Below are 144,179 nucleotides of genomic sequence, written 5' to 3'. Positions count from 1 at the left end.
GTTTTCGGTTCTAAACGCAACGCAGACAAACACACTCAATCGCAAGTGTCGGAACCGACCTTTACGGTACATGCTCACAGTAAAGCTGTGAGCCCGAACCGTCTCGCACGCCTAGCCTTCGCTTTAGTACATCTCAGGATGAGACGGAATGTATCATAATAGAACCGCTGTGGTCTCACCATTCTGAGCAGAAGTGCGTGAGTAACCGATGATATTTTCGTGGTCGCTTGCACGTAAACAACCAAGGAGCTTGTACACAACGCCGGCATTCATCTGGCTTGAAAACAACTCGAGCGTTGGCTTGGCTTGGATGTCAGCTGCCCATTGTGCTTACTTGAACTTCACGAAATCCTCTAAATTGAGCAGGCTGCTTCTTGACTTCTGCTGTCGGCGCTTATGTCTGCAATTCGGCGGTTTCCGAGTTCGACGATTCGGAAATCATGGGTGTACCACCGCAACACCCTCTTAACACGATTTCGGTAGCCGTAGGGTGTAAAAAGGATGTACGAAGGGTGTAGGCCTTTCCGTACACCCTTGAATATTCAAAAATCATGTAAAAATGGTGTAGGAAGGGTGTGAGCTCGGAAAAACACCCTTTTAACACGAACATGGGTGTTGAAATTTTTAGTGTGTACTCCTCCGCGCGGGTTGAAAGAGCGGGAGTTTCAAAATTGGAGAGGTTCTGACTCCAACTACAAAACGTCCTGTCACGCAAATTTCGCTAAAAATGTTTATTTCGCGGAACATTTTTTTTTGTGACATGCTTGTCCCACTTAGGCTGTTTAAAAACACTCTTTTCTTTGCAGTTACCCTTTAAATTTTTTTGCCATCATTAGTTAGTTCACGTCACTGTAAACTGAGTTTAGAAAAGTACAAATTTGAGTCTTTTTTTTATTAATGTAGTGCAAGTTTGCCACATCTAGTGAATTTAGCTGAGTTCCGGTATTAATAACAAAACTAAAATGACCGCTAATTATACTGTTCTTATATATTCGTGACATGCATTTAAAGGTGATCACTTTGTTATATTGTGCGTCATTTTAGCCGTAGTAGTTCGTTGGTAAACAATTTGTGAACGTGTCTCTAAAACCTGTTTATTTGACGTGTTTCGTAACTTCTTTCTGTGGAACGGTCTTATTGCAAAGTTTACTATTCAGTGCACACATCGTAAGCCTTTCTTGAAATAAATTTAAAGAATTATTACTACGTGCATGCTTCGGTGTGAAGTTCACGCCTGTGCAATATATCATAGCGAAACCTTCCCCAGGCCTCGAGCTTCGAAATTTTACATCTCCGAAAGAAAATTAGCTACGGTGATCGCACAAATCTGAATGCGCTTAACAAGAACATATGGCTTTCAATATATACATATATACACACACACATATATATATATATATTTTTTTTTACGCAAACGTAACAAATATGACCCAGACCATCATTGTGCGATCTGACTTAAAAACACCCCGCAGTAAAACAAAACAAAAATTCCAGCTCGTCCCGGAACATTCTTCATTTGCCCCTATTGTGGAGAATTACGATATATGGAGACGCTTTTAAGAATCTATGTATATTATCTTATCAAGACGTGCACGTCTCAAGCACCAAAAGCGTCGCTTCTGCCTCTGACAATCAAATGTTGTAAGAATTTGTAAGAACCTTTTTTTTTTTCTTGAGGTTACTGCGAGTCTGGGGAGATAGAGCGCAGTCACGTGTCTCTCTCCTACACGTTAATTGGCTCACCGGGACCGTAGTCTTCGTCGTCTGCCAAGTTACCGTGAAACGTGTGTATACTCTGCCACTAAAACCGTGCAATACAGCCACGGCTAAAAGGAAGAGAGCGTATGCCATTCTGTTCAAGAGAAGGGAAAGGAGGAGCCGTAGAGGAGAGCTGGGATTCCCCCGTCCCTCCTTTCCCTCCTCTTGGCCAGGTCGGGATACACTCTCTCCATGTACTGCACGGTTTTAGTGAAACGGAGAATAGCTGGTACCCAAAACCGGCGGGAAAAAAGCGGGTACATTCTCACTCCCTTCGCGCTGACTCATCTATCGACTTCCAGGTGATTCAAAGTCGGACCAAATATGAAGTCAACGACAACAACTTCGAGAAAAACGAACGAGATTATGAGGTTGGATTTACAGCAAGCGGGAGCAGTTACTGGATAGGCAAGTACAAGCATATGCATCCTAGTGTACCTGCATCTCAGAGAAGGCAACCCGCATCTGGAGCACAAAACAAGTGCATTTAAATGGCGCTCTTGCAAATTTGAACGGTCGCGCGACAGCTTTTTGTCGCACAAGCGAACGGTTCGGGGCAGTCGCGACCGGGCCGATTTTTCGGGCCGGTCGCAGAGTCACCCGGCGGCTGAACCAGTCAGCGGGGCCTCGAACACCCGGCACTTCTGTGGGAGTTGCAACAAACATGGCCGTCCATTCGCGGCACCCTTTCTAAATCTGCTATAAGTAACGTCGGTTCGCGGTAGAGGGCATGGAGAAAGAGCCACGGAAGTCTCTACGGTGGATCTGATCAACGCTATTAGATTGTATTCATTCCTCTATACAAAGCAGCATTCCTGTCTGAACGAGCGCCCAAAATGAACCCGGTTTGACAGCAAATCCGCGACTTTTGACTTCGCAGGTACGTATTTTCTACCGCAAAATCTCGCGTGAGTGAGCCCCAATGTAGCGATTGTTCTTTCATTGTACGCTTAATTCCGAAAGACTCAGGCAAATACCTCCATTTTTTTTTCCCTTGGACAAGAATTACGCACGAGGAGGTGTGCGACAACAAAAATTTGAAAACCGCGAAACAGGAACCCGACCCCATTGGAAATTTTCATTTACATTCATACAAAAAGTTTTACAAAAAGGCATTTCCTGTATACCCTTTTGTGGGAAGGCATACGGGAAGCCATTTCCTGTATACCCTTTTGTGGGAAGTCACACAGGAAGTCATTTTCCTTAAACGTTTATACATGACGTCTTACAGGAAGGAACTTCCTGTTTGCTTTTTATACAGGAAGCCCTACAGGAAAGTATTTCCTATTTATTTATTTATTTATTTATTTATTTATTTCGGGTTACCCCGCAGCGCCCGAAGGCATTATTGCAGGGGGGGGGGGGGGGGGTGCATCGTTGTGAGGGTAGAAATTACACACGTGCATATGCACCAAAAAAAAGGAATAACGCAAGCTCACAGGAAAACACACTCAATCAAAAGCAAGCTCAGAATATGATAAAAGAAACATCGGTGACTCGCATTCCAGGTACGTGCCAGATAAAAGATTCAGCTGAGGTAAATATGTGCTAACAGCGAAATTAAATAACCCACTTGCCGCATGACACAGAAATAAAAAAATAAAAAAAAACACACCCACACAGATGTAGTTTTATCAACTTCGTTCAAGGAATAATACAGTAATCGAAGTAGGAACAAATAAACATACAACAGTATCGCACCCAGTAATCACTCGAAATTCACATCGGAAGGGTCAAAACATTTTCCTAGTCATGTTAGTCTGGCCAGCTGTCACGTGACAGTCTGTCAAAGAAAAGTGAGTTTGACAAGATAGAAACGGTGCCATTTGGCAGGGCGTTCCACTCTTTAATAGTGTTGGGAAAAAAAAAGAAAAAAAAATGAATATTAGGGGGGATCGGTGGCCGAGTGGTCTAGCGCACACCAGCTCGGAGCACGTGGAGCGAAAGCTCGCGCTGCAGAACCCAGGGATCCTGGGTTCGAGCCCCACCCCTGCCCGTTTCGATCTGGATGAGCATCGTACCGGCGTGCGGTCGTGTATCACTACTGCGTGATGCACGTTAAAGACCCCAGGCTAGCGGGTGTACGGCACTGGCTAAATTTCTCATCTACAGCTGGGAGACTCGTCGCCCCTGTGAGGCAGACCAAGTTCTAGGCTGTATAAACACACACACAACCCAATTATTATTAAAAAATGAATATTTCAAAAACGTTGGTTCGGGCTGTCCATTCCCTAAATTTTTCCGAGTGGTCTAATCTCCTAGATACGATGTTGTGGGGTTGAATAAACTTAGCTTTATTAATGCCGGTTTGAGCATGGTAAATTGCGTGAAGAAACTTCAAACGAAGACGTCTTCTTCTGAAGGAAAGCGGCTCCTACTCTAATTGCCTTTTAAGAGCGGTAGCACTTTCTCTGTAATTGTAGTTTCTTGTGACAAATCTCGCAGCCCTGCTCTGTACTTGCTCTATTTTTTCTCTCCAAGTAACTCTCTTTTGGGTCCCACAGGACACTGGCGTACTCCAGTATCGGCCTAACGTTAGTCTTAAAAAGAGTTGCTTCCGCAGTTTGGGGACAGTCCATGAAATTACGTTTCAAAAAGTTTAACATGCAGTTAGCTTTGGCCGTGACGAAGTCGATGTGTGCTCTCCATGACAAGTTATGAGAAAATTTAACACCTACATACTTTACTACTTTTTCCTTCTTCAGTTAAACGCCACCGATCGAGTACGCAAAAGTTTACTGGCTGGCGCTTCCTAGTGAACGTCATCTGAGAGCATTTGTGGATACTAAGCTTCATTCCCCACTTGTCGCACCACCGTGAAATTCTGTTAATGTCCTCTTGCAAAGCCAGGCAGTCCGATTCAGTCCTAATATTACTATATATGACACAGTCATCTGCCTAGAGGCGAATGCTTGATCCAGCTCCAACAGAAATATAATTTATACATAATAAAAACAGAAGAGGCCCTAGCACAGACCCCTGGGGGACACCCGACGTTACGTCTACGTAAGTTGATGTTTTCCCGTTGACCAGAACTGCCTGTTTTCTATTCTGTAAATAGTCTGAAATCCAGTTAAAAAGACAATCAGGTAGGCTAAGAGAGTTTACTTTTTGCAAAAATAATTTATGAGGGACCATGTCGAATGCTTTTTGGAAGTCTAAAAAGACACAATCCACCTGCAGTCCTTTATCAAAGGAATAAGCTATGTCATGGTAAAATTCAACTAGCTGAGTGTCGCAGGAAAAAACACTTCTGAATCCATGCTGATTAGGATAAAGGAAGTTGTTTATAACAAGATGTTTGAATAGATTACTGTAAATTATGTGTTCTAGTATTTTCGAGCACACACAGAGTAGGGAAATTGGCCTGTAGTTGTCTACCCTATTTTTTGGTCCGCTTTTGTGTGCTGGAACAACATATGCTCTTTTCCATTCGCTGGCCAGACAGCCAAAGGAGAGTGAGCTTTTAAATAAAACATACAAAAAACATGACAAGATTCCAGAGCATTTTTTAAGGACGCGACAAGATAGTCCATCCGGCCCGGTGACTTTGTTTTCTTTAAGATTATTTACCAGCTTAAGGATTCCATCTTGGCTTATTTAAATATCAGGCATACTCTCTCCTAGAGTAAAGGAAAATGAAGGGATGGCATCCCCAATAGGCAACGTAAATACAGACTCAAAATAACTGTTGAAGAGCATCGCCTTATCACTGTCCTTATCTACTAGTCGTCCGGATTCTTTGATGGGTCGAATGCCCGTGACGTCTCTCTTTCAGGCCTTAACGTATTTCCAGAATATCTTCAGGTTTCGCTTTAACTTTTCGTCAAGGGAGTTGTGAAACATAGTTTTAAAAGAGGACATCTTTTCTTTGAAGAGTGTTGTAAGCTCCTTCAGGCGGGCCAGATTACCAGAGTTGCTATTTTGTCGGTACTTTACAAACACTCGCCGTTTTTTTTTTAATGATTTAACGTTGCTCTTTGTTAATCCATGGCTTGTCGTTGCGTCTTTTGGAGTTTATAACTTTTGATGGAACAAAAGTGTCAGTAAGGGATTTTAGCTTTGTCTTAAACACATTCCAGAGTGTGTCAACATCCACATCAGAACTGAGGTTTCTAAACAAAGGAAAAAAAGAGAAAAGTTCGTCATCCATAGTCGCGTAGTTACCTTGATCGTATAGGAATATTTTCCTTGGGGGCATGCGAGCTACTGCTTTCTTTGCGCATTTTATTTGTCCGATTACCGCCTTGTGATCGCACATGCCGGGAATACCTGAGACAGAGGAGATAATAGAACTTTCATTGCTGAAAATCAAATCGAGCGTGTTATCTCTTCTAGGGTCCAAGCGCGTAGGAACCGACACGTGCTAGTGCAGCGAAAAACTAGAAGTAAAATTCATAAAGGATTCATATGGCCCGGATGAATTTGAGGTACTCGGCAACCCTTCATCCCATTGAATATCCGGAAAATTGAAATCCCCTCCCAGCACAAGATAGTCGAAAGAAATGGATGACAAGGCATTCGTTAATAGTTGGATTGATTCGTCACTAGTCGCAGGTGGTCTATAAAAGGAGCCGATGACGAGGAATCCGAAATGGGTAGCTTTTTGTAAAACTTGTTGCAATCTTCTCCGTGTGTCGCGATAGTTGTGACTTGGTTGTTTCATGTTCGCGAAATCCTTTTTGTTCGATTGGTTGTCTTTTTATGAATGTTTCCAATGTAGTACCTGTTACGTCATACTTGATTTTTTGTGTATAACCCCCCCCCCCCCTACTGTAATGCCGAAAGGCGCTGTGGGTATCAAATAAATAAATAAATAAAATAAATGAATTCCTGTATGGCTTCTTACGGGCATTCAAACAGGTAATGAATGGTGGTTCCTATAAAAGCCATTAGAAGCACAATCTTAATCTCTATAAGATAAGCTCCAGCCTATTTCCACATTTATACATACAAAGCTCCAATTCACTTCGTTTTGAGTGGGCATCCGGCACAAACAAGTTCTAAGTATAGAGCTGGTTATTAACGCTGTGGCGGACGATTCTTTTCAATGATTTGGCAACATCGACGACGGACGCCTTACACCGCCCACTGCAACCTCAACTCCGACAACTGATACATCAACGACGGATGTCATTTTCACTGGTAGGAAGAGCCATAACGGTTATCGCTGTTATGGGCCCCGTATGCCTCTGCAGGGACCTTTAGGTGGTATATGGGCCCTGTATACCTATACAATATCCTTTAGGTGGTTATGGAACGGGTATAATTATACAGGATCCCCGGTGTGGGTATGGGTTCCATGTGCCTAACCATGATCCCGCATCAATAACATCACCCGACATTTTGGAGAGGATCCCTTAATAATAATATTATACCTCTAGCAAAAAAAAAATATATATATATATATGTAAAATACATTTCTATGTCCATTGAACGTCTAGGATCAAATAAGATTATATGAGAACATACAAGAACTATATGAGATGTATAAGAATAAATAATAATAATAATAGTAATAATAATAATAATAATAATAATATAAGATCCTTTAAAGAAACTTCTGAGAAATTTTTTATATGGTTCTTGTATAGTACTTATATATCTTATACAGTTCTTATAAGGTTCTTATATTTTTTACATATGATTTATATGGTTCTTATATGTTATTGGACACAAGGAATTTCTCATACAAATGGCTTTTTCACTAGGGAACCTCTAATACTTCTCGTATATAGCAAAACTAGACTTGCTTAGACGTCGCAGACTGCTGATGTGCTGCTGTTCTACGATGATCATCCAAATGACGGCCATTTTGCAGGCTCCAGGGCGCACTTCCATAGGAAGTTGTGGATAGGGGAGTTGTAGTGGAGAGGGCAGTATCGACGGCGGCTCCCGAGAGCTCCCGAGGAACAACTCACGGAAGCGGCTCGCCGATCGCCTGCCGTGTGAACGTCGGTTCTCGCTTGTCACATGTCACTAGTTGGTCGCGCGACTGGCAGTCGCAGGTGTAAACGCTCATGCGGGCATTTGGACTCGTTACTCCAGCTCCTTGCTCGCCCTCTCGAGGTAGGAACGCGAAGCGCTCTAGCGATCACGCTATACTCCGTTCACCCTAAAGTAGAGTCACCCGCTTGTCACTAAATGGGCGAATTTCGCTACACAAACCTGAATTCCAGGAATGCACGAGAGTGTTGATTCTTTCGGAGGTTCATTACGAAGACGTAATGATGGTCTTACGGCCCTTAGATTTTCCTGTGAAAGCGCTGTGGATTTTTAAGAAATTTCTGATATATCGCCGTTTTCACCGTTTTGAGCGCATTTTTAGGCAGCTTTAAATCAACATTACTTAGAAGAAAATACTGGCAAAACGTATGGTTGTATATACTCGAGGTTTCTCCAACCTTAGTTTTAAGACCATGGTGAGAAGACTATATACTGTACACTGTTAGCAAAAATAACACGCCCAGACGTGTAAACCGTTGTCCCATAGCGGACACGTCGGAACGTGTTCGTGTTACACGGAGCCATCTGCGTTATTCGTTTACACATGAGGTGCCGTGTAAACTTAACACGCTACACCGTGTCTGCCTTCCGCAAAACACATTTCGAGCGTGTTCCTTATAAAGCATGGCGGCCAGCAGCCGAGAATAGGCGAGGGACGAGCCCAGCGAGCCGCGCGCCTTTCAGCCGAATTGAAAGCACACGGGGCGCGTTAGTTCTCGTTCGCTGTCTTTTATAGACAGTAAAGTCTCCAAGCGGCGGACGTAGCTACGTGCAAAGGTACCTACGTGCGTCGTCGGCGGCGTCGGTAGCTTCAACAAAGCCGCTAGACAAAAAAAAAAAAAAAAAAAAACGGATGCCGAACTCACATGGGTAAATAACTTGAGCAAACTATTTAGAATCGCGCGGTAAGTTGCGACACCTCTCGAGATTTCTAGCAGCCTATATTTAAAAAAATACGATTCTGTTAACACACTGCGAACGACCACGACCAGAGAGCAACCCTACATACAGGGTGAAACAAGGAGACCGGAGGCTCTTTAGATCGACCGCAAAATTCGGTTTCTTAACTTATCACGCTACGACTTTGTGCAGCGTTGCCCACAGATGGTGCTTTTTTTTTTTTTTGTAAAATTTGCAAAGAGCGAATTTACCTGAGGAAGAAGTAAAGAAAGAAAAAGGCTTAGCTCCTATGGAAACGCAGCAAAGCCACCGGTCTGCAAACAAGACGGCGCCGTTTCGCACGGGACACAAGAGATGCCGCAACGAACGCTGCCAACGAACGAGTATACGGCGCCGAGAGCCAGCGTCTTTAGCAGACGATTTTTTCGACTCAAAAGCGGCGCGCGTTCCGCAGGCGGCGACAGTCGCAGAAACAAAAACAGGCGCGGTAACAACAAGGAACTGCAGTTCCTTGTCTACTAAATACGCCGGCTCTCGGCGTCATCTGCTCGTTCGTTGGCGGCAGTTGGCGTCGCGACCTCTTGCGCCATCTCTTGTCTCCCGTGCGAAACGGCGCCGTGTTGCTTGAAGACCGGTGGCGTCGGTGCGTTTCCGTAGGAGCTAAGCCTTTTTCTTTCTTTACTTTTTCCTCACGTAAGTTTGCTCTTTGCAAACTTTACAAAAAAAAAAATGCACCATCTGAGGGCAACGCTGCACAAAGTCGTAGCGTGATAGGTTAAGAAACCGAATTTTGCGGTCGATTTAAAGAGCCTGCCGTCTCCTTGTTTCACCCTGTACAACCCAGGCAACACCAGTACCACGTAATACACAGCACCGACATGAACACAAACACAACAACGACACTACGCCCGACACTTCCTACTTGATATTCATTTCTCCCCGCGGCGCATATAAGCTTGACATGTGCGGGTGAGCTCTTTGGTCGCTGACCATTACAGACTTTCTGTAATGGTCGCTGACCATTACAGAAAGTTTCCCGAAAAAAAATTGTAGGACACAGCGGACATTAGTACAAAAAATAACTTTAGATCGACTCAACGCTTTTCAGACCGCTGTTTCAAATACAAATTGGAGCCGGGTACTGTGTGAGGATAGTGCTGACGGGGCTTATAACACTTTTATAGAGTTATTTCTTAGACTGTATAAGACATATTTTCCTTTCACTTCTATTAAAACAAACAAGCGCATAAAGAAGCCTTGGATAACGAGGGATTTACTCTGTAAAATTAAGATAAAAAACGCTTTATATGGTAGATTTATAAAATCCAAGGACCAGAAGGACCTTAAAGTATTTAAAAACTATCGCAACAACCTGACAAAAGAACTAAAGCGCGCCAGAACGCGTTATCATTTTGATTTGTTCAAGGCCACACAAGGACGCACTGACATCATGTGGAAGCAACTAAATTATCTTCTTTATCGTAATCGCCCCTTCAGTTCAATTGAAAAGATTCTGTGCAATGGTACGGAACTTACTGGATGTTCACTGGCAAATGCTTTTAACGAACATTTTGTAAATATTCTGGGTACTACTGAAACCGAAACTCCTTTGGTTTTAAATGATAAACGGAACAGTGATTCGATATCTTTAGATCCCGTCGTCGAACCAGAAATTATAAGCGTGTTTCTTCTGCTTAAAAATAGTTCTAGTTGTGACGTCGACGGCATCCAGATAAGACCGGTAAAACATGTTATTCATCTGTTAGCACCTGTAATAACTCATATATTTAATACCTCTTTCTCTACTGGAATTTTTCCTAAGCGAATGCAAATTGCCAAAGTTTCAGCATTGCATAAAAAAGGAAATGTAAATGAAATGGAAAACTACAGGCCAATTTCGATATTACCAGTGTTTTCCAAGGCGCTCGAAAAGGTTATTCATACACGTTTGACTAAATTTTCAAATAAGTATAACTTGATAACTCCATCACAGTATAGATTTATAAAACACAAGTCGACAGAATCTGCCTTACTTGTTTTAAAAGAATTTATTTTACAAAGCTTTGAAAACAAAAATATGGTTCTTGGAGTCTTTATAGATTTCACCAAGGCGTTTGACTGCCTCAATCATAAAATTTTACTATCTAAATTAGATAATTATGGAATTCGAGGGCACGCTTTACAGCTGATAAGATCTTATCTGAAGCATCGTGCACAATATGTTTATATCAATGGGAATTCTTCCACTATAAAACCTATTCCTTCTGGTGTACCACAGGGTAGTATATTGGGCCCCTTCCTCTTTAACATGTACGTGAATGATATAGTCAATATTAATGTAAGCGCAAAATTTGTAAACTATGCTGATGACACGAGCATACTGTTTTCTGCAGATGATCCTGACCTATTATTCGATATGGCAAATCTGGCCCTGTCTAGGTTGCAAACGTGGAGTCAATACAACGCATTACAAATAAATGTAAATAAAACCAAAGCCGTGCTTTTTCGTCCTAAAAATAAACTCGTTACCATTACCAAGGAGATAGTTTTGAATTCAACCAAAATCGAGATTGTGAATTGTTTTAAACTCTTAGGTGTCACGTTTTCTGAAAATATGTCGTGGGAAAGTCATATAAACTCTCTTATTCCAAAGCTATCCCAAACTGTGGGCATGTTAAAACGACATCGTTATATTTTCCAAAGAGCGTTAAATTATTAATATATAATTATCTATTTTATTCTCACTTAAATTATTGCCATTTAGTTTGGGGAACAACAACTTTAACAAACCTAGAAAAGTTACATGTATTGCAAAGAAAAGCACTGAGGGCTATAGCTGCCGTCTCGTATGATTTTCACACAGCTGGATTATTTCAAAAATTTCGCGTATTAAACGCGCATGCATTATATGATTACAGGCTTAGCACTAGCCTTAAAGTAGAGCAACTTAAAGACTCAACTTTTTTAACAGATCTTGGAAATTTATCAAAAAATGTTCATAATTACCCTACCCGAGGTGCTGAATGTTGGGAGGTGGCTACACCAAGAACAAACTATGGCAAACAAATGCTTAAATACACTCTCCCCAATTTACTCAATTCGTATAAGACTAAAAGTATAGATTGGGATAAGTTATCCCTAAGAGAAGTAAAATCATCTTTTTTCTCTAGCAGCTGAAGGTAGTTGCCTTTCTTTCTTTGTGATCTTTGTAACTAGTTTTTGCATAATTTTTATCTCTGCTGTCTGTCCTGCCTCAATGTAAAAAAGGGGAAAAGAAATCTAAAATTTGTTTTAAAATGTGTGATAGCGACAATCATTGTACAATTTTTTTTTTTCTTTTCTCCTCTTGAATATCGTTTTTTCCGGCTCTGTTGCTGCTTTCTGTAGGCGGTCAGGGACCCGTCAAGCTGTACCTGACAGCTTTTTTCCCTGATCGCCACCATCTTATGGTGGAAAAAAATAAACATTATTTATAGAACACACAAAACACGGCGAAACGGACAGCCGTGTGTTAGAACTGTTTGCATTTAGAAAGTGTGGAGACAAAATCTATAATGTTAGTCCGTTGCGACAAATAACGATATATTAACAATAAATCTTAATCGGTCATGAAAAAGTTCAAAGTTTTTTTTTATTTTTTTGCTTGACCAGTGTTATGAGCAGTCCGACTAGCTTGAATCAGATAGGAAAACAAATTATTGGGATTTTTTCATTACGTATAAAATAATAAATGAAAATGATCCTTGCGCAAAGCATCCTTTATATATATTTGAGAAGGACATCCGCCCAACACTTCACTTCCGCTAGTAGCAGTACGGGAGCAGACGCCTTTACTTCTGGGACATTTTGATGCAGTTTGTTGCCGTATGTCGTGTCGGTGCCGAGTGGAGCGGTGGAGCCTGGGAGTTTGAGACCGGTATTATTCGTGAACACTGGTGTGGGGCGCTGATGCGTCGTTTTTTATACTGCCACCACCCTGAACTTTGAAGATACACGGGCCCGTAGCACTGCATTATGCTGAATCGCGAGCTCCTTCTCTGTTGACGTCGCTTTCCTGGTACCACTCGTGGAGACTGAAAGCGTTTAAACAGTGTGCACCGTCTCGCCTACATCCCCGGTGACGTACTCGACCTGTTGAAACTTATTGCTTCCTTCATTTTGGAGTATAAAATTTGGAAGCTTTCTAAACGACATTTTTAAAATATTTAATAACGGCATTCGTAAAGCATGCTTTAAGGCGAAAACCTTACTTGATCCATTGAGCGAAAAAGCATTGTATAAACCAATAAAAATACGATTGAGTGGCATGCGCCGCTCAACGGGCGACTTTGCTTGTTTCATTACCTTGGCGTCGTCCTTGCGGTCATCCTAGAAGTCGTCCTATACCTCTAGGACGGCCTCACCTCTCACAATGCTAGAAAAGCAAGCGGCGTAGTTGCCGTGCTCGAAAGGCGACCATAAAGTAGTCAAGTGTCCGCAGCGTCATGCCAAGCGAATAATTTTTGAAAACATGAAATCCAGATAGAATCTAGATATATTTCCACTTTCATAATCCAAATAGCGAAACGTCAAACTGGGTTTTTAGTAGAATTAGAGCTCTAAAAATTGCGAAACTCGATGTGTCTACTAAGTAACGTACGAGCATTTAATTTCAAGAATAATCTACCCGTTTAACCCATCTAATGGAACAAGGCTCTCAAAATCACATCTTTTAGTGGCTGAAATTTTTTTTACCTTACAAACTACGTTTTAAGACACATTTTTTCGGTAGGAGCGAAACCAACATTAACGTCTATACCGAGGCGTTGACTCCAGAACAGAAGTTAGTTTTGGTACACACGATACTAAACCGAAGACAAACGGACAAGGGGACAAGCACACACGTCTAAATCTCTATGACTGACGCAAAGTGATGAGCTTTGAGACGTGCGTGTTTGCCCTTTGTCGTCCGTTCGTCTCCGGTTTAGAGTCAAGTGTAACCTTAACGAGCTCGCCTGCTTTATAAATTTGGTTTCTATTTTGCTCCTGACTTTAAAAAAAAATGAATCAAGGAGTCAACATTACGCTAAACATATTTGTTGTTTTGGGAAAAAAAATGTCACCTGCCTGAGGAATAATTCGTGTCGCTCAGTGAAGCCAGCACACCACGAGACAGTCCCAGCAACTGATACACCCATCACGTATCTCCGACCCTCACTATACCCGCTATTTTGATAAACGATTGGCGCCACCTATAAACAGCTGGCGTCGCTCGTGTCACGTGAGACCTTGGCATCACGTCACGTGGCAACGTCACGTCACATGGTAAACTTTCCCGGAAACTTTAGTGGGTCTACATGTACAGTGCGCCACGCACATCTGCGAGTGATGTTAAATCTCCTTTTAGAATCTTCCTCAAACCAAAACAAGAAAAGACAAACAAAAAACTAATTTTCGCGTTAAACAAAAAACACCTGTAGTAAGAATATTAATTTTGGTCCACCCGTAAAATAAAACCAGTCAATAAAGACACTCTCAGGTGACGTAGCCTATAGGTATTTATTTGCTTTGCGATTAGCACTGATACTCACCATTCGAAACAAGCTCTCACAAGTAATGGTATTTTGCCAGCATTTCAGCTTGCTCCTGAATACAATTATAATAATAAAATACATTACCCTATGTTATTAAACCATATGATTAGATAGTATTGCGAAACGAAAAATGTGGATCGCTACTCTTCTATTTATTTCATGTTCTGAATTTACTATCGTTAGTTTGCTTTGACCTATGCTTTTAGTCAGCGCAATGCTCATTCCTGCAGCTCATGTTAGGAGTGAGGCCTCACGTCATGGAGGGTTTATGACTCAGTCTTAACTTTGGAGATGGCGTTCATGTTTTAATTCTAAACACATTTTTACCTTCCGCTAAAGGCAACGAAAATCTTCATGCACTTACGAGTTTTCCGAACAACCAACAATCTCTCAGAATCGAACTGACAAGAACAGGACAAACAAAACCGACAGTTGTGCTCTATCACAAATTTCATGTTGGCTCCAAAGAGGAGAAGTACAAGCTGACCATCGACGAATACGAGGGTCCTGACGGTAGGTATCGGTTTTGCCGGCTTGCCTCTTTCAACATATCATCCTAAGAATGTGTGATTCCGTTTGTTAGTGCGCGCTTTGTCCGCTGTGAGCAGGACTTCTTCGGCTCTGCCGACAGGAAACCGAAAACTGGAAACGAGTCCAAACTGTGTGTTTTTGAAGGGCGGTAAAATCTGCGCGTGCTGTCTAGCTCTTTAAGCGGGCTGATTTTGTGATTTCAGACGATGCTTAGCAATTCTCTAATTGAAGCAATGTTTAAAATTTGATAGTTTGAAATTTAATTACCTAAAAATAATTAGGAACCTGGTTATCACTGACGTTAATAATTATTTTGGGTGCACTCTTTAAAGAGACTAATACGTCATCAAAATCTTCTGTGTGACACGTAGTTTCGCATGAACAATTTCGCCGTTGTTCCGTGAAGCACGCAGGCATATTCTACCTTTTATGAAATCGTAAAAAAAAATGTGCTATGACACAGGTGGCCAGAGTGACATGGGGATAGAGATGCAGACAACACTGCAAAAGTTCAGAGAGCTGCAAAAAAAATAAAGAAACGGGGGCTACTTTTAACAGAAAATGATATCGAGGAAACAGTTCTTTCTAAAGGGGCCAATTATAATAGTCGACTACAACCAATAACACCAGGCAGCAGTACCTTCCTTCAACCCCTAAGCAATATTGAACCATGCAGTCATTTTTGCTTTACGGTTGCTAAAGCAACCAGCCGCTGCCCCCGACGCCCGTTGTTCGTATTCGAACTTTTTTTCAAGAACAATAAAAAAAACAAAAAAAACAGGGTCGCTGGACATATATGCGTGTCAAAATGCAGTCCAACTGTATGTAGGTAGTGTAGTATAAGACTGGCAAGACAATGAGGTTTTCTTTCTTTTTTTTTAATTGTAGAACTTTTTTTGTTTTGTTTTAATGCGGGGACACATGAGGAGAAAAGGGGGGGGGGGGGGGGGGGGGAGGCACCAGGCTTACCAGGGAGCCGCGAGCCGCACTTGGACCCGCGTAGAGCCGGCTCGCGAGCCGCAGTTTGGGCACTCCTTTGCTATAATGTTAAGTCTTGGCTGTTGATTCCTTCCAGATTTTGTTTGCCTTTCAATTCAACTACAGACATTCATAGTGACTGGTACAGTGAAGCCCCAGTTCGATTCTGGACGTAGATTATTGACACTTTAAGTGGTTTTTGACCTAGCCAGACAAACGGCTTTTCGGAATATCCAGAGTTTAGTCTTCGCAGCATGCTATTTATTATCTCTCAATTTAGATTGGCTATTGAAAGACCAGCAAATGACGGTTGTGCAAAAGCCAACATTAAAATTTTCACGCTTTCTCCAGCAATGCGATGTCACATATAACTTGGAAGTCGAGCAGTCTAAAACGACACACTGCTTTAAGTGTTGTTTTTTTTTCGTTTGCCGGCGTGAGTTTTTGCAGAATTCATTTAACATTACCGAACGGGAACAAACTGTGCTGCCCCCATATAACAGCAATGGATGAATGGATGGATGGTAACGGTCGTATACCTTTGCAACGGGCGGTAGCCTGCTGCAACTAGCGTCATAATTTTCACGTCACGGTTTAAGTGTTGTCAGTGTTGCTATAGAGCCTTTCAGACCAAATTTTAAAATTTCGATACCTCTACAAACAATTAATGAGACTCGTAATTTAGACTACTAGTTCGGTCGTGTCAATTAATCTGTTGAACCAATTTTGAGGTAAAATTGGAAGCTTTGCCACTTTGGAAGCGAAGGAAAGCATTTTGCGTCCACTGGCGCAGTAAAACGTTTATACATGTTTGCCTTTAAGAGAACATATTTTATATTTGCCGCTTGTGAGCATATTGTAGTGCGAGAGCGGTCAATAACTTTGCTTGATTCCCGCCGGTTTTTGGCATGCACAGGTTACGACGCGTTGTCCTACCACAGCGGAGAGAAGTTCACCATCAAGAAGAGCATGACACAGACACCCGACAAAGACAAGTGCTCCGCAAGACTAAGTGGTGGCTGGTGGTTCAAGGAATGCAACGGGGCAAATCTTAATGGACGTAAATTCACCTACACTTCGCCAACAAAGGCCCTCGGTATTACTTGGCACATCAAAGGCCAAGAAGAATCCTACTATTATCCCCACGACAGTGTGGAGATGAAGATCAGGGACTACGACTATGGTTTCTGCACGGGCGCTTTTAAATCCAAACGCATCTAATTTCTAATTTCTGCTGCGGTGCAAAAAATAAAAACACGAAATTGCGCGGATGTCGTGATTTACTATACGCTCTGCGAATTTCTCGCTTCGTGACTTCTCTCTGCAAACTTTGGAAATAAAATATCACTGCTAGAGAAAACAGCTTGCATTGTCTTGGCTCTCCCGGCTACCGCCAACGTCTAACTCTAAACCGGCGGTCGCACTATTTATACATCTTACAAAAGAGACGCTGCAGACACCGTCTGAGGCATTCCTTGTATATAAGGGTCCAGTCACACTGCTCATATAAAGACCCATTTTAGACATGTTAAAAGCATACATATGCACGAAGCACACACGCTTGAAACCTGATTGAGGCGTGAACGCAGTGAAATCATGTCTGCAGCCCGCGTCGGTTCTATGACGTATGAGCAGTGTGAGAGCGGCTTAAATTCCCCAAGTGCGCACCATTGGCTCCGACTTACTCGAAGCCAAATGAACATTGTTCCACAGTATGGAAACGAGAGATGTGTTTAGGCAGCAGCCTCTGGAGCCGTATGTGTCTGCGATGTGAAGGAACAACCTGGTCATTGCTGCACGACTTACGAGGCGTGGCTGTTAAACAACGCGTGGCTGAACACTCATTCTCCGCTCACGTGTAACCCTAGCGGTTCGAACCAACAGATGGACACGACAAGCGTCCCCTCATTTTACCTGCCCTTCGTCGCTTTTTTGCGCTGGTTCTCGTTAGTAATAAACTTCCGAAGGAGTTGTCGGGGAGTTCTGAAACGCTGACACCTGGTTCAAACCCGTTCATACCCCTAGCGCTACATCTGGGCGTAGCATAGTTCGTTTTCGTTCATAATTCGTTTTCGCAGTTACAAAAACGAGAAATGTGTGTGTGTGTGTGTGGAGGGGGGGGGGGTGCACAACGATACGTAAAATGTTTTTTCGTTAGAAACAATGCTGGAACTCAAGTGTAGCCCTTCAGCCGCGTCGCCCTTTTCCTATTTTGTCTCGTTCATAGTTCTTGTCTTGCCATTTTTATTTTGGGCGATGCGGGACTATCTCATAGCATCGATTGTAGCTTTGTTTCACGTCGTACTATAAAATTTCCGCCTCCTCCCATGTGATAATATTTTCCAGCGAGTCGATTTCTGCTGCGAGTTGTTCCATGAAATCAGAAACGTTTCCTCCCGACAGAACATGACGTTGCTAAAATTAGGTTAATTGGTCGCAAAGATCGGCGATTGATTGATTTATTCTGTTATCTACATCGCCCTTACCCGGGCATTATTGTAGGGCGAAGACAGTACCAAAAGGCGAATAAAATATGAAACATACATCGAACATATGCGTATGATTCGAAAAAAGTTCAAATGACATTAGGTATAAAAATAATGACATAATATAAAATTTGCGAAAAAACAACAAATCGGCAAGCACGCCAGCAAACAAATCCGCAAATAGACAGTAAGCGAAGAAAAAAAGTTCGGCAGAAGCGAATACAAAAAAGAAAAAGCTGGCGAGGATACAGTTTTATCTGGTATGCTATGCCATTCGTTTACAGCATGGGGATATTACAATATTCGCTATAGGTTCAGGCGCTGTTGCATATTGATGCAGACAGCAACCTGGTTTTGGCAAAATATTAACTTCTTTGTCAACAGTGTGTAGGTCTATAAAACACGCGTTAGGTTGTTAATATTTTTTGCGCAGTGGAAGTCATCGAAAAAGTTCGATAAGAACGAGCCGTATTGCAGAAATAAGGGTTGTGGCGCAGGCTAACTGGTGAACGTTCATACTTAAGGAAAACCGAGACAAGGGAAAAGGAAGGGACAAAAACTCAGGGTTCTTTTAAGTATGGGCCGTATTTACCTTTTAAACTTGCGACCGAAAAAGTGGCTATGTGGTCTCGAGTCTATTCTGTGGTACCATAATCGTACCACAAAATGATCCCCTTAAAAGAAGGGGCTCACCAGTGCGCATGTGCCGAACCCAAACCACGTCTTGAATACGGAGCGTTCGCAGTGACTGGAGGCGCAGTCGAGTCACATCCGAGATAATATAGCAAGGGTGCAGGCGGAGCTGGTGAATGTTAACCATGTTGAATAAACCTGAGACTGGGCAGAAATGGAGATATAAGTCGAAGGAACAGAAAAGGGAGAGGACGACGTCAGCCACCACCAACTTAAAGGGGCAACCTCTAAGCAGTTCAAACGCCAAACCCTCCAATCAGCCACCATCAACAGTCCAAACGCCAACCCTCCAATACACAAGGTAGTACTATGGACGGCCTTCATGCCGATTCACAATGTTAACTCTACAATCTGCCCCAAATTCATTTCTGCCCCAGTCTCAGGTTTATTCAACATGGGTCACATCCGTTCCTAAGAAAGGCCACCACAAACAACACCTGTGTGATTATATCGCCCCCTCACTGTCCGACGCCTCCTAGATAACAAAGCGTCGTAGTGCCGAATGAGATGGCGTCATTGGAGAAGGTCAGCTCTGGTCACAGATTGAACACGACGATTGCGTTAACGTTCGGCTCAAACTTGACTCGAAGCCGAGCGCTGAGGAAGTACTCGTTTCCAATCCCAGCGTTGGGCTTCTCTTATTACGACATCTCATGTAGCACTGGTGTCTTGTTATGTAGGAGGTGTTGTACTATCAAGGCCCTTGCCTATAGGATGTCTACAACTATATTCATTTAACGCGTCTCATATTGGGCTGGGTGAAGGTGCTGGGGTTCTCACAGACCCTCAAGACGGCATCCGCAGATATCGTCGGTCGGATGACAACTCGTATACACTGACGCAGCTCAGCTATATCGTGAGGGTGGAAAAACAAAATTGATTACGTTGCTTTTAAGACGTGGCTAAGTCGCACGACAGTGTCGATCATTTCTTGTAACGTGGGAGTCTCCAGCAGCTCGACATGCCCGCCTGGCTGAGCCCAATACTTCAGCGACTTCGTGACTGCAGGTTCTCACCCGCAGACATTCCGTTGCGCAGGGAACTCCCTCAGGGTTGCCTTTGTCTCCCGTTATCTAGTTGCTATATAGATTCGGCATGAATAAAGCATTGAAACAAACTCGTGTTGGCTTCACTTTATAGGATATTCAGCACGGGGATGGGATAAAACAGCGGCTCCCTTGGCTTGCTTACGGTGACGATCTTTTCCAGATGTTCGACAATGTGTTAGACATGAGGGTACTGCTGATCGCCTGTGAAGCAGAAGCCAAACGGCTCCAAATACAATTCAATGTCAGCAAACCGGCTGTAGTGCTCGTTTCCGGGCAAAGGGGACGCCTTGAGACACTTAACGCCCAGAACACTGCGCTCCCTGTTGGTATGAAATTCAAATAGCTTGAAGTGACGCTGTCTAAATCGGAAGATAATCTTCCAGAACAAGACGAAAATTACAAGGAATTAGCACTAAGCAAGCAAAACGAGCCGCCTCGAAAATCAGTTAAAGCTGCGGCCGCTATTTGATCCCACGAGAGCTTTGTAAAGCTGTTGCAGTAACTGGACTAACTTTCTATAATGTTTGTTTTGTGCCCCCGGCGAGATTCGCCATTCCCTCAAGCGACGACATTTAGAGACATGACGACAGGCACTAGGATGTGATGGTAGTGTTTCCAACCAACTTATCCAGGGAGATGTTGAATGGTTCCTCTTTGAAGGGACTACTGCGGACCACAAGCCAGAACGCAAAGCGACGGCCTCCCGTAACGACTGGACCAAAAACACAGTGTTTACTGACGCAGGATGGGATGCCAGTACTCGAAGGGGCAAGCTGGCAGTGATCTCACCACTAGGCGAGAGCAGATGTATACATCAATACGACCCATGGCTCAGGCCAACTGGAACTGTCCGCGACACTGTGTGCGGTCCACAAGGTGCACGACGTGGCGCGTCAAGGCGGGAGAACGTGTGGTTGTGTACACCGAAAGCAGAGAGGCGATTAGGCGCCTTGAACACTCCCAGGATGGGCACACTTGCCCGCGACATCAAAACCATGAGCTCAATGCTCTTCAGACACCACGGTGTGGAGGTGAAGGTGGACTGGGCACCGGGACACGCGGGCGGCGTCGACAGCGATGCCATGCACGCGCTGGCGAGCAAGAAGGAGGACAACCACTCCGTCCCGGCGCTCCATGTCCTTCCCGCTCCCCACGATCCCGATCCGACCACCCGCATGTGCAGGCAAGCAAGAACGTAGACGTACCCTTAGGGAGCAAGTTCCGGCGAACGATCACCCGCTGCCGCCAAGCTTGTCACGTGGAGCTCAGGTTATGATCCACAAGGCCCGCGCAGGGCCGCGCTAACAGAGGACAGCCAAATGGCGGACTTACCGGAAAGACTGGCATCGAACCGTCGCTACCTGTGCAGACTCAGACTCAGACGAAGAGGTTGAGCCCGCTGTATCGTGTTCGACGTCTACAATGGGAGCCAGCCCAACCGTCAAGCAAATGCTGTGGGACTGTCCTGGCTACTTGATTTCCCGGAAAGGAGCACCTCCCACGAAACGTTCGGACTTTCCTCGAGTGGACCACTCGAGGCAACAATGGCACCCGTGACACATTGCTCTCCCAGTGGAGGTTTGCGTGTGCCGCGGGCATCGACCGTCGTATGTGGTCTCCTCCACTGACCCCTCTCCCTCCCCCGCTTCCCCAATTAGGCCTAAGGGCCAGCCCTTTCCTATTAAAAATGTTTCATTCATTCTTTGAAGGAAATTATGGTAAGGCGCAAAAAACAACGGACACAAGAGAGAAATCAGACATGCAGGTGCCACTCACAACTACATTTGAAAAGTGCAGAAAGAAAGGAATACATATGTCGTCATCTTCATCACGTCCACGCACGCGCTTCCGAGGCTAAGTACTTTTTATGTTTCCTTCTCCTTTTAACTGTGCATAAAGTAGGGGCGGTAGTTTTTGTTAGCAGTAGGGTAAAATTATAGAATAACTTATCCATTTCTTTTTTTCCGGGCACAGGAGTTTATTTACGGGACCACATGACCAGGCGACATGGCTTTGTTTGAATGGTTGGCGGGATGGGCAGCGGCGTTGTTTAGAATAGACACTGGGGGAGAGCGGCATATAGGTTCGCCCATTTTATTTATCGAGTAGATATTGTCACGGGTGGTGACCAGAAACCAATTAATAAACAGGAAGAAATAAACGCTTAATGTGGCGAACGTGTGCCAAAAATAAAAGGGTACAAAAGATAATAACAGAGCGTCGCGGGCGTCGAAGTCGGCGTAACAGCAGAGTCGAACGCAGGGGCGAGACTGACTGCAGATCAGCACGCCGAGTCCCTTATGTACGCGCGCTGGGTTCTGGAACAATCGGCCTAGATTGTTTGGCGACTGGAACATTCGGAACTCGATCATACGAGAATGTTCTCGAACACACTAGAACCCAATGTTGAAAGAACAAATAAAAGAGCATTCCACTGACTGGAATCGAACCCGGACTTTCCGCGCGTCAGTCAAGCACGGTACCCACTCGGTTACGCACGCGGTCGCTCGCCGACGAGCGTGGCGATATAGCGTAAAAAGGGGGAAAATCGGCTAGATTTGAGCAGCAGACCATGTGGTGTGGCACGTGTTAGAGTTGTGTGCCGAATTGGGTTGGGCTCCATAAGTAGGGAAGATGGGCAAAGAAGAACGTTTAGGTACAGTGCGGAAAGTGTCCGATCTGGGTTAATATGTCGGAAACTAGGTTCGAGAGTGCTGAGGCAGGGGAATTTCTATGCAGGCTGTGCGTCTTACAGGTGCGTCTAGAGAGGATGGACACCGAGAGCACGACAATGGTAATACGGATTGTAGAAGTGGAGAACAACCGAGAAGGGAAAGAGACGAGCGATAGGTGCTGGAGGAGAGGCTGAAGAACGTAGAGGGGAGTCGGACAGAGACGATCGCCCTGAACGACGTAATGGCGGAGAGGCAGAGAAGCGAGATGACAAGGCGCAGTCTGTCACCAGCGCTGGGGACGGGGATGGGGACGACGACGGCAGCGTTAGACAAAGCTATGCGGGGGCGCTGACGCAGAACAGTTAGAAGAATAGAAGGGAGATAACGCGGTGAATCAGACAGGGCAGTTGGCGGGTTGGGGGGGGGGGGGGGGGTCGACTGGGAGCGGGCCCAAGTGAGGAAAAGAGTGTCCTTGCAATGGGAAGTCCAAACGTGAACAGGTTCGAGGCAGGTCTCGGTTGGAAAGTAGAGGAAGATGAGAGGGTCATAGTGCAGGCGTACCCAAGTGCCTGCATTGGGAAGGTTATGGATGGGTCGAAGACCAACTTATGGGAGAGCATGGGCGGGCAGAGCAGTGTGGTGGTACACGGTGGGCTGAACAATGTTTTGCAGGGAAGAGAACAGAACCCGGGGAGACAAATCGAAGCCGGGGTGCGCAAACTAAGGGCGACGGCTGGAGGGGTCCAAATCGTTATGTACACGATTCCGGAGATTCAGGAGCGGAGTGTAAAAATGGAGAGGAAGGTGGTCCAGGAAAATGCGGTCATAAGGAAAGTGGGGCGGGAGCTGGGGTGCGAAGTATTGGATATAAACAGATAGGTGTACCAGCCAGCGTCTGTCGGTTCATTTGTAGCAGACGGTATTCACTACCGCGAGCACACCGGAAGGAGAGTGGATCGAAGGATCGGACGCAGATCGAGGTATTTTTTTAATACACACAGAACCCTGAGGGACGAAGCCTAGAGGGCGGGGTTGGGAAGCGGATGAAACAAAAAAAAAATGTAGCGTTAGGAAACAGAAAGACCGTACAGCTAGAAGCAAAGAGCATCTTTGGCTCAATGGCAACATAGCGGGAGAACATGTACCGTTACCAGAGTCGGGAGAAGTTCCTGGGTGTGAGTACCGCAGTAGCAGCAGGGAGAGCAGGAGGAAGCCCCGTAGAAGTATGAGAAAAAATCGGCTCAGTATAGGGTTCATAAACATACAGGGAGGTAGAAACAGAATAAAGTGGGAGGAGATTGGTGAACAAATAGAGGGCTGAAAATTTCGCAGTGTATGGGGCAGCAGAAACACACCTTAGAGATGAGAAGGAACCACCGTACATACCAGGCTATTCCTGGATGGGATGCAACCGGAGGGGAGGCGAACGCAAAGGCGGAAGTCTAGGCATGTTAGTTAAAGGACAGGTCTGGGAAAGAGAGAGGGAAGGCTGCAGAGAATAATTATAGTTGAAAGGCAGGGTAACAGGTCTTAACACTCCTCTGGGGTTTGCGCACCTGAAATCAGGAAATGACTCAACAGAGGGGAATGCAGAACACTTTACATTATATCGATCGGGACATTTTAAAGAAATTGGTCTTAATCAGGAAATAATCATCATAGGAGACATGAATGCCCATTTAGAAGAGTTTGACGAATTCACAGGTACAATCGGAAAGTTGCTACAATATTTCTGTGGTGCCCTGGACCTAGCGTTAGTGAATTCACACGTGAAATGCGACGGGAAAAGAACGTGGGAACAAAACAACTCACACTCAACAATAGACTACGTCCCACAAACTGTATGACAGCCTAGGCTAGGAAGTACGCAAATAGATGAGGAAAGTGCAAAAAGCTTAGGGAGGGACCACAAGAGAATTAACAGGAAATTTTGCGCATCCAAACCAGAACAACACGCTCGGAAACGAGTGGGTAAGCCGAATCTAAGTGAAGCTCAAATACAAAAAGTATCGAAAAGCATTGAGAACATAGTATCAAAGCAACCAGAAAGGGTATGGACATATGAAGATCTAATAGGAATATTTAAAAGAGAATTAGAGAAGCACCAAATGAAACAAAGAGGAAAGCAAAAACGAAGACACAAACCAAAAAGCTGGTGGGATAAAGAGGCCAAGCAGCCATATTGCGGCGCCAAGATGCATCTAGGGAGCATAGGTGGGCAAAAAAAAGGGGAGCCTTGCCAGCTGAAGTAGCATCGAAATGGGAGAACTTCTAAGAGCGGAAAAGGGGAGCATCAGCTTTAATACAGGCCAAAATTGGAAGTGCAGGAGTGCAGTGGATGATGGACATACGTAAATAATATAGGAATGCGGCAAACAGGCTTTGGGACCAGATTAAAGCGCAGGGAGAAAGACACAGTGTTTCCAACACGTGCTAACCACACATGAAGGGAAAAGAGTGTAAGGTGAAGATGTACGGGAAACATTAGGCAGACAATCGAAGAGGCTTTCTCCCAGCTTCAGCAGGGGGGCACGGTGGATAGCACTGACAGCAGCAGCATAGAGGGGGAGCAGAATTACGTAACAATGGAGACGACCACAAGGGAATGGGATAAGGCAGAAAGTAAGGTTTTAGCGGGTACAGCGACAGGCCCAGACGACATACGCATGGAACTCATTAGGACACTAGGAAAAACAAGCACATTGAAGTTACGACATGTGATAAATCAAATAATTATGGGAGGAGAGGTGCCCAATGATTGGAAACTAAGTAAAATGAGACTAATATATAAAGGTCGAGGAAACAAAGACAACATTAAAGGGGTACTCCGCCGATTTCTTCATGATCCCTGATTTGCTTGAAATTTTGCTAAACTCCCCAAGCAACATCGCCAAAATAGTATTATAAAATATTAGGTCAAAATATTTTTTTTTCACGAAGTTATTGAATTTACAATTTTGGTCCTCACCGTGTTTTTCAAACTGAAAGTCTCTACTGGCAACAATGAAAAAGTGACGTCAGTGGAAGTGTTGGGGTTCACTCTTTGGACTGTAGAATTTGTTCCCAACTGATTCGAAGCAGTTTCATGGTGTCAAATGAATGCTTTGGAAGCTCACTCCAGTCCCCGCGCTCCAGCATGGAACAAATGATTGGCATATTCTATTTTTTAGACTGCTCGCCCGACTGGCAAGCTTAACCTTCCACTGACGTCACGGCACTGAAAAGGGCGGGTATATTTGAATGTTTGTTTTTGCATCATTTTCATTTGCCGATTTCGCGATAACTGTTATGAATTTCACGATACTAAATAGCATACCGGAAAGGGTAAAAGCCGGGGAGTCAGAAAATATAGTTAGTTGAGGTAGCTCAAAAATCGGCGGAGTACCCCTTTAAGTTGCATCGCCCAACAACGGTAACTTCAGTTCTATACAAATTTGCCATGCGGATAGTAAAGCGGAAAATGGAGGAATGGGCAGAACATATGCAAATACCGGCTGAGCTCCAAAATGGGTTTCGTAGAAATAGAAGACTGGAAGAAAACTTATTCGTCACCCCACAATGCATAGAAATAGCAATGAAGAACCAGACTCAGCTTATTTGGACACCAAGGTAGCGTACGATAATCTGAGCCAAGAAAAACTCTGGAGTCAGCTGAGAGAATATAACTTAAATGCAAATTTGGTTAGGTTTCTTCAGCAGGTGTGCACAGACAATAAGGTAATTATAACATGGGAAGCAGAAACCACACAACCCGCAGCAATAGGAAGAGGTATCAGGCAGGGCTGTTCACTATCACTTCTACTTTGCATGATATATCTCAGTGAAATAGAAAAGAAATTAGAGCAGAACAACTTAGGTTTTGATGTGAGTTATATGGAAGGAGGAAGAAATGTAGTACAGGTAATACCAAGACCGAGGTATGCAGACGACACAATACTTATGGCAGATAACCACGATACCTTACAGGAACTAGCTGGAACATGTGGAGAGGAAGGGGACATATTGGGCACAGAGGCAAATCCAAAACTCCGTTTTTTTTTTTTTGTTTTTTTTTTTTGTTTTTGAGGGGGGGGGGGAGTTTTAAGGATATTATTTTCTATTCTTTTATTCTTTCTTGTGCACCGGGGGGTCCACCGATGTCAAATTGCCCTCCGAGAAGCGGGGAGGGGGGGGGGGGGCGCCCACGTCGACTCCCCGCCTCTTGGATCTGCCCCTGATGGGGCATGAGTTTTAGTAGTGACAAGTCTGGAGTAATGGTGTTTAACGACGAAAATAGAGAGCCATCGAGGATACAAGACACTGAAATAGACCAAGTAGGATTATACAAATATCTGGGAGTCTGGCTCAATCAGGGAATGAAATATCTAGAGGTGCATGAGGAAAATATAATTAGAAAAGGGAAAAGAAATTCATCTATTATGAAGCTCAAGGCACTACGGAACTAGATATGAAGTAGTCAGAGGTATATGGAAAGGATTGATGGTACCAGGACAGCCTTTTAGCAATGGGATGGTGCGCATGAGATCAGAGGTTCAAACATAATTGGAAATTCCACAAAGAAGCGCCGGCAGACTGGCACTGGGAGTACATGGAAAGACACCAAATGAGGGTGCACAGGGGAACACGGGCTGGTCGACTTTTGAAAGCAGGGAGGCAATTAGTAAGTCGAAATTTGAACTAAGGTTGACCGAAATGGATGATACGTGGTGGGCATGGAAGGTATTCAAGTATTTATACATGAAAAGTTTAAACACAAAATGGACAATCCGAACCCGAAAGCTTACATTTAAATACCTACACACTGGCGATGCGGCTGAGCAGACTACTTCAGTGGAAACGGGGTGAAAGAGGCAGAGATGAAAATGTGGGAGGGAAGAATGGTGGAGAAATCAGCACTAACAGTGTCCAGGTCAGGAAAGCAGGACACAAGAAAGAAAAATGTATTTGAAAAATTCTTTGGGAAGTTCTTTGCTGTTTGAGGGGAGAACGGGAGAACGGGAGTTTTAAGGACGAGGACGTATCGGGCTAAATTTCAGAAAGACAGGCACCTTATGTGCTGCCTGCCATAATGAGAGTGAGACACTTGAGCACTTGGTCTTAAAGTGGACAAGGCTTCGTCCTGCCCTCCCTGAAGGTGAAACGGATTTTGCTGGGGCCCTGGGCTTTGCTGGCGACGATGGAAGGACAGGGGAGAAGAGGACTACAGTCACAAAGAGGCGATTAGAAGATCGGTGGAAATTATCTAGGGAAAACTGAATGATGCACAACTAACTAGCACAGCTGAGGGCAGGCAAGAGAGAGTAAAATTGAGACTCCCTCCCGTGTGGTCCCGGCCCAAATCTCAACCCTGCCCCCCAGTTGGTCCGGTGCAGGGGTAACGCCGACAAGGCTTGACCAGAGGAAAATTGGCGACTCCCTCGCCGGGGGGAAGAGGAGGGAGTGATCTTTTTAGTTTTTAGAGCGCAGCTCTTAGGCGCCCATTTCCGGCTTGAGCGGCGTCGGCGTAACTGCGCGGTGCATTTCGGGATATTTCCCATGGTGCAACGTGCGGAGAGTAAGAGGAGGACGAGGGGGAAGGAGGGAGGAGGGGAGGAGGAGGAGGGAAGGGGGAAAAGGAGGGAGAGGAGGGGAGAAGCTTGAAGGAGGAGGAGGGTACCAGGAGGAGGAGGGAGGAGGGGAGTAGTAGCAGGGAGGATGAGGAGGAGAGGAGGGGTATACCCTCCCCGTCAGTACCCTTCCCTCCTCATCCTTAAGAGCTGCGCTCTAATTCGGCGTTACAGGGTGCTGTAAACGCCTTTCATTTTTTCCCCGATCCCCCAGAGGTCATCCTGGTGATATCCCACACTGCCTGGTGATAGTTATGGGGAGATACGTGGCCTTAAAATCGCGGGAGGAATCATGTTTTCGACTTTTCGACTTAGGCTAGGTGGCACAAGCTACCGCCCGTTACAAAGGGTATAGCCATTAACACAGGTTGGGGGGCGGGGGGGGGGGGGGAGTGGCAGCCGATTCCCATGCAACCTCCTCAGAACTTGCGGCTCTCAATACTGGCCGCCATGAGAATTTTAGAGCGCAGCTCTTAGGGGCCCGTTTCCGGCTTGAGCGGCGTCGGCGTCGCCGTCGCCGTTGGCGTCGCCGTCGGCGTCGGTGTAACCGCGCGGTGCATCATGGGAAATGTCCCATAATGCACCGCGCGAGCCCCCCACCGGGGTCACGTGACCTCGTGGGGGGGCACGTGACCCCCCGAGGTCACGTGACCTCCCGAAGTCACGTGACTCCCCTGAGGTCACGTGACCCCCGCCGATGTCGCGTGACCCCCAATGACGTCATCGTCACTGATGACGTCACCGGCATCCACATCGTCATCGTCATCATCACTGATGACGTCACCGGCATCCACATCGTCATTGTCATCATCACTGATGACGTCACCGGCATCCGCATCGTCATCGTCATCATCACTGATGACGTTACCGACATCCGCATCGTCATCGTCACTGATGACGTCATCAGTGACGTCACTGATGTCGTCACCGGCATCCACATCGTCATCGTCATCGTCACTGATGACGTCACCGGCATCCGCATCGCCATCGTCACCATCACTGATGACGTCACCGGCATCGGCATCGTCATCGTTATCATCACTGATGACGTTACCGACATCCGCATCGTCATCGTCACATCACTGATGACGTCATCAGCGACGTCACTGATGACGTCACCGACATTCCCATCGTCATCGTCATCATCACTGGTGAAGTCATCAGTGACGTCACTAATGACGTCATCGGTACCCGCATCGTGATCGTCAATCATGACGTCATCAGTGACCTCAGTGATGACATCTACGGCATTGGGGGTCACGTGACCCCCAAGGTCACGTGACCCCCCTGGTTAGTTTAGCCCCCCCCGTGCCCTTCCCTCCTCCTCCTCAAGAGCTGCGCTCTAATTCGGCGTTACAGGGAGTTGTAACCAGCTTTCACTTTTTAGAGCGCAGCTCTTAGGGGCCCGTTCCCGGCTTGAGCGGCGTCGCCGTCGGCGTCGGCGTAACCGCAACCCTCGTAACCCTCGTGAGGGTTACGAGGGTTACGAGGGTTAATCTCATGAGGGTTACCCTCACGAGGGCCACGAGGGTAACTAACCCTCGTAACCCTCGTGAGGGTTACGAGGGTTACGAGGGAAACCCTCGTAACCCTCGTAACCCTCACGAGGGTTACGAGGGTTACGAGGGTTACAAGGGTTAGTTACCCTTGTAACCCTCGTGAGGGTTACAAGGGTAACTAACCCTCGCGAGGGTTACTTACCCTTGTAACCCTCACGAGGGTTACGAGGGTTAGTAACCCTCGTGAGGGTAACCCTCGTGAAGGTAACCCTTTTGAGGGTTTCGAGGGTTAGTAACCCTCGTGAGGGTAACCTTCACGAGGGTTACCCTCAGGAGGGTCACGAGGGTTATGAGAGTTACCCTCACGAGGGTTACTCACCCTCGTAACCCTCACGAGGGTTACGAGGGTTAGTTACCCTCACGAGGGTCACGAGGGTTATGAGAGTTACCCTTACGAGGGTCACGAGAGTTACCCTCACGAGGGTCACGAGAGTTGCCCTCACAAGGGTTACTAGGGTTACCCTCACGAGGGTCACGATGGTTACCCAGGTCGTGACCCCCCCTGGGGTCACGTGACCTGGGGATACCCCCGAGGTCACGTGACCCCCCGTTGACGTCATAGGCACTGATGACGTCGTCAGTGACGTCACTGATGACGTCACCGGCATCCGCATCGTCATCGTCATCATCACTGATGACGTCATTAGTGACGTCACTGATGACGTCACCGGCATCCGCATCGTCATCATCACTGATGGCGTCATCAGTGACGCTACTGATGACGTCATCGGTATCGTCACGTGGCCCCAGGTCACGTGACCCCCCCGACGTCACGTGACGCCCCAAGGTCACGTGACTCCCACAAGGTCATGTGACCCACAAGGTCACGTGACCCCCCCGCCCCCCGAGGTCACTTGACCCACCCCCCAGTACCCTTCCCTCCTCCTCCTCAAGAGCTGCGCTCTAATTCGGCGTTACAGGGAGTTGTAAACGGCTTTCATTTTTGGTACCAGTGTTGCGGCATCTCTAGGTCATTTTCAAGTTAGAACTGACAGAAAAAATCTGGCAACGGCGCAACGCCGATGTACGCTGGAAGCTAGAGCCGGTTTGCTTTCGTTGTTTTAGAGCACAGCTCTTAAAGGACACATGCAAAGGAAAAAAATATTTTTTTTAAACGGCTTAGATGGAAAAAGGATGCCATAAAACAATTTTACGACGAAGGAAAACAATTTTTAGAGCTATATTTACGGCGCAAAACGAATTTGTAGTTGGCGCCCGCGGGCACCGCGGAAAAGTGGTCCGTATTTATCACGTGACTGGTCCTTATTTATCACGTGGTGCTCGCGTTCTTTCGGAAGCTTCCTATGGCCTCTAAAAGTAACTTATTCATCTTTGTTTGAAGTATAACAAAAAACTAAGATGAATAAGTAACTTTTGGAGCCCAAAGGAAACTCCTGAAAAAGCTCAACCAGACGTGATAGACCTGTGCGCCGGTCAGACGAAAGCGGTGGCGCCCCGAAGCAGACGAACTTGTGCGGCGGCGGCGACGGCGGCGTGGAGAAACGCGTTGAAGCGACGTTCGCACAAGGCTCAGCCTGCGGCGGCGACGCAGCGCGGCGGCGCGCGGGCCTACCACGTGACCAGCGGCGGCTCCCGCGAGCGCCAACTACAAAGTCGTATAGCGCCGTGAATATAGCTCTAAAAATGTTTTTCCTTGGTTGTAAAATTGTTTCATGACATCCTTTTTCCATATAAGCTGTCTAAAAAAAAATTTTTTTTTTCCTTTGCGTGTGTTCTTTAAGGGCCCGTTCCGGCTTGAGCGGCGTCGGCGTCGCCGTCGCAGTCGCCGTCGGCGTAACCGCGCGGTGCATTATGGGTAAATTTCCCCGCTAAATCTAGCGGAACAATTTCCCCGCTAGATTTAGCGGAAAAATTTCTCCGCTAAATCTAGCGTAAACATTTTCCCCGCTAGATTTAGCCGAAAAAATTCCCCGCTAAATCTAGCGGAAAAATTTCCCTGCTACATATCTAGCGGAAAATTTCTCCGCTGAATCTAGCGGAAAAATCTAGCGGGAAAAATTCCTTGCTAAATCTAGCGGAAAAATTTCCCCGCTAAATCTAGCGGAAAATATTCCCCGCTAAATCTAGCGAAAAAATTTCCCCGCTGTGATGATGTGGGAGAACCAACGATGAGGAAAACGACGTGCGTGAAAACTGTGAGTTGGACTGAGCAACACTGTGAACTGAGCAAAGGACGATGAAGAAGATGCGGTGAACGTGGGGAAGATGGAAATGGTAAAAGACAAAGAAGTTCAAGGCAAGAGTTGGATATACGGAAAAAAGCGAAGACGACGACGAGAAGGGAAGAGGGGACACAAGCTCGTGACTCGGGAGAGAAGGGCGGGCACGACACCGAACCCGGCTCGACAGCGGTGGTCTCGGCAGCCAAGGAGGAGCCCGGACGGACGAGTCCAGGCCCGTGGGGCTTTCACCCAAGCTCGCTGAGAAGCCTCCGCCTGTGCCTAGCGAGCAGCTGAACACTCCTGGACAAGACGAACGCCCTGCCTACGTCGACGTGCACCACCGGGCCGTAAGCGGATGCGGCGAACTGAACTCTGTACATATAGCCACACCATTGTTTTCTAACTTCTTGTTTAAACGACTGTAAATAATACCTACCTTCTTATATTCACCGCACTGGAATTCCGAGTCCTTTTAATTATTATATATTTTTTTTCCATCACACCCGCTCATTCTAGCGGAAAAATGCCCCGCTAGATTTAGCGGAAAAATTTCCCCGCTAGATCTAGTGGAAAAATTTTCCCCCCTAGATTTAGCGGAAAAAATGTCCCGCTAAATCTAGCGGAAAAATTTCCCCGCTAAATCTAGCGGAAATATTTCTCCGCTAAATCTAGCGGAAAACTTTCTCCCCTAAATTTAGCGGAAAAATTTCTCCGCTAAATCTAGCGGGAAAAATGCCCCGCTAAATCTAGCGGAAAAATTAACCCACTAAATCTAGTGGAAAAATTTCCCCGCTAAGCCTAGCGGAAAAAATTCGGCGCTAAATCTAGCGGAAAAATTTCCCCGCTAGATTTAGCGGACAAATTTCTCCGCTAAATCTAGCGTAAAAATTTTTACGCTAGATTTAGCGGAGAAATTTGTCCGCTAAATCTAGCGGGGAAATTTTTCCCGCTAGATTTAGCGGAAAAAACTTCCCCGCTGAATCTAGCGGAAAAATTTTCCCGCTACATCTAGCGGAACAATTTCTCCGCTAAATCGAGCGGAAAAATAGTGAGTTTTCGTAGATCGTTTTCGCCGTCCCGCAAGGCCCTCCGCAACCCGCTACGATAGCGGGAACTCCACAGTCAAGGCTATCGGCGCGCAGGCGCAGTGGCAACTTCTTCGTTGCGGAAAGCTTAGCGGAGGGGGCAACGCGGTCTACGAAAACTCCCTAGTGTCTCCGCTAAATCTAGCGGGAAAATTAACCCCCTGTCTAGCGGAAAAATTTCCGCGCTAAATATAGCGGAAAAATTTTCCCGCTAGATTTAGCGGAAAAAATTCCCCGCTGCCTAGCGGAAAAATTTTCCCGTTAAACCTAGCTGAAAAAATTCCCCGCTAAATCTAGCGGAAAAAATTTCCCGCTAAATCTAGCGGGAAAAATGCCCGCTAAATCTAGCGAAAAATTAACCCACTAAATCAGCGGAAAAAGTTCCCCGCTAAATCTAGCGGAAAAAATTCCACGCTAAATCTAGCGGAAAAATTTCCCCGCTAGATTTCGCGGAAAAAATTCCCCGCTAAGTCTAGCGGAAAAATTTTTCCCGTTAAACCTAGCGGAAAAGTTTCCCCGCTAAATCTAGCGGAAAAAAATTTCCCGCTAAATCTATCGGAAAATTTTTTCCGGGGGTCACGTGACCCCCCAAGGTCACGTGACCCCCCCCCCCCCCCCCCCCCGCCCCGAGAACAGGTAACCCTCAGTACCCTTCCCTCCTCCTCCTCAAGAACTGCGCTCCAATTCGGTGTTACAGGGAGTTGTAAACGGCTTTCATTTGTTTTGTTTGGTCGGACAAAACCTGGCAGCAACGTACGGTCAACATAGTGCCGGTATTGTTTTGGTTCGACGGAACGCGAGAAGCTCTGCTGTTTGCGAGCACATGTAGCGAAGACGTGACCGGAGAGGTGTCCCTGTGATGTTCCCGGAAGACGAAAAGTATCATTCCTAATCGTCGTGTGTGCTTTGAAAGCGAAGGGAGTCACCGGGTCCGCGAGTGCGCAACCACAAGTCAACGTTCAAGACGGCGCTGCGTTTGACTTCGGTGATCTCGTTCTTCTGTTTGGTGCAACACGGCGTTGCAACAAAGAGCTGAAACGTTCGTGGTGTGCGGTGCGGAGCTTGGAAGTAGAAATTCACACTAATTAATACCCTTGCCACACGGGCAACTCGAATGCCATTTACAATGAATGACATTTGGAGGATCGGCCAATGAGCGCGCGACACTCCGAGCGTGGGGCGTTCCACGCGCGACAGATCGTGAGCCGATTCGTCGATCACACAAATGTTATTCGTTAATTGTAAATGGCATTCGAGTTGCCCGTGTGGCAAGGGTATAACACGGAGCGCAAGTTGGTTGTTGTGAGGTTGAGGTTCAACGGGTTCAGTCCCGTCGTCGTCAGCTGATCCGGTCTAGCTGGTCCGAGTGGACGCCGTGAGCCTCTTTAAAAGAAAGTATTCTTTCATTCCGTTTCGAAATATAGAAGATTCCCGACGCATTGTGTGAGTAAAAAGAGGCAGGCGTTTTTCAACAAAAGTACGTCGTTTTAATTGCACAATGGACTCCGGATTGTTGTCCTAAATCTGCCGTTTTTATGCTTCGTGTCGCTGGACTGTGTTTGCACAGCGACGTGTTCGCACAGCGACGCACACTTAAGTCACCACCGATATTTCCCTGTAAATCTCGTACGAGTTTGTTGCGCTCATCATGCGGTGTGACTAAATTTGGGCAAGATTTCCTACCTGCCCACGGATGCATGAACTCATACCATTCTTTACATAGTGAACATGGTGCTTTTTCCTTATTTTGGGAAGAGGCGTTGGTGCATTTATTATGGTACAATCACTTGAGAGTTGAGAAATTGAGGAGAGCGAGCAAGCTTTCCCGACTTTGTGTCTTTCCTCTCGCACTGCCCCTAGCCCCAGTTGCAGTTTCAGTAGATATACGTACTAGCAGGTACAAACCGCTCTAAAGCATGTAAAAGACTGGGAAGTCAGGACGGTGAGGACTCCGTGTTTCGCGCTTTTCGCAAGGTGACTGGGGAAGTGCTTTTGCGAGGTATGCGGAATACGCAAACGATATTATTATGCCCGTCGTTTGGGTCTTTCCAGCAAAACGAATAAGATGATCTACAAAGGAGGAATCACAAGCCAAGATTTACAATAACAGTGTGTTTGCTTCGGTGATCCGCGTGGTTGTACTTTACCCTGCTGTCTGCAACATCGTGTCATGACGAAGAGCTGGAACGTTCAAGGTTTGTGCTGGGCTCACGGGTATCACGGACTCCAAAATGACGGAAGCAATAAGTTGTCAAAAGCCCGTTTTAGGGTTTCGAACCAATTAAACGAGACAAAAATAATTAAACTTCGTTGTTTGTATGCAGGAGGACTTACGTAACACAACAATACATTCTCTTTCCCAAACGAAAAAAAAAAAAAGTAACACTCCGTGCGCCGTATATGGCAGCAACTTCTTCGCTTCAAAACCTATGCTGGCAACGCAAGCGGTTTTCTAATGGACCTCCTCTAGTTCACCTTACCGCTTGCTTTACCGCCCCCGCGCTGAGTCAACAACTCCTACAAATAAGGCCGTAGCGCTCTTCTCGTGACGTCGCAAAAGAAGGCCATCTGGGGCGCGCGTCGAAGCGAAGGCAACGCGCGTGGATCGACCGTCCTAACGCGCTTTTAGTCACACACGCGTGTCTTATTAGCTAAAATGAAAGCTGTACATTGCAACGGGTCTAAAAAAAACACTTTGTTACACGGGCAAAACATTACATCGCTAAATAATCGATGCGAAATGGCACGAGGTATGCGTAAAAGACGTCTGTAGAAAAATGTGATTGTTTTAAGTAGAAGATATTGAGTCACGCAATTATTGCTGTAGGAATGCATATTTTATACAGAAAAAATTTCGAAAAAATGGCGAGACACGCAGTTATTCGACACAGCAATACAGATCAGTTAAAAATCTGGTAGACGCAGCCAACGCGAACACGTTCCGACAAGTGTCACTGACGATCATGTAAGCGATGTTATCGCATGTAGTCACTGAAATGAAATTAATAAAATTTCGATCAAATGACAATATGGGGTCGACTAATCAGCTTGCGAAGCTCAAATAATCACTCAAAAGACTGAGCTGATTAAAAGGACACTACAACAAAATTTCGGCTCTCATTTTTTGGTCTATATGTGTTCAACGGAGCAGCATCACATCGAACATACCAATACCTTGTTAAAAAAGTCACGAAAAGGAATTTTAAAACGAATTCAACGATTAGCAAAAAGCACCTGGTGGATGTCGCTGACGCCTCGCTTGTAATGCCCGTCTAGGAACCTTGACAGCTAGTGACGGAGGTTGTCTCGCCTCCGGCCGCGACGAGAGAAGAAGGGCAGGAGGAACTCCCCTCTTCCCGAGAATCCCTTTTGTGTGTCGCAGATGTCGCTATTGTGCCTTTGCAAGATTACAGAAGATTAACCCGTCGCTCAAAATTCGTAACAAAAGCAGCCGCTTCGGTGGCTGGAACGACTAGGCCATCCTGTCGACGTCAGCCTCGCCGTAGCTTTGCTCGTCCTGAGACGACCCACGTCACGATTGCGTTGGATGTCACGTGGTCTCCGCTGGGCCTTCTCCGAGCGCTTTCCAGAGTGGGCCGTTTATAACGAAAAATACAGCCACCAGGCTCAAAATACAAACGTGCGATTGTCATTTACGGATATCGTGAATCACATTCAACCTTTTTTTGAACACGACGGGAATATTTTCGAAGTTCGTTGAAGTAACCCCTTAAATCCCGTATTATTTAATCAAAATATATTAACATTTCCGTGAGGAAGGAGTACTACACTTACTATTTACAGTCAACTAATTTACTTCTCCCTATGGGCTCGAGCTGCTTAAGAACAAAATATAACCTATTTTGTATCCAATAATACTATTACCTTAATACAGTTAAGATTCTAGTATTAACACGGTAATGGCAACAAAATAACATTAGTATAAATAAACACATAAGCACAAACAACGCACTTTTAATAATCACACAAACTCGTTATTTACCTTCCGGTATAAACTAGAATATTACCACGCATATTTACATATGTCGACGCAATAGCGAACAGATAACGAGGAAGAACCAAATTCCATTCTATCACGAGATTTAAAAAAAAAAAAACGACTGCAGCACTTTACTTGCGTCTTACATGACCAAGAAAGCCCGTAAATAAGTTGCTTCTCACTTGTCGATCGTATCCATACGTCCCACAAGATCCATCACAAGAACATTTGAACACGAACTTCGCGTCTCTCCCTGTCGAGAGAGAGGTCATCGGCCGGTGTCATCCTTGACTAGTTGCCACACACGTCACTCAAACCGTAGCAGGACTTGTTTCGCGAATCCACGTAAATGCCGTAGTATCAAGCAAACACACACACACACACACACACACACACACACACACACACACACACACGCGCGCACGCACGCACACACGCACACACACGCACACACACAAACGCGCGCGCGCGCACACGCACGCAAAAAAAAACTACTCGAGATTACCACACGCACACACACACACATGAGAGCAGCACCAGCAGGGTAGGAAAAGAGGCCTAGGGAGGCTCTAGAGAGGCCCCATCTCTTGCTTGTGTGCGCTCCCTCCCTGCGGCGATGACTGGATTTTTCGGGGGCTCCTTTCCCTTCTGAAATGTCTCAGCGTTCCTTTGCAGACAGTCAGCACAACGTAAATTTACCAGAATCGGAGCCCGTACGAGGGAAGGTGTCGCATCGGAAACTCGGAGCCGGTTCATTCGAAAAGTGTGGTAAGCCACCCTAAAGGCGCCTTCACACTGAGCAAAAGACGCGCGTTGCGGTCGACGTCGACGCCGGCGTCGTAAAATACGAAGCAGTCACACAGGGCCCTCGACGGCGGCGTCTTCTCCGGGAATCTTGCGTTTGTCGAGATAACACGGAATATTTTTTATTCGTCTGCTTCGCACGATTATTGTTGCCTTGCCTTCGTGATTGCATATGCGGTGCAAGATAGCCGTCTTCACTGAATGGACAACGGCAATGATTGGATGTACGTTTACACTCCGGTTATATGCAGCATTTGCGAAAGGCACGGACTCGAACGGGCCGCTTCAGAGGGTGCTCTTTTGCCGCGTTTTTGTGCAAACAAAGCACGGTGCTACGCCGGCGCGTCCCAGAGCCTTCGCGTCCGCACCTTGAACACTGTACGCAGCTTGTGCAAGAGTGTTTTCGATGGAGAACTGTTGTATTCCGTAGTGATAGGGGCACACAAAGACTACACAACACATTGGGAGTGATCGCTCCCGCACAGTTCAAGGTCGGGACACATCCCGAACTTCGGTGGCAGCTTTCACGCAAACGATGAAGAGTAGTTTCACGGCGTCGTACACGCACATAAAACACTGCTCACAGTCAGATGTTCCAATCGGCTTGCTTCTTTTAACGCTGAAATGCTTCCGGCCAAGTTTGGCGAGTGCACGAATCTCCCGACCCCTCTGCCTTTTCGCCTTCATTGTAGGTCGAATATAGAAACAGCGAAAACAAGTCTTAGCCGGAAAAGGGCGACACGTCACGTCCGGACGCTCGCTGATTGGCTCAAGCGCGCGCGTCGAGGGAAAAATTGGGTTCCGTGGCGTCGTCTCCCTGCGTCGTCCTCCTCGGCGCGCGTCTTTTTTCAATACAAAAATAAGCAAAAAACTTACTCCACGACGCGCGTCTTTTCACGAAGTGAATGCGCCTTAAATGTGGGGAGCTGCGGGACTGCGCGTAGTCCCGCGGTTACAGGGATAATCATAAATATAAATTTGGTACTATAAACCTTGGTAACGCGTTGTATATTATGTTTATATTATTTATATATAATAAATTGTACAAGACTGCGCTTTTAAAACGTGTATTAATGTCGGATAAACGTGCACGAACATTTCGTTCCGCTCGAAAATATACATTTTTTTTCACTTCGATATGCGTCAACAGCAGATTTTTTCTCACGTTGTTGCGCCATGGCCTTCCTTCCTCCGACATTGTGAGGTACCCAGTCGGAGCGCTACGGCCATATTTCTAGAAGGTATAGACCATTCTATTTAGCGCTCTCTGGGCGGCACCATTTTGTTCGACAGCAGCGCCCTCTCCACACATCCGGGAAATTCAGCGGGTTCGGTGGAGTAAAAGGAGAGAGAGGGCACGAGCCCGACTCCGCTAGCAGACGACAAAACGAGAGGTTGCCATTCTCCACCTTTGGGCTGTATCGGCGGGCTGTACGGAACATCGAACTCTCGCTCGTGGCTGCCGTTGTGAGGTGGTTTGCGTTCTTAGAATAGTTATGGCTACTCCAATATCCGCCTAGAGCTATTTGTTGTTCTACTTCGGTAAATGATCAACTGACATATCTTTTTTCCGTTACTTAAATATCCGTTGAGTCAGCCGGCAGTACTACCCTCAACTACTGCGTGTATTGCGGCAAGAGAGCACGTTTTTATTTATTTCAGACATCCACTCATGGTCACTAAAGGCCTACACCAGCACGAACTTTGTATAGTAAAAGAGGTACAGCCACTGGATTCACTTTTCGCCGGCGAGACCGGCCAGTCTGACACAGTTTTCCCTATTTTTTTTTTATTTGCACGCAGATAACAGCGCAATTGGACTCTGTTAGTCGTTTTTATCTAGCATAGTAATGCACGATAACTGGCATACCAAAATCTGCGCATCCGCGCTTGAAATGTCCAAAATGACGCGATTTTAAACAGAGTTTCTACGCCAGCCGGATCTAGGTGCTGCCCACTCGGAGGAGCAGACGACATCCGGGCGAGAGGGGGAGGGCATTTTTTTTTCTTTTTTTTACCCTCTCTGCTATGACCCTAATGGAACGGTCTATTGGTTGAGCCGATTTCCCTTTCCATCTTCCCCCATGCAACATATAGCGGGTGCGGCTATCTATATGTTACCGTAAAATCCGCCTTTTTTCTATGCAAAATGTCAGTTTGAAAAGCATTCCACCATAACGGGGCATTTTCTCTTCATCAAGGCTCTACTTTTTGGCAATAAAAACTTCATTTAAATAGAAAAAATAAATATCTAGCCTCATTCCTCATTAAATTTCAGTTCCGAAACATCCACAGCGAAGAATACATTTAGTGATTCGTTGAAATGACAGATTTTCTAAAACGAAAGTTGCTGCAAAAAAAGGGAAATTGAGAAAAACCTGTTTGAAGTTTCCACACCACTTCATTTGATTTTACTGGTGGTGGTGGCAACCAAAAGGCACTAAGTGCAGAGTGGTGCCTTCCGGTTTCACCCAATCTCCTGCACGGTTTTGCTGAGTGAGTCCGAGCTGACAATGCTTTCTTCGAGTGTCATTTTGTTGTCAGCATGTGGATTGTGAAAGGAGTGAGGAATTCGGTATGCTTGCAATACACAAACCAACATCAGCAAGAGTGGGTAGGGCAAGCATCATCAAAATACAAAACAGACAAACCCACGTGACTTTCTATAAACAAAAGGCTGGTTTTAGTCAGTTTTGTGTTCAATCAGGACAGGCTTTTCGATTCTTAGACGTATGTATAGCCTCTTCCACGTGAAAGCTGAACTTCTATGGTGTTCGTGCCCGAATAGAGTTTACTCTCAAACAAAGATATTTCATGTACTGATGTAGAAGAAAATCTCTTTCTAACAAGGGTAAGATCATCATTCGAGGGTATACCGGTGCAAAGCTACAGCAGTTTGAAAATAGGAAACAGGGAAATTTCACAAACATGATTTTACATCGTCGGCTTACCAAAAATATTTTATTTATTTTCCGTAACATTCAGACAGACATTGCTATCAAAATTTTCAGTTCTGGAACCACTATACATAAAAATAGGAAAAGTAATTTGTTTTTCTAAAAATTTGCAATTTTCCGGCAGTGCGCCCCCTTAAGCCAAACTAAATTGTAGTAACATTATGTCTCCCACCAAGTGCCGTTCCAACTACACTCCACCAGGATGCCGGAGGAAACAGCCTACATTGAAAATGTGATTGGGTTGTCCCAGTCCATCTGTCGTAACACCTGTTAAAAATTAAGTAGAAAAAAAAAACGCTGACTGGGAAAGAAAAAATGTTGCGCTGTCGTAAATTTCAGCTGCGATTATCGTTTTTCAAAGTCCCCTGAAATTACGTTGCAGGTTGTTTGTATTTGATTAAGTGCATCTACAAAGTAGGACATCGTAAAATATTAACTAAAATCTTTTTATCGGATTAAGGCCGGCTCCAATGTATTTCCTTCTTTTTCTTTTTCATTGAGCACAGCTGTTTAAAAACAACGGTAACATGTCAATGCGAAGGTTTTGTAACCTTGATTGGTATGAAAATGTTCAAAAATATTATTTCGTTATTACCGGGCCCACGTATTTCTTTCAAGCTAGAAAAGTTGATGACAAGACACCATTGTTTCATTTATAAATTCCTAGTTCTAATAAAGTGCGACAGTCATATATTTGTCCTGAGAAGTAGCCTGAAACTTCATCGCAAGAATATTCGCAGAGGACAATGTCAGACACAAAAGATTAATAGTCGGCGGGGAAGTTAAGTATGCGCCGGTTAACGGCACCAGTGTGTCGCAACCGTAGCATCAAGCTTTGTTCCAACCGGTAGAAGTCCAGTTGAGGGGGTCCCGAGGCGCAGTACAACTTACGAGAGAAGTTAATTCCGCGTCATTCTCCCTTAACCCGCGACCACGGCTCTCATCATCTCTGCTAAAGAATCATGCAGAGCGGCCTCGGAGTCTGGCTCGGCCCGAAGCCCGTTCACGTCTCACCGCTTCCCACAATTCGTCGGCAGTGGCGCGGTAGAGGGGACGCAGTGACATGGCTACCTTGATGCGCCTCCAAACGTGTTCGATGATATTCAGATCGGCACCTTTAGGCGGCCAAGGCAGCTCCGTCAGGCAGCGCTCCTCTAGAAGATACGAGCGTGACAATGGATTTTACACTTCGGCGCTTTCTTGAAAGACACTGAAATGCATGTTAGCTGGAAACACTGGGCTGTACGGCAAACGCATCGTGATCGTGGTTCTATTGGCGAATATTTTATTTAGCAGACGGCCGGAAGAGCGCAGCGGCGCAGTGAGCGCAGTGAGAATTTATCTCAACCTCAGGGTGCGGCGCGTGTTTGGGGAGCGATGCGACAGGCGACGCAGGTAGTACCGTGCACAGGCCGGAGCGCTGTTTCAGCTCATATTGTCCGCGATAGTACCTGGCATGACAAGGCACTAGTCGTGCGCAGTGCACCCGACGCTATCTAATAAATACCGCCGACATCCATCAAACTATGTTCTTGTTGCTCTGCACACGATCAATGATACACTGTCGAGTTATCTGAAGCAGGACTAAGATTTGGAAAGGTTGAGCAGATGACAGAGATTGGCATGTTGTTTGTGTAATTTTCTGAAGAGTTACTCACACCGGCAGATTCTGTCTTATTATTCCTGGAAAACCTTAAAGTTGCTTTACAAGACACTTCAGACAAGCTTCAAAGTTTTGCCTTGTGTCAAGCAATGGCTGCCGGTGCTGTCACCGTCTGGCTCCCAATACGCGATCCAGCCTACGAGTGACCACAACACACGTTACTACTTCAAGGCATTATATTGAAATATTGTTTTTCGAAAACAGGGAAAGATGTACACAAGATGCATGCCCGAAGGGTGACAAGTCAATAACAAGTCTCAATGGAGTTACGACCCACAAATACCAATTTCTTTGAGAGACCGAGAGGGCGAAGAGTCCTGCTCATGAGCCCCTTGCAGATGACTATACTAAATAAGAGGCAAGAGGGGTTTCCGCATAATTTGCTTGGGACTTCAAATGACACTTTCTTTCATGGTTACTTTTTTTTACAGTTTTGCTTCGTTTTTTTTTTTTTTTTTGCGCTTCTCTCAGGTGTGTGTGGGATGCGGTCTCGCCAAGACTTCCCAACCTGCATGACTTTCACGCATCTGCCCTTCCGCATTTGCGGAATTTCATGCCATATCCTCTTTTAACTGTGCACCGGTCAATAAGCCTACCATTGCTACTAGGCGTTACATCTCGTCTCCTCCACTCCCCGTATCCCCATGAACATCTTAGCTTAAAACACCCCAGAATCAAAAATGACATTTTCACTCGGGTTGAAGCATTCGGGCCGATCGCAAACCGAGTCACTAGTTTTGTTTAGTTCAGGTCACCGGAGTATACGTTGCCCGGAAACATTTTGCATTTCCCGCCGTAGACGGGTTTACGGCACAATGGTAGTTTAGCCCCATGTCAGAGTACAAACATCTTCGTCCGAATTGAGAGTTAAAAGCATACCTATTTTCTAAGCCTCGCGAAAACCACAGACTTGCACACTTTCCTGAACCAATCGCATTCATTCAAAACAAACCAATGCAGACCAACGAAATCTGGTTCAGTACATTTATTGGACAGGACACATACTGGCTTAAAAAGAATACTTTGTTCGACACTTATGTACAGGGCTTAAAAGTGGAGTCGGTTTGTTAAAATAAAAAAAGTAAGGATGCGGCGATTGGGTAAAAATAGCACCCTTTCATACACAGTGGAAATGTCTCTGAATGATGCATCCGAATCATATCTGCCTTGTAAATGAGCATCTCAGAGACAGACCATGAAAATTAAAAACTGAAGTTGGGGGGGGGGGGGGGGGGGGGGGGCGGGGCGAGTAAAAGCAGCGAGATGCGCTCTATGCTTGCTCATTTTAATGCGAACTGCAGACAAGGCTACAAGCCACCAGGATCAATCTCAAGCGAGCCAAAAAACGTTCGCCGTGCTGAGTTTGAAGGGCAGTGGTGGTGACGCGGAGTCATCCGCTACAAGGGCAGCGTGCACGCAGGCTTCATATTCGCGACGTAGTGAAACCTGGTGTGGAGGAAAAACAAAAGGCGGTGTGAGCGACAAGAACTCTAGCAGCACACTTTGTTCTGCGATTCCTTAGGACGTCTTAATGTTTTGGGGATGTCCTGTGGAGGAAATCCCCAGAACGTTAGGACATCCAAGGGACGTTCACTGAACTAAGCGCCGAAATCACAACCCTCGCCCCAATCGAGGTGCCCCTCCACTTCCTCGAGGCAGGCGCGAGGGCCGGCGCCGGCCCATCGCAAGGACGAATAGGCGACCTAGGCTGCTTATTCAGCCTCTCGCTTTCCTCGAGGAAGTGAAGGGGTACCTAGATTGGAGCAAGATTTGTGCATTCGGCGGTAAGCGTGCTAGTACTTGGGAAGGCAGGCAGCACCAAAACGGTGTAGGTCTAAGTAGGGCTCCATATTTCTAAGGCAGATTTTGTTTATACTCCATTTTAGAACTGCTCAAACTCTCGACTGTTCCACGTAGGTTGAACTGGTATGAAGCGTATACTCCCGTTATTAAAACACAAATGAAAGATTACTCTCGGATGGGGATGGAACAAGGAACAAGCCATTCCCAGCCAGACACCACATCGACCGAGCTACACAGAGCGGGTGAACGGGGCGGCTAGATGCACTGGCACGCTGGCGCCATTAAGGAGGCAGCTCCAGAGCTGCAATTCACTAGAGCGAAGGTTTTGTGGTATTTGCAACGTCATATGTATGTTAATACCAATGGGATATAATCGTTCGTAACACCTCCAAAAGATTTTCGAGCCAAGTGAGAAAAAATGGTGCATGAATAAAAAAAAAATTTAACTTTATGCAAACGGCAAGCATTCCGCAGCTACTCAAAGGACGGCACTGGCGTGTTCACTTGTCGGAACAGATCCCGAGAGCTGTCACTCGTCCGTAAGCAGTGCAAGCCAACCTTAACAGCTTGTTTATAAAGCCATATTTACACCAGCTCAGCTACGCTGACAAAGACCAGACAAAGAATGTGTCCAGCTAGCATACACAAACAGTGCAGTTGTGCTAGCCCAGGAGAAGTCGTGAAGCCGAGAACATGAACGCGGGCAAACCGCTAAGCTGTACGGACCACCTGCGGACTACGTTCAGCGAGTCTTGAAGTCCAAACGGGCGCCTCATCATTTGAACTGTCGTCTGCTCTCTCAAACGTTCCTGCTTGTTGTCTGCTGCATTAACAGGCCCTGCCTGACGGATCACTCCAATGACATGCACAAGCAATGCATTTTTGAAGCAGGAGGAAACAATGTGCAACGAGAAGCGGCAATTTACCAAAAGGAAAGAAGAGGCACCTGCATTCCTAGTCACTGCCATGCCGTTCACACAATCGGGCACCTTGGAAGCTACAGTAGGATCATTATTTCACGCTCCAGGAAGCCCCGAATTTCTCTCGAGTTATCATAAATTCATTTAAATACGATGCAAGATAACATTACAATTTGGTGTATGAATGGCTAGACATACAATGCAAATATTTTATGATTTCCTCCACATGGGCCTATAATCATAAGCAGGTATGCCATGCATAAAACATCGGTGAAACATAACACAAGTTATTTGACCCCTCAAAAATGTTTATTGTGGACTGTTTAGACAGCACGTGACACCTTAAAACAAAATTAAGTTTGTTCATCTAGCAAAAAAGGTGTCTGTTGTGGACTGTCAGGTAGGCACGCACGAGCGGTAAAAACAGGCGCTGCACTGCAATTTACATGGCAACTTGCGCGCACGCCGTAGCTATGGCACGGCGCCCCGTCACAGCGTTCGTGCATGTTGCTATTGAAACTGCTGCACTTTCATTGCTCATGCGTCCCCTGCTTTAGCCCCATTGAGCATGCTTCTTAACGAGCACCGGAGCACTGCGGAAAAGCAACACCCGCAGATACAAGCTTTGCAGGTGCTGGTTCTGCGCAAGGCACCGATGCTTGGACAGAAGCACTCAATGTGGGCAGCGAGAAAAAAAATACTGAAATGCACGTCGTTATAAGTAAATGGCTTATGAAATTTGATTAAAAAATTGCATGAAACAGAGTAAAACAACCGAAATTTTTAAATTTAGTTCAAACTAACCAGAAGTATGGCATATCCGAGTTTGAACTGTTGCGAACCTACTGTATGTCACTGCACTCTCTCCAAGTGTCCACACTAATGGCAAATTCGGGTGGTCAATTGCCGGCAAGACCGAGCCGGTGATACCGACAACAACAAACGTGCCGGCGGTACATTACGTGACCCTCAGCAACTGAACATGGAACGCCAGACGGTGGCAGTTTACTTCGGCGCTTGACCGCAAGACACCGCGAGCGAGGCTGCTACTGCCGCGTCACCCGTGTCCCAATGGCTTGGACTGGCTCGAGTATCGGCTGCTCATGTGACTTCCCATCAAAGACAGGGACAAGCTGACGTAAAGACTGGTGCAACTCGGGGCCAGTATTTACGTCAACTTTTTGTCCCTGTCCCTTTTTCGGCGCTTGTCTACGACCTTGAACCAACCAACTCAAATTGCCACATAGAGACTTCGGATCAGAATTGTTCTTTTGCTTAGTTTTTCTCACTGACCCCTCCCATTTCGGAGGTGATGACACCGGATACAGTCTGGCGCCCGCCTGCCTGGCCGCTTGGGCGAGAAAATCGCCGGAAAGGTTTCGGTGCTTGCCGGAGGAGAATGACCACCTGAACTGTGCGCACCAGCCAGAAACTGGCAATGCAAACACCATACTTGCCAACCTGTGGACTTTCAAATTCGTAAAACTCCCGCAGCCGCGGGGGAAGTTTTTAGAGGCAGGCACTTATCTCTGGTGTTTATGCGAAGCGATGTGCAACTTAATGTCAGCCTTGCCACCGCGCGAAACGCTGACATCACACGTGCACGTGTGACAGAATGCAAACTTCTCTCCCTTCTTTGACGGCACGAAGCACGGGAATTCTAACATGTAGGATTTCAGGAACACTCGAAAGTACCTCTTTTGAGGTTTGGAGTTCGCCATTGCGCTGCGAAGCCAGCGCGACTAGGGAAATGCTATAAATATAAGTGCAAAAAAGGCACCGCTCTGCTTGCCACGAAATTGGCCAAAACAGCGAGGCACAACACGTCAAACCAACGTGCGGCGCCAAACACATGAACAAAGGCTTTGGGCTTTGGATTGGTTTTGGATCCGTGGCTACTGGATAGACAAATAGTAAAAACCACGACGCTGCCGTGGATGGTACCTATCGCCCTCTCGTAGATGTGCAATATACCGCAATTTTTACAAAAAAAATTAAAAAGAATTATCACATTTTTTTTTTAAATTTGACGCAACATTTATAAAATTTTAAAGTTAGTCCCAATTCAGAAATTTCTCAAAAAATTCGGAAGAATTGGCAGGTAGGAAACACTATTGCCAGTTTTCTGGAAAAATAAATTGCCGACGATTGACCACCCGAATTCGACATAGATAAAAGTATGGCAACGCCTGGCACTATCACCATACAGCTGCTGCGAAAAGCCAAAGGAACGATAGTTCTTGAAGAATGTGGCATTTGGTTATCTCGCATCAGGGGGGCTAGCAGAGTGCAGCGGTTTTAAGTTTGCTTGAACACCGAGTAATATGCCTCTTCACTGCCACAAATACCATAAAAGGGTTCCCCTAAATAAACTTTCAAAAACTTTCAGCCTTTCCACTCTGGTGAACAAGGAAGACCAGCAAAGCTGTACCTCAAGGATGACACTGGAAAGGCTGGAAAGGTTGCCGCCATTGCTCATAGATGACGGTAGTTGGGGACACTAGCCCTTAACAGCTCCCTGTAAAACTACAAGGGACTTGGGAGTTCCCAAAGGAAGTAGAACCGCATCGTTCTGAACGCAATGGTACTACCAGTGATTATACTGCATGACAGCAACAATGCCACCTCCGATGTTCTCACCAATGTCTTCCCATTTTTGCAAAGGATGTTTGACACCATGCCCGAAGTACCGTCAATCATCGCTGCTTTCTCGAAACAAGCGGCCAGACAAGGCCAAGATATCAAGTTTTAAATCGATGTTCCCCACATGGTCATTTTTGTCACAGGAGTCTTGACAATGAAATTCAAGGGCTCACAAGGGAGCACAGAACAAAAAGGCATGCAGTGCAGTAGACTCACTTGGAGGACAGGAACTTCTTCTGGATGGCCTGCTGTGCTTGTGTGCCAGCATTGCAGAAGCTGCTGTGCAGGCTGTGGATGCACTCCTTGAAGTCCTCCACGTTATAGCCAGGGTAGAGGACCAGGTCCGAGGACTGCACGCAATGAGGAGGAAAAGACGTATGGATTGCGGAAGTTAAAGGGGCACTCCTGCGTTTTTTTCATAGTCCCTGATTTGCCTCAAAATTGACTCAACTCTGAGCATATGTTAACCGTAGCCATCTGTTATTCTTCTATCCCCTCTGCCGCCTCCGCTCAGTTCTTTCCTTCCGAATTGCTCCCCGCAACCCGAGTTCTCTAGAGCCAACGAGCCCTCGCCGTTCAAACCCACCGTCAATTCTTCTCGCCCTCAGTTCTACCCATCGCCCAAATGTAAACACATGCCAAGTCGAGTGCTCGCAAGCCCCGGCTGCCGACTTCTGCATACTGTACTGCATTTTATTTGATTGTAGGTCGACTTGTAGAACCAAAGCATTCCACAGCCGACAAAAATGAATAAATTGCGACATCAAGAACACTTCTGCTCGATTTCAGCCGGTTGAATCTGTAGCATTGCGAAATTCTGGACGTTCATTTTACAACTTTTCCTCTTCATTATTGCACGAAAAAGTATTATTTATTTCCATTCGCGAACCAGCTTGAATGTTCGGCGGTGAACGGACGCGCCTGAATCACAAGGGTGACGGCACTTGACGCAAGAGCCCCTTCGGAACGACCATGGAACAGCTTCACTCCCCCGCTTTTCGCAGAATGCACGGTCGCACATCGTTTGATCGAAAGTCGAGGTCATGGAAGCTTGCTGGAAAGCCAAACAAGTTTCTACCGACACTTGTGATCCAGGCACCTTCGGTTTTCGGTGCTCATTTACGGCCCATACTTCACACGAAAGCGACCGAAAACAGCGCTGCTGGACGTAAGTTCGACCCGTCAAAACGGGCGGTGCTCCAGCAGCGTCTGCAACGGCAGAGGGGCTTAATCATGGCAACAAACTGAGTGGCTTCCGAGGGCCAGAGTCTGGATAGGTCCAGATGCTTTCCAAAATTAGAGGTCAAGCTTGTAACGTACGTCGCAGAAGCGCGCGATCGGCTGCTGCCCGTGACGGGCGATGCGATCACAGAGGAAGCGCGAAAGATGCGGTCATTTGCTAAGTGCGAGAGTTTCTAGGACGATGCCGACGAATCAGTGTCTAGTAGCAGACAAAGAGTAAGAAGGACAGGGGGCAGCTTCAGTTGTTCCGCCTCCAGCTTTTATAACTCTGCGGCATCTCGTGCGCCTCGCATGTGCGTGAGCGACCAAAGCACGGCAGAAGGCATCGAATGCATGCTGGAGGCCGAGGTTTTGAGAGACGCCCTGCCGTTCTCACATGCTTGCCATAGAATGTGCCTCTAAACTATCATCTTTCTTTACTGCTGCTGTGGATTTTTTTACGGGGGGGGGGGGGGGGGGTCACTTACAATTGTGTGAATACAGTATTTATACTCCCTGCTCGTCTGTAATGTGAAACTGAAAAGCACAGGTATATTTGAATGTTGTGTCTGACCTAACCTTCATTTACTCATTTCACAATAACTATTTTGACTTTTGCGATACAAAAAAGTATACCAGAGGGGGTAAAAGACCGGCGATTCAAAGAACTGAGTTAGCTCGGGTGGCTGAAAAAAATGTTGTGGGAGTAGCCCTTTAAGCACAACAGACTTCAATGGCTTTTATGCCCAAACTATGGCTCATGAAGGCCTGCATAAAAAGTCACAAGCGCGCCGCTTGCCCGCTGCGCAATCGGTCAAGTGGGCAAGGAACCGCCCACCTAAACTAGAGTAACACAACATGCAAAACAAACACTGGCATGGAACGTCACAGCTGGAGCATTAAAAAGGCAGTCCTGCTCTCAGTACAATGAAGAACTAACTACTGTACGAGGGCGGCAGGGTATCTATGCTCACTGAGGTTCTCATTTTAACATGACCTACAAGAGCCGAACCACCCATAACACAATTTTAATGCGAAAGCATTAACTGGACCCATGGAGCGAACCACAGCCATCAGCATTGAAGCCGCGCCAAACGGCACCTTCCCCCGTCCAAATGTCGTCTGTAGCAGAAATCTGGTGGCCCATTGGCTGGCACATGTCATAGTTCCAAGGAACGAGGCTCCCATTGGCTCTCGTGCGGCGTAGTTCCCCTGGACGCCACCAGAGAAGTCCTCTCCATGGTGGCGCAGCGCACGCAGCAACTTGGCAAGGTGCGGCAGTGCAAGCCTGACCGCAGAGCCCGTCCGGGCAAACTCAAGAAAGGGTGCACGGACGAGCTCAGCGCGGCACGGGCACTTCACGAGAGCGCGTGCTTTGCTGTCGCCAAGCGAAATCTGGCCGTCCACGCCATGACGCCGCAGACGAACTTAGGGAACGGAAGGTCGACATTCATGCTTTCGTATCCACAACTCATAAGTGCGTAGGTGTCCTCGAAATATATTGGCTGGAAATTCGTTTTCTCTCCGCCCAAAAACAGCCGGTTTCAGTGGCGCTCACTCTTTTCTCTGGTCACGTGGCGTTCAAACTACAGTAATCCTTAGCTATAATAAAGTCAAGGGGACAGCAAAAAAAATTTGATATGGTGGTAATTCGATAAAAGCGAGAGAGGCAAAAAAAATAGTGCCAACACCTTGAAGGTGGATGGTAAGACTACGGTAGACTCTGACCGTAGCTTTAATCAAACCCACCTTGGTTATGAACATCTTGCAGCCGATTTGTCGAGTAAAAGAATAACTAAATGGAAGTTTGCAGATGATTTCATCCTGGCACGAGTTCTCCTCGAATTGCTCCAGGCATTGCAAGAACACTGTCACCGCCACCGCACTCCGCTTTGTTTCGAAGTAGCCATAAGGTGTTTCGCATCTCCACAGTCGTCGGAGTTTCCCGAGTGCCTCTTCAACGTCACTTTGTGTTTGCCCCGGGCGCACGCAAAGTCTACGATCGCAGCATCTGTTGCAGGACCTACAACGGGAACGTCCGCATCGACAAGCACGAACCAATGAAAGTTACCCTCAAGAGCTTTACAAATGTTTTTTAGGGATGCCGCGAACCTCCCAAAGTTCCAGTTCTAAAGGTTTCGAAATGTTCAAACCTCTCTTAGATCAGAATTCGAAAAGTTTGCAACATAACTCTGCTAAGGTTCAATGTTTCGAATAATTCGAAAATGTTAAGCTTTCTGAAACTTACGAATCCGAAGACATCAAATATTCTTATAGATAGTTAGAAAAATTTGAATATTGAACATTGAATTGAACACTGAAAGGTTAAAAAGTTGAAATTTAAATTCCAAGCCTGAATTTCATGGAAATTCAGGCTTCGAAACTGCGGAAATCAAATTCCACAGTTTCAAACTAAGTTTTCTTGAATTCATATGAAACAAAACGCTAAATGTGCTACCAATTTTACTGAAAACGTTGCCCATTTTTCTTAGGCCGTGAATATACACCTTTCTTCTTCGTGCTGTGCTACTGACGGTACTACCTCTATTACTCGTTATTTGTCGTAACTTACGAAACACGCGTTGAACTGGTTGGTAGTCTCCCGACACCATATTAAACCGCCTGGCAAAAAATAAAAGTAATTTTGCGGAGGTGCCATTGTCTCTTGAAATGCCGACGTACAACCTCGGTTTACTGCAGGGAAGACAATCCTCTTAGCTTTCCCCTTTCCTAAGCTGCGAGAAGAGCCAAGTTGGGGCGAGGCAAGAACTGGAGAGCATATAGGAAAGGAGGACAGCAAACATGGAAAGCGCGAAGTCGGCCTTTAAAGGAGCTGTGCAACAATTTCAGGGCTTTGGTTAAATAATTGTGAAAGTTGATGCCTGACACTTCTGCAGTAAACTACAGAAAACTGATTTTGACTGGATACCCTAGTTTTTATTTTTAAAAAAAATGAAAAATATCCAGGTTTTTGCCGCCTCTCAACTCGTACATCGTCTTCCGGGTCACGTCCGCAGTGACGTCACTTGACTTGAGTAGGCGCGGGGTTCCGGAATGCTGCTCGCTGATGGCTCTTTAGAGCCATCAGCGAGCAGCGAGAACTTATCCGCTCGCGACCACGTGACCACGTGCTGGCGGGCGCCCCGCGAAATATACGGTGAAAGGAGGAAAGTCTCATCCGGGTCCGGCCATACCCGTCCTTGCCCGTCCGGCGCTGTCCCCCTCCCGCTCCGGCTTCTGGTGGCTATTCGCGGTTTTGTGGACCTAGGATAGATAACGCCACTAAAACTCCGTATAATAAAAGTCTTGTCGATGATACCAGGGTTTTTACGCATTTATATATATTTTGGAACGACAAGATTTATAGAAAAGTTACCTTTTATAGAGTAGGTATTCGCACAACTTGCTATCTTTTTTACAACAACCCAAGTGACGTCACGCTGCTTGTTTCTCATGGCCGCCGCTCGTGGCTGCAGGTCGGGAAATATTCCAAGTTTTGCCTCGCTATTACGCGGCGGAATCGGAACATTTCGATGAAAGGGGTGTGTTTCCTGCCTTTTGTGACACAGTGAACAATATCAAAAGCAGAAAATGCCAGTTCTTTTAACGTTAAAATCGTTGCACAGCTCCTTTAAAGGGATACTGAACCGAAATTTCGAACTTACAAAACAAGGCTGGACAGATAGGCGGGACGATGCAAAACCCAAAAACATCACTCATACAGCGATATCTCTAACGGATCGCCATATTTTTAGAAGAGAAGCGCCCGACTAAACCCGGCCGACGAGGCCGTCAAGGCAAGGCACGTCACGATTCTTATTCCCTCTCCTCCTCACTACGTCCCGTGTCGAGCTGGTGAACCGAAGCGAGGAGGAGAGAAGCGAGGCCGCTCCCCCTCATTCTCAAATTCTCCCGGAGGACAGTGATGTCAGAGGCCTCGCTTGATCGCGCCCTTCTTTTCGAAAAGTGCGGCCATCCGTTTGAGATATCGATGTACGAGCAATGTTTCGGAGTTCGTAGAGTCCCATTCAACGCTTCTAGAGCCTTATTTTGCGAAATTCAAATTTCGATTCAGTATCCCTTTAAAGGGGTATTCACACGAGGGAGAAATCCCGGGGATTTCTCCCCGGCACGCGCATTCCACGACGAAAACGTCAGGCTTTGCGATGTGCAAAAGCCTCGCGTTTTTATCTCGTAATGCGCGCGTGCCGGGGAGAAATCCCCGGGATTTCTCCCTCGAGTGAATACCCCTAAAGTGGTGGGGGATTGTTAGCACCGCTACTTCTGTAGCTACATCCTCATTGCCGTTCACCACGGGAATAAAAACGCTAACCGATTGATAAGTCAGACTCACCCACGGGTATCGGTTGAGTGTGTGGTTTGCCAGGCACAAGGACGCACCGGCAACGATGCTGGGCAGGTACTGAAGGTACGGGTCGTCCTCCAGGAACGTCAGCTCGCACAGATACTGGAAGAAATGCCGCGCTATACTCGAGTGGCAACTGGTTTAAAAGCACACAGAAGACACTTCAAAACTTCTCATAATTAACACGCTTGATGGAAAGGGTAGATGCCCCTTTAGGCCAGTGTTGTGGACCAAGCACTCTCTTCCCCGCCGAAATTCCGGGGATTTAGTTTATTCCTTTCAACTCCCAGGAGTGGAGACACGGAGCCCATTCTCACTCCTGAAATGGCTGAACTGCTACACTCCTCCGATTCCTAAACGACGAAAATGGCTTTTCGCAGCTCCATGGCATTGCCGGCAAAATCTACATAAAATCTACGTCATAAAATGCGTAGCAGACAACTGCATAGACCGGCAAAATGCGTCCACAAAACAGTGATGTGAAGAGCACGTTATGCAAAGCACAACCTCTTGCGGTCCCTTACCGTGCAAGAGCACCCCCGGCGCCATCTGTCGGGCAGCTGTGGAACTCTTGCGATTTCTGAACATTCCCATTTTTTTTAATTCACATCATTCTTTTGCTATGCAGAGCGCAAGTTGGTTTGCTTCTTTGCAGGGGTGTCAATAATGTGAGAACGATGATTTCTTATTGGCTAATGCAGAAATATAGTGGGTAGACCTCAAGGCACCTAGCATTAGGCCTAGCCACTATTCTTTCCATCAAAGCCAATCAGAGCCCGGCGTCGTTCTGACGTCACCACAAATCCTCTGCGAAAAGCCGACTTTCTCTCCGTACTGGCTTGAAAACCTTACCGTAAAGTTCTGTGAGAACCCCCCCCCCCCCCCCCCCGATAGATCGCCCATCCCATTTTTCTGGGTAAATATCTGCAACATAAAAATTCCGAAACATCGCCCATCCCCGATTCCTGTCAGACGTCACGCAATGTCAGACAGGAATCGCATCAACCGCGTAATTTGTTGCACCAGCGAGATTATAGCGGTTTATAGTTTGTGTGACACGCGACTTTATAGCGGGTTCCCGCGTTTTTGTCCGCGAAGTTTTGTTGTGGCGTCCCCAAAGATAGCCCGCCCCTGTTTTTCACCATTAATCTCTTCATTTTGTGTGGGCGTTCTTTCGGAACTTTACGGTAATGTCATAAACGACCGTTTCAATAAATTAAACACCGCAAATACTGCAAAACCTTCGCTGCAGTGAAATGCAGTTCCAAAGTTGTCTCATAGGTGGTGCCAGTATTTTCTTGTCTTAAAGGGGCACTCCCGTGCTTTTCGTAGACGCTTGTTTTTAATGGCCTATTGTTCAATAAAGATGACCAGTTCTAGATGGCAAGATGTCATAGTAAACTACCAGCAAAAAATACACCACGACTACTTCCTCTTCGGGGAGTAGGGAGGGAGGGGCATCTTCCGGTCTCCACCCCCTCCATAAAATTGGACCAATGAAAAGAGGGAGTTACGTGAAATCACAAATATCTGTAATAGTGCTCTTTAAGTGCATCAAGCACTATATTTCGACAAGAAATAAATCACTGGGTGCCCGATCCGGGTGACTTGGTTTATGGGCCACATTGGCAAAACGAGCTGCAAGGAGGTGACATAAGCGTCGATCGTCTGCAAACGTCTCCGCCTTTCCTCCTCGCCACCCGCAAACACAGCGCGCCTGCAACCGATCATCACAGGAGGTGTTCACCATTGAATTGTAAACGCTACCCATGGTTTAAGATGGATCCTCTCTTCAATCTAGGCTCTAGTGAAAATGCCAACCGACGGAGCCCCCAGTGTCTGCTTTAAGGCGCAGAAAAAAGTGTGTGTCACAGTCTTCGGTTAGATTTTTAATACGAAAATCTGTCACCCACGAGCGTAATTTCGGGTCTTTTTAGGATGACTTGGGCACGCATATTGAGTCGTCGTCATCAACAATCTTAGAACCCATTCGAGTTCCCCATTAGGATATCGTGCAAGGTCGTAATTTATCAAGTCGCAAGCGGTCGCAAGAGTGCGCACCGGCCTTTGGTTACAAAGGCGGCACCTAATCAAAGAAAGCCTCTCACGTGAGCCAGGTGCTTGACGGTGTCCGGGGCCTTGCCGACTTTCGCGAAGCGGAGCAGGAAGTAGTAGATGGTGGGGGCCGCCATGTCGAACGAAAGCACCTTGAGCACCAGCTGTTCCATCCGGAGCACCTGCTGCTTCGTGTACGTGTCGTCCGTGAAGACAAACTCCGACACCTTCGGCGGGTAGATCTCCTCAAACTTCCTGCAGCGCCGCGTCAGACGCACCGATTGGTCTACAGACAAATGGCGCATTTACTAAGGGTAAGAGAGAAACGAGAGCAGTCTTCTGGCCGTACGAGCTAGTCGTGCCAAAACTGCTCGTTCGGAAGAGCTTCTGTACGCCACCGTCTGGCAAAACCCAAACACAACAAATGGTGTGAACTCTGCTATGGGTTCGTCGAATGCAGCTCGTCTAGGAGGAGGTGCCGAATAAGTCACGAAAGGCTTAAAGGCTCCTACACACGACTGCAGCCGCTTGAGTCTCGTTGAGGCTGCTTGAGTTGAGCTGTTGCTATGGTGACCCCTACGATGAGCCAATGGGCAACGCAACGCAGTCGATGGAACTGCGTGGACGAGCTTTAACGCTTCGAGTGCCACGCCCGAATAGAGCAGGGTGCGCTTCCATATCGTGTCTGGGTTTGCTGCCTGCCCCATTCAACCGGGCAGTCTATTTTTTTTTTCAACGTGTAGCAGTATGCAAGGGCAAGCGATGAAATCAATGTTTTATTGTGCAGTGTCACTTTTTGTAGGCGCATAATTTATTTTGTTTAGGAAACTTCCGTTTCGGTATCGTCCTCTTGCTTTGTTACAGAATGGTAGATCTGTAGGTCAACCTCGCACTTCGAGGACGCCGAGATCTAGAAATTGCCGACAAACTATATTCGACGACTGCGAGATTGCATCTTAACGAGTTCATTTATGATAGTGATCAAGGGTTCCCCTGACACTCGAGCATGCTAACTATTACCGTTTGTGATAAGAACAGATATGGAGTAAAGGAAGTCTTAGATAAGGCTTTAGTCAGAGTAGGTTTCATGTGCAATCCGTACTGAAATTATTGAAAAGTGAATCATAGTGCCACACTCCACTGGAATAAATCCTCTCTCCCTTTTACACTTGGTAGTTTGTTTAGCCTGTAAATATAATTTATTTAAAATACAAGCAAGAAACAGCATATCCACTAACACGTCTACCAAGAGAAATCTGTCCCGTAAGTTTAATGAACCTACCAAACTCGAGACATATCCTAAACTGCAAAGACAACCACACAAAAATATTATAAAAGCCTACACTTGAGCTTTAAAGGTGGCACTGCCCTTAGTGGCATAGGAATCGGAGTTGATCAGTTTGCTGCTCTTTCGATCTACAGCTGCACGGGGACTACCGTGCCTCCCGTATTTATACGAATGCATATACAATAAACAATTGATTTCATCGCGGGCTCAATATTTCGCGATTTAGGTCAAAGCTGAAGTTTTGGAATATTTTGCGGGTTTAAACTTCGCGATGCGGTGGGATGATTCTCAATATAGAATCCAATGCGTTTACATTTTATCGAAATTGTTCGCGGGAGCCATTTTTCCCGAATTGTAAGCGATTCGCAAAAATCAGGTCCTCGCAAAAATTAAGTTGTTTACAGGGGTGGCCAGGCTGACCCGGCCTAGAAGCCGCAAACAAAACCACGAAACTTCCAAGAGCCGTGGGGGGGGGGGGGGGGGGGGGGGCGGGAGGGGGGGGGCACACCTTTCGTTGAGAGCAATAAACGAAACTCGAAAACTACTTTCAATCTATCCGAGTTAAAAGCAGATAAGACTACCAAACCGCAATCTGTCTTTTGATTTAAAACTCGTTCCATTTGCTTGGGGAAGTGTGTGTGTGTGTGTGTGGGGGGGGGGGGGGTGTAGGAGAGGGAGCCGCGAGCCGCACTCTACTATCCGAAGAGACGCATGCTGCTCAGTAGCCGCAGCTTGGCCACCCCTGGTATACCCTAGTAAAAAAATCATTTGTATGAGAAATATCTTGTGTCCAATAAACACATATGAATCATACAAGATATATAAGAACATATAAGAACATATAGGAACCATATAAGAGTTATATGAGGACTATATAAGAATTATATAAGATATATAGGAACCCCATAAGAAACTTATAAGAAACTTCCCGCTAGAGTTTTATATGCTGCTTGTATGTTCTCATATATCTTATATAGTTCTTATATAGCTTTTATATGGTTCTTATACGGTTCTTATATGTTCTTATATATCTTGTATGATTCATATGTGTTTATTGGACACAGAAATTTCCCATATAAATGAGAATTTTCAATGAGGTAGACCCTTGTTTTTTTCTCCCCTTTTCTCTGCTTTTTTTTTCGTTGAGATTAATTTGCAATTAGGACAAAGCTCAACCTGTAATAAATAGGAGCATAATTTGTATGCCCATCGCGTTAGGCCAGGCGCTGCCCCACAACAGCCGCTGCTCGTAGCAATTTTGGTGCAAAGCGGTGAAGCTCGACGTGCGCACACTGATGAAAGGCAGTGAAGGCTGACGCAAGCGTCGCAAGTGCCACGGGACGGAGGCATGTGGCACACACGATAACTGAGTGCTCTTATCAGGAGTACGAGTAGCTGCAATCAACTATCTTAATATTTTGCAAAAGGTTTCTCGGGACTCGGTCTCCGACATCGACTGGAAATTTAGACGTCGTCGATTAACCAGCCAATGCATCAAGCGGCCAGAGCAGTCGATGCCCAGCACTAACGGCTCTGCCCAGTTAAATTGCCGCTTCAAAGCGCAACATCGTGGAGTTCATCATCTTATTGTACCCGTGCTTTCATCGGCTAAACCAGTCAAGTGCAATAAATAGCCCCGTGACGTGCCACTTGTAATACGAGTGTTTTTAGGTGCGGGTGTTCCAGCCTTCGCCAGTGCTCTGACATAAGACGAGGCAAACTATACGATCTGTAGAGACGCCGTGAAACTCATTTGTTAAATTTTTCTTTCCCTCTACTTCCCCAAATATTAAAGTGGACCAATAATAAACCATTAATTTTTTTTCTGATTAAGGCCCATCTAGGCACATGTGAGGCACTAGTCTTAGCAAAAGTGGCATTCTGACGCAAGAAGTACCAGGATTCATAATGCAATTTGGCGCAGCACTTCCATCACCAATGCTTGGGGCACATAAATTGGGCTTGTGCCATAAAAGCTGCCCTAATCATAAAAAAAGAAAGAACATGGATCAGTGTTGGGTGTAATCAAGATCGGAGCACGAGCGTGACGTAACAACCTTCGCTCTCACGCACGAAGAGTCCACTCACGCAGCGATGTAGAGGGCGGCTGTGCCGACGAGCTGCAGCTTGTTGCGGATCACCAACATCGCGGAGAGGAAGCGGTCCACGTAGGTGACGCCGAGGAAGAGAGTCTCCGGGTGCAGGCGATACTTCTCGGCCACCTCCACCAGCCAGTCGACGAGGATGGCGCGCATCGAGGACGTGATGTCCGGCTGCTTGCTCATGTAAGTCGGCTTCGGGGTCAGCTTCTCCTTCGCGCACCCGGGGAGAGAAAAAGAAAGCCGTGAGAGACGCACGCGAGAAGGCCTGATTGAGGTCCTCCACCCTTTGCAGTTCTCGTACAGTGCCGACTAGCAGCCGACCGTGGCAGCTCCCACTCGCTGGCCCGGGGTGACATTCTTAAAATTTTTTCTACAATTTACGAGGCATTGAAAATGACGGCTCAGAGTTCCGACACTTTGAAGGACTTGTGGGAAGCCTGCACGATGGACAGTTTCATTCAAGTGCTCAAACGCGTCGTTGACGGTTAACCGAGGTTTCGTCGGAAGTTGCGGAGCAGCTTAAGCGGTTCCGCGACTGAGCGAGACGATGTTGCCCGAGCCTCTCGACGCCGAATCTAAGGTTCGCGGAGTCCCAATCCGAGTGGTAGCTATGGTCAACTGCTCTTGTGCTTTGCGAAACAATCGGGGAATGCGGCGTCACTAGTCTGGATTCCCAAACTGCCTTTCAGGGGAGATGGCGGGTTCGTCCAAGACTCTCCAAACTCCCGAATTTCTTCGAACGTCCGCACCTTTAAGAGAAGTGTTTCCTCGGTTTAAGTGCCACTTTAGCAGATCTAAGCCTTCTCTCAATGCTTAACTACAAGCTATAAACTTCCTGCACATCTTGTGAGCAACGGGGGCTCCTTAAAGGGATACTTCAACGAAATTTGAAATATTCCCGTCGTGTTCAAAAATAGGTGTAATTTGATCCACAATATCCGTAAATGACAAGCGCACGTTTGTATTTTGAGCCTAGTGGCTGTATTTTTCGTTATAAAGGGCCCACTCTGACAAGCGCTCGGATAAGGCCCAGCGGAGACCACGTGATATCCGACGCAATCGTTCCAGCCACCGAAGCGGCTGCTTTTGTACGAATTTTGAGTGACGGGTTAATCTTCTGTAATCTTGTAGGCGGACAATAGGGACTTCTGCGACACACAAAAGGCATTCTCAGGAAGAGGGGAGTTCCTCGTTGCCCCCTTCTCTCGTCGTGGCCGGACGCCAGACAACCTCCGTCACTAGCTGTCAAGGTTCCTAGACGGGCGTTACAAGCGAGGCGTTAGAGACATCCAGCAGGTGCTCTTTGCTAATCACTTAATTCGTTTTAAAATTCCTTTTCGTGACTTTTTTAACAAGATATTGGTATGTTTGATGTGATGCTGCTCCTTTGAACACATATACACCAAAAAAAGGGCACCGAAATTTCGTTGTAGTATCCCTTTAACCTCCTCACTGGGGCATCTAAAAAATCCTGTTACCTTATCAGTCTGACATTTTTCGCAGAATAAATGTCCAGTTTTAAATAAACCTCTGGGCAAGCCCACTGGGGCAAGCGCAAGCGGACAAAGTAGTCTTGGTGCCAGAGTTTCGAGAGGCAAGAATTCGGGTTCCACCAAGACTAGTTTTCAAGCGGAGTCGCGAGCAATGTGTGCTGCACCAGACGCTCATTGTTTGCAGTCACTCGGAGAAAGGGAAGCACAAATTCCCAGAACGATGCCGATCGAGGTGGAGAATCCTCGGGTTTCACGGAATCGGTGAATTCCCCCGAAAACTCACGGCTTCCACTGTTCCCAGGTTGGTAGATGACCAGTTTACTGCATCAATCTCCAGATTGGGGTTTCCTCGAGTCTGGAACGTTCCCCGGAGCGGTTCGCTGGTGAATGCGGGTATTTCTCCCGGCGGGAGATCATCTGGCGACGTGACTGGCTCAGAGAACGGAGAGTGCCTGTACTCCATGCCACTAGTTGCGTGCAGTGCAGGCAAAGGCAACGCCAAGCAAAGAGAAAGAGCGAGCACTAGGAAGGCGAGGGGAGAAAGGCAGAGCGCTACGAACCTTTGAAAAGAAAGGTTTCTCTCCTCGTCCCCAGCCTTCCTAGTGCTAGTGCTTGTGCAACGTCTTACTTTCTGTCCATGTCTCGTGGCACTTCTGTCAAAAGGAACGACATACCAACTAGCCCATCTCTCACTGTTGATACTATTTATGGCAGCCATTTGCCAATCTCACAGCCACCTATGCTGCCCTGCAGAGTCGAGGCTGGCGCATCTTCCACAGTGCTCGCACACAGTAAAAGCCATTCGCTCGAGCGCTATATCGTCTAAAAAAGAAAAAACAGAAATGAGATAATAAAGGAAGAAGATGATGAAAGTCGTACAACTGAATCGGCGTTCCTTCATCTTACATTACATTACACCTCATTTATGTTTACAACGCGTTTAGACGGTCGTCTTTGCGCGAGGGCGCTTGAACACGAGATGCAAGACAAAGCCGTGCACTCTCGCAGCAGTGCCGAGCTGCAGCACAACACAAGAGACGCTAGCCTGGACAACATAGCAGAAAACAGTAAACGTCGAGTTTTTCTTGTAGGTACCTCGTCCCCACGAAGCCAGTCATGCGACAGTAGAACCTCCGGCAGAGATACCCACACTCACTAGCAAACCGACCCCGGTCGAGAAAGCGGCCCATTCGGCGGCTCTTCACGCCAGCCGCGGCGAAGCCGTTCCAAAACGAAGCAGCGGCACCGTCCCGCAAGGCCGCAGTCACACTGCCCGTACAACGGGCAAGAGGTATGCTGCGTGCATGGAGCAAGTCTACTTCATACATATGTATGCTTCCAACACGTCCTTTTGCTAGACATATCAGCAGCGGCGTGAACAAAAGAAGCCCACCCACCTCCTGCTGCCTGAGGTGGGTGTAGATGTCCTGGGCGTACTCCGAGCTGGCCTCCAGGTCCCGGATCTCCATGTAGGACATGGGCTCCAGGGTGTGCAGGGACGCGTCCAGGACCATGGGGGAGTCTGGGCCCCAGGGTCCACGATCTGCAGGGTTCCCCGGTTGGGGAGAGGGGAAGACTGCGGGGGGTCCGCTCGTCGGTGCAACCAAAGTACCGCCCCAACACGTGTTGACAGGAGCGCCCGGCCTCCTGTTTCGCCCACGCATTACACCATCTTCAGAGCGGCGACGAAGCGAGTCGCAGGAGCCGTCGAGTAAAGGTCGATACGGGCTTTTGAATTTCAGTGTGACAAACTACACCGCGACTCCTCGAGTAAGCCTCGCCTGCCCTAGTCTGTCGCGTTCTATGCAAATGTCCGAACAGGTGTGCATCAGGTAGGAGGCTCTCTGGCACTTGTCAATGCGTAAAAACTGCACACGTGAGGTAACAAGGCTGTTTTTACTTTAAAGGTGCACTAAAGACGTTTCTGAGATCGTCTGTGTTCAGGGGCGGATTTAGAGGGGGAAGGGGGGGGGGGGGTCCGGATGCCCTGACCCCCCCCCCCCTCCCTTGATTTCTGAATATGTAAAATTTATGGCGTGAAACAAGGAAAAGGGGGTTCCGAAACATATGGTACGCTGACCAACACCTAACCCCCCCTCAGGAAATTCCCGTATCCGCCCGCCTGTTCTTGTTGGTAACTCATTGTGCAGGATCTTAGCACCACACAAATTAAAAAGTAGGCTCGAGCGACGTCCATTTTCCTACTAAAAATGTGATTGAAGTTAGTGACATGCCCCTTTCTGAGCGGAAAGCTCTGGAGCACAGAATCCAGCGGAGCCGTGACAACGGGCACACGGCCTGGCTGGCACTCGCTCATTGTCACGCGGCTGCCTCCGCTGGATTCCGTGTTCCAGAGTTTTCCACTCAGAAAGGGGCATGTCACTAACTTCAATCACATTTTTAGGAGGAAAATGTGACGTCGCACGAGCATATTTTTTTAATTTCTCTGGTGCTACGATCCCGTAGTAGGAGTTGTCACCAAGAACAGACGATCTCAGGAACGTCTTTAGGGCAGCTTTAATACGGAAGCTCCCTATGACATGAGCCAATGGGGCTAACCACACCGCAATAAGTGAAATGATGTGTAGGAGTCGTGAAAAAAGCCGCAACGCCGACAGTATGCGACGGGAAAGCAGACTCACCCGCGGCCTCGCACTCCATTCCACAGTCTGGAGAGTCTGAGCAGACATCGCCGGACGCCCCCCGGTCATCGGAATGCGGAGCCTTCTCGTCGTCCTCGTCGGAAGCAACGGCGGGGACAGCCGCTTTGACGTCGACTTGCGACCCCCGTGCGCCAGACGACTCTGCGTAGATCTCGAAGCTCGGTGGAGCACGGCACAAACTGGATCCTCTGCAGCTCAGTCTGGCCGACCGCCGGGCGTTGGATTGCTGCGTTCGAACGTTGTTGCCACCGTCGATTCAATCGATCGACAAAGCGACCGAAGAAGGGCACCGTATACCCCGGACTGGAGTCGCTTTAGAGCCACGCGGAGAGTCGGGCGCCCTTCGTTAATCCGGAACGCATTTTAAAAGAGGCAGAGGAAGAGATTGGTGCAGCCGTTCTGGAACGGTGGCTAACTTTCCTGGGCTACCGTTCCGCCACGTTTGGTGGGAACGCCGCAAGGGATCACCTGGGCATGCGACTTCTCGGTGTCTCGCAACACGGAATGAGTGTAGTCGTGTCGTAAACAATCAAAAGCTCCAGTTGTCCCGACTCCAGCACGACTGCCTTACCTTCGACAACTCGTACACCTGTAGCACGCGTGCACAGCCACGCAGAAGGCATGAAGCACGTGTTCGAAGACTGGCAATTCAAAGACACGCCGTTTTTTATCTGCCAGCGACTGCAGCGACGTTGGGGATTGAGTCGCGGTGCAATGTGGCACCACGACTCGACTTCTCGACGTGGTGCTGCCCAGATTCGCATATGTATTACCAAGACATTCTGTGTACGGGATGTCTGGGCGGCAGATCAGAGAAGCTCCTTAATTATTGCAAGGAGCATAGACCAGAGCCAAGGAGGTTGGCTGCCAAGGAGGTTATAAGTACTAGGAGGGGGCACGTTGCAATATTGGTGAAGCCTAGTCATAAAAAGTTCAAACGATGTGGCCAATTTGATCGTAGATCCCTCTGGAAATTGGTACGAGTGGCATATCACGTGTGAGATCGTTGATTGTAGAAGGATTCCTTGCAGGCTTGTGCACGCTCCGTCCAGTAAGTTTTATGAAATCGAAGGCTAGACGAAGGCTAGTTATGGTCACGTGGTCATATTGGGCTTAAGTGAGGAGAGTAAGGAGGAAAGTGAGAAAGAGGCGTCAAGGGAGCATGGCTTGTGGAGGCTACGCGGTCATGCCCTCTCTTACCCTTCTATCCTCCTTGTTGGCTGCTCTTAGGGAGCAGCCATCGGGTTTAGACACTCAGCATGGGCATCGCGAGAGCGACCATGTTTCAAGAGCAGCGAAACACATGCATCTCAACACCATCGGTGGTTTCAAAATGCCCGCATTGCGCCATTGGAGTAGGCAAGCTTTGTCAGAGAACAAAGACCCAACCTCCCACGGACTGTGGACCACTCCACAGTAGCCCTAGCGAACCTTTTCGTTCATTTAACACTCAAATGCCCACATTACGTTATGAACAGTCAGAAATCGCAGGCTGTTTAGAGTGTGTAAATATTTTGCATAACCCCCCTTTCCCCACCGGATTTAAAGGTGCACTAGAGACGTTTCTGAGATTGTCTGTTCTTGGTGATAACTCCTACGATAACTTAGCATCCCAGAAATCGAAAAATTATGCTCCTGCAAAGTCCATTTCCCTACTAAAAATGCTATCGAAATTCGTGCCACTCGCTTTTCTGGACAGAACAATCTGGAGCACATAATTCAGCAGAGGCGCCAGCCAATCGCAAGCAAAGGCGCCACCAGCACCTCCGCTGAATTCTGTGCTCCAGATTTTGCCGCTCAAAAAGGGGGGTGGCACAAACTTCGATCACATTTTTAGCAGGGAAATAGACATCGCACAAGCATAATTTCCCAATTTCTGGGATGCTAAGTTCTCGTAGAAGGAGTAATCACCAAGAACAGACAATATCAGAAACACCATTTAGTGCTTCTTGAGGATGGTGGCCAATGACAGCCTATAAGATTTCTAACCTAAAGAAGTCTAAAGCTAGATTTCTCCAGCTGAATTCGACGCCATGGTATACAGTACTTTTGCAAAATGCAGTGGCTCTAAACTGCACCATCTACATTTGCTAACTATAGTCTTTTTACTGTTTGTGTTTGGCACATGAGAACTCTGACCAAGCCAGAAATGTCATCATTTTGACATTGAGGAAACTCTACTCTATTTCTAGTTGATGTAAACATACTACTCACATGCAGTCTTCTGTAGCATTAGGTTAACAAGGTCACATAGCATTATAAAGAAAGGGGGGAGGGGTTACTAGGAACAGGAAACACAAGTCTTCAGGCTCTCAGTTTCTTGCCAAGGGAGAAAGTCAGTTTCTCCCCTTAGGTGAGAGCACAACGTCGCATATGTACCAGAATTCAAAAAGAGGCCAGGGGAACTGCAAGGGTCTTTACCTCACAAACTGGGCAATTTCGATAGATACTGCTTGAGAAGCTGCATGAGTGGTTGTATGTATGTCTTAAATCAGAAAACAAAAAAGACAAAAAAAGTTTAAGAAATGGTGGACATAGAAAACCACCCATTCCAAAGTTACTGTCACAGATATCGGCGAAAAGCACTATGACCGGAAAGCTGACGATTGTTCAAATTTTGCATTGCCAAAAAACATAAAAAAAAGGGAACAGGTATGATTTTACGCAAACGAGCATGGAAGTGCTAGCACAATGGAAAGGCAGTTCGCACCAAAAACTACCGGCTTGTAGATGATGCATGTACTTCGTGGACACTGTTAGCTATAACACGGCAGCGGCGGCCATCCCGTACACCCAGCGCCCCATAGCAGGCGCCGTCCGAAACTCCGCGCATGCGCCGTGTGGCGGACTCGCTCTTCCCGCCTGCGAGCACACCCTCGCCTTGTCGTCTGCTACTCACAGAGCAGACGACACCACAGCACCCGCCAATTTTCGCTGAACACGGTTCAGCGAACCACCGCGTAAGAGGTGCCCACAGTTGACACCCTGACTTCGCTGGCTAAGGATAATCATCGCCACTAAATGTAACATCACTGTAGATTAAATTTTTTTATGGGACAAACTTGCAGTTATACTCCGTTTCACTTTAGGTCTAAGCGCAGCAGACGCTACGAGACGATAGGACCAACCAAGCAGCGACAAAAGCAGCTTTTGCAATTGGGTCCCCCGGTGATGCACTCCGTGACTTTGCACCTTTGCAGCTATTTTATTGGCTCTGTGATTTGGTAGCGTACGCTGCGGTCGGACTTAAGGTGAAACTGAGTATAACAGTCCATTTCTGTATCACACCTGCTGCGCTCATACAGGTTTGCTAACGCATATTGGTAAAAAGGCATTGCGCACGCCTGTTTCTGAAAAAGCAAAAAAGAAAAAAAAAACTTAAACAGGTGTTGTGCCTTAACGACTCTGCAATCTGCCCCAATAAAAATCGCCGGTTGAAAATGATTTTGAGGCCAGTTCACTATGGCGAGGGTACCAGACGAGCAGCACTGTGGCATCGCCTGCTCTGCGCCTAGCAGACGACAAAGCGAGGGTGTGCTCTCAAACAGGAAGAGCGAGTCCGCCACACGGCGCATGCGCGGAGTTTCGGACGGCGCCTGCTATGGGGCGCTAGGGGTACCGGAAGGCCGCCGCTGCGGCGTTATAGCTAACAGTGTCCACGATAGTACAGTGCTAATCACACTTGTCTATAACGCGCGAGCGTGCGGATTCCCCGGGGAGCGCTAGACTGGTGGCATTCGCGGAAACCAAGCTAGTCACGTGGCGCAACATGGAACGGCCCGCTCGAGGGGTGTCCTGCCCACTCTATCAGCTGGCGGCGAACGCGGAATGATGCTCGCACGCTTTTTACAAGTACCATTGCTCGAACAATAAACAAACTGAAGCATGAAGGCATATCAACAATGTCGTCATAAAAAAAAAGCAGATTATAAAGCACTTCACTTTTATCGCTTATCAAGCGATAGAGTGGGCAGGATACCCCTCGGGCGGGCCGTTCCACGTTGCGCAACGTGACTAGCTTAGCTTTCGCGAATGCCAGCAGTCTAGCGCTCCCCGGAGAAAGCTGCACGCTCGCGCGTTATAGACAAGTCTGATTAGCACTGTACTTGCCAATCCCCATAGCTTTTAAAATATATATTCTCACAATAAAATACTGAGATTCTGGCGTTGAGCACTAACGTTCGGAAAAGCCGATCCAGGCTGGATATGTAAGCACGCTTGCTGCGTCGACCTAGCATGTTCACCCCTGCAGCAATCAGAACTACCCGAGATATTTTTATCCAGTACACAGAGTATCATGATTGTTAACAAATTTACTCGGTAAGAAAAACAAAAATCTACGAAATCTTTTTGAAAACGCACGTAAGGCACACAACCAAACTAGCGAAACGAGGACGCTTAATAAATGTTGCTAAGATAATCCGAAGTTAATACGAAAAACACTAGCAGAATTACAGCAAACCGAAGCTTTCACGACAAAGATCCCAGGTCCAAGGCGTCCCCAAAATCTCGCGAACAACAGAGAAGCGACGAACAACACGTTAGGTTTACAAATGGTTCAAGATAACGTAATGAACAGGCATATTCATGCACGGGAAGATCTATGAACAAGGACAACATAAAAGATAAAAAATGAGCAAGGTTCTCCGGAAACCTATAAAAAAAAAGGGGGAGTCAACGACTGGAACAAAGCGACAAGGCATGAAAAAACGCACCTGTCGAACCGAATCCCGCTTCGTGAGCCCGGCCTGCTTGCCACCGCCCACCACCAAATCGGGCTGCAAATTGGTCAACGCCGGCCTCTTGGTCAAAGCCTGGGTCTGCATCTTGCTGTCGGGCTTCTCGGACCTCTTGGAAGGGGCAGCCCCGAAGGTTCTGGAGTTTTCGTCGCCGGCGTCGACAACGGACGCAACGTGAGCTTGACGCCTCGCCATGTTTAAAAAAAAAAAAACGGTCGGCTCGCTTCTTGCGCTCACGGGCAGAAAGAAAGACGGGTCAGTTTGAAAATCTCGAGTCTCTCGGTGTGGGTCTGACTCACGGCTGCATGGGGGCTCCCTTCGGTGACATTCGTGGCTGACCAGAGCCGGTGTGCGGTCTTCGTATTGATGTCCGAATGTGGATTTGTTTCCCACGCCCGAGCCAACCACGCTGTCAGAACGCAACTGACAGAAATGCAGCGATGCTGCTGAGTCAAAAAGCGCTAAATTCACCGCAACGGGTTGGTTCCGCACAAACGGACCAATGAAATGCGCCGGTTTGGGTCACGTGAGGCCACGTGTGAAGCCCATACGTCGCTTATTTTTATGTTTTTTGATCGCGCAAGTTCGCGCGACCGCGCGCGCCTTCGCGATCACGGCGCCACCAGCGCCACTTCGAACCTTTATTTGGAAACACAAAATCTGGTCCAAAAATAATAGATATTTGTGTGCGCTGTGCTGCAAGATTTAAAAATGAATCATTTTTTTTTTCTAATTATTAATCACTGTTTCTCTGCGGCGTCCCAATGAGCTTCAAGCAAGTCATAAATAACGATTTAATGTCTAGTTTATGAATAAAGCTATACGCACTCTGGAGTGCATTTCGGTCGAAGTGGCTATACCCACTCCGCTAAACTCGTATAAAACGAAGGGCCACAACGTTTTTTTCTAAGCGATGGCGTAGCATAAAAGTGAAGGAGACCGCTTTGTACGCAAGCGGACGCGGGTTCGATCCACAATCTGCCTATTTTTTTTTTTCTCAAAACATTTTGTTTTGTCGAGGCATTGACGATATTTACATTTCTCTTTTGCGATGATGTTGTCGACGAAACTTCGCAGAACTAAATGGTATGGGTCTCCCTTTTCGGAGGTGCGATCGGGGACAGCGGGGCTTGGGTTGCCGGCTGGACTCCGCGAAGCGGCGTGTACTGGTTAAGTTTTGTAATTAGCAGCCGATACTGTCGACGCGAAGCGGCGTGAACGCAGGCGGGGGGCTGTGTTAACGAGCCCCCGCGATACACGCGCCGTTCGGAAAGGGTGGCCCGAGCGGCATGAGCTCTGCGCGGAGTGCGTATACCCATTTCGTCCAAAATGCACTCCGGAGTGCGTATAGCTTTACTCGTTTATTATTGCCGAAAAATATTTCTTAAGAATAGGAGTACGGAACTCGTACAAGTTCACAAAATGTGTAGCTATTTGTTTGACGCCCTTATCGAATATATTATTAATCCCTAAATATGGGCACATGCTTTCATTGCCCGTCGTCCGCGACGCAAAATCACACTAGGAAAATCTGCGCAGCGTCGGGTTCTCAATGTTGACAATTATAGGGCAAAACAACACTACACAACAAAGCAACAACACACGACTTTCAGATTCACCATCGCCAAATCACTTTTTCATAAAGAACTTCCAGTACACGATGCCACCGAAGATGATAATTTCCGTGATGATGATCAAGATCAAAATGAGTTTGTTGGTGATCACGCCCCTGTACATGGTGCGCTGTATCTTGCGACTCGTCGTCAATTTCTGATCGGTCTCTTCGAGCCGCTCTTTGTCCGGACCAGAGACTCGCGCTGCGTGCGCAGGTCTTCGGCCACGGCAACCCCGACTTGATCGGTCTCGGCAGCGACTTGAAACGTTCGCGCGAGGGTATCGGTGGTCCTGCCCAAGGTTTCGTTCATCTAAAGCAGCCGACTGCGCTGAGGATCGTTCCCAAAGTCACCGATGACGGTTGAAGGGCTCAGGAGTTCCTGCCTCGCGCCGCTGGCGTTGATGCTGGTCGCCAGCGTGACAACCGTCTTGTTGACGTCGTCGAGTTCAGCCCGCTACTTGGGGGTCTCGGCGTTCATCTGTATACGGTACGGGTTGGGCGCCGAGTGGGCTTCGTCCTGGAGTTCTTGGAGGACGTCATTGGCCTGGTCAAGTTTACGCTGTACTTCGAGTCGATGGGTTTTCTTGCTTTCGCCGCTTTGAAGGCGATTGCGGGTCCCGTCCAACTTGCGCTTGATGTCGTCGAGGAGGGCCCTGAGGTCCTCTTCGAGGTCTTCGAACTTCTCGGACGACATGCCGTGATGCATCGCTGAGAAGTCCAGCGGAAAGCCGGTGGCGTTTACGGACGTGAAGAATGGCGAAAAACGGCTCCAAGACACAAACATGACACGAAACACACCCCGCCTTAAAAGATCGCAGAAACCAGCGACAAGAGCAGTGATATGGACGCGCTCGAGTACACAAGTCCTTCCGTCTCATTTTAACAGTGACGTTATTTAGTATCGAATGTTACGGGTTGCGCTGGTTAATTTATTTTTTATATAAAGGATATAAACCGACCGAAAGAAGAAAACATTGCAATGATAAGCTGATGAGAACAATAATTTTCTGCTTTATATCGTTAATGTATTATTACAACTTTTATCATTTTCAGCCATGCCGAGCGTTCTGGCTTTTGTTTAATCTTGAATGAAGTAAAAGAACGCACTCAAACAAATCACGTGACAGAAACATTTATATATGTACAAAACAATCTTATTTTTAATTAGACGGCTTCTCGCGCCATCTGCCAATATTATTATTATATTTAAACATGTTTTTTGGTGCTGTCACCTGGTGAGAGAAGCAAGAAGCTATCATAGAGGAACAGGGGAGAGCGAAACAGAGACTGGCAGAAATCCTCACAACAGCTGAACGAACCCTAAGCGCTTTTGTTATGGCTCGTGCGGTGCCATGACTCGCTTGAAGTCGCATTAGGGCGTACCATGGTTACTTCTCGCGCACAGACGGGAACAGGAGAGCGACGAGTGCGTGCCCGTGACCCTGAAGCCGGATGGCGGCGTCGCCATAGTCAAACATGGCAGATCTCGACGCGATCTACGAAGAGGACGACGAAGACCTGAGGGCCAACGAAGATTCGTTGGTGAGCCTCGTACCCGAACCGATGGTCATACGAGGCGCGGGAAACATGACAGTTTGAGTACCGGTCTATCTCCTCCGGACGAGCTAGCGCATACTCCATGTGCCTCAACGTCACGCGCTGCAAGGGTTCTTCACCCCCCATCGTGCATGCATGCGCTCGCGCGAGCACTTCTATGGTCCATTTTTAAACCATGCTTCGGTGCTTGCTTACGAAAGAAGAAAAAGACCTCCGCGGTATGACCGACAGCGTCTCTGAACGTCAGGTCGCTTTGAAAATAAATAGCGACACAAACCACGTTGGGTTTTTATCCCCTCCAAACGCCCAGAGGCAGGCGGCGAGAGCTGCCAGCGACGCGCTTTTTGTTTGTTTGTGCATTTTTCGTGGTAGTTACGGCAAACAAAAGGAACGATATCGCCCAGTGTGTTTGGTTGGCGTGCCGCAACTTTTTCCAGATAGTAACGGCGTGCGTGTGTGGGGAAATGGAGGGGAGGTCTTTTTCCAGCATCGATTCAGCCTCATCCACGTGTTTGTTGTGGTGTCGCGCCGACCCTCATGACGTCTCGCACACGTCACGACCATTAAACAACTCGTCGATCTGGAATTTTGTTTTCATTATCGATCGGCTGATCTACAAAGTCCGATCCTGAAAGGTAAACCCGGCTTTTTAGCTCTCATAAGTAAAATACGCTTCGCAGAAGGCTGAAACTCTGTGAGATTCTGACGCTTGCGGTAAAGATAAAATACGAAAGTTTGAGCGCATAATGTTGCCATACTACAGAAAAAAATTCTATGGGTCGACGTTTACCTGAGCCAAATATTCACCAAGCTAAAATTTGAGACTGTCGGTGCTTGCAGCAATATGTCAATGAAGAATCTTGTCAGCATTAAAGAAGGCAGTATTGTCTTTCTAAGTGGCCAGGGGGCTATGTTCGACAAATGTTTCGTTTCTCTTAAAAAGAAACGGAAGTGACTGAACTGGCATCATGGCGTCTGATTGGTTAGAGGCTCAAATGACGAGCCTCTACCCTTCACTTCTCCATACTGGCAAAAAAATCTCCTGCGTGCGAGTGTGCGAGCGATTTGTATTTGTATGACAGTGTTGTCCTCACCTAGCATATTGTATCACCACTGATGAACACAGTTGTTGCAGTCTGACAAGATGAGAATGATGGCTTCCTACTTTTGATACCGCTTCGGCGTCTTGTAAGCCTGCAATGCGCAGCCCAGGCACTGTGCATGCTGGAGCAGGGGCATTTGAAACAGACGCCCTGTCGTTCTTGTCCCCATAGTTTGGACTGTTGCCTTTGTGTGGCTCTCATGAGCCAATAAAGATTTTTATTATTACTTCTCTTTTAGATGCTATGCATTGGTTCATTTCCACTAAGTTCCTTTAGTCGACTGTTCCTGAGTGGTGTGACATGGAGGCACAACCCGGAATTGTCAGGGACATTGTCAAAAAACGAGCCCAGTAATGGAAAATAAGCCGGAAACGCCATCGAGTGCCCTGAGCAAAGACTTGCGTACTTGGTGGAAGAAAAATGGGCAATAAATTCTGCTAGAGCAGAGCGCAGGGTCTGCTCACCCGATGTAGTGTGTGCTACCCGATGCAAAGGGAACAGCCGACAAATCTAGTCCAAGCATTGGATTGGATTAAGGGCGCGACACTAGACTAGACCCAGCTAGGGCTACTAGAGTTACTAACAAATGGGGAAAGCCGCACACCCCAACCCAAGCTTTGCAACGAAAGTATACGAAAGTGTGCATCTGGTGGCCATGCTGCCATTCGGTTATTGACGTGTGTATAGTTGAGCGTTGTGTTCTCATCGTGTCTCCGAAAGTAGCCTCTTTACTGACAATGCTGGCAGCAAGAGAGTGCTCATTTAATCCGGACTAGACGAACCCGAATATTTCGTAATATGCAAGTTAGATTAAGCCCGTGCAAAATGATTCTCACAGTGTTCATTGCTCAATTCCTTGTGTTGTAATGGCCTTATATATTTAACCACCTCTACAGTGGTTAGGAAATTTCACCTGAAATTGTCAGGGGTTTTCAAAATAGTAATTTGCTAGACACCCTGATCCACAAAAATAAGCTTCTTCATTGACTCCACTCCCGGAGTAACAGAATGCCGTGGTACGGGACAAAGCAAAACACACTCCAGCAGTGACCAGAACTACAGCAACTCAATATGTGTGTTCAAAGTTGTATCTTCTGTTTAAAAAAAAGAAGACACCATTGAGCTGACAACTTCCAAGTGTCCCTATGTCTCTTTTCCAGTGTTGATCCTTCCCCCATATCGCTGTGCTTTTCAAACCCTTGATGCGAACCACGGTATATTTTAATTGCGAAGCCGTGCCTCGCTCAATTATTTATATGATTTACAATATATATATACCCAAGCGGGGAGGGGTGTACACAAATCCTTTGACTGGTCTCTTGTCATGTTACAACAATCACATCTTCATTATCTTCAACGTGTTATGCGGTCCACGCGTGGGACCGTTCCCATTGTCCAGTAGACATCTTTGAAGAGGAGGCAGTTTCTTTAGAAATGTGGCTTTCTTGTGCTTGCAGGTTTGGCCTGAGCAATAAATTCGACACGGAATTCCCACCAACGCTATCTGCTAAGGTAAATACCCTCTTCGAAATCCGCTCCCAATCACTGACCACCCTTAATCGCGGTGGTTATCTTGAGAGACGCTCTTTTAGAGATATGCTAGTCTTAAGAAGCAAAGGTTGAGATTTAAGCACAAATCTGGCTGTGATATGGTGTCGCACATTGTGGGGTCTCGAAATTTTACTGGCTCAATTGTCGTAAAATTGCTTTTTCTCGCTAACATACTTTGGTTCATTTATGGCTAAACCAACTTGATTATAGGCTGTGATACATGTTACTGGCTTGCAGAAGCTCCTGTGTGCAAACAATCATTCTGTATTGTCTATGAATGCAACCTTGAGAGAGGCTTGCACCACAGTTTTTTTCATAACTTTAGTTTTAATTATTAATAATTGCCTACTATCACTGAGAGATAATCGTTCCTGTCTAGAATAACACTCTTTAACAAGCCCAGTGAGCCTGTTCAGTGCGTTTGGCGCTAGTCTTTTACCGGCGTCTCCGCTAACCCTATCTGAGTGGACCGTTGATCTCGATAGGTGCAGGCTGCGTAGATGCAACTTCAGACACAGCTGGTAGCTCAACTCTCGCCTTTTCCCGATGTTTTGTTTTGCATTTAATGCTGTATGTACTTTCGCAAAGACATTGAAGAAGCATTGTGCCGCATTTAAAACAAAAAGGAAACTGGTTACTATTTGTTTTGTTTTACAACGAGTTTTGCTGGCGCCACCTGCTCGGCAGTGTCAGTCAACAAAGCTGTCAAAAATCATTGACAACACAAGGTGGCCGAAAGGCACGCATATTTCACGCCGCGCACAAATGATGTGATACCAATCTACACGGCACGACTCTGACATCAAACTTAGCAAGCGTCAACATTCAAACAATATATTGCGCATACCACACGGTACACCATTATTCGAAAAGGATTTATCTGAGAAAGATATCAAATAACGCGGCACAGCAGTGTCCACGACAGTCACGCCTCTACAATCAGCCGTAATCCAAGAGGACCTGGTTTTAGGGAGAGCTTCTTTTTTTTTTCACAATACCAGCACCAAGCAGAGAGGCAACTGTGCTCTCCAGTCCCCAAGATAAACCTCTACGCAGATTATCTCTGGGATTGAAAGAACAGTTTTCCTTGTTTGCAGAATTGTGTCGTGCGCATTTCGATGTTCTTTCCTTGCTTTGTTTCTTGTGAATGTCGAGCAGAACCGCTGAAATGGTGTGCACTTACCAGCCTCATTTCTCTCGGGGGAAGACAACAGTGAAAGGGCATGCGGCTTGCTTAAGGAAAATAAAGCACAAACTTCCAAGAGAGGCTGGAAATCTTTCTATGCGAAACCGCAAAACATAGCTGCGGGATTGCACTGAGGAGGTTTCAACAATCCAGGAGAGCGGCAGAAAAACTATTAGGGCATGCGAGAGTCGCACCAGACGCTTTCATCATTAGCAGCATGGTGGCGGACTAGGAGCGTTTTTTTCGGAAAGGTTGTGTTTGGTTTGCCCTGGCTGCATGCCCGACCCGGAGGAATAACACATAGTCAGTTCCGGTTGCTGTCCCGACCGGTATCCGCCTCCAGAAAAGTCGAGTGTCATGCTTTCGCCTGTAATGAAATCTCGGCCCACGATCACGGGTGCCACGAGTCCTCGCAGATAAAGAAATCGCTGACGCCGCTTCTTTCCACTAAACAGAGTCCGCAGGCTCACGGTTCCTGCAGCTGTTATCGCTGTGCCAGCAGCTAGCTGCAAACGGGTTTTTGCGTTCCTGGAGGCTTGTCATATCATCGTACAAGCAGCGCGATGATATGACTACCGAGTGCACAGCGTTGAAAGAAGAAAACAAGACGCTGAAAGCTGAGAATGCTGCACTGTCCTCCCAGAGTGATTCGCTGAAAAAACTACTGTCGGACATGAAGCAGCGTTTAACTGATCTTGAGCAGTACTCCCGGAACAAAAACATTGACATTAGGAACTTCCAGTAGAGCAGAACGAGCATCTTCCTGACATGCTACATAAAATAGGTGAGATAATTAATGAGCCTATCACCCAAGAAGATGTTGACGCCTGCCACCGTGTTCCGACGAGGAACTTGACGTGCCCGACAGTGGTTGTCCAATTTCACAGTCGCAAAAAACGTGATGCTGTGCTTGCGAAAGTCAGAAAGACAAAAGTCACCACTAGGCATCTGGGGCACACAGAAAATGTCCCCATCTACATAAACGAAAACTTGTGCCCTACTCTCAGAAAACTACTGGGAATGGCAGTGGCAAGAAGAAAGGAAAAGCTATGGAAATTTGTGTGGACAAAGAACGGCCGCATCTTTGCTAGGAAGGACGAGACTTCGCAGGTGGTTCGGGTGGCTTGCGTGCGTGACTTAGATGAAATAATCTGAGACCCGAACTGTACTAAATGTAATCTCAGCGCAAAATAGTCATGCAATCTTCCCTTTTGACGCCCGCTGACGTGAGCGTTTGTTTGCCAGAAACAAGAAGCACACATCTTTTTTCCACCTAAACACTCAATCCCTGCGAAATGAACACGATGACATAGCAGCCTTCCTTAGCATGCTAGATTTCACTTTCGACATCATTATGATAACTGAAACGTGGTACCAAAATGGTAGCAAAGTAATTGAACTGCCGCAACATAACACTTTCCTTCAAAATCGCCAAGATAAAAGAGGAGGAGGGGTTATGATAGCTATCAAAAAGTCTTTTGAATGTTCTGCTGTCCCCGCTTTTTCAAAAGTTGATAGTGATTGCGAAATATTATCCTTGAATTGTGGTCAAAATGTGTTCTCTGTTGTCTATCGCCCTCCCAACGGAAACGTCTCGAGGTTTTTATCTTTTCTTGATAAATATTTATTTTGGATTAACGAAAACAAGCTTAATTTAATCCTTGGAGGCGACCTAAACATCAACTTTTTATCCCCGTCTCTAGCAGAGCGTGAAGTAAATAGAATACTAGAATGCAATGGCTTTGCAAACGTCATAAGAGAAGCAACACGCATACAGAGGACATCAACGTCAATTGATGCATTCATTACAAACATTCATATCTCATCCCTTCTGCCAGGAGTAATATCTACTCAAATAAGCGATCATTTGCCAACTTTTCTTTTTGCTGACTGTCACACTGATTTATCACGACACAAACCTTGCTATGAAACATATCAAAGCATAAACGATAGTACGCTTCAACTTTTTAGAACCAGTCTCGAAGATATGAACTGGGATCATGTTTATCAGAAAACCGATCCAGAGAACGCGTATAATGCTTTTATTACTACATTTACATCAATTTATCTTCACTGTTTCCCATTTAAAACATACAAAATACGAAGAAAAGCGCGCAAGCCATGGATTAATAAAGAATGTTTAAACATGATTCAACGAAAAAACTTCCTTTACAATCGCTTTTTTCGGAGTAGACGCTTAGATGACTTTGCAAAATTTAAAACCTACAGAAATAAAGTCACGTATTATCTCCGCCAGGCCAAAAAAGATTACATGCACAGATTATTTAACACAGACATATTGAAAAGAAGCGATCTCGTCTGGAAACAAATAAACCAGATTTTGAATGTCAGAAAAGCCACAAATCATACTATTGAAATTACATCAAATAATAAAAAACTATCCGGAAAAACATTAGCCGACTGTTTTAATGACTGTTTTAATGTGTCCTTAATTAAGAGCGACCATGATCCAAATTGTATGACGTACTTGGGACCGCGTAATTCACACAGTGCTTCTTTGTTTCCAACGGACGCAAATGAAATTATAAGTTCCTTATTGACTCTCCGCAACAGTAAATCACGTGATCCGCATAATCTACAAATTTATCCCATAAAACATGTAATAGATCTAGTCAGTCCTGTCTCGGAGCATACATTTAACAGTTGCCTCGCGCAAGGAGTATTTCCTAAGAGCATGCAAATGGCCAAGGTAACTCTAATTTATAAAGGAGGAGATAAAAATGATATATCTAACTATCGTCCAATATCAATTCTTCCAATTTTTTTAAAATGCCTAGAGAAGATAATTTACAAGCGAATTTGCGGTTTTTTGTGATAAATATAGCCTATTAACACCCTGCCAACACGGTTTTCGAATGCTTCGCTCAACAGAGACCGCCCTTCTCACTCAAAAAGCGCTAATTTTGGAATCTTTTGAAAACAGAGAAATTATACTTGGTGTGTTTATAGATTTCTCAAAAGCGTTTGACTCCATAAATCATAAAACACTCCTTTTAAAACTTGATTCCTACGGTTTTCGTGGTACATTTTTACAAATAATCAAATCGTATCTAGATTTTCGCTGTCAGCAAGTTGTAATAAATAACGAATTATCAGACCTTAAACCCATTTTTGCCGGTGTTCCTCAAGGTAGCATATTAGGACCTTTACTCTTTAATCTTTACATCAACGACATTGTTATTATTGATTCTAACCAGACTTGTACAGGTTACTGAAAAATAGTAAGGAATTACATTTACAATTACTCGAGGCTAAATTGTAATTTATTACAACTACAATTACCCTCCCATGAAAGTAACTGACCGTTACCCCAAAAAGTAATCCGTTACTTTCGTGGCGTTACTTTTAACATTATTCTCCTCAAGTAAGAACCAAAGGGACGAGGGTTATTCAAGTTCTTATTCTTGCCACCTGTTGCATTTAATGACCTTGAGTATTTTGAGCAACAGCTGGCTCTCGAAAGTCTCTTCAGACATTTTGCGTTATTTCTTACTGAAGATGTCGACTGCTAAGCTGAAAACCCTTTGAACTGAGGCACTGGATGGGAGTGGGATACTGTTCCTCACGAATGCTTCATGCTCTGCATTGAGTTTTTTTCAGCGAAGCAAGGAAAGTACTATTTACCTCGAATGTAGAGCAAAGCTTCGTCATTGCAGCCGTTGCCTGTTATTCGAGAGATTTAGTAAATCCTTCCGATACCTCCGATACCGGCGATAACGGTACCCGATAACGATATGATGCATACGCAAAGACGGCGGCGAAGTATCGGATATCATTATCGGAGTCATCGGACCGATCTACTCAAATTCTCCACTGTCTAAATCGCGAAGCTGTAGAAGTCATCAACAGCAAAACATAGTTGTAACAGTAAGGGGATAATTAAATAATAAATACGGTTTGGCTCAATATTCTTCTTTCTTTCGTTCTGAACAGTTCGAGCCTCACTTAAGACGTTGGTGAATAAAAAAAAGGTTCCAGTACATAAATATAAGTAATAAGGGAAAAAGAAGGATACTCATAACAACAATTACAACGTCGGTTAAAACAAGGAAATGTGAACGCACGTTTGTCGTGTGTACCTTCCTTGGTTCCGTTCAAAAACGCACGGAGCACGGACCGACTGCCGTTTACTCCGGTGTTCTCCCGATAGACGTCCGCTGATGCCACGGCCAGCGAAGGGCAGAGTACTAAGTAAGCCGCGCTATGGCCCCACTAACGAATTTCACTCTCTCCTCAAGCCCAGAATATCAAGTCTACGTCAGCCACCATTATGTTTTATTTGTAAAAATATCTGCTTGAGATAAGATGCGTCCTGCTGGGGCAAAACAGGAAGAAGAAGAAAGGAAGACTGTTACCATTTTATAAGTGCTCGCAAGAAGCTGACTCACAAAAAGTGTAGGGTAGACGGAGCGTTGTCTGGTGTTGTGACATTATGAAAATGGTCCTAGTCACTATAACTGAGAAGGACAGTGTTAATTTTTTTCAGTGCACTTACCGCCTGGAGCTTCCCGAAGAGGCGCACAATCACTTGGTGTCCTCCTCTCCCCGTCTTCGGGGAGAGGAGGACACCAAAAAAAGGAACTAAAAAAAATCAAAAATGACTTGCCCCCCCCCCCTTTTTTCTTTTTGTAGAATTGTTCATTTAGATTTTTTTACATGGATGTTAGGGTCTAAAAAAAAGATAGATTCAGGGGCTTGGTGTTGCAAAAAAAGGGTTTGCGAAACTGAAGAGTGCCAAGCCTCCCTTTGCGCTGGTCGATTCGCGTGACAGTGTCACTGCCGCTCGACTTTACAAAAAAAAAAAAAAAAAATATTTAGAAGGGGGGGGGGGGGGTTGGTTCTGACAAAAAAATGTAACGGATTACAAGGAATCCGTTACGTCAAAAGTGTAAGGGAATTACTTTAAAATTACTCTAGAAAATATGTAATTATTCCGTTACTAAATTACTGATAAATGTAAGGGATTACAAGTAATTCCGTTACTTGTAACGGATTACGTACAAGTCTGATTCTAACCCAACATTCGTTATTTACGCCGACGACACCAGTTTATTTTTTAGAGGCGCACAAGTGTCGGACCTCGAAGAACAAGCTTCCCATTGTTTGCGCTTGCTTCAAAGCTGGACCAATTCAAATTCGTTAACCATAAACACAAGCAAATCTCATGCAGTACTTTTCAGACCCCGAAATAAATATGCTTATGTTCCCACTCTTGACCTTAAGCTTGGCTCAGAATCCATTCAGAATGTTTCAGTGGTAAAAAAACCTAGGAGTGTTATTTGAAGAGCATCTCACATGCAATCAGCATATTGATATGACTGCCAAAAAAATCTCCGAAATTGTAGGTGTACTGTCTAAATTACGTCATCTTATGCCTCAATGTATTAAGAAACTTTTGTACAACTCATTATTTTTCTCTGTAATTTCTTATTGTTTTTTTGGTTTGGGGCACAACAACTTTCTCCAACATCAACAAACTGCATGTAATCCAAAAACGAGCCATTAGAATCATAGCAAACATACCATATGGTGCCCATTCTAAGTCTGTTTTTGAAACACACAAAATTCTCCCAATACCTCAATTACATAACGATATTTTACTAAAACGGTACAATATGAGCATCAGACAACATAACATGGAAATTTTAAATTTATCACATCTACAACGTAAGGTACACATACACCATATACGTCCCACTTGTCACTGGATTATTCCACAGACACGTACAAATTACGGTCGTCAGATGCTTCGTTTTAACTTACCTTCTTATTAAATAATCTAAATGTTGATTAGCATTTGCAAGTCACAGTATGTTCTCTTTTTTCTGTTGCTATACCGCTCTTACAGTGTTTTGTTCGCAGAATTGAGACGCACCTCCAATGTGATTATCTATTTTTGTTATGACGTGCCCCTGTTGCAATGCTACGTTTTTCGTAGGGGGCGCAGACCCTCAGTCAAGCCTTTTATAGGCTTTTTGTCTGCGCCCCCAACATCTGTGCGATGTTGAATAAAGATTTGATTGATCGATTGATTGATTGATCGTCTCCTATGCTTTGCAGAGAAATCCCCTATAAGTGATATGGCGGCCCCAGAATCCTAAAGCATGGCTATGGGAACATGAAGCAGTGAAATCGTCATGCGCGGTTCCATGACGTTGGGCTCCGGCTAGGTTCGACGTACCGATGGAATTTGTGCCTCGGCCTCACTGCTCACAGGGACTGTGATGACCGTCAGCGAGTCGCTGGCTGGACTGAAGCACCACTAGTGCTCGTTGGTTTTCTGTTAGTATTCTTCCTCGTCCCGTCCACGTCCAATTCAATGTAGTTTCTTGTTGTTGAAACCGTTTTGCTCCGTGTTATTTCTCCGGGTCGGGCATGCAGCAAGGAAAACCGACCACTACGTGTACACTCTATTGCAGGTTAAGAAAAGCGAGACAAGCTCTGCCTGCAAAGCCCTACATTCTTTCGATTTTAGCATATCAAACACTGGAGAGGAGGCAGGTGAACTCACCTCCTCTTTGGCATTCACCCTGCTAAAGTAGAAAGATTCGAGGGCTTTTTGTGCAGAGCTTGTCTTCCTTTTCTTAACCTGCAACAGAGTATATACTCAAGGACACCTTGCTGAGGCTATGCGGTCAAAGTTGTCGGCCCATGGGCGCTCGAACATCAGAGCTGTGCACGAGCGCTCTTCACTTCTGAAATGCCACAGGAAGTAGTCCACGTGTATAGAGGTTTGCATTCGTGAAGTGTGTAACGAGTTTTAGGAATGTGCATTAAAAATATGTGGGGCAGTATACGAGGCAGGCAAGTGGCTCTAACTGAGCAGGCGAAACAAATGGGCACTATGAGCAGATGCCGTTGCCGGACCCATACTTTTCATCCACCGTAGTCGATCGGAAAAGGCGCCCTCCTCGTTTACACGTAGGGCCAAGAGTTGTTTCTCGTGCCAGGTGGCGTGCTGTGCTAGCTGTAATTTAACCAGCTGCAAAATTACCGCAGGTGGCTCCAGAAGAATTCAAAGCTACCATTGTGCGCATCAACAGCGTCCTGCGCAAGACTCTACCCGTGAACGTCAAGTGGCTTTTCTGCGGCTGCCTGTGTTGTTGCTGTACCCTCGAATGCTCGCTCTGTCCCGTCGTCTGCTTGAGCAAACGGGTGAGTCGTTCGTCTTCTCGAACACTGAGCTCCCCCCGCAGGGGGCACCTGTGAAAGCAGGTGTTTGGAGAGTGGCGTCTCCACGGACCCCGAGCTCCGCAGGGGGCGCCTGCACCTTAGGTGCTAGGTGCTTGGTGAGTAGCGTCACCACGGACCCCAGCCGCGTGGGCCACCATATCCGCACGCAGGGGGCACCTGCTTTAGTAGGTGCTTGGTGAGTGGCGTCACTACGAACCCCGAGCCATGTGGGTTCGCCCACCCACGTCTGGCTGTGCGTGGCGTACCCGTGTCCGGGGAAAAGGGGACCCTGGTAGTTGAGCTAAGCCCGGGGTATGTTTGGACCCTTCGGGGCCCCCCGGGCGAGGCAATACACCGCTTCGACCCCTGCTTCTCGTAGACGGGTGTCCTGGCTTGGCCCGACCAGGATGATTCAGTCAGTCGCCCCTTCTACCCTCTTCTTCCTTCTTTCACTTTTCCTTCCACCTCTTTCTCTTTTCTTCTGCACTGTCTTCCTTCCTTTTTCACCTTCTTAGGCGGCAAGGGCTAACCTTGAGTGGAAACAGGTCCTGTCCCTGCAACCACACTAGGGTATAGTGCCCGGGCAGCACTGGTAGAGTAATTGTGTCAGCCAAGCCTTTCTTGCTATGGCACATTACCTACCCCCTTGTTGGGCTCCGTGGTGGGCGGTGCACCCGGGCATTGAACTTTTCTCCCATCTTTATGGGTTCTCAAGCTAAACCTCCCTCTGATCGGGCCCTGAAAAGGGTCCGGACCGAAGTCCCTAGAAAAGACACGATCCCATCACCTCCTGCGTTCCCCAAATTTTTGGTTGTACACTCCGAAGATGACACCCCACTCTCCAAGATGTCCCCCTTTCTTGTTGCTAAAGTGCTAGAAAGTGGGGTCGGTAGGAACTTTAAAGCCAAAAAGATGCCCTCAGGTGACCTGCTTGTGGAAATTGATTCCAGACAACAGAGTACAGCACTTCTCTCGTTGAACTCTGTGTCGGATCACAAAGTGACTGTTTCACCCCATCGTACACTCAATACGATTCAGGGCGTTATCTCTGAGGATGACCTGATCGACAGTTCCGACACTGAAATCCTTGAAGGGCTCTCTGACCAAGGAGTTGTAGCCGCAAGGCGCATCTCCCTGCGTCGGGATGGTCAAGAGCGGAAAACAAAACACATAGTTCTAACTTTTGCTTCCACCACACTCCCGGATGCTGTTAGGGCTGGCTATCTTCACTGCAGGGTTTGGCCGTATGTGTCTAATCCTCGAAGATGTTTCAAATGCCAGAGGTTTGGTCATGGCTCCCAGCACTGCCGTGGAAAAGCCACGTGTGCGAAATGTGCCAAGTCTGACCACCCCGCAGAGACCTGCACCAACGACCCACACTGTGCAAACTGCAATGATCCCCACCCCGCATACTCTCGATCATGCAGAACGTGGAAAGAAGAAAAGGAAGTACTCACTCTTAAAGTCAAAGAAAATCTCTCGTACCCAGAGGAACGCCGCCGCCTCGCATTCTTGCGCAAGGGCAGCTATTCGCAGGTGGTGCAGCGGGGACCTGCACCACTGATGGTAGCAGTGGCGACCCAAACGTCCTTTCTGGACTATGGGAAGCCACGGCAGTCCCCTACGCCCCAGCTGAAAATTCAGCTTCCGGGGCATGCTATCTCAGCTGGGCAGTCTACGGATCCTCCCAGCCAGAGCGCAAACACTCGCGCTCCTGCGGGAAAACAGCCTCAGCCCTCTCACGTAGAGGGTATGCAGGTTGCTTCCCAAGCTCAGGATGGGCCGGCGGCTACGGCAACCGTCCCTCCTCCGCGATCTCCTTCCAGGGAGAAGGGTGGACGCTCCCGCCCACACTCCCTGGAAAGATCATCATCGAAGGAGCGGCACGGCTCTCGTGCTACTCCTGCAGCAGCACCTAAGCGGCAGGAACGGGTGCACTTGGGCGATTCCCCGCCCAGCACCTCCTCCGTCCATTTCCTGGGCCTGGTCGTGGACGGGGCATGACGCCCCATTCTCCGAGCCTGCCCAAACCTGCAGCAAAGGCCTCACCTCAAGAAGCAGAGGCCATGGATGAGGATACAGAAGTCTCCACTCATGCGTCTGAGCAAGACGACATGGAGTGGCAGACTTCTAAAAATAAACACAAAAACAAAAAACCTGTAATCCCTCCAAAGTGATGTTGTTTTTTGTTGCCATATGCGGCAGATTTACGGCTTTTTACATACTCTTACCTAGTTTTACTTTTTAGATTAGCAACTTTTTAACTTCTGTTTAGAGGAATGACCAACTTTCACTTTATGCAGTGGAACTGCCGCGGTCTTTTACGTAATATTGATGATGTTAATTTTTTTATGGATGAGCTACGTCCTATTGCACTCTCCTTACAAGAGACGCATCTAAGCGATCATCATAAGTCAGTGTTGCGTCGCTATCAAGTTTTTAGAAAAGATCGCCTCGCATCTAATTCATCCGATGGAGTGGCGGTGGTTGTCCAGAATGGGGTTGCCTGCTCTCAGGTTCCTCTCAATACGCCACTTGAGGCTGTGGCTGTGCGCCTTCTTTTGGACCGCCTTATCACTGGTGTCTCTATTTATATTCCACCAAACGTTCCGCTGCATCTTCATGATCTCCAAAGACTTGTTACACAGCTTCCTCACCCTTTTTTACTTTTAGGCGATTTTAACGCTCATCACCCCTTGTGGGGTAGCGCCCGTCAAGACTCACGTGGTGGGGTTCTTGAGCGGTTTTTATTAACTTCTGGGCTGTGCCTTATGAATAAGAGAGATCCAACCTTTTTTAGCGCAGCTCACAATTCATTTACATCTATCGATCTCTCTTTCTCATCCCCCTCATTGTTTTCTTCATTTACGTGGAAAGTTTTAAATAAAGCCTTCGGAAGTGACCACTTTCCAGTCGTCCTGGAGAGTTCGGTTTCTGTACCAAGCCTTATGAAACGTACGCCTCGTTGGAAACTGGAAAAAGCTGATTGGAGTCTTTTTAGCCTAAACTCGGACCTGAAACCTCCCATGTTCCAGTCCTTAACACAAGAAGAAGCAACGACATACGTTACAGAACAGATAATTAATGCCGCTTTTCATTCCACCCCTCAGACTTCCTGTAAAATAGCCAAAAAATGTAAACCATGGTGGAATGACGATTGTTCCACCACCAAGAAGAAACAGGATAAGGCTTGGAGCATATTTCGCAGGTATCCAACATTTGTGAACTTAATAGAGTTTCAGCGAAATAGGGCTCAAGCTCGTTGGACAAGGAAGCAGGCCAAGCGGAGGTCTTGGAGAGGATATTTGTCCTCTATTAGTAGCTATGTCCCAGCAAAGGAAGTGTGGGACCGACTTCACAAGGTCGAAGGCAGATACCGCTGTTTCACAGTTCCTCTCTTTCCATCTGCATCCTCATTGCACGACCAGGCCAATCTGTTAGGTGCACATTTTGCAGCCGTTTCAAACTCCTCGCACTACTCTTCGGCGTTTTTGAAGTTTAAGTCTGATGTAGAGAGAACAAAAACCAGCTTGGCAGGAGGAACCTCCGCACCCTACAATCAACCGTTCACAATGGTGGAACTCCAAATGGCTCTGAATGTCCGGAAACACTCTTCCCCAGGTCCTGATCGTATACATTACGACATGATTCGACATTTATCAAAGGAATCACTCTCAGCTCTCCTAATTTATTTTAATGGTTTATGGAAAGATTCATACTTCCCTACTGAATGGAAACAGGCAGAAGTGATCCCGTTATTGAAGCCTGGAAAAGACCCTTCCCTCCCGTCAAGTTACAGGCCGATAGCATTGACGAGCTGCCTGGGAAAAACATACGAAAGGTTAATCAACAAGCGTCTTGTTTAATTCCTTGAACAAAATGATATTTTGGATGCAGATCAGTGCGGCTGCCGACCTGGACGCTCCACGACCGACCACTTGGTTCGGCTGGAGACTTTTGTACGGGAGGCATTTGTGAACAGGCAGCATTGCGTATCGGTATTTTTCGACTTGGAGAAAGCTTATGATACCACTTGGCGACATGGCATCCTGCGTGACCTTTTTATGTATGGAGTACGCGGCAGATTGCTTTACTGCATTAAAAACTTTTTATGTGATCGCTCTTTTCGTGTACGGCTAGGGACAACACTTTCCGACTTGTTTGTTCAGGAGAACGGGGTTCCTCAGGGTGGAGTCCTGAGTGTTACTCTTTTTCTGTAAAAATTAATTCTCTCTGTCAGGTCATACCTTCTTCCGTGTCGTACTCCCTATATGTGGATGATATTCAAATTTCTGTGGCATCTTGTAATATGTCTAGCTGCGAAAGACAGTTGCAGCTAACCATAAATAAAATGACTAAATGGGCAAACAAAAATGGTTTTAAGTTCTCTTCAGAAAAAACAATCTGTGTCCCCTTTTCTCTGCGGCGTGGGCTTCGGTTAGATCCGATTCTCAGTTTAAATGGAAGTATCATAGCATTAAGACCAGAGCATAAGTTCCTGGGACTGATTTTCGACCGTAAACTTAGCTTTGTATCTCACCTCAAGTGGCTGAAGCAAAAGTGTATGCAGGCTATGAATATCCTAAAAGTTCTCTCTCACAAGTCTTGGGGCTCCGATAAAAGGTGTCTTCGTCTCTATTTCTCTCTCGTAAGATCACGTCTTGATTATGGTGCTGTTGTGTACACATCTGCTCGACCGTCTGCATTGAAGATGCTTGATCCAGTGCACCATCTTGGGTTGCGTCTAGCAAGTGGTGCTTTTCGAACATCCCCTATCCCAAGCTTGTATGTTGACTCTAATGAAATGTCACTGGAGAAAAGGCGGCAACTCCTTAGTCTAGTCTATGTTTACAAAGTTTTGTCGGATTCTAGTCATCCAGCTCACACTTATATCCGAGAGTACAGATTTTGTCGCACCTTTGACCATAAGCCAACTGTTGTTCGACCCTTGAGTCTTCGTTTTGAGAACCTGCATCTATCCCTTGGCCTGCCTCGTGAAAATGTCTACCTCATAGAAAGTGCAAGTCAAACTGCCCCATGGGATATCAAGCATATAGCTTGTGATTGGTACTTCACAAAATTTAATAAACATAATGTCTCGCCACTTGCTTTTCAACAAGAATTTCTTGCACTGCAAGAAAAGTACAAGACTTATCACCAATTTTAAACTGATGGAGCCAAGTCCTCAACGCATGTAGGCTCATCTGTTCATTCAAACTCGTTTACACATGTGACACGGCTAAATAATATCGCTAGCATTTTTACTGCCGAGCTATATGGCGTGCTCTCAGCACTTGACTATATTATCCGGAGCAAAGTGATGAAAGCAGTTCTTTTTGTAGACTCCTGGAGCGTTGTTACTGCAGCATGTTCACTCAATCCAACCAACAACACGCTAACTCAACTGGTACGTGCTAAAATTCAGCTGGGCCTCGGAGATGGGAAGGATATTAGGTTTTGTTGGATCCCGAGCCATGCGGGCATTGCAGGCAACGAGGCTGCAGATAGACTGGCCGCCTCCTCGCGTAGCCTCTTACCATCACACGCGTGGATTCCATACCAAGACCTAACAAGGCCCATACGGCTTGCACTTTTAAAACTGTGGCAGTCTGAGTGGGATTTGGCTGATAACAACAAACTTTATATCATCAAGCCAAGCATCGGCACCTGGGAAAGCTCCTATAACCGGAGCCGTTTCCGTGAGGTTCTTCTGTGCCGGTTGAGGATCGGGCACACCTTCCTCACCCATCGATACCTACTTGTTGGTGAGGAACCACCGGAGTGCGACCACTGTGGAGACACTTTGTCCGTTCTACATATTTTTCTTTGCCCTGGTCTTCTACAACAACACAAGTTCTTCTTTCCTGAGCTTTTCACGTACAGTATCCCTTTCCATCCTACACTTTTCCTAGGGGAGCAACCTCTGATATCAATTGACCGTCTCTTAGCTTTTCTAGAACATATAGCAATTTTACACAAACTATAGTGGAAATACCTTTTTAGTACACCGTTTCTAGTTGAATTTAATTTACCTAGTTTGGCGCAGTATGGCCATCGTTGCTCTTGCGCCATAAAACCCGCAAACAACAACAACAACACTGAGCTCCCTCCCCAACGTTTATCTTTTCCCGAAGTTCTCTTTGGGAGCATCTAGCCCAAGCGTTAGGAGGAAGTACAGTGGAATTTTTATAATTTGAACCCAAAGGGGACCAAAACTTTCTTTGAATAATGCAAAGTTTGAACTACCGGGAGTTTCCTCCCTTATAACTCATGGGACGGGACCTGCATGTTAGATTGAATTATCCACGAGTTCGAATATAGAGGCTTTGAATTAACGAGATTCCACTATAGTAATGAACCCTTTTCAAGTAACAAGCACAGTCTAGAAGGTTGCCTGTGAACTTCAAACGAAGTGCAGCCCAACATAGCATCCGCCCATCAAAACGTGCTGGCATTGTATCGGTTTTTATTGATTTTATGCTGCATACTACCATTGCTCAAAAGAGAATCGTCGAAAAAGGCTAAATATGCGCAAAGACGGGTTCTCGCCACGTTGGTCGCGGCGAGAACCCGAAATAAAGCGAAACTAGTGGCCGTGTATTTTTTTTTTTTTTTTGTCCTATAAAAGCCTGTTTGTCGTCTGCACACTGGTTTACGAGTTCGCTCCCGCATGGCTCGCAATACGCAAAAACACTAAGCGCCAATAGTAGAGGCTGGCGATGTGCGAGATAATCGCGTTAATTAATACTTTTAACAATATATGATGAATAATGACCACCTGTGGAAAAGCTCAAAAACCAGTGTGCAGACAACAAACATCCGGTATATGCCATAGGAAATGCACAGCCGTCGTTTGTGCTTTAATTTTAATATATTACCATCTCTGACTTAAGCTTTGAAAAAACAGACATACATCTTGAGAGACTATGTTCGCGTCCCAATTGCGGGTATGCAAGAATTTGAAATTTTGCAATGCAAGCCGATGTGTTGATTCCTATGGCTGCACGCTGTAGGAGCAGAGGCATACTGGAAAGATTTGTTCCGCGCAGTTTCACAGGAGCCCAAAACATAGGTAGATAAATGTGGCTGAACCCTATTTCATTGGGCAACAGGTTGTGCCACCTACAGAGTGCAGATCTTCTCTATTTTTGGTGCCACTTATCAAAAATGGGAAGCAATGGTCCTTGAAGATAGCGATGTTTCTATCGCTTCTCATAATGAATGTTCTCTACAGGTCTGAGAAAAAAGGCTCTAGTACAGGCTGCAGTTCTTTGTTTTTCATCTCTTTTCCTTTGTTCGGTCAATTTGCAACAACGTAGGAACACTAAAACAGCACAGACGTGTCACCATCTTTGAGTCTCGCAACACAGTCTTCAAAGTCCTGCACGACTTCACCATGAAAAATAAGGTCTATGGCGCTTCGATCCCCGCCATGTCGAATCTCGGGAGATACAGTGAAATACAACTCAAACAAATTTCAAGGCACCTCAAAGAATAGTTTACATCGGTGAAAGTTCACTTCATTAAATGCTTTATGCACAGTGTGGCTTTGCTGGGGAATTTGAGTTTGTTCATCTGAATAGTTTTTTTTTTCAATTCAAGTTACTTCAAGTGGTATTTCACAGGTACGCTTTGTTTCTCCATGAGTGCAAGCAACGTAGAAGCTGCTATAGACCGGAGGTCAGATTTATGAAACAATCTTACGAACGCTAGATCCGAAGATATCCGAAAAAAAGCTACAACGGCAGCAATTTCGCCATTCAAGCAGCTGCCAAGGGCTAGTTCGGCACACTAAGCCTAGCAAGGCACTCCTACGCTGTGTCGCTCGGACTGTCCCTGGCCAAGACCGTCTGCTGAATAGAATGTGCTCGCGCGACCCTTGTCGACCCTTCCCGTATAAATAGTTTAATTTCTGACCTCGAATTTCAGCTCAGAAGTCAGTCTCTCCCCCTTGTCATTGCCCTGTTTTCAGAGGCAGCGACAGCAAACGCTCTTGTTGAAAAAGGAAACGTTCGTTGTTTCTACAGAATGTAGAGAGATTCATTTATTCATTCATTCATTCATTCATTTGTTTATTTCTTGTGCTCATGAAACGCTTGAAGCCCTTATAATGATGCACAATTAACATATAGCAAAAAAAAATAATAATTCTACAAATTGACAATAGAAAACTTGAACGCTACAAAGATGGTTATAGATTCGCAAGAGAAAACTTGAACGCTGCAAAAGATGGGTTAAAATGTCAATGCAAGAATCATTGAAAGTATTATACAAGGTCTGAATACGTGTCATGGGGCAGGTTCGGAAAAATTCATTAACATAAAATGGAAGAGAAATGCGCAAAAATCTTCTCGGGACATGAATATTTATCGATAAAGTTAGGTCAGGGCAATCATTGACTCCGTGAAGGCATTTGAACAAACATATGAGATCTCTGTTGCGTCGTCTGGCACTCAAAGTAGAACAATTGTATCGCTCTAAAAGTCTTCTATATTCAAAGTAAACAATGCACCCAACATAGCGGTCGTAAAAAATTCGAAAAAAACGTTTCTGGACATCTTCAATCGACTCTTGGTGCGTACGCCCAATAGAATTCCACACAACTGACGAAAACTCTAGCTTAGACCTAATTAATGAAAAGTATAACTGCATAATACAGGCCCACATGAAAAACTCGCGTGTGATTCTGGATATGACACCTAACGTACGAAAAGACGCGTTGACAATGTTATTGACATATGTATTAAATGAAAGAGAAGAGTCTATATAAACTCCAATATCACGAGCGCAATCCACCCTTTGCAACGGGGCATTGCCGAGTTGGTAAGAAAAATGAAAGGCCTTAGCTTCTTAGCAAATGACATAACAACAGTCTTAGTGGGATTAAGTGTCACCCTGTTGAGACTACACCAATCGCTCACTGATTTTACATCATCCATTAGTTTCACACAGTTCTCTACAGTTACTATCTGCCTAAATAACTTGATGTCATCGGCGTATTGCAGGATTTCTGAATGTAGAACACATGAACGAAGGTCGTTTATAAAAACATTAAAAAGAATTGGTCCAAGAATGGACCCCTGGGGAACACCAGACAGGGTGACAAAAGGCCGGGAGAGATGACCGAGAATACGTACAAGGTTCTATCTATCGGACAAATAATTGTGAAGCAATGTGCATAATGTAGTACTCATACCGTACGATATCAGCTTTTGTAAAAGTAACGAGTGGTCAACCAAATCAAATGCCTTGGACATGTCAAAATATACACTGTCAACCTGACCCTGCTGACACACGATAGGCGAAACGAAATTAAGAAAAGACACCAAGTTTGATTATACTGATCTTCCGCGCACAAAACCGTGTTGTGAGGGCAGGATTTTATGTTTAAAAAAGCTCGAAATATGTCCCGAAAGTACTATTTTTTAAACCTTTGCAAATGGACATAATAATGAAATGTGTCTATACTTTTTTAGGTCATCTGTTCTTCCTTTCTTATGCATCGGCACGGTTATCGCTTTTTTCCAAATCGAAGAAAAAGTGCAACTCGATAAAGAAAGGTTAAAAATATGCGTTAGAATGGGTGTGAAAATGGAAGAACATCCTTTGACAATAAAACTCGGGATACCGTCAAATGCGACCGATAACTTAGGTTTTAGTTTTGAATTGCAAGTTTAATGTCAGCGATTTCAAATAACGGGACTGATAGGCAATCGCTACCACTGTCACCAGCGTCAGGCGCAGATAAACCATTCCGGCTGCAAGAATATACAGAGGCAAAATAGCTCGCAAAAACGTTCGCAACTTCTTCGGGTTCACTAATCGGAATTCCAGATGAGTCAGCGATGTTTGTTGTCGATGTAGTTGTGGCTGTACGGTTCTTGACGGACCTCCAGAAGTCCAATGGGTCACGATATAAACGGCGCTCTGCTGACTCATGGTGCACTCCCTTATCGCGCTGCAACAACGACTTTGCCTGCGCACGTTATTCGGAAAACTTGGCGTACCAGAACGCTGAGTCAGAAGCCTTATATTTCATATGATAATGCAATTTGGATCTTAAGGCTGATCGCAGCTCGAAAGAATAGCAGTGAGGATACCGAGTTGTTTGGGGACGTTTCTTGGGAACGAAGCGCTCAAGTGCAGATACGATATGTTTAGTAAACGCTGCTACCGCGCAGTTTACATCAGTCATGTTGCATATGTGTGCCCAGTTTACGTTATCTAAATACTGAAATAGACCAAAGTAATCGCCTCTTGAAAAGGAGAACGAGTCAGGATTTGTTTTTTGCTTCACGTTCCCCACGAAAAGCTTAAGGGGGACAAGATATGGGACGTGCAATACTTCGGGTGATACCAATGGGTTAAGGACACAAACTAGGCTGTGGATGGCAAAGTTAGATAGAGCAAGATCTAGGATTTTTCCTGCATGGTTTTGAAGACTATTCCATTGGTTCAGTCCCTGAAAGTTAATAAAAGACAAAATAATATTTGCCTTGGGCGAGGCATTACGAGTTGGCAGAGCTGAGTGTTCTGGACTCCAATTTATATCAGGAATGTTGAAATCACCAGGTATGAGTATACTGTGTCGGTCAACATCTAACTTATCTCCCACTATATCTAACTGATCAGAAAGCATAGATGCATTAAATTTAGGAGGAAAATAAAGTGTGCCGATTAGAAGGCTAGTCTTATCACGGAGAGTTATTTCAATCCAAACGGATTCGCAGTCTGACTCAAAATCGAACCTGCGAACCGCATGCAAGTGATGTTTAACTGCAATGAGGACTCCGCCACCGAAGTTTACAGTCAAATTTTCATAATCTCTCTCCCGGCGGAAGAGTGTGTATTCGGGGGGAAAGTAATCATTTGTTGCGAAGGAGCTGTTCAACCAAGTTTCAGTTAGTGAAATAATATCGAAATCACTTAGAACGACGTTGTTAAAAAATATATTAGCTTTTGCGCGCAACCCGCGCACATTTTGGTAAAAGAGTGAACAATTTATGCTGCGATCTAATTCGTCGTAATTGTGTCACGATCATCATTACCCCGTACCGCTCCGAAAAAATGGCCTGAAAAGAGAGCCCATTGGCCAGACGTCCGCCACATTAATTTTGTTGAAGTCTTCCTCATTCACAGGTATGTGGAAAGAAGAATAGCTATCATGTTTTGTTTTCAACTTGATGCAGGTAAAAGGTTTCCTTTCAGAAGGGCAGTAAGAGCTGCTCCTACATCATCGCACCAAGTGTCTGAACTAAGGCGGGAAACAAAAAGTGCCTCAAGCCTCGGTCGTCTAGGGACTGACGACAGCTTCCTGCTTGCACAGGTTCCAGAAGAAGGCTTGACGTGTTTCTTCCGTCGGACGGGCGTAATTCCATCAGCGTCTTTCGGTGCTACCTCGTCCGTCGCCTGGACTGGCAGTGCGGAGGAAACCGCAGTCACGGCAGGTTTCGACGAAGACTTGTGCGCGGTAGAACGACCACTTCCAGGCGTCGCCTTGCCGCCGTCCGTCCGAGAGTCTTGGCCAAGGGCCGCAAAGGCCCGCAAAAATCACTTTCTCAATGTATCGCCTCATGTTCACCACTTGTGCAAACTTGATCACTACACCTGAAAAACCTCTTCCTTTTTCTTTCCTTTTTTTCTTTTCAAAAATATGTTGTTTGGTGGAATGCCCTTCCCGATTCCTTTGTCACCAAAACTAACCACAAATATTTTTAGGCTCTTATTTTTTTTTTTTTTTTTTTACAAATGTTCTGATTTCTTTCAATCATTTCTTGTTTAAAATAGTGGTGGCTGTGTGACTTGCTTTAGTTATTTATTCTTTTTTTTTTTTGCTTCGATTCTTTTGGTTGTTTTTAGTTAGTTTTTCCTCGTAAGGTGTGTGCCTTTTTTTTATGTAATACAGTTGAGAAAACCTTTAAAGGGCCACCGAAAAAAAAAAACGAAGTTTATTTGAACAGTTTGGTTGAGACACGCGTCTCAAAAAATAAATTTTACGTGAAAAAATACATTTTTGGAGCAGTATTGAAGGCTCGAGATTTGTTTAAACTTCTGCGTGGAATGTCCATGACGTCACGGAATGGTCATACACTCTCGCCACCTCAACGTGAGGGCCAAGCCGATCCACCTGTCCTCCTAGCACCCGAAATGCCGAGAGAGAAAACAAGTGGAAAGGAGGTTACTACCGACTAAAGCGCGAGACACATGCGCGAAAAAACCATCCGATCCGACGTCCGATCCGGCAGTACGACTGCCTGATCCGAAAAATTTGGTCGCTTCAGACGTCGGATCAGCGATCCGACACGCGTCCAACGCGCCAGATAGTTTCGCACGGCGGACGGATTGTCGGATGCGTCCAGCCAATGACAGCACAGCTAGCGCGAACGTCATGATGACGTAGTGGGTATGGCGGGACGAATAAGAAAACGGGGCGGGCGCGGGAAGCCGGACGCGAGGATCTCGCTGGCGGCTGACCCGTTCGAGAAAGATGGCCTCGGCAAAAGAATGCACACGCTAACCAACGAGAACAAGCTTCTAACTTCGCTCGTGTGAGCTAAACCGTCAATCTGGGACCAGAGATCTGTGAACGCGGACCTCCGCTGGAGTGCTTCGATGTCCTGGGCGGAGCTGAACGGATCGTCGTGCCGCATGCAAGGTCGGAAGCGTGTGTCTCAAACTGTCGCGTCTAGCGATTCGGAGCGGCGTTCGGACTGTCGGATCGGACATCGGATCGGATGATTTTGCCGTCCATGTGTCTCGCGCTTAAATCGCGTCTCACACCGTCAATATTGCTCTAAAAACTTATTTTGGTTTTGCGCAAAGTTAGTTTTTGGCACGCGTGTTTCAACCAGACTGTTTAAAAACATTTATTTTCAGTGACTCTTTAAGGTATTTCAGTAAATAAATAAATAAATAAAAGATTGGTCCCGAGGCGCTGACCGAGATGCAGTCCAGCAGCGCTGTTCCAGGGATTCGATCAAACAGGCGCATGTGCCCTCCCAGTGTATTAAATACTTATTGACATGGCTCTTTCCGACACTTTTGTAGTTCACATGTATGTTCTTGGACGACTGCTCGCTCCTACAGCCCCGAGGCCGCGAAAAAACGCTGCAGCAATTTTTTTCCCTGTGCGTCGCTTTTGCAGACGAACAGTGCAAGCCGTCTTCTTTTAGCAACGATGGTAGTTGTGTTGACTTCGTAGTGATTGAGTTTACAGCAGTCGACCGAGGCAGTTATTTCGGCATTCTCTCTCGACATTAGGGCCCATGTAAATCATAGCGTCGTCATTTCACTGCGCGGAAACAATCTCCAGACAAGCACTGGCGGAAAGTCCACCTGCGCTTGTTGTAATCCAGAATCCACGTGCTCCGAAGCGGGTTGAGCCCTGATTAGTTGTTTGTGTGGCCAAAAGGACTATCGCCATAGCAACAGCCACGCTCTCGCTGGCATCGGGAGCTTGCAGGGCACCAAAATACTAGAACTTCAGTTCGTAAATATTAACTTTCGCACTTCTTACGATGTGTGTAACTTGCGAACATAGCTAAGTTGCGTAGCCTGAGAAAGTCTTCGTGAATCTGGCCTCTGTAGCTTTCAAGTTTCGACTAGTGCCCGTGGCAAGAAAAATCAAGTATCCTTCGGTCGTGTTTTCCACATTGTTTAAAGCAAATCTGAAAGAACTACATGCTTATCGTTTAGGGAAGACTCTGAAGCCCCGTGCTGTACATTTGTTTTGTTGTTTTTGTTAGCACACTAGAACAGGTGCTGACAGACGCTCGGTGTATGACCACAACTTGTACACATTTGGATGCTGCAGCGTCATATTTATGATTGCATCTTGCAAATACTAAAGCGCTAATGTACACTTTTCCACGTGTATAGACGGCTACAGACCTTCGAAGACTGTGTCGGAACGGGATAGAAAACTGGAATCTATCTTATTTGCAGACGCGGCATTCGATAGAGAAAGTCCTGGACTGGGAGAATAGTCACCTTTACCACAAGGTAAGTGTGCCTTCAACACCATGCGGTCCTGTTTTTGTGCCCATTGCATTTCTGCAGGCAACCGTTAAAGGGCTCTCTCATTCTAAAATTGGGCTAAAGTCAAACACGAAATTACACTATTCTACTTCATTTAAACTTTAAAAAACATTGCACCTAGTACCCTATCTGGTGAGAACAGGAATGTCTCAAAATTTGTCTTTCACAAAGAACTTTTTTTTTTTTTTATAATATTTATGCTACAATAGAAACGTTTTGGTTTGCAGACGAAACCGAAACTGTACCCCTGTGGGATGATGATGATAGCGTTTGTAAAAAACTAGTGTCTGCTCCGAGTTTGCTGGACCTCCGAGTTGCCTCAGAGCGAACACTATAGCCCATTTCAACTCAAGAAGTTGGGGCGAGGGAAAGGAAGGCTGGGGAGGAGCAAGCAGACGGTATGCTGGAGAGGAGAGGGGGAAACTTCCTCCTTTCTTTTGCGTTTCGTCTGCCTCCTCCTCCCCAGCTCTCGTTTCCCTCGCTCTACTTTTTTTTTTATAATAATAATAGTTTATTTACCATATACATGTATGCTATATGGTAAAAGCTGGGGAGGAAAGCTTAAAAAGAGCTTGACTGGTCCCCAGCCCCCTCAAAGGAACACAGCGGTGTCAAAAATTGTACAAAGCAAAAAGTCCACTAATGCAAAACAGGAATAAGAAAACAAAGGGAAGAAAATCAAAACACTGGGCCGAAAATGCCAACTAGATATCAGCCACACACAACAATGAAGGAAATGGACTTGCAAAATACAAAAAGTTAACACGACATTATTTCAAAGAAAATATTCATGGATGTCACCTGGGGTTAAAGATACTATATCAACATTGGAATGCGAGAAAGTGTTGAGCAACGGAGGCAGGGCTCTTCTAATCGTCTGAAGGCCGTAGTCAGTATACGCGATGTACATATCTATTATCAGAGGGTCACGGTGACGAAGGGTATGAGTTTGCGGTTTTTTTCTGACGGAAGCCAAGTCAAATAAAAATCTCTTACTCTTGGTATATTCCTGTTTATATTTCATGGCAAGTCTATATTTGTAATTGTCATGTATTTTCATTATCCCCAGATTAGCAAAAACTTTCTTGAGTTGGAATGGACAATAAATAGTTTCGTATAAACCTGGCCTAGAGTACAGTTTTGGTATTCCCCGGATATCGAAAAATTTGTACTGCATCATCAATACAACAGGGTGATTCAAGGAGACGCCAGGCTCTCTAGATCAGCCACAAAATTCGGTTTCTTAACCTATCACACTACGACTTTGTGCAGCGTTGCCCACAAATGGTGCATTTTTTTGTAAAATTTGCAAAGAGCGAACTTACTTGAGGAAAAAGTAAAGAAAGAAAAAGGCTTCGCTCCTATGGAAATGCAGCGAAGCCACCGGTCTTCAAACAACATGGCGCCGTTTCGCACGGGAGACAAGAGATGGCGCAAGCGGTCGCGACGCCAACTGCCGCCAACAAACGAGCTTATGACGCTGAGAGCCGGCGTCTTCAGCAGACGAGAAACTGCAGTTTTTTGTTGTTACCGCGCCTGTTTTTGTTTTTGCGACTGTCGCCGACAGCGGAATGCGCGCCGCTTTTGAGTCGAAAAGATTGTCTGCTAAAAACGCCGGCTCTGGGCGCCGTATGCTCGGCCGTTGCGCCATCTCTTGTGTCCAGTGCGAAGCGGCGCCGTGTTGTTTGAAGACCGGTGGCTTCGCTGCATTTCCATAGGAGCTAAGCCTTTTTCTTTCTTTACTTTTTTCTCAGGTAATTTCGGTCTTTGCAAATATTTAAAAAAAAAATGCACCATCTGTGGGCAACGCTGCACAAAGTCGTAGCGTGATAGGTTAAGAAACCGAATTTTGTGGCTCATTTAAAGAGCCTGGCGTCTCCTTAAATCACCCTGTACAAAACAAAACAAAAACAATTTTTTTATATGCATTCATTTTGAGAGATGTATTTATTTTGAGACGTCCTGTCCTTCCAAATAAAAAAAGTTTTTTTTCATAGGTTTAGTGTTTTTTTAAGAGTGGATACTACTCAGGAAAGCAAACTTTTTAATCGCTAGTCTTTTTCCTATAAAATTTGCAGAGCATATTGATAGTTGGTAAAGAGGATGACAAGCTAAATTTTAAAAGTATAAGTATATTTTTTTTAAAGTTACATAAATGTACATAAAATGAACATGCACCCCCCCCCCCCCCCCCAGAAAAACTCGTTTAGAAAAGGAAATGATAATGGCCAGTTCTTTTGAACAAGCATGCAGTATAACATCTCTGTCACACGGCTATATAAAGAAATGACAAAACACCATTTCTACTAAAAATAAAAATGCGAAAATTAAAAAAAAAAATTGTTTACCAGCATTCGGTTTAAGTTACTGCAGTTTTTTTATAACAAAGGACCATGAAAATGCAGAAAGTAAGCTCATAGAAAAGTACGTTCTTTACAAAAGTTTCAGTACAGAAACTTCAAAAATTGGATCCACACATCATTTCATTATCAAATGGTAGCTTTCCTGAAACAAGGTTAATGCTGAAAAGTGAAATTGAGATAAATGTGTTTGAAAGTTCAGAAACCCACACTTCAGGTGGCACCTGCATGTCGGAAGTAATTTATTGCAGAAAAAAATACTTCAGTTACGGGAGTGAAACTTTCTGGCAGCATCCATGAGGATACTTGAAAGCTGCTACAAGGTAGTTGGGACCAATCAAGCAGCTTTAAAACCACAAGACGAACCAGTCTGTCTGCGATTGGTTCAGCGATGATAGAACGCACACATAAACAAGAGAAGCACCATGACGGTGCGCGTCTGACACTGCCTTATCGGTCACGTCAGCCCAAAGTGTCGGATGTGTCTGCACTTGAGGTGAAACAATGAATAGCTTGATCATGCCGACAAGGACTGTGGAGGCACAAAAGGCTACGAGCTGTGACAAAATGACGCCGTCTTGATATCACCATGTCATGGCGTCAGGTGACGTCACAGTCCTTTGTGACCCTTCTTCATGACTGCTCTTCACGACGGTTCTCTCCTAAGAGTTCCGCTGCAAAAATGTGTTCTGTAATCAAACGAACATCAAATTCCCGTTCAGCAAACAAAGGCAATTGGTAGGAGAATCTGTGTAGTACAGTGCAATCCACTTCTAACGATACCAGATATAACGATGTACTGCTTATAACGGTCAGTTTCTAGAGTTTCAAGACTAGAAACGCCCAGTTTTTAGCCCAGATACAACGATAATCAGTTATGACGAATCAATTTTGGGGTTTTTCATTAACGTTATAAGTGGATTGCACTGTAGTCAACCGAGCCACACTTTCTTCGTGATGGCTTTACTCGATAATGGGTAAACTTCTAATAGAAAGGCTCGCGCATCTTCGACGTGCCTGCTTTGCACATCAAGCACATACAGTTAGCCACTCTAATTTAGAGAGGGAGTGCAGAAAATGTGATCTGTGCCAAGGTTCTGACCATGTGAACATCACGCTCAACATTCCGGCGGTTTCGCTCCTTTTTCTAAATCAGATCTTTGCCTCGTTAATTTTGTGCAAACAATTAGCCTACAAGTTCTTGGTGAGAAAGTGAGTGTGCGGGTTTTGTTCATAAAAATGCTGACCTATTACCAGAGACACCACAGTGTGAAAATTTTTCTGTCATTTTGGTTTCTTCCACCTTTTAATATTCAAAAGGGGGGGGGGGGGGTGTCCACTACACTGCATTCGTTTCGTCATGACAGCAGGAACATCATCTGCTGACTGCTCCGATTTTCAGAAACGTAGAGAAATTTTGTGCAAACGCTTGCTCCGTTGCAGCAAGTAAGTGCTGCAGACAGTCTTGCATCCACACTATACACCTTCGGCAATTGCACAACCTGATAGCAGGTTGTAGAGTCGTCATATCATATGATGATATGATGTATTATCAGTATGTCATGTCATCATCATATCAAGGCGATTCATGCTAGAGTACAATCTCTTTATACTGAAATCCGAGTCATCACACAAGCCTCTCCCTCTTGACGGGAATTCCACCCATCGTATGACTAGAAGACCACTTTGATGGAACGGTGAAGTTTCAGTTGCATATCTATAAAAAACCGCCCTTGAAAGTTCCACCAAAAGAGCTTCTGCCATATTTATTTAGCATAGGCGTAAACCCCCCATGGGGGCACAGGCAATACCACCTAGAACACAAGGCCTGCGCGTTTCCTCCTCTAAACGTCATCACTAGTAGATCCCTTCAGCGCCCCCTAGCAAGCCCGGATGAGCAACATCGTCTGCTACATCGTCTGCTCCATCGCCTGCTTTAGTGGTTTGTGTAACAGATAATGAAACAGATGCTCACGCCGAGTGTCTCTTGCAAATAGCATACGATGAAGTTAGACGTTCACGTGGAGCATCAAATGCATGAGCGAAATTGCCTTACTGCTGCGCGAAGGGCTGAAAAGCCCTTCGTTGGACGCTGGACGCTGACACTGGACGCCGTTTTCGAAGGCGCTGTTTATACCTCGGGTAGCTGCTTCGAAGCGTTCTACCGCAGAACGAGCGCGCGCGCTAGAAATGCGCGTCTCAAAGCCAGGAGCGCGTGCTAGCTCACGCTCCTGGCCGAGGGAGCGTTCGCGTGCACGTCGCAAATGCACTGGAAGCTCGTTATCAGCTCGCGCTCAGCAGTCACGCGCACAGCTGCGGCCGCAAGTGAATGCGACGTAGTTGCGACGCGGCCCGTACTCTCGTCAAGCTTCGGGGTGTTTGCCGCTTGGGGCGGGTCGGGGATCTACTAACGAAACGTCATGCGCAGGCCTTGTCTTCTAGGTGGTATTGGCACAGGACTGTTGCTCCAACTCTTGCAGATTATTCAATGGTTAACGAGCGTGTTGCTTCGTTTCAGGTCGGTCTACATTGGAAGCTTGGAAAGCAGCGGTGCGATTCCAACAGCATGATGGAATACGTAAGTACCCTCCGATCGAAAATGGGCTCCAGTTATTGAAATTACTCTGCGTCAGCTTGTTCGTGCTACGGGTGCGAGGCTAGCACAGCTTGTGCAGTGCTCAGAGAAAAAGCTTATAAATGAGAAAGTGAAGGCGTAGAGACACTTCTTCCGTTTCTCAGACTTTTGTTGCGCAGGTTGGCAGCAAAGTTGGCGAGATCACTGAATGTCGCTATTGGCCGGTGGCAAATGTGGCGATGGTCGAGAAAACGGCAGCTGTTGTTGCCGTTTTCTCGACCAAATGTTTCCTTAATTAGCTTGCATCTACTTCCAAGAGTGGCTTTTGATCCGACAACGCAAGCAAAGTTTGCCTTCAATCATCCTTTTATACTTCTCGTCTAACGGCAATTACATCAATCTTTTTATTACGAATGAAATGGTCTGAAGCTTACACATTCTTACTGTGTTAGCCATTACACATTCTTACTGTGTTAGCCATTGGTCAGTGTCGGCTATTGGCTTTCTTAATAAGCCAAACTGTAGCCGACAGCCATTGCTGCAGTTTTCGTGATGAAATGTTTCTGCAATCAATATACACAACTTTCAAAGAGTGGCTTTTCTTGCAAGACAAAATTAACAATATGATTTTGCTTATGCTCACAGTTTGACTTGTTGTCTAACCATTTTTTTTTTACAAACAAAAATAGTTAAGTTTGCTAATTATGAGGGTCCCTTACCACTGGTTCTGAAACCAGCTGCTGCTCATCGACTTCATCCCCAAGTTGGCCATCCATCGTTCCGACTAAAGGCCGACGAGCCAGTCCCCCTTTCGCAAGTGTTGCCGCGGCGCTCGGACCAATGAGGCGGCAAGAGGGCTCTCGAGGACGACCAGGGCGCAGCGAATCTCTGTCACGGCGGAACGAACACAGCCCTGAGCATTTGCTGCGTCTCTTTGGAGACCGTCTTACAGACAAGAAAACGGCGCAAGGCAAGAGTTATTAGCCGACACCACAAGACGGCTGTACCAAGTGCAGACGCAAGAGATCTGATGTGTCGTTTAAAAGAAACGTGCGACCAGAGATAGGTCGCAAACAAAAAACAGAAGAGAATTGCACAGGTGCCTTTAATTTACCGTGTTTAAACGTACATAGGACGCGCTTAGACTTAACAAACTGGAGTTTGCTGGAAGCAGCGTCAAAGACCTGTTGCTTGTTCGATGCTATCAATCCTTTTCAGATGTCAGCAGTTGCAAGCTGTGTGAGCGTAAACTCGGAAGCAGTAGGAATAAAGTTGTTAGCGGGCGCTCCGATCTAAAATACGCAAATGTTGTTGACAAGGGTGCTCGTACAATTAGCGTCATCAACTCCGTAACAAGTGCACCTGGTATTTGAGACTGCTTCCTCGTTGACTGCCGACAAAGTTTAGAACTTTATGGCGTGCCATTGATCATGATCGTCGGCTTGGATTGTGTTGGCTAAACCTTTTTAACCGGGCAATCAGTTTCAGAAACATTAGGAAAGGGTACACACATCAAAACTTGACATTGTGTGTCTCGGAGATTTGCAAATCGGCGCCAATTGTTCGCGTTTCACGAATACGAGCCATCTGTAAGAGAAGGATGCCACGAAGAGTGTTTGAAAACCTCGAGTATTGTACATTTTCCTTGTTCTTGCGACGCATCAGAAGTCCCTAGCCAGGAAATTTTTTCTTCTCCTTTTTTTGTTGTCAAAAAAAAAAAAAAACACACACAGGTGGTCTCCAGGAGACCACCTGTGTGTGGTTTTTTTTTTTTGTGCGCTTTGACGCGACTGTTAGGATAATTCGGGACATATCTCTGTCAAGGTCACTGCGATGATCCGCAGTGTCCCATTGTTAAGTCCTCGTCCCATGTGTGGGTTGTTTTGTATCTTTTGTATCCATCCGGTTTGAAATGTCTGCAACAAAGGAGTTTATCTGTAGAGTGTGGTTGGGAAAAAGTTCCGTGGGTACTTAAAGGCTGTTTGAGAAATAAACCAGTTAGCTGAGTTTGAGACGTTCTCTGTGTCTGTTCCTTCTACTGAAAGTTCTTCCGATTTCTTCCACCGCAGTCTCAGGTGTAATACGACATGATTCTTAACAGTTATTTTTAATTTTATTTTTTATTATAAACTTCACAATCATCCACAATTTTAGCATGATGCAGTGGAATTGTCGCGGCCTTTTTCATAACATCGATGACATACATTTTTTTCTTGATGAGCTCCGTCCTGTGGCCTTGTGCCTACAGGAGACTTATCTGAGTGACACCCACACAAAAGTGCTACATCGTCATCAGGTTTTCCGAAAGGACCGCATTTCATCAAACCCTTCGGGTGGTGTAGCAGTGGTAGTACAGAGTGGAGTTGCCTGTGCTCCAGTGCCTCTACAGACTCCCCTTGAGGCAGTTGCAGTTCGAATTCTTCTGGACCGCCTCATTACCCTTGTATCACTCTACTTGCCTCCCAACACTCCGCTGCATTTGCAAGAACTTCAGGGACTCGTCGGCCAGCTACACGAGCCCTTTTTAATTCTTGGCGATTTTAATTCCCACCACCCCTTGTGGGGTAGTCCTCGACAGGACTCTCGTGGTGGAGTCATTAAGCGACTTTTATTATCATCCGGGTTATGTCTTTTAAACCAAAAAGAAGCAACGTTTTTTAGTGCCTCCCATAACACTTTTACAGCTATTGATTTGTCCCTGTCATCACCATCGTTACTCCCATGTTTTTCATGGAAGGTTTTAAACAACCCTTTTGGCTGCGATCATTTTCCCATTATTTTAGAAAGCTTTAAACCGATTCCATTGATTCCTACTCGCCTTCCCAGGTGGAAGTTAGAGAATGCCGATTGGTCTATTTTTGAATTAGAGGCTGTGATTGATCCATCTTTGCTTCGTACTATGAGCCCCGACAATGCGACAGTTTGTCACTGAATGTATAATTAGTGCAGCTTCGAATTCTATTCCTCAAACATCTGGACATCTTCCTAAGAGATGCAAACCGTGGTGGACTAAGGAGTGCACAACCACTCGCAAGGACCAGAATAAAGCCTGGGGAGTTTTTCGTCGGTACCCTACTAATTAAAACCTAATTGCATTCAAGAAAAGTAGGGCTAAGGCGAATTGGACACGAAAACAGGCTAAGAAGGTTTCATGGACCAAATATGCCTCTTCTATAAATAGCCTTGTTCCAGCGAAGGAAGTGTGGGACCGCCTGCGAAAAGCCCGAGGCGACTATCCAGCTTTCCGAATCCCTCTTTTTCCCTTGCCTGCCGTATCTCTCAAAGATCAGGCAAATGTTCTTGGTATGCACTTCCAACATATATCTAGTTCTTCCCACTTTAGTGTAAAGTTTCAGAAGTTTCAGTCTACTGCTGAAAAGCAATCTATCTCGATGTCAGGATATGACCGGGCAGCTTACAATAGAGAATAGACCGTTCAGTATGTGCGAACTGGAAGTGGCGCTGGGTGTGAAAAAGCAGTCTGCACCAGGCCCAGTCAGCATTCATTACGAAATGCTGAGGCACTTGTCCCCAACATCATTAAGTTATTTGCTTATGTTTTTAATCATCTATGGAAATTAGCTGCTTTCCCTCGATGCTGGAAAAGCGCCCACATCATTCCTCTTCTGAAGCCTGGTAAAGACCCCTCTCTTCCAGCGAGTTACCGTCCCATTGCGCTCACTAGTTGTCTTGGGAAGACTTATGAAAGGCTCATCAACCGGCATCTGGTGTATTTTCTGGAGGAAGAAAATATTTTGGACATTAATCAGTGTGGATTTCGGGAGGGACGATCAGCCACAGACCATTTGGTTCGTTTGGAGACTTTTATCCGTGAGGCATTTGTACATGGGCAGCATTGTGTCTCGGTATTCTTCGACCTGCAAAAGGCCTATGATACCACATGGAGGTATGGAATTCTTCGGGATCTGCACAACTATGGGGTACGAGGCCGCATGCTCCAGTGTATACAGAATTTTTTAAGCGACCGGACTTTTCAGGTCCGCTTGGGTTCTACACTGTCCGATGTGTTCCTCCAGGAAAATGGAGTCCCTCAGGGAGGAGTTTTAAGTGTTACTCTGTTTGCTGTAAAAATTAACAGTCTTGCAAGTGTGATTCCACCGTCTGTGTTTTACTCATTGTATGTGGATGATGTGCAGATCTCCGTTTCTTTTTGCAACCTCTCCAGCTGTGAACGACAACTACAACTTACAGTCAATAGGATGAGCAAATGGGCAGCTGAAAACGGTTTCACTTTTTCTCCCGAAAAAACTGTCTGCGTTCCCTTTTCGCTCCGCCGGGGATTGTCCCTTGATGCTTCTTTGCATTTAAACCACATTGACATACCTGTTCGCCAGGAACACAAATTTCTGGGCATAATCCTCGACAAGAAGCTCACTTTTGTACCTCATTTGAAGGAATTGAAGCGCAAATGCTTAAAATCATCAAACATTCTCAAGGTGTTGTCCCACAACTTGTGGGGGTCCGACAGGCGTTGCCTCCTGCGACTCTACAATTCTTTAGTTCGGTCTCGCTGCGACTATGGTGCAATTGTGTATGGATCTGCACGTCCATCTACACTAAAGATGCTGGATCTGGTTCATCACCTGGGGCTCCGACTGGCTACAGGCGCTTTTCGCACATCACCTGTGTTAAAGTCTGAAAATATATCTCCAACCAAAAAATGATAGGCAACCCGACGTTTCAAAACCAACACGGTTTCTTCTTCAGGGGTGACTGAAGTCGCGCGGACACAGCAGCAGCTCCCAACCTCTTCGTCTTCAAAAATTAAAGAAAAGAAAAAAAAGAGAAAAGAAAAAATTAAAAAAGAGAAGTTAGGAAATTGGAAAACTTGTAAAATAACTTGTTGGTTATAAAGATGGTCATCTCTTCAGCTTTTCCGTCAGGTCACGGAGGCCATGTGCGTACAGAGAGGGCAGAACGCCCAGCGACCTGTTTAGGTTTCCTGGGGTGTGCTGGATGTGCCACGATTCCAAGAAAAGTCTTCTTCGAAAATTGGGCTCTGTGTCCACCACGTGCGCGTTCGCGAAGTCAATGCGATGGTCTAGGGTATCGCAATGTTCGGCGATGGCGCTGCGCTCACTGTCAAACTTCCGCACGTCGTTCTTGTGTTGGCGGATACGCTCGGGAAAGTTCTTCGTCTCGCCGATGTAGGTTGCGGGGCACTCTGCGCAAGGAATGGTGTAAACCACGCCTTGTGCTTTTTCCTTTCCGTGGTTTACACCATTCCTTGCGCAGAGTGCCCCATCACCTACATCGGCGAGACGAAGAACTTTCCCGAGCGTATCCGCCAACACAAGAACCACGTGCGGAAGTTTGACAGTGAGCGCAGCGCCATCGCCGAACATTGCGATACCCTAGACCATCGCATTGACTTCGCGAACGCGCGCGTGGTGGACACAGAGCCCAATTTTCGAAGAAGACTTTTCTTGGAATCGTGGCACATCCAGCACACCCCAGGAAACCTAAACAGGTCGCTGGGCGTTCTGCCCTCTGTGTAAGCACATGGCCTCCGTGACCTGACGGAAAAGCTGAAGAGATGACCATCGTCATAACCAACAAGTTATTTTACAATTTTTCCAATTTCCTAACTTCTCATTTTTAATTTTTTCTTTTCTCTTTTTTTTTCTTTTCTTTCATTTTTGAAGACGAAGAGGTTGGGAGCTGCTGCTGTGTCCGCGCGCCTTCAGTCACCCCTGAAGAAGAAACCGTGTTGGTTTTGAAACGTCGGGTTGCCTTTCATTTTTTGGTTGGAGATATATTTTCAGACTTTAACTCTCACCCAACCAGGCAGATATCTGTCGAATATGTTTACTTTCCAATCACCTGTGTTGAGTTTATATGCAGAAACCTTTCAGATGTCTCTCGAGAAGCGTAGACAGTACCTTAGCGTTTCTTATGCTTGCAGGGTCTATTCTGACCCGCAACATCCATCCTACACTAGCATCCGTTCCTGTCGATTCTCTCAACTTTTTGAAAACAAGCCACGTTTCGTGCGTCCTATTAACTTCCGCATTCAAAGCCTTTGTGCCTCCCTCCAGTTTCCACTGAATGATGCTGTCATACTGAAGCACAAAGAAAAAGTTTCTCCGTGGGACGAATTGCCGATTTTCTGCGACTGGTCGCTCACAAAGTATGATAAACGGGCTATTTCCCCTCAAGTCCTGCAGCAGGAGTTTCAGTCGTTGCAGGAGACATATAGAGATTATTCTGAATTCTATACTGATGGGTCGAAATCTTCATCTTTTGTTGGTTGTGCCGTATATTCTGGTTCCTTTGAGAAAGCTTTACGAATGGATGGTATGGCAAGCATTTTCTCTGCAGAACTTCATGGTGTCTCTCTAGCCATTGAACATATCATGAGTAACAAAATATTAAAGGCTATCCTTTTTGTCGATTCACAAAGCGTGATACAGGCTGTCTCTTCTAGACTTCCCACAAAGAATCTTCTTGTACTACATATACGGTCCAAAATAAACCGGGCTCTCAAACTCGGACACACCATAATATTCTGCTGGGTGCCCAGTCATGTTGGAATTCCAGGGAATGAGCAAGCAGATAAACTGGCTGCAGGTGCAAAGGACTCGGCAACATCTCTTGGGTTACCCTATCAGGACCTTAGGCCCCTTTGGAAGAAATCACTTTTGAAGGCATGGCAGTCAGAGTGGGACGCGGAGAGTAACAATAAACTTCATGTCATTAAGCCCATCTTGGCTCTGTGGGAGAGCTCATTCCTTAAGGAACGTCGACTGGAGGTTCTATTATGCCGCCTGAGGATTGGCCATTCACGTCTGACTCATCTACATCTTCTTTGTGGCGAAGACGAAAAGCTCTGTGCTCATTGTGGAGAAGTACTGACAGTTTTGCACATTTTATGGCATTGTAGATTTCATCACCAACATCGCCGACAAAGTTTTCCTGAACTTTTTAGAGGTCACCTTCCATTTCATCCTATGTTTTTGCTTGGTGATCATCCTTTAGTGCCACTTAACCGTGTTTTTGACTATCTTAAAAAGACCGGATATATATATCAGCTGTAACTTTTACCATGAAAACTTTAATATCTCTTTCCTAGTACAGTTGTCTTAAGTAATTTTGTCTGGCGCAATATAGCCAAAGTCGCTCTTGCGCCATTAAACCCCAATCATCATCATCATTCTCACTCGACAAAGCTCCACTCGACGGGTGGCACGTAGAGAGGATCCTTGCTGTCCTCGAGATCAGTTGACACTGAGCTTTCGGCCAGCTCCATGAATACCGTATTTTCGCGATTCTAAGCACCCCTCGACTCTAAGCACCCCCCCTTCCCCCCCACCTTCAAACATAAACACCTGAAAAGGTTTGCATGCGAATGTAAGCACCCCCCTCCCAACAAAACATTTGAGATCGGAGACGCCAATATCGCCGAGCGACGGAGTCGTGAGTGAGTGAGTGAAAACACGTTTATTGGTCATCTTTGATGGCGGGTGGAGGCACTATGGCATGGCCCTTAGGGGAGGGGGGAAAGGGGTTAGAAGCAGTCTTGGGTAAGTTACTTTTAAAAATAATTCGTTACAGTTAGTTACAGTTACTTTCAGAAGAAAGTAGCGAAGTTACCGTTACAGTTACTGAAACAAAAAATTAACTAGTTACAGTTACAGTTACTTTTAAAAAATAACGATGTTACTTTTCAGTTACTTTTCAATAACATAAAAAAATTAGGAAAAGCTAGAAAACGCTGTTCACCAAGTTTCTTTGCATAAAATTAAAAAGTGTGCTTTATACTTTGTATTGTAACTAAGCAGCCGTTGCTTTTCGAAATCAGTGTCTGAAAGTTTCCCTTGTTTGATAATTTAACACGTCCCTGCCCTTGATGAACAAGCGCTCGTTTAACGCGCTGGATGGGATTGCTGTGTTGTTTCGCCGGGACAGGTTTTTGATTGCCGGGTAGGCGTTGAGGCAACAGAGTGCCGTTTTCTGCGGTCAAGTTGTTAGTAACCACCTCCACCACAGCAAAATACTCTCTGTACGCCGGCCATGGTAGTTCTTCTTTGTTCTTATCAACATTCATATCCTTGGTAGCACTAGCACATTGCTGGCTCGCGGACGGTTGCGCTGGGTTCATAGAGTCCCTGGACATAATTCAGTTCGTACCTCGCAAGCCAGAAACAAACCCCGCGCAAACAGCTGTAAATTTTGCCTCGACTGCTGACACTACACCGGAGTAGTGGCGCAAATCAAATTACGAAACATGCTCAATGCGAAGTGGTGGCGCTAATCAAAATACAAAACATTCGCAGTGCCCTCGGCGTGTATTATTGTTTCACGTTTGATTCGCCCGATTAAAAAGCGTTTGCGCAGAAAAAAGAAAAACCGCAAAAGAGATAGTTCTTCAAGATACTAAGATGCAAGTATTTAGTCACAAAGTAAAAGCGCGTGCTAAAGATAACTACTTTTTTTTCACCAAATCTACACGTGGCTATATTCGGTTCGTGACTGTCAAGAAAGAACGTATTCACAAGTTTGTGCAAAAAATAACTTGACACTCGAAATGTCGGAACAGACAATTTGGAAAGCGCTAAGAATGGCTAAATTGTACTCGTTCATTGATATATTATTAATAACAAACTGGAAAGTAACCAAAAAGTAATAGAACTACAGTTACAAGTTACATTTTTAAAAAGTAACTCGTTACAGTTACAAGTTGCCAAAAAAAGTAACGAAGTTACAGTAACGCGTTACTAGTAACGTGTTACTACCCAAGACTGGTTAGAAGGACTGGCTGAGTCCTGTTTTCTTCATGTAGAAGACCACAGATCTCAGCACTCTCAGTCTTGTCTATTCGTCTTCTTCCGGTGGCCGGATCCAGGCTCCTAGGTCTCCCGGTCGTTCTTCATCCTCTCTCCTTTTTAAAATGCTCACACTCCCAAAGAAGGTGTGCGACGTCAGGGCAGGTAGGTTTCTTGCAGTGGTTGCAGCTTGGGGCCTCCGTAACATACTCGGGATCATTTCGCTTTTTCGTTTCGTCGGCCCACTTCTTGAGAAGATATAGCGTTACCGCACTACCCGTCATCACCCGTCTCAGTAGCACCGTCTGGTACCTCCTGAGGCATCGGGTGAGAACAAGGTACGGTTCTTGGGGCAGTCTGGTCCTCATCTCCTGCTTGAGCTTCGCCTTTGCCTTGGCCGTCAACGCAGTTGGGTTGTACTCGCGGTAGCCGTTACTTATTTCGGCTGCTCGCTGTTTAAGTGGGCCGTTGGCGCTGGAGAGGAGAAAACGCTTGGGCTCTCTCGCAGCTACGTGGGCCGCCTTGTTTCCCTCCACGCCCGAGCGCCCCGGGACCCAGCGTATCTGCAAGCGGATCCCGTGGTGCTCGCTTGTGGAGATGGCTGTCTTCATGGTCTGTCCTACCGTTGGGCTCGCGAGACGATATTCTTTGCATGCCCTCAACACTTCTTGGGAGTCGGTGAAAATCATCACCGTTGTCGGCTTTTTCCGGTCCTCGTTGTCTTGTCTCTTCTTCCCCGCAGGGGGCACCTGTGAAAGCAGGTGTTTGGAGAATGGCGTCTCCACGGACCCCGAGCCCCGCAGGGGGCGCCTGCACCTTAGGTGCTAGGTGCTTGGTGAGTAGCGTCACCACGGACCCCAGCCACGTGGGCCACCATACCCGCACGCAGGGGGCACCTATTTTAGTAGGTGCTTGGTGAGTGGCGTCACTACGAACCCCGAGTCATGTGGGTTCGCCCACCCACGTCTGGCTGTGCGTGGCATACCCGTGTCCGGGGAAAAGGGGACCCTGGTGGTTGAGCTGAGCCCGGGGTATGTTTGGACCCTTCGGGGCCCCCCGGGCGAGGCAATACACCGCTTCGGCCCCTGCTTCTCGTAGACGGGTGTCCTGGCCTGGCCCGTCCAGGATGATTCAGTCAGTCGCCTCTTCTACCCTCTTCTTCCTTCTTTCACTTTTCCTTCCACCTCTTTCTCTTTTCTTCTTCACTCTATTCCTTCCTTTTTCTCTTTCTTAGGCGGCAAGGGCCAACCTTGAGTGGATACAGGATCTGTCCCTGCAACCACACTAGGGTATAGTGCCCGGGCAGCACTGGTAGTGTAATTGTGTCAGCCAAGCCTTTCTTGCTATGGCACATTACCTACCCCCTTGTTGGGCTCCGTGGTGGGCGGTGCACCCGGGCACTGAATGTTCCTCCCCATGTCATGGGTTCTCGTGCAAAAACCTTCCTCGATCGGCCCCCGAAAAGGGGCCGCACCGAAGTTCCAACCACAGTCAACACACCATCTACTCCTGCTAGGTTCCCAAAGTTCTTGGTTCTGCACTCTGAAACTGAAAAGCCACCATCAAAGTTTTCTCCCTTCCTTGTAGCCAAGATACTTAAATCTACTGTCGGAAAGAAATTCAAGGCCAAGAAATTGCCCTCTGGCGACCTGCTTGTTGAAATCGAATCAAGCCAGCAGAGTGCTGCCCTTGTTGCTTTAAGTTCCATATCTGACCAGAAAATCACAGTTACACCTCACCGCACCCTAAACACCATCAGGGGGTCATTTCTGAGGATGACCTCCTTGACTCCTCAGACAGTGAAATAGTTGAGGGACTTTCCGACCAAGGCGTTGTAGCGGCAAGGCGTATCTCCTTGCGCCGCGACGGCCAAGAACGGAAAACAAGGCACATAGTTCTTACCTTTGAATCCACTACATTGCCAGAGTCTGTGAAGGCTGGGTACCTTCACTGTAGAGTCCGGCCCTACGTGCCAAATCCTCGCAGGTGTTTTAACTGACAGAGATTTGGTCATGGATCCCAGAACTGCCGAGGCAAAGCCACTTGTGCGAAGTGCGGTCAGGCTAACCATGAAGCAGATACATGCTCTAACGACGCCAACTGTGTCAATTGCAACAGTCCCCATCCTGCGTATTCCCGCTCTTGTAAAACTTGGAAAGATGAAAAAGCTATTCTTACCTTGAAAGTGAAGGAAAATCTCTCTTATCCAGAGGCACGCCGTCGCTTTGCGTTCTTGCAAAAAGGCGGCTTTGCAGAGGTGGTGCAGCGGGGGCCTGCACCACTGAAAGTGGCAGTGGCAACCCAGACGTCTTTTCCAGACAATGGGAAGCCACTGCAGTCCCCCACGCCCAAGCTGAAGATTCAGCTCCCTGGGCATGCTCTTTCAGCAGGTCGGTCTCCCGACCATTCCAGCAAGAGTGCTAACTGCCCTGCACCTTCAGGGCAGCAGCCTCTCCGTTCTGGCGGAGAGTGTGCACAGGCTACCCCCCCTTCTCAGGATGGGCCGGCAGCTGCAGCTGTCGTGCCCGTCCGCACTCCGCGGTCCCCTTCCAGGGAAGGAAGTCGACGCTCTCGTCCGCACTCGTCGGAGAGAGCATCCTCTTCCAAGGAGCGGCATGTCTCTTCTGTCGCTCCTACATCGAAAAAGGGACAGGAACGGGTGGAGTCGGGCAGTGCCCTGCCCGACACACCTGCTGCCTCTTCCGCTGGATCAGGTCGTGGCCGGGGCCTGCAGCCCCGCGCTCCGAGCCAACCCAAAGCATTACCCAAAGCCCCGTCCCAAGAGGCGGAGGCAATGGATGACAGCAGTGCGGTGTCTGCTCCAGCGTCTGATCAAGACGACATGGACTGGCAGACAGCTAAATCTAAGCATAAGAGCAAAAAACCAGAAACCCCTCCAAAGTGACGTAGGACATTCTTTTTTGCCCTGCGCGGCAAAGTCAAGGTTTTACTTTTACTTGTCCTTTACTACTTTTACTTATTTATTAATCTTTTAACTGTGTTTTAGAATAATGTCTAGATTTACTTTTATGGAGTGGAACTGCCGCGGTCTTTTACGAAATGTTGATGATGTCAATTTTTTCATGGACGAATTGCGTCCTATAGCTCTCTCCTTACAAGAGACACATCTTGATGATCATCATAATTCAGTGTTACGTCGCCATCAGTTTTTTAGAAAAGATCGCCCTTCATCAAATGCATCAGGTGGAGTAGCTGTGGCTGTTCAAACTGGAGTCGCATGCTCGCAGGTTCCTCTTTGCACACCTCTTGAGGCAGTGGCTGTGCGCCTTCTTTTGGATCGCCTCATCACTGTTGTATCTATTTAGATTCCACCAAACATTCCACTGCATCTTCATGATCTCCAAAGACTTGTTGCACAGCTTCCTCACCCTTTTTTACTTTTAGGAGATTTTAATGCTCACCACCCCTTATGGGGTAGCGCCCGCCAAGACTCACGTGGTGGAGTCCTTGAGCGGTTTTTATTAACATCTGGGCTGTGCCTAATGAATAAGAGAAAACCAACCTTTTTCAGTGCAGCTCCCAATTCATTTACATCTATCGATCTTTCCATCTCATCCCCTTCAGTGTTTTCTTCATTTACATGGAAAGTCTTGGATAATCCTTTTGGAAGTGACCACTTTCCAATCATTCTGGAGAGTCTTGTTTCAGTTCCAAGCCTTATGAAACCTACCCCTCGTTGGAAACTTGACAAGGCAGACTGGAGTCTATTCAACCTAAATGCAGAGCTTAAGCCTTCCATGTTCATGTCCTTAACACACGATGAAGCCACCACATACATTACACAACAGATCACTAATGCCGCTTTTCGCTCCATCCCTCAAACATCCTCTAGCATCCCCGAAAAGTGTAAACCATGGTGGAATGATGATTGTTCCAATACTAAGAAAAAACAGGACAAGGCATGGGGTATATTTCGCAGATATCCAACATTCATGAATTTGATAGAGTTTCAGCGAAATAGGGCCCAAGCACGTTGGACCAGGAAACAGGCCAAGAGGAAGTCCTGGAGAGGCTATCTGTCCTCTATAGGCTGTTATGTCCCAGCAAAGGAAGTGTGGGACCGACTGCACAAGGTTGAAGGCAAATACCGATGCTTTACAGTCCCTCTTTTTCCCTCTGTAAGCTCTTTACATGACCAGGCAAATGTGTTGGGTGCTCACTTTGCAGCCGTTTCAAACTCATCTCATTACTCTCCAGCGTTTCTGAAGTTTAAAACAGATGCAGAAAAAACGAAAGTCAGCTTGGCAGGAGGAGCCTCTGCACCGTATAATCAGCCGTTTACAATGGTTGAGCTACAAATGGCTCTCAAAATCCGGAAGAATTCATCCCCCGGTCCTGATCGAATACATTATGAGATGATCCGCCATATATCGGAGGAGTCACTCTCAGCCCTCCTGACATATTTCAATGAACTATGGAACAATGCACACTTCCCCGCCGATTGGAAGCAGGCAGAAGTAATTCCGTTACTAAAGCCTGGAAAAGATCCTTTACTTCCTACAAGTTACAGACCGATTGCACTGACTAGTTGCTTGGGTAAAACGTTTGAAAGGATGATTAATAAGCGTCTTGTTTATTTCCTGGAGCAACACAATATTTTGAATGTAAATCAATGTGGGTGTCGATCAGGACGTTCCACCATAGACCATTTAGTCCGGCTGGAGACTGTTGTACGAGAGGCGTTTGTGAATAGGCAGCATTGCGTATCTGTCTTTTTTTATTTGGAAAAGGCTTACGATACCACTTGGAGGCATGGCATCCTACGTGACTTGTTCATGTATGGAGTACGCGGCAGATTACTTCATTGTATAAAAACAATCTTAGTGGACGTTTCTTCCGTGTACGGTTAGGCTCGACAGTATCCAACAGCTTTCTCCAGGAGAATGGTGTTCCTCAGGGTGGAGTACTGAGTGTCACCCTCTTCGCCATAAAAATTAACTCTCTTTGTCGTGTCATACCTTCCTCAGTATCATATTCATTATACGTAGATGCCATTCAAATTTCTGTACATCATGTAATATGTCTAGTTGTGAAAGGCAGCTACAACTAGCCATAAATAAAATGACTAAATGGGCTAACGAGAATGGTTTTAAGTTTTCTCCAGAAAAAACTATTTGTGTTCCATTTTCTTTACGGCGGGGTCTCTGGTTAGAGCCCTCTCCCATGTTAAATGGAAATACCATCGAAGTTAGAACTGAGCATAAGTTTCTGGGATTGATATTTGACAGTAAGCTTAGTTTTGTCTCCCATCTCAAATGGCTAAAGCAGAAATGTATGCAGACATTGAACATTCTTAAAGTCCTCTCACACAAGTCTTGGGGTTCTGATAGGAGGTGTCTACTTCGTTTGTACTTCTCTCTTGTACGATCGCGCCTTGATTATGGGTCTGTTGTGTTCGCGTCTGCTCGGCCGTCTGCCTTAAAAATGCTTGACCCTGTGCATCACCTTGGGTTGCGTCTTGCGACGGGTGCTTTCAGAACATCCCCTCTTTTAAGCTTGTATGCTGACTCCAATGAAATGTCATTGGAAAAAAGGCGGCAGTATCTAAGTCTGGTTTATGCCTATAAGATGTTATCAGAACCCAGCCATCCAGCCCACAATAGTATTCGAGAGTCTAAGTTTTATCGTACTTTCGAGCATAAACCAACTGTTATTCGACCCTTGAGCCTTCGTTTTGAGAGTCTCCGTCTCTCCCTTAACCTGCCACGTGAGGGTGTCCATTTCCTAGAAAGTGCATATCATACTGCCCCATGGGATATGAAACAAATAGCTTGCTATTGGTATTTTACAAAATTTAATAAACATAATGTTTCTCCACTCATTCTACAACAGGAATTCTTAGCTCTGCAAGAAAAATACAAACATTACCGCCAGTTTTATACTGACGGTGCCAAGTCCTTAATATATGTCGGCTCAGCTGTTTATTCAAATTCGTTTACCCATGTTACTCGACTTCACAATGTCGCCAGCATGTTTACTGCGGAACTATATGGTGTTCTGGCAGCACTTGACTATATAATCCGGAACAAAGTGATGAAAGCCATTATATTTGTAGACTCTCAAAGTGTTCTTACTGCAGTATGTTCTATCACACCAACTACGAATAAGTTGACTCGACTTGTACGGGCCAGAGCTCAACAGGGACTCGCTGGTGGGAAGGACATTGAGTTTTGCTGGATCCCGAGCCATGTGGGCATCGCAGGCAACGAGGCTGCAGATAGACTAGCTGCTTCTTCACAGAACCTTTTACCATCGAATGTCTGCATACCTTACCAAGACCTTAAAGCGTCCGTAAAATTTTCACTCTCGCAACTTTAGCAATCTGAATGGAAGTTAGCCGATAACAATAAGCTTCATGTCATCAAGCCAGAACTTGGTGCATGGGAAACCTCGTATAATAAAAATCGTTTCCACGAAGTCCTCCTGTGCCGGCTGAGAATCGGCCATTCATTCCTAACCCATCAATACCTGCTTATAGGTGAGGAACCGCCGATATGCGAGCACTGTGGGGAAGCTTTATCTGTTCTGCATGTTCTCTTTCTTTGCCGTGGCCTTTTACAACAATACAAGATCTATTTCTCTGAGTTTTTCAAGTACAACATCCCATTTCACCCCGTCTTAATTCTAGGGGAGCAGCCTCTCATATCACTTGAACGTCTTTTAGCTTTCCTCAAAACTACAGGTATCTTACATAAATTATAGCCAAATTCTAGTCTAGTGAATGTACTTTTACCAGTGTTTTTCAGCTTACCTAGTTTGGCGCAGTATGGCCATCGGAGCTCTTGCGCCATAAAACCCGTAAACAACAACAACAACAATAAGAACTTTAAAGCCAAAAAGATGCCCTCAGGTGACCTACTAGTGGAAATTGAATCCAGACAGCAGAGTACAGCACTCCTGGCGTTGAACTCCGCGTCTGATCACAAAGTGACCGTTTCATCCCATCGTACACTTAATACGATTCAGGGCGTTATTTCTGAGGATGACCTGATCGATAGTTCCGACACTGAAATACTTGAAGGGCTCTCTGACCAAGGAGTTGTAGCTGCAAGGCGCATCTCCCTGCGTCGGGATGGTCAAGAGCGGAAAACGAAGCACATAGTTCTAACTTTTGACTCCACCACACTCCCCGATGCTGTTAGGGCTGGCTATCTTCACTGCAGGGTTCCCCGCAGGAGGCACCTGTGAAAGCAGGTGTTTGGAGAGTGGCGTCTCCACGGACCCCGAGCCATGCGGGTTCGCCCGCCCACGTCTGGCTGTGCGTGGCTTTCCTGTGTCTGGGGAAAAAGGGCATCCTGGTGGTTGAGCCGAGCCCGGGGTAGGTTTGGACCCTTCGGGGCCCCCCGGGTGAGGCAATACACCACTGCCCCTGCTTCTCATAGACGGGAGTCCTGGTAAGGCCCGGCCAGGATGATTGAGTCTAGTCGCCACTCCTTCTACTATCCCCTCCCTTCTTTCACCTTTGTCTTCTCCTTCTTTTCACTCTTCTCATTTCTCTTCTTTCCTTTTCAACTCCTTTGGCGGCAAGGGCTAACCTTGGGTGGGAATAGATTCTCTTGTTTTGAACCACACTTGGTTATAGAGACTGGGCAGCACTAATATAGTAACGTCTTCAGCCAAGCCCTTCTTGTTATGAAGCGTTACCTATTCCCTTGTTGGGCTCGGTGGTGGGCGGTGCACCACAGTTTCCGAAAACCCTCCCCCTTCATATGGGTTCCAAGCTTAAACCTTCTGATCGGGCCCCCAAAAGGGTCCGCACCGATGCATATCTACCACCTTTGGACAAGAACAACACTGACTACGTCACTAAGTTTTTCATTATACATTCCGAAGTTGAGACGAAACCGATGTCGAAACTCTCCCCTTTCCTTGTGGCTAAAGTCTTAAAAGACTTGGTAGGGGAAAAGTTTAATGCAAAAAATACTTTTTCTGGAGACCTTTTGGTAGAAGTATTTGAGAAAAATCAGGCAGCAGCGTTGCTCTGCCTCAACCATATCCTTGACACGAAAGTAAGCGTCTCTGCACACCGTACGCTCAACACCATTCGTGGTGTTATATCTGAGGATGACCTGATGGAGAGTCAGGAGGAAGAGATTCTTGAAGGCATGCGCAGCCAGGGTGTTGTTGCTGTAAAGCGCATCACCATCCGTAGGGATGATAAAGAAATTCCTACGCGACACTTGGTCCTTACCTTTGAGCTCAACAGCCTGCCTTCTTCCGTGAAAGCGGGGTACTTGAATTATAGGGTCCGGCCTTACATACCTAACCCTCTCCGTTGTTTCCGTTGTCAGCGCTTTGGGCACGGCTCGCGGTCATGCCGTGGCCGTGAGACATGTGCCAGGTGTGGTAGCTCCGAGCACAACGCTGACGACTGTCATGAAGACATGAAATGTGTAAATAGTAAAGGCAAGCACCCTGCGTATTCTAGGTCATGTGAACATTTCAAAAGAGAAAAGGAAATTCTGACGCTGGAGGTGAAGGAAAACATCTCTTATCCCGAAGCAAAAATGTCGCCTCTTGGGTTTTCAGAGAGGCTCTTTTGACGTGGTGGTGCGCCGGGGACCTGCACCACCTATGGCGTCTGTGGGAACGCATTAAGTGTCTTATGGGGACCTTGCTCAACCAGTTAAGTCCTCTGGTCCCAAACTAAAGGTGCAACTCCCAGGGCGCGCTATCTCAGCTGCCCGGGCAAGTGCCCTCCCCAGCCGTGCGAAAGGTTCGGATTTATTATTCGAGCAGACGGAGACCACCCCGTCGCAGAAGAAAGGCACCTCTGGAGCAGTGCACACTGCTCTACCTCGAGATGACAGGGTGGGTGCCGGTCCGTCGGGATCCACCCGAGCACAGGGTCTGCGTTCCCTGCACAGGGTTCTGCACCCCCTGCTTCTCCGTTCCAGCCACCACGAGGTCGGGGACTTGGTCCCTCTGCCCCTGGTGGATCTCGGAAACCGGGGGAGCCGTCGAGGTTACAGGCCTCCAAGGAGGAGCCCCTTTTGGCTCCAGCTGAGCCAATGGACGAGAGTGGGTCAAGGTCCGACGAGGACAAACCCCACTCGAGCTCCGAATCTCTACTTCCGGCCTCCGGTGGCACCACGGGCAGGCCGAATAACACCTACAAAAAGAAAAAAGCTCCGCGTGTAAAGATAGATATTAAGTCGTAGAAAATCTGCTTACTCTTAACAGTTATTTTTAATTTTATTTTTTATTATAAACTTCACAATGATCCACAATTTTAGCATGATGCAGTGGAATTGTCGCGGCCTTTTTCGTAACATTGATGACATACAATTTTTTCTTGATGAGCTCCGTCCTGTGGCCTTATGCCTACAGGAGACTTATCTGAGCGACACCCACACAAAAGTGTTACATCGTCATCAGGTTTTCCGAAAGGACCGCATTTCATCAAACCCTTCGGGTGGTGTAGCAGTGGTAGTGCAGAGTGGAGTTGCCTGTGCTCCAGTCCCTCTACAGACTCCCCTTGAGGCAGTTGCAGTTCGAATCCTTCTGGACCGCCCCATTACCCTTGTATCGCTCTACTTGCCTCCCAACACTCCGCTGCATTTGCAAGAACTTCAGGGACTCGTCGGCCAGCTGCCCGAGCCCTTTTTAATTCTTGGCGATTTTAATTCCCACCACACCTTGTGGGGTAGTCCTCGACAGGACTCTCGTGGTGGAGTCATTGAGCGACTTTTATTATCATCCGGGTTATGTCTTTTAAACCAAAAAGAAGCAACGTTTTTTAGTGCCGCCCACAAGGTGTGGTGGGCGGCACTGCTATTGATTTGTCCCTGTCATCACCATCGTTACTCCCATGTTTTTCATGGAAGTTTTTAAACAACCCTTTTGGCAGCGATTATTTTCCCATTATTTTAGAAAGCGTTAAACCGATTCCATTGATTCCTACTCGCCTTCCCAGGTGGAAGTTAGAGAATGCCGATTGGTCTATTTTTGAATTAGAGGTTGTGATTGATCCATCTTTGCTTCGTACTATGAGCCCCGACAATGCGACAGTTTATGTCACTGAATGTATAATTAGTGCAGCTTCGAATTCTATTCCTCAAACATCTGGACATCTTCCTAAGAGATGCAAACCGTGGTGGACTAAGGAGTGCACAACCACTCGCAAGGACCAGAATAAAGCCTGGGGAGTTTTTCGTCGGTACCCTACCAATCAAAACCTAATTGCATTCAAGAAAAGTAGGGCTAAGGCGAATTGGACACGAAAACAGGCTAAGAAGGTTTCATGGACCAAATATGCCTCTTCTATAAATAGCCTTGTTCCAGCAAAGGAAGTGTGGGACCGCCTGCGAAAAGTCCGAGGCGACTATCAACCTTTCCGAATCCCTCTTTTTCCCTTGCCTGCCGTATCTCTCAAAGATCAGGCAAATGTTCTTGGTATGCACTTCCAACATATATCTAGTTCTTCCCACTTCAGTGTAAAGTTTCAGAAGTTTCAGTCTACTGCTGAAAAGCAATCAATCTCGATGTCAGGATATGACCGGGCAGCTTACAATAGACCGTTCAGTATGTACGAACTGGAAGTGGCGCTGGGTGTAAAAAAGCAGTCTGCACCAGGCCCAGACAGGATTCATTACGAAATGCTGAGGCACTTGTCCCCAACATCATTAAGTCATTTGCTTATGTTTTTTAATCATCTATGGAAAGTAGCTGCTTTCCCTCGATGTTGGAAAAGCGCCCACATCATTCCTCTTCTGAAGCCTGGTAAAGACCCCTCTCTTCCAGCGAGTTACCGTCCCATTGCGCTCACTAGTTGTCTTGGGAAGACTTATGAAAGGCTCATCAACCGGCGTCTGGTGTATTTTCTGGAGGAAGAAAATATTTCGGACATTAATCAGTGTGGATTTCGGGAGGGACGATCAGCCACAGACCATTTGGTTCGTTTGGAGACTTTTATCCGTGAGGCATTTGTACATCGGCAGCATTGCGTCTCGGTATTCTTCGACTTGCAAAAGGCCTATGATACCACATGGAGGTATGGAATTATTCGGGATCTACACAACTATGGGGTACGAGACCCCATGCTCCAGTGTATACAGAATTTTTTAAGCGATCGGACTTTTCAGGTCCGCTTGGGTTCTACACTGTCCGATGTGTTCCCCCAGGAAAATGGAGTTCCTCAGGGAGGAGTTTTAAGTGTTACTCTGTTTGCTGTAAAAATTAACAGTCTTGCAAGTGTGATTCCACCGTCTGTGTTTTACTCATTGTATGTGGATGATGTGCAGATCTCCGTTTCTTCTTGCAACCTCTCTAGCTGTGAACGACAACTACAACTTACAGTCAATAGGATGAGCAAATGGGCAGATGAAAACGGTTTCACTTTTTCTCCCGAAAAAACTGTCTGCGTTCCCTTTTCGCTCCGCCGGGGATTGTCCCTTGATCCTTCTTTGCATTTAAACCACATTGACATACCTGTTCGCCAGGAACACACCACAAATTTCTGGGCATAATCCTTGACAAGAAGCTCACTTTTGTACCTCATTTGAAAGAATTGAAGCGCAAATGCTTAAAATCATCAAACATTCTCAAGGTGTTGTCCCACAACTCGTGGGGGTCCGACAGGCGCTGCCTCCTGCGACTCTACAATTCCTTAGTTCGGTCTCGCCTCGACTATGGTGCAATTGTGTATGGATCTGCACGTCCATCTACACTAAAGATGCTGGATCCGGTTCATCACCTGGGGCTCCGACTGGCTACAGGTGCTTTTCGCACATCACCTGTGTTGAGTTTATATGCAGAAACCTTTCAGATGTCTCTCGAGAAGTGTAGACAGTACCTTAGCCTTTCTTATGCTTGCAGGGTCTATTCTGACCCGCAACATCCATCCTACACTAGCATCCGTACCTGTCGATTCTCTCAACTTTATGAAAACAAGCCACGTATCGTGCGTCCTATTAACTTCCGCATTCAAAGCCTTTGTGCCTCCCTCCAGTTTCCACTGAATGATGCTGTCATACTGAAGCACAAAGAAAAAGTTTCTCCGTGGGACGAATTGCCGATTTTCTGCGACTGGTCGCTCACAAAGTATGATAAACGGGCTATTTCCCCTCAAGTCCTGCAGCAGGAGTTTCAGTCGTTGCAGGAGACATATAGAGATTATACTGAATTCTATACTGATGGGTCGAAATCTTCATCTTTTGTTGGTTGTGCCGTATATTCTGGTTCCTTTGAGAAAGCTTTACGAATGGATGGTATGGCAAGCATTTTCTCTGCAGAACTTTATGGTGTCTCTCTAGCCATTGAACATATCATGAGTAACAAAATATTAAAGGCTATCCTTTTTGTCGATTCACAAAGCGTGATACAGGCTGTCTCTTCTAGACTTCCCACAAAGAATCTTCTTGTACTACATATACGGTCCAAAATAAACCGGGCTCTCAAACTCGGACACACCATAATATTCTGCTGGGTGCCCAGTCATGTTGGAATTCCAGGGAATGAGCAAGCAGATAAACTGGCTGCAGGTGCCAAGGACTCGGCAACATCTCTTGGGTTACCCTATCAGGACCTTAGGCCCCTTTGGAAGAAATCACTTTTGAAGGCATGGCAGTCGGAGTGGGACGCGGAGAGTAACAATAAACTTCATGTCATTAAGCCCATCTTGGCTCTGTGGGAGAGCTCATTCCTTAAGGAACGTCGACTGGAGGTTCTATTATGCCGCCTGAGGATTGGCCATTCACGTCTGACTCATCTACATCTTCTTTGTGGCGAAGACGAAAAGCTCTGTGCTCATTGTGGAGAAGTACTGACAGTTTTGCACATTTTATGGCATTGTAGATTTCATCACCAACATCGCCGACAAAGTTTTCCTGAACTTTTTAGAGGTCACCTTCCATTTCATCCTATGTTTTTGCTTGGTGATCATCCTTTAGTGCCACTTAACCGTGTTATTGACTATCTTAAAAAGACCGGATATATACATCAGCTGTAACTTTTACCATGAAAACTTTAATATCTCTTTCCTAGTATAGCCGTCTTAAGTAATTTTGTCTGGCGCAATATAGCCAAAGTTGCTCTTGCGCCATTAAACCCCAATCATCATCATCACTGCAGGGTTAGGCCCTATGTGCCTAATCCTCGAATATGTTTCAAATGCCAGAGGTTTGGCCATGGCTCCCAGCATTGCCGTGGAAAAGCCACGTGTGCGAAATGTGCCAAATCTGACCACCCCGCAGAGTCCTGTACCAACGACCCACACTGTGTAAACTGCGGTGATCCCCACCCTGCATACTCTCGATCCTGCAGAACGTGGAAAGAAGAAAAGGAAGTACTTAGTCTTAAAGTGAAAGAAAATCTCTCGTACCCTGAGGCACGCCGTCGCTTCGCATTCTTGCGCAAGGGCAGCTATTCGCAAATGGTGCAGCGGGGACCTGCACCACTGATGGTAGCAGTGGCGACCCAAACGTCCTTTCTGGACTATGGGAAGCCACGGCAGTCCCCCACGCCCCAGCTGAAGATTCAGCTCCCGGGGCATGTTATCTCGGCTGGGCGGTCTATGGACCCTCCAAGCCAGAGTGCGAATCCTCGCGCTCCAACAGGGCAACAGCCCGGGTCTTCTCAGGCTGTTTCCCAAAAGCAGGAGGGACCGGTGGCTGCCGCAGCCGTCCCTCCTCCGCGATCTCCTTCCAGGGAGAAAGGTCGACACTCTCGCCGAGACTCCCTGGAGAGAGCATCATTGAAGGAGCGGCACGGCTCTTGTGCTGCACCTGCAGCGCCTGAGGGACAGGAACGGGTGGACTTGGGCGACGCTTCGCCCAGCACCTCCTCTGTCCCTTTGGCTGGGTCTGGTCGCGGACGGCGCATGGCGCCCCGTTCTTCAGACCCAAAGAAACCTGCAGGAAAAGCCTCGCCTCAGGAAACTGAGGCCATGGATGAGTGTGAAGTGTCCACTCCTGCGTCTGACCAAGACGACATGGTGTGGCAGACTACTAAGAGTAAGCACAGAAGCAAAAAACTGGTGACCCCACCATCGTGATGCTGTACATCCTTTATTGCCCTTCGCGGCAGAGTTGACGTTTTTACTTTTACCTGTACCTTACTACTTTTACTGATTTACTAATTTTTAACTTAGTTTTAGAATAATGGCTAAATTTACTTTTATGCAGTGGAATTGCCGCGGCCTTTTACGGAATATTGACAATGTTAACTTTTTTATGGACGACCTCCGTCCTATAGCTCTCTCTTTACAAGAGACGCACCTCAATGATCATCATCTGTCTATTTTACGTCGTCACCAAGTTTTTAGAAAAGATCGTTCCACATCAAACTCATCTGGTGGAGTAGCAGTAATCGTCCAAAGTGGAGTTGCTTGTTCTCAGATTCCCCTTTCTACTCCCCTTGAGGCTGTAGCTGTACGTCTCCTCTTGGACCGCTTCATCACCATTGTCTCCATCTATATTCCACCAAATGCTCCACTGCATATTCATGATCTCCATGATTTAGTTGCTCAACTCCCTCACCCATTTTTACTTTTAGGAGATTTTAATGCCCACCACCCCTTGTGGGGTGGCACAAGTCAGGACTCGCATGGTGGGGTCATTGAACGGTTTTTACTGTCATCTAGTCTCTGTCTTTTGAACAGCAAAGAGCCTACTTTTTTTAGCGCAGCTCACAATTCATTTACATCCATTGATCTTTCCATTTCATCTCCATCCTTGGTGTCTTGTTTCACATGGAGCGTTTTAAATAATCCGTTTGGAAGCGACCACTTTCCGGTTGCTCTGGAGAGCGTGAAATCTATTCCCAGTCTCATGAAACGGACTCCGCGTTGGAAGCTAGAAAAAGCAGACTGGGCTCTTTTTAGCCAAAAATCCAAGCTTGTTCCCTCTATCTTCTCTTCATTAACTCATGACGATGCCACAGCCTACATCACAGAGCATATGATTGGTGCTGCTCTTTGCTCCATCCCTCAAACTTCTTCGAACATCCCCAAGAAATGTAAGCCATGGTGGAATGATGAATGTTCCACCACCAAGAATAACCAAGATAAGGCTTGGGGCGTCTTTCGTAGATACCCGACATCTGTGAACTTGATTGAATTCAAGAGACGCAGAGCTTGTGCCCGCTGGACTCGGAAGCAGGCTAAAGGAAAGTCTTGGAGAGGTTACTTGTCCTCCATCAGCAGCTATGTTCCAGCAAAGGAAGTCTGGGACCGACTTCACAAGGTCGAGGGGAAATACCGTTGTTTTACGATCCCCCTTTTTCCTTCTTCTGGAGCCTCATTGTCGGACCAGGCTAACGTGTTGGGCTCTCACTTCGCTGCTGTTTCAAGCTCCGCACATTACTCTCCAGCATTCCTGAAGCGTAAGGCAGGCATGGAAAATACGAGGCTCTGCTTCACAGGGGGAGCGTCTGCACCTTACAGTCAGCCATTTACAATGGTTGAGCTTGAAGTAGCTTTGAACTCCCGCAAGAATTCTTGCGGGAGTTCAAAGGTTTGTTTAAGAGAACGGTGTTCCTCAGGGTGGAGTCCTAAGCGTCACACTCTTTGCAATAAAGATTAACTCTCTTATTAAAGACATTCCTCCTTCAGTATCTTACTCGCTATATGTCGATGACATTCAGATATCTCTAGCGTCATGTAATATGTCTAGCTGTGAGCGGCAGCTACAACTGGCCATAAATAAAATGTCTACATGGGCTGATGAGAATGGATTTAGGTTCTGTCCGGAGAAAACTGTTTGTGTTCCTTTTTCTTTAAGGCGTGGCGTCTGTTTAGATCCTACACTTCTGTTAAATAGAAACAACATTGCTGTCAAAACGGAGCACAAGTTTCTAGGAGTAACTTTCGACCGTAAACTTACCTTTGTTTCGCATCTCAAACAGCTCAAGCAAAAAAATGAAAGCCGCTTACAACTCCCTGTAACGCCGAATTAGAGCGCAGCTCTTGAGGAGGAGGAGGGAAGGGCACTGGGGGGGGGGGGGTTAAACTAACCAGGGGGGGGTCACGTTACCTTGGGGGTCACGTGACCCCCAATGCCGATGATGTCATCACTGACGTCACTGATGACGTCATCAGTGACGATGACGATGCGGGTACCGATGACGTCATTAGTGACGTCACTGATGACTTCACCAGTGATGATGACGATGACGATGCGAATGTCGGTGACGTCATCAGTGACGTCGCTGATGACGTCATCAGTGATGATGACGATGACGATGCGGATGCCGGTGACGACATCAGTGACGTCACTGATGACGTCATCAGTGATGATGACGATGACAATGCGGATGTCGGTGACGTCATCAGTGATGATGACGATGACGATGTGGATGCCGGTGACGTCATCAGTGATGATGACGATGACGATGTGGATGCCGGTGACGTCATCAGTGATGATGACGATGACGATGTGGATGCCGGTGACGTCATCAGTGATGATGACGATGACGATGCGGATGCCGGTGACGTCATCAGTGATGATGACGATGACGATGTGGATGCCGGTGACGTCATCAGTGATGATGACGATGACGATGTGGATGCCGGTGACGTCATCAGTGATGATGACGATGACGATGCGGATGCCGGTGACGTCATCAGTGATGACGATGACGATGTGGATGCCGGTGACGTCATCAGTGATGATGACGATGACGATGTGGATGCCGGTGACGTCATCAGTGATGATGACGATGACGATGTGGATGCCGGTGACGTCATCAGTGACGATGACGTCATCGGGGGGTCACGCGACATCGGCGGGGGTCACGTGACCTCGAGGAGGGGGCCACGTGACCTCAGGGGAGTCACGTGACTTCGGGGGGTCACGTGACCCCCACGAGGTCACGTGACCTTGGTGGGGGGCTCGCGCGGTGCATTATGGGACATTTCCCATGATGCACCGCGCGGTTACGCCGACGCCGACGCCGACGCCGACGGCGACGCCGCTCAAGCCGGAAACGGGCCCCTAAGAGCTGCGCTCTAAAAACTCTGCAGGCATCGAACATACTCAAAGTTCTTTCGCACAAGTCGTGGGGCTCGGATAGAAAATGTCTCCTTCGTCTATATTCTTCTCTTATTCGATCCCGCCTTTATTTAGGGCTCATTTGTCTACTCCTCTGCGAGACCGTCTGCTTTAAAAATGCTCGATCCGGTACATCACCTTGGGCTGCGTTTGGCATCTGGTGCTTTTCGCACCTCCCCTGTGGTTAGCTTGTATGTTGACTGTCATGAAATGTCACTTGAAAAAAGGCGACAGCTGCTTAGCCTCACCTATGCTTACAAAATTTTATCGGACCCCAGCTCTCCCACTTATAGTTGTATTCAAAACTCTAGGTTTTCTCGCCTCTTTAACAATAAACCAACTGTTGTGCGGCCTTTGAGTCTTCGTGTCGAGAGTCTTCGCTCCCCCTCAATCTGACTCGTGATTTTAACCTTTTGGATAGTTCACACCATACTGCCCCATGGAATGTCAAACCCATTTTTTGTGAATGGTGCTTCACAAAATTCAGGAAGCAAAGAGTCTCTCCTTTAATTTTACAGCAGGAATTCTTTGCACTGGAGGAAAAATACAAAAATTATAATCATTTTTACACTGATGGGGCAAAGTCGACAATGTTTGTTGGTGCAGCTGTGTACTCTTCTCGTTTTTCCAAAGTCACTCGTCTGAACACTCTTGCCAGTATTTTTACTGCCGAGCTATACGGGGTCATGATGGCGCTTGACTATATTATTCAGAGTAAAACAAAGAAAGCCATCATCTTTGTAGATTCCCAGAGTGTTGTTAGGGCTGTGTGTTCTGTCCTACTAACAAAGAATCGACTGACCCTAACTGTGCGTGTTAAGGTGCAGCAGGGCCTACAGGATGGGCACGGTATTAGGTTTTGCTGGATTCCTAGCCACGTGGGCATTGCTGGCAACGAGTCTGCAGATAAACTGGCCGTCTCTTCGCAAAATCTCCCAGTGTCACATGTACGCATCCCCCACCAAGACTTAAAAATGCCTACAAGACTTGCAGTCTTGCGATCGTGGCAGTCTGAATGGGATTCAGAGGTGAACAATAAGCTTCACACCTTCAAGCCAGACCTTGGTAATTGGGAAACATCTTTTGACAAAAATAGATTCCACGAGGTTCTCTTATGCCGCCTGAGAATCGGCCACACCTACCTCACTCATAGCCACCTACTTACTGGTGGAGAACCTCCATCTTGTGAGCGCTGCGGTGAATCTTTGTCTGTTATTCATATTTTATTTCTTTGTCCTGGTCTTCGGCAGCAGCACGAATTATTTTTTCCTGACCTTTTCAAATATCGCGTTCCATTTCACCCTGCCTTGTTACTTGGTAAGCGACCGCTGATTTCATTCAAATGTCTTTTTAATTTTCTTGAAAATACTGGATTTTTAAACAAATTATAGAACTATTTCCCTATAATTTAGTTCAACTGACCCCTCTTTATTGATTCACCTTGTTTGGCGCAGTACGGCCACTGTTGCTCTTGCGCCATTAAAACCGTAAACAACAACAACAACAAAAACAGATGTGATTCTGTGTTCTGCTGGGTGCCAAGTCATGTTTCTCTCCGGTTGCGTATGCATAAGCTTTAGTTCGTAGGCATGTTCCTGGTGTTCTTGCAGGTCGTTAAAGGATGGAAAAAAGACGCACTCGTGGAGCTTTGCCGCTGGAACTTGGTTTCAACGTCAGTTAATATATGGCAGCACATACTGCCATTTTCTACTTTCGCATTCGTGCAGGTTGCGAGAGATGGTGCGTTGCCGTACCCTCTGTCAAAGATGTTTTGTCTCTTTGGCCTTTTTGCGCTTGTTGCAGTCGGTTGTTTAGTCTGTTAAGCCTATTCGTCCGCGTTGGCCTCGCAGTCGTATTCCGTTCACTGTGTGCACGTGGTTTGCGGAAGTCGTCCGTCATGAGTGCGAAGAAGAACTTCATACACGATGATGTTCAAGAGAACGGTTATTTCTTACGCGGAAGACAACGGAAATCACGGCGCTGCTGAACAGTTCGGAGTTCGGCGTTCCGCACAAGCCGAGGCTGGGGTAGAGTGGATGATGAAGAGGAACGGTTTCTCTTTGAGACGCCACACCAATCTGCCAGAAGCTACCGCTGGATTACGAGGACAAGCTTGTTAACTTCCAACGTTATGTGATGAAGTTGCGTCGCGAATCTCGCTACGTACTAGGGCAGATCGGCAATGCCCGTCCGTCCGAAGGCAGTCGGTGGCGAAACGAGGGACCGACGAGGTGTGCAGGGCGGTGGAAGACGTGAGAAAAAGAAAGCACCATCGCAAGCCTTCAGAAGGACGGGGTGAGACCCCAGCAGCAAGCCGACCCGCACGACAAAGGGGGGGACAAGCGCCAACACCCGAGACGGCATCGGCTGACTCCGTGAGCTCCAAGACCTACTACACTAAAAAGGCTTCGGCGCATGGATGGTATTCGTGAGTGAGCAACTGGACTAAACTCACGAATAGTCAGAGCACTTGTGTTTATGCCAGCCAATAGCTTCGCGTTGCCGGTCGTTCTGAACAGATCCCCGTTGTTTGTCCGACTTGTGGTTGCCGCCCACCAATAGCATGTAATTGCTAAGTCCACCGTGCAGATACTTTGCTTGATTGGTTAGTGTTTGTGGTTGTCGAACCTGTGTTGCAGATCCAACCTGAGTTTAGATAAAACCACATGTTCTTGAACTAGAGCTGGGTACTGTCTCTCTTCGACATCGGGTCCCATCGACGGTGTATGTGCACCTCCTAATCGGAGTCATCACAACTCGTGGCAGCGGTCGGATACATACAGACACACACGTGCCCTTTTGCACAGCATTGAATGAGCCGGAAATACACTCCGTCACAGCATTTCAAGGCATTCCAACATGCAGAAAAGTAATCAAAAAGTAGATAATTGTTGAAAAAGACAAGTTTTGGGTTATTCAACAATGATGAAGTTACTCCAGCTCCCTTGCCCCCTTACGTTTTGTTTGTCAAGAGTACATACTTTGCTAGATCATTCTGCACTTGATTCCATCGGATGCTAACAGGCTCACTGAGGGATATCTTTCGAGCTTCTGTGGCTTCTTCGGAGTCGTCACCGAGCAAAGCATCCGAAGACAAACTGTCGCACGCTGGGGCTGTGCTGCTGCTGCTTTCTGTCATTGCAACAGTCGCTTGGCATCCGTTCTGTAAGAGTGGTGCACTATGTGATAGTTTTTGCAGGTACAACAAACAACATATGAACACGAGTACGTACTTGTCTAGAGCACTGTGCGGGTGCTTCTGGCGACGATTCATCCTCTCCAACGTCCTCAAGTGTAGCGCCTGCCGGCAAACCAGACACTACATCTGTATCTTGATCTCCACTCTGTGGGGGCAATGAAGCAATACCAAGTGAGTGCGAGCGTATGTGGGCCCGCAGTAGGCACCCAGCTAAAGTGTAAGCAAAGCTGCAAACCCGGGCTTGCAGTTTCGGTCAAACCTGTGTGCAAACGTTTATGGCGATGCGCATAGTGTTTGAGTGTGAAAGAGCTCCATAGAACACACGCGGTAACAACCGCAAATAAATACTTGGGTTCGACGACGTTTCACCGATGAGCAGTTGCTGTTTTGGGACTTGTCTTGCCACGGAAGATGGACGGCACGGTGCCCAGCTTCAACCTCGAGTGCTTCGTCGAGAGGCCACTGTCAGCTAACACACGCAAATTATTCTGGTAACACTCCGGTAAAAAAAAGGATCCGAAGAGACCAATTTACGGGCCGTTTGAGGTAAAGGCTTCGTGGCGCCCGAACCGTTTACGGCGTCAGTCCAAAGTTTCCGACGTTCGCTGCCGGCGGGAGGAAACGCGTGGAAGAGAACTCCCGGGCTGCTCAACCGGTAATGCGAGCAGTCCGTGACACAACACCGAGAGCCGTTGCTTTTGCTTGTTTTTACAGGCATCGCACGTCAATAAGCACGATACGCACCAGACTCACAAGTTGCGCTCAACGAGGCGTTGGCCTATCAGTAGGGCCTGAGCGCGTCGCTCACGTCTCTCACGTCGCACGGCGCTGGCGCCACCTCTGCTCTCCCCGGGAAAGAAAACAAAATGAAAAAACCTGTGCATGCTTGATGACGTCATGGACATGCCGGGAGAATAAATTTGGAGGACGCGGAATGCAGCCGGGCAGTGTTGTCTGGTTCGCACGTCTCATCCAAAGCCAGCAGATTCGTGTTTGTTAAACTTTGACAGCGATTTTAATAAACTTCTAGGCGGAATTTCGTCGTAATATTTGCCTTGTGGGCTTTGCAGATGATAACAAAGAGAACTGTATTGTTTTGCACTACTGAAAAAGAAGCGGAGTTGCCCTTTAACTTTAAAATTGTTTCATGTGCCCTTTAAGCTGATATTGCCTCGCGTTGCAACAAGCCATTTAACCTTCATGCTGAGATTTCTTCACAGTTCTGCAAAAATCAAAAAATGCACATAGATGATAGAACACAAATAATATTCATTGTTTATCTCTCTACATTACAAAGCGTTTTTGATGGCGCAAGGATATCACCAATATCTCAATGACGTCAGAACACACATTCAGCAAAGGCAAGGTTAAAGAAACGGGACAAGCATGCACATACGCTCTGTGGGAGACACTATTTCTGTAGGAAAACGCTAAAGAAGCCTTGCTATAGAAAACATCTACTTTTTTTCAAGGCATGCGGCCCATGAGAGATGCTTCTTTTACCCGTCGGTGTACATTTCTTTTTCCATTCTCTTCAAATGTGCAGGTGTGATCGAAAGCTTCGAACATGCGCTAGCCGCCAAATCTCTCTTTGCGTGAAGCAAACCGCACAGAGCGTCCGTTGAGGGCCTGTTCCTCTGCTTCGTCTTCAGCAGATTCACCTGTGAAAACACGCTCGACGGCAGCGCTGCAGTGTGGTAGGCACTAGTTTCTTCATGATACTGGAGAGTACTGGGAACTCCGGTGTATTGTCGCCCTTCCTCCTTTGAGACACACTGTTCCAGAACTGGCTAGCACCGAAGTTCGCCTGTTGGCTCATGTCCGTGTTCCGGAGTAGCCTCCATTATCTGTCCAAGTCGTTGATTTTGCTTGCTGGTACAAGCAGTGGGAGAGACACCCCTAGTTTTGCGATGGATGAAACTTCCTTGTTGGCGACAACTTTTGGGGTCCAAGACTCGTAGATACTTCATCAGGTAACTCTTCAGGGGAAACCTCTGATGGATCTGATGTGCTGCATCAATAAAAAATTCTAGACACAGCCTAAAATTGTGCACCTGACTCTTATTCAAACCGTGAAGGTTGCTTGCCAGCGCTGCTGTCGGTTTGGCTCCGAGGAACATGTGGTCCATAGACATAAACTTGGTGGGGTCTTTGAATTGAACTGGACGTGGGGCGACGGGGTGGCCTCCATGTATCCTGGCTTGATGTAAAACTCCAAGATGGTTTTCAGCACTCCTGAAACCTTCTCGTGGAGCAGGTGGATTTTCGTCTCTTCTGACTGCATCTCTTCGTTCAGGTTTGTGAAGAGAAACGGCACAAGATTGCGACGGACAAGAGCTCTGCGGCAGCCTTCCAGCTATATCGGCGGAGCGAGTACTTCGCGCACGAACTTTCTCTCCGTCCCGGAGGGTTGCCAGCGTCCGTTGATTCACTCGTCCGAGAAGCGGACAAGTACATCCTGGAGAACTACTTCGGGATCACCGGTGTGGTCAAGGCCGAGCTGGTTTGCCTGAGGGCGCATAGGAGGACGGCGCTCACCGTGCAGCTTGACGAACTGAACGCGTACTGCCTTTACGTCATCGCCTCTTTTCTGAAGGTGTCCGACGTTAAAGGCTGGTGCGCCAGGCCGCGCTGTAGCCCGCCCTTTGAAGCACGAAAGAAATGCTGCGTGATAATTCGAGTACGCCAGCTATCTCGTGTACTTGGTTATAGTTCGTTTTAATTGTTGAACTACGAAGAAAGTTTTCTGATGTTAATGTTATAATAGAGTATATCTTTAAATATATGTGTTAAAAAAAGCTTCGAGAGTTGCTTTTTTTCGAATTTGCTTCTCAGCTCATGTTATCAGCGAATATCCACCTGCGAATTCTTTGGGTGTCTGTTATGGTAACTGGGCCAAAATATTTGCACTTTCCAAAGGCATCTACTGGCACTATTAGCGATGAGATATTTTGGTGCCGCCCTCCTATAGTTCCCTCTCGTGACGTCATTACCTTGCGAAAAACAAGCGAAATCATTGCGTCCTTAAAACTACTCTGCCAACACCGTCAAAATTCAAGTACTTACATGACTTTTATTTTATCACAAAAGCATATTCGGTTCGACTTTTTTTCATTCAACTTTTTTTATTTTTTACAAACCCTTTCTCTCTTTTTTCACTGCCGATTCTTCAATGAATCAGCGAGGAGATAACATATCCACCTCTATTCACTTTCCTTTCACGGATCCTCGCTCATTCGCGTTCATCGAACCTCACGCACTCCGCGGCTCGCAGCTAGATGGCGGAGAAAGATAAGGTAGGGCGTTGAAACCGTGGAGGGCGTCGAGCCCGGTCGGCGAGTCCTCCGCTCCAGTGAAAACGGACAGATGCGATAGAGTTGAGAGGGTGAAAAACGATCGAGGAGATGCATGCAACGGTTAGTTAAGAAAGCTCATTTTTTTATCCCTACTAAATTTAATAGCCTGGCAGATCGCCACGAGACGCATCCGCCGAAAGTGAAAATGTAGAACGGCAGAAAACGGATGAGAGGGGAGGCATGTAACGGGCGCCCCGCTGCGGCGAGACGCCGAAACACTTGTCCCGAGCGATGAAATGTCCGCTCGTGCTCCTCGCGTTCCTCGCGCTACCGCTTTTTTTCTCGTCGGGTTTGAACATGGCCTCCGAAATCCTGAAGCGCGCGCTTCGGGATCTCGGAGGCCATGGTTTGAAAACCATGTTTCGGGTCCTCGCCGCTGCAAAAGCTGTGCGCTGACTACAGGCTCCCCGTGAAATGATCTGTGCTACCAGACCCTCGCACTCCAAATCTGCGACCGGGTACTGTATAATGACTCCGTCGTCGAACTGCCAGGCTTGGTGAGTATAGGGGAGGCTATGGAGATAGATTCGAAAATGCGACTTCCTGACCTTTAGGTATGGCGGAACATGCAAAGAGCCATAGGCGGCTAAAGAAACCATGGGAAAAGCCATAGGCAGCTATAGCACGGTGTCTAAAAAGATCCATTGAGTAAGCCATAGAGATCTCCATAGCAGACCACACAAGAAGCTATAGGCGGCTAAAGGAACCATAGGAAATGCTATAGGCGGCTGTAGCACGATGGGTAGAGAGAACCATAGGACGAACTATAGAATGAGCTATAGCGGACGATACAAAGAGCAACAGGCGGCTAAAGAAACCATAAGAAAAGCCATAGCCAGCTATAGCACGGTTTCTAAAAAGATCCATGAAGTAAGCCATAGAGATCTCTATAGAAGACCTTACAAGAAGCCACAGACGGCCAAAGGAACCAAAAGAAAAGCCGTAGGCGGCTATGCATCCCTTCTAAAGAGATTCATAGATTAAACCAAACAAAGTTCGATAGCCAAATTTCTATTGAAAAAGCTATAGACAACCATAGGGGAGACCATAGGAAAAGCTATATACAGCAATAGAAGCGGCTATAGCTAATTGGGCCAATTTTCTATAGCCGGCCAAACAAAGGATTTTCTATAGCCGACCATAGACCATTTTTGTATGGGCACGGGGCCCAATAGCTCATAAATTCCCTTGTTGACCTTCACTTCTTTTCCCACCCGATCTCCTGCATTGAGCCGAAGGGCTGGCTTTCTCCTCTTGCTTTCTCCAGACTCTCTCGCCTCGTGGCTGAACTAAATTCCGAACATAGCGCGAGGTGCATTTCGGAGCACGTAATTCCGAAAAAAATCCCGCGTTATATTCGTGCAAATACGGCAAACATGCACATGGAGTCAATCCTTGAGGCACTTTAACTTTACTGAGCAAATAAAACTACCATAAAATAGGGTTACTTCGTGACAGATTTCGTACGTTTTCATTCTCTCGCTGAACAATTGTCAACATAAACGCGAATGAATTGTGGCATAACGTTGTTAAAACCTTCCCTCACACGACGGTATGTTCTACAAATCCGCATCTTTAATACAAACGGCTATATTCAGGTTAAAAGCTGTCACAAAGCTGCCCCGTCGCGTGGGGCAACTTTGTAACAACGTTGTTTTTGGCTGAATATGATGAGAAAAAATGGCTGACATAAAGTTTATTTGCGTTATCTACAATTGGTTTCTGCTCTGGCAATGTTACAATTGTATTACAAATTATTCATACATGTACCCTCTCAATCAAGATATTTTCCCTCAAAGATGCCTCGCTTGGCCACCGGCCTAGGTGATTCAGTTGTGTACAAAATTTCTTCTTTTGAGCACAAAATAGCGTCTTCGCGGTCCGGCCATCTCTAATTCTTTATGGTCCTCTCCATAGTGCTGACGATGTACCCCTCAGGTTTGACTTCCGTCACTCTTCTCGGGAAAAGTCGTCCTTCGAAGTTTATTTCAACAAAGTCATCCCTCTTGAAGGTGCTTTCTCCGGAACCCGTACTGCAGACCCCCGGGACGTTGCTAGTACTTGGAATCACGGAAGTGGTAGGAGTGTCCGTTTCCGATAGGTTGTAAAGACTTCCGGAAAGTACCTCGGAAACACTTTATCTTCTTCCAACCCAACCACCTTTTGTTGTCGCTGCGCTGACCATCTGAAGACGATCCGCTGTCACTGCTTTCTTCTGCAATGTCGTCCTCAAGAGAAGACCTCTTCCTTGGTCGTCTAGCTCTGATACCAGAGGAAGAGCTGCTCTTCTTTTCGGTTGTCGGTTTTTCAGTCCTGCTGGCTTCTTCTACTTCGGCAACCGATATGCTTTTCCCCGCTGGGACGTTGAGCATCTTCCTCCTGGCCTGCTTTCCAGTCACCTCTTCTTTTTTCATTTGATTCCTGCAAGAAGACATGCCCTACGATGTCTGTCATGGATTTCAAGCTTTCCTCGAGGACTGGTTTAGGAAGCCGTTAAAGAACCTCGGTCTTGTCCAGGAGGAAAATCCCCGTCTTCCGGAATCCTGACTTCAGGTTTGTTTTAATACTTTCCTCCAATTTGATCGTCATTTCTTTTTAGTAGACCGGGCAATTCAACCTTTGGCACGGATTAAAGCGGCTTCCAGATGTTGACTCTTTCCATTCCGCCGAAAGTGAACGCCAAATTATTTTCAGGCTACGAAAAAAAGTGAAAGCCGTTTACAATTTCCTGTAACGCCGAATTAGAGCGCAGCTCTTGAGGAGGAGGAGGGAAGTGTACTGGGGGGTTAAGTGACCTTGGGTGGGGGTCACGTGACCTAGGGGGGTCACGTGACGATGACGATGCCGATGACGTCATCAGTAACGATGACGATGCGGATGCCGATGACGTCATCAGTGACGTCACTGATGACGTCATCAGTGATGATGACAATGACGATGCGGATGCCGGTGACGTCATCAGTGATGATGACGATGCGGATGCCGGTGACGTCATCAGTGACGTCACTGATGACGTCATCAGCGATGATGACGATGCGGATGCCGGTGACATCATCAGTGATGATGACGATGCGGATGCCGGTGACGTCATCAGTGACGTCACTGATGACGTCATCAGTGATGATGATAATGACGATGAGGATGCCGGTGACGTCATCAGTGATGATGACGATGCCGGTGACGTCATCAGTGACGTCACCGATGACGTCATCAGTGATGATGACGCTGACGATGCGGATGCCGGTGACGTCATCAGTGACGTCACTGATGACGTCATCGGGGGTCACGTGACTTGGGGAGCCACGTGACTTTGGGTGTCACGTGACCTTGGGGGTCACGTGACCCTGGGGGAGGGGTCACGTGACCTTGGGGTGACCTTGGGGTCACGTGACCTTGGGATGACCTTGGGGGTCAAGTGACCTTGGGATGACCTTGGTTACGCCAACCGCGACGCCGACGGCGACGCCGCTCAAGCCGGGAACGGGCCCCTAAGAGCTGCGCTCTAAAACGGCGACATCGAGAGGCTGGAGTAGATGAGTCGCATTCGGTGGGAGCGCGATGAACTTTACATTATTTTCTTCACACAGACGAAGCACTTCGAGGCTAATGTGGGAACTCAAATTGTCCCCGATGAGAGCTTTTGGACTATCTTGCTTTTTCAATATGGGGAGCATAAGTGACATGAAGCAGTCTTCGAAAACTCGGTGATCGAACCAACCAGATTTTGTTCGATTATTGACGAGGAGATTGAACTATAGGGGGCGCTGCGTTCACCAAAACAAATATTGCCTGCGTGCAAAACAACTCCGGCGTTCCAGCCGGCTGCTTTGTTGTTGCCGCGTTCCCTGCAGGTTTTTTAGAACATAGTTGTTCTCTTGTTGCGTACCGCAGTGCTCAGCGCATGCTTTAGAGCCTGGCATCACTTTCCTGCCGAAAAAAAAACAAAAAAACTCATATCGCAGAAGTTGATTTCTGCGATTTGAAGTTGACTGCGCACGACGTGGTGTGTGGTCATCACTTTTCAAGCGATGCCTTCCAAGCAAACTACGCTAATGAACGAGTCATGTACGCGCGTAAATCGCGCTTGCATCGGCATCCGTTCAAACGGTACATTGTATTTTATAGGTAGCAGATATTCTTCCGGCAACCGGCACAACAAACCGAGCAAAAAAAAATTGTCGGTAGCTCTTCCCTTTGGGTTTTGTGTAACAGGAATAGTCAAAACGGGAACTTCTAGTTCTGTGAGTAGCTCAGTGGAAAGCCCCGCAGGGGGCACCTGTGAAAGCAGGTGTTTGGAGAGTGGCGTCTCCACGGACCCCGAGCTATGCGGGTTCGCCCGCCCACGTCTGGCTGTGCGTGGCTTTCCCGTGTCCGGGGAAAAGGGCATCCTGGTGGTTGAGCCGAGCACGGGGTAGGTTTGGACCCTTCGGGGCCCCCCGGGCGAGGCAATACACCACTTCGACCCCCGCTTCCCGTAGACGGGAGTCCTGGCTTGGCCCGACCAGGATGATTCAGCCTAGTCGCCACTTCTATCCCCTCCCTTCTTTCGCCCTTGTCTTCTCATACTTTTCACTCTTCTCATTTCTCTTCTTTCCTTTTTCAACTCCTTTGGCGGCAAGGGCTAACCTTGGGTGGCGACAGACCCCTTGTCCAAAACCACACTTGGTTATAGTACCTGGGCAGTGCTAATAGTCTAACGGTTCCAGCAAAGCCCTTTTTGTTATGGTCCGTTAACTATTCCCTTGTTGGGCTCCGTGGTGGGCGGCACACCACAGGTTCTGAACACTTTCCGCCTCTTATGGTTGCCCCTCCTCCTAAACCCAGCTCACGACAGCCCTGGAAAAGGCGCTGCCTTCAGCACAAAACCATCGAAAAAGACCCTCCTGTGGAAAACTTTACCAAGTTCTTTGTTGTTCATTCTTTAGGTGAACAGAAACCCGTTGCAAAGATATCTCTTTTTGTTGTGTCGAAGGTCCTGGAACATCTTATCGGGTTCTCGTATCAGGCCAAGAAACTCCACTCTGCAGACCTCCTTGTTGAGGTGGATACAAAACTTCATAGCGAGGCATTACGTAAGCTCACAAACATTGTCGATGTGAAAGTGTCGGTGAGTCCTCACCGCACACTCAACACCATCCGTGGAGTTCTTTCCGAGGACGACCTTCTGGAAACAAGTTGAGAAGAACTCCTTGAAGGACTTAAAGGCGCCGGTGTTGTCGCCGCAAAACGCATAATGTTCCGAAAAGATGGCAGAGAAACCCCATCAAGACACGTCATCCTGACCTTTGAGAAACATGCTCTTCCCGCAACAATCAAAGCAGGCTACCTGAACTGCCGCATTCGTCCCTACATCCCCAACCCGCAACGGTGTTTCCGCTGCCAACGATTTGGCCACAGTTCACGGAGTTGCAGAGGAAAAGAGACTTGTGCGAAGTGCGGAGGGCAGGACCACGTCGCTGACATCTGCGACGCAGTGGCCCGCTGCAGTAACTGCAGTGGACCACACCCAGCCTACTCCCGCACCTGCCCTCTGTGGAAACAAGAAAAAGAAATTCTTTCACTAAAAGCCAAGGAAAATATCACATATCCAGAGGCTAAGAAAAGGTTGTCGTTTCTCTCAAAGGGAGGCTATGCCGAGGTGGTGCGCAGGGGCCCTGCACCACGCTCGGAGTCGAGGGCCACCCAGGTCTCGCCAGAGATGCTGGCAGTGGCCCTCAAGGCCCCAACTCCTGAACGCAGGCAGCTGCCCCCTCAGACACCTCGAGGGAGCACGCAAGCTGCCCTCTCACAGAGTGGGACGGTGGCAGCCGTGCCCACTGTCCCTCCTGGACCCTCCCTGAGGGAGAAGGAGCGAAGCCCTCGATCCAACTCGCTTGGGAGGGGCTTTTCTTCTAGGGAGCGGCGCGACTCTCGCACCGCCCCTGGCTCTAATGGAGTGGAACCGGTGGAGCAGGACAATTTGCCCAGCTCCTCCTCCACTCCTCCCTGTGGATCGGGCCGAGGGCGGCAACCGCCCTCTCGAACACCCGATCAACCGAAGCCTGCAGGCAAACCTGCCTGCGAAACTAGGGAGATGGAAGTAGCAGCTGAGGCTGCTGATCCATCCACAAACCTGTCTGACTTCGAAGACACGGATTGGCAGACCCCAAAACCCAAGAACAAAGCAAAAACGCCTGTTAAGCCTCCGAAATGAATCCTCTACCCAAGGCATTTAATTTCACCCCATGCATTTTTCTTCATGTATATACCCCATATATTTTAATTCTGGAGCTCTCCCATTTCACATTGTCTACTTTTTTATGTGTATTGCATTGTGATAAATATTTTGAGATCAGAATAAACTTACTTTTTAATATTAATTTTATTATTCCGTTTTAGCAATTTTAAAATTTGGTCCACATTCCTAACGCCCCTTTTAGCTTAGCACATTTTTATGGCAGGAGGCTTTTTACAGTGGAATTGCAGAGGACTTTTTCACAACCTGGATGATGTTTACTCCTTGCTTCAGGAGTACACACCCTCTGCAGTATGTCTCCAGGAGACATATTTGGGACCGTCGAATAGTAATTTCCTGCGATCATTTCAAGTCTTTCGCAAAGATCGCATAACAACGTCTGGCAGTTCCGGAGGAGTTGCCATTGTTGTGGACGGAACGGTACCAGCTGTTGAAATTTCTTTGAACACTTCTCTGGAGGCTGTCGCAGTACGGTTGATGTTAGATCACCTTTTTAGAATATGCTCCCTCTAAATACCCCCTTCATCTTCCCTGACGCTGACCGATCTTGAACGCCTTGCAGACCAGCTTTCAGAACCCTATGTTCTCCTAGGAGATTTTAATGCCCACAATCCGCTCTGGGGAAGTCAAGGGGTCGACAGCCGAGGATCTGTTATAGAAAGGTTTCTCTCCCGAAGAGCTGCCAGTCTCCTAAATACTGGTGAGGCCACATATTTCAGCTCAACTCACCACTCCTTTTCCTGCATTGACCTATCCATTGTTTCTTCATCCATGTTTACAAATTTTACCTGGACTGTCCTGAACAACCCACGTGGCAGTGACCACTTCCCTATCCGTCTCATCCCCACAGAGCCCCCACCTATTCTCCCCTGTTGCCCTCCTCGATGGAAACTCTCTATAGCAAACTGGGAACTTTTCCAGGAATGTGTAACGTCTTCTGTCCTGCCTGTAGCACACTCTATTGAAGAAAATGAAATCATCACAACTGCCATTGTTGATGCAGCTCTTGCTGCTATTCCACAAACCTCGGGTAAGCTACCCAAGCGCCCAAAGCCTTGGTGGGATAGGGAGTGCCGAAAGTCCAGAAATCGCCAGAATTGCGCTTGGGCAAAGTTTCGGCGGTATCCCACCCCCACCAACCTTCTCGCATTCAAACGCCTGCGAGCAGAAGCCCGACGCGTCAGGAGACAAGCGAAACGCCGTTCCTTTCACTCGTATACTTCCTCCATTAACAGTTTTGCTCCAGCCAAAATTGTATGGGACAGGGTAATGCGAATGGATGGTGATTACGCCCACTTTTCAATCCCCCTGCTATCAGCCGACGATGGAGAGGCGTTTTCATCTTTGCAGGAACAGGCTGATGCACTGGGTAGACATTTTGCGCAGGTCTCAAGCTCTAAGAATTATACGGAAAAGTTTTTACGCTTTAAAACCAAAGCTGAGAAGGTCCCAATCCGCCGATCTGATAGCTGTGCCGAAGAATATGACCGGCCTTTTACTCTTACTGAGCTGCGTCGAGTCATTGCCACAGCAAAAGCAACATCTCCCGGGGTTGATGACATTCATTACACTATGATTTCCCATCTGCCTGAAGCATTCCTCGTCATTCTCCTCCAGTTTTTCAATAGAGTGTGGGCAGAGGGGAAGCTGCCGAGCGTGTGGAAAAAGGCTATTGTCATCCCTATCTTCAAACCGGGAAAAGACAAAAGTAAAGCCTCCAGCTATGGGCCTATAGCCCTGACTAGCTGCCTGGGAAAGACATTCGAGCGGCTGGTTAACAATAGGCTTATCTTCATTCTTGAACGGAACTCGCTTTTAAGCAATTTACAGTGTGGCTTTCGTGCTGCCAGGTCCACTGCCGACCACCTCGCACGATTGGAAACGGCCATCCGAGAGGCCTTTATAAACAAGCAGTTCTGCCTTTCAGTATTTTTTGACCTTGAAAAGGCTTACGATACCACTTGGCGGTACGGTATCCTTCAAGACCTTATCAAGATGAATATTGGCGGAAATATGTTTAATTGCATTGCAGACTTTTTGCAGGATCGCACCTTTCAGGTGCGATTGGGAACAACCCTTTCGTCATGTTTCATCCAGGAGAATGGAGTCCCACAAGGATGTGTCCTGAGCGTTACCCTCTTTCTTATTAAAATCAACTCTCTGTCCCGAGCAATACCACCTTCGGTCTCCTACTCGCTTTATGTTGATGACGTCCAGGTCTGCTTTTCGTCATGTAATTTAGCTATCTGTGAGCGCCAAATCCAAGTAACCATTAATAAAATGAGTAAATGGGCTGATGAGAACGGTTTCAAGTTTTCTGCTGAGAAGACCGAGGCTGTTTGCTTCTCCCGGAAAAGGGGGATGTTTCCCGAACCATCGCTTCACATAAATGGCACACCCCTTCCCGTCCGACCGGAACACAGGTTCCTCGGTGTGACGTTTGACAGCAAGCTTACTTTCGGCCCCCATATCAAGGCACTGAAACTGAAATGCCAGTAGAAACTAAACATTTTAAAAGTTCTTTCACATCGCACCTGGGGCGCGGACAGGGTATGTCTTTTACGAATTTACAGGGCTGTAGTGCGCTCTACCCTGGATTATGGAAGCCTTGTTTACGGATCTGCGAAACCATCCACCCTCAAGATGCTTGATCCTATTCACCACCAGGGGATCCGTTTGGCAACGGGGGCATTCCGTACGTCACCGGTACTTAGCCTGTACGCTGAATCGCATGAGTGCTCGCTCGAGAGACGTAGACTTTTTCTCGCTGTTCAGCACTTTCTAAGACTCCGTTCTTTTCCGCAAAATCCTGCTTATGAAATCATTAAAAATATAAACTTTAAGCGCTTATTTCAGCACAAACCATCCCTTTGCACTACGTGTAAGAATTGCTACAGAACAATACAATTTTGATACTCTCTCTCCTGTCCTTGAAATTCAACAAAGAACTGCACCCTGGAAAGTTGCCAATACTTGTTGTAATCTTTCTTTGACCAAGCACAAAAAAGATACAGTTGACCCTAGTGTTCTCAGGCAAGAATTCCTAGAGCTGTGCACCTCGTACAATGGCTACAAGCACTTCTTTACTGATGGATCAAAAACCACAGACTACGTTGGCTGTGCTGCTATCGGCGAGGGCTACAGATCTGTAAAAAGGTTAAACAAAAATGCCTCAATTTTTACTGCTGAGCTTTATGGTCTAATAACTGCAGTTGACCACATTGTCAGACATCGATATAGAAAGTCTGTCATTTTCTCCGACTCTCTGAGCTCACTGAAAGCACTCAACTCTCCAACATCTTGGAAGCACCCTCTGCTTGTGCAACTTTGTAATACACTAACACAAGCACTGGCAAAGTAAATACAGATAGAATTCTGCTGGGTCCCTGGCCATATTGGTATTGAAGGCAACGAGCTAGCTGACCGTGCAGCTTCTGCGTGTGTAGATAGGACAGTTGACCATAACAGCATCCCTGCTACTGATTACTGAGTACCACTAAAAAGGCAAATAAAATATGCCTGGCAGAGGGAATGGGATTCCCAGCTGCAAAACAAACTCCATATGATTAAGCCCATCCTGAGCGAGTGGCGCAGTGCCAGACACCGAGAGCGTTTTTATGAGATAGTTTTATGCCGATTGAGAATAGGACATACCCACCTTACCCATAGCTACCTCTTGCGTAGGGAGAGTGAACCGACCTGTGACTTCTGTTCTGAACCATTAAGTATACTTCACATTTTGATAGTTTGTCCACACTTTGAAGAGAACCGTCGAACCTGTTTTTCTATATTCTATCGGGAACATGTACCATTTCACTTGGCACTTTTACTGGGTGACGAGCCTCTTGTCCCAGTCTCACAAGTTTTCAATTTTTTGGAAGAAACTAATATTCTGCGGAAATTATAAGTCTAGTTCCTAGTAAGGTCTGCTTTGAGGCTTTAGTCAGCCCTTAAAGAATGTAGGCTTCCTTTACACAATGTTTCTGGCGCACTATGGCCCCGATGCTGCTGCGCCAAAAAACCCCAAAACCAACCAGCTCAGTGGAAAGGTGTCCGTTACACGCGCCGGGGGTCCCAGTTTCAAATCAACGTAGGCGAACTTTTTTTTTTTTTTTCGTGAAACGTTTGACGATTTTTATTTCTTTCTTTTTTAGAACAATCATTGCCGTCCGAAGCTCCCGGCAATCTTTTTTTCCCGAGTGGTTGTGTCGGCTGCCGGCAAAATATCCCCACCTTATTTCATAACAGTGCACAAGAGGAGGTTCTTGATACGCAACGCCGTTCCGTCGGAGAATCTTCCGAAGGGATCACACTACCTTGTCGTGAGGCTTTGGAAGCCACCGAGAGGCACTGCTATCATTTGATCACTATTTTATTCAAGACTAGCTTTTACTCTGGAACATATTAGGTAGCAGTATCAGTTCGATATTGTGATATTTACGCAACTGCGTGAATCATTTTACGATTCCTGTAATTTTGATTCAGCAATGCAAATGTGCATATGACTAAGTCCTCGTCGTGTAAAACGCATTGATATTTCATCGTGAACCGTGCACCTTTGAATAACCGATAAATTGTGGGGATTCCTCTGGTCTCCCTTAGCCGATGGCTGCGATA

The 144,179-nt window shown here is 46.6% G+C and overlaps 1 protein-coding gene and 3 pseudogenes across 4 annotated transcripts; 2 read left to right on the top strand and 2 right to left on the bottom strand.

Annotated features, from left to right (window-relative positions):
* The first annotated feature begins 1,896 nt into the window (after positions 1-1,896).
* On the top strand, positions 1,897-16,967 carry LOC115327976 (annotated as a pseudogene).
* Positions 16,968-43,461: 26,494 nt separating this feature from the next.
* On the bottom strand, positions 43,462-63,281 carry LOC115319602 (G2/mitotic-specific cyclin-A-like). Of its 4 annotated transcripts, none has more exons than XM_042289821.1 (8): positions 63,040-63,120; positions 61,795-61,940; positions 60,681-60,752; positions 58,891-59,114; positions 55,568-55,769; positions 53,448-53,561; positions 48,089-48,222; positions 43,752-43,952 (listed from the first exon to the last, which is right to left on the bottom strand). In XM_042289821.1, exons 1-8 carry the CDS (start codon positions 63,056-63,058, stop codon positions 43,904-43,906), a joined length of 960 nt encoding a protein of 319 aa, XP_042145755.1. In that variant the 5' UTR covers positions 63,059-63,120; the 3' UTR covers positions 43,752-43,903. The 4 variants fall into 4 exon arrangements, with proteins under 4 accessions (XP_042145757.1, XP_042145756.1, XP_042145755.1 ...); XM_042289820.1 differs by having other exon boundaries at positions 61,795-61,973; positions 63,040-63,074; XM_042289823.1 differs by lacking the exon at positions 60,681-60,752 and having other exon boundaries at positions 43,462-43,952; positions 63,040-63,281.
* A 6,147-nt stretch (positions 63,282-69,428) lies between these two features.
* Positions 69,429-70,155, bottom strand: LOC115309258 (annotated as a pseudogene).
* Positions 70,156-70,866: 711 nt separating this feature from the next.
* LOC115309257 lies at positions 70,867-101,765 on the top strand (annotated as a pseudogene).
* Positions 101,766-144,179: the final 42,414 nt, after the last annotated feature.

Source organism: Ixodes scapularis, unplaced genomic scaffold (genome assembly GCF_016920785.2).
Source record: "Ixodes scapularis isolate PalLabHiFi unplaced genomic scaffold, ASM1692078v2 PGA_scaffold13__105_contigs__length_92229423, whole genome shotgun sequence".
In the NCBI taxonomy this organism is placed as follows: domain Eukaryota; kingdom Metazoa; phylum Arthropoda; class Arachnida; order Ixodida; family Ixodidae; genus Ixodes; species Ixodes scapularis.
Note: the sequence above shows the minus strand (reverse complement) of the source record. Positions and strands in the feature narration are given on the sequence as shown.

Bases quoted from the DNA above. Each gene is read 5' to 3' on its own strand.
- LOC115319602 (XM_042289820.1), bottom strand. The intron at 53,562-55,567 runs GTGAGAGGCTTT...CATTTCTTCCAG, and splicing joins CCGTCAAGCACCTGGCTCAC to TATCTGTGCGAGCTGACGTT. The intron at 43,953-48,088 runs GTGAGTCTACTG...CCTCCACACCAG, and splicing joins AAGAAGTTCCTGTCCTCCAA to GTTTCACTACGTCGCGAATA.